The sequence below is a fragment of the Microtus oregoni genome, unplaced genomic scaffold, assembly GCF_018167655.1.
Source record: "Microtus oregoni isolate MIOR12 unplaced genomic scaffold, Mior012 000074F_ref0000038, whole genome shotgun sequence".
NCBI classification, from domain to species: domain Eukaryota; kingdom Metazoa; phylum Chordata; class Mammalia; order Rodentia; family Cricetidae; genus Microtus; species Microtus oregoni.
The window spans coordinates 1,118,401-1,262,579 of NW_024544004.1; the positions used below are offsets into that span (position 1 = coordinate 1,118,401).

The window sequence follows — 144,179 nt, forward strand, 5'->3', positions numbered from 1 at the left end:
GGGAACAGTCAAGATTGGCCCTGAATAGTGTAGAAGAAACTGAACCACGGCAATAAATTCAGGACTTGACTGACATTAGGAAAGATTAAGAAGCCTAGAATGGAGCACATGAAGAACAAAATTGATTACATTTGAATAATTCACAGCTTTTGAATAATTCACTCACGGAATGGTCACTAAATGTCAAATATCTACTCTGTGCCTGATCCAGTAGGTATTGGTGACATAATGCTGAGCAAAACTGATTAAGCAGTTATGAAAGGTACACCTGGAAGATACAAAGTTTACACTGGAAATTACTAGAAAGGTTAGGGTAGAAACAATATTTAAGGTTATTAGAAGAAAATCTGAACACCCATACTTTTCAGATATTAATTCAGACCTCAAACACATGGATTTCTTCTAAAATATAGACAGATGTTTCAGTTGTTTTTTACATCAAGGAAAAGAAGTGATCTAAGAAAATTAAGGTATAAAAATTAAGGTATCTAGTTATCTAAGGTATACAAGCCATATTGGATATAGACTTCTCAAAACCAGAGACCATTATGGCGTTCTTTGCTCCCTGTTTAGAGCCTTCTGTGCTGTCAGTATAATTTATGTTAGAAAACAGCAGGCCTTCGTGGGACGGGGGCAATGCATGTGTTTGGGATATAGGGAGAGAGGCCAAGCGACAACCTCCGGTGTCATTCAATCAGACGCCATCCATTTTGTTTATTTTAGAGAGGTTCTCTCACTGGCATGAAGCTCTTCAAGTAGGCTAGGCTGGCCTCAGGGATGTGCCTGTCTCCACCTCTCTAGTGTGAGTTTCCAAGCTCATGCTACCACACTTTACTTTTTACCAGGGGTTATGGGGACCGAATTCAAGGCCTCCCTCATACTTGAGTGGCAAAGCACTTTACCAACTAAGCTATCTCCCCAGCGTGAGCAAAGCTTCTTTTAAATCCTCTCATTTTTTTTTCTCTTGGAAAAAAAATAGCTATTATATGGATTTCTTGCAAGACATTTCAGTCTTAATAGGCATATAGATTTCCAATGCAGGCGATGTGAGTGGCACTTTCCTGGGTTTTGCTACAAGCATACAGAAAAATCTGTAAGAATGCAAGATTCACTTCCCCCAAATTAATGAATCCTCCCTTCGTCTCTCCATCCGTCCCTCCCTTCCTTCTTTCTCACATTTCTCTTTTAGTCTCACACATGCTAAGCTTGCTTTCTACCACTAAGCCACATCTCAAGCTATTCCATAAATTCTGTGTCTGCCCGCTTGTTGCACGACTGAGGGTGTTCACATAATAGGAAAATAGGGTGGCTGAGGGTGTTCACATAATAGGAAAATAGGGTAGTGTCTCAGAATAGTATTCAGAGATAGATTTGTGGCGGAACAAAAACTAATGCAAATCAAGTATTTAAATACATGAAAACCATTGTAGAAATGGGCTTTTAGTAAATACGAAGCCACTGAATATGTAAATAAGTTGACATAATAGCCTGTATGCATGTAGCTATGCTAGGCTTAACAGCCAAAACCTGTTCTTAGTTTTATTCAGCCAAGTAACAAGAAAGCCAGGATCTAGAACTTCATATTAATGTAAAAGTTTAAGGTACCAGTAATTTAAAGGAGTTCTGGCATAAGAATAGATAGGTCAATAGCCTACACCAGACAAGAAAGCTCTGAAAGTAACTTCAGAATTTGTAAGGATGCTAAGATACAACAGTTACAAATCATCACTAAAGGGAACTGGGAAAATTGATTCAACATTTAGAAATTATATCAAATCTGAAGTTGCTCACTTCCACATTTACTAAAGTAAATTATAATTGGTTAAAGATTTAAGGGATGAAATCATTAAAATATCAAAATGCATAAATATGAATGAATAACCATGATGTTCAAGTCCAGACTTGTGGCACAAAGATGATGAACATAAATTACAAAGGCCAGTTAAATCAGAATTGATCTTGTATTATACTCTACAGTATAATAACCTTCAGTTTGGCAACAAGTTTTCATCCATGCATCAGTAGAAACAAACAAACAACAAATAAATAGCCCTGGTAGAGTTCATTTTATGTAGCAGGTAATAGGAAATTTCTCTAGTCAGGGCCAGCACGATGGCCTAATGGATAAAGATCCTTGTTGTCAAACTGAACAACCTGAGTTTGGTCCTCGGTACCTCCATGATGAGAATAGAGAACCAGGCCTCATCAGTTGTCTGATCTGTACATGTGTTGTGGTATGCATCCCCGACTCCCAATAGATAACCAAATGTAATTAAAAATTTTAAAAACCTTACCTGCTGTTAACATTGAATTAGAAATATATTCGTTTAAGTAATAATAAACTGTTTTGGCACTGACTGTGAGCTGGATATTAAACATTGCTCAAGGGAACTAACTGTGAAAGTGGTATGTGTGATTGGGAGTATGTCTTAGGAGCCTTCAGCATTTGTGGCCTTTGAGCCATCTGTATCACTATAGCCAGAGCATTTGCTCTGGAAGTGAAGATGCCCCTATCGGAGGATGTTCATTGATAGACTGTCTAAATAACCATCTATTACAAATGGAGCTTTAAACGGTTATTTACCAACAGGTATGCACGTTACTTAGGCAATATGAAGTGACATGCACAGTATATAACAAAGCGTACACTATTATGATTCCAAGTTGAGAAAAAGAATTCTGAAAGGAATATACCAAACTGTTATATGAATAGTTCTGGATGTCTTCTTTGTTTTTATTTCTTTTACAACCTGTACTTTTGAAGACATTAACAGTTCAGATTTATGTTTCCTGCATATCATGGGAGTGTCTGTTCTTTACCTCTTATCACTGCCCTTTTTTCTCTGTCCTTGACAATGTCTGCAGGGTGATAAGAGAGGATTTTGAAACAAAGAAATGGTGGATGGAGATGGTGATCTTTGTCTTTGCCCTGCTGTCCCCAGATAATTGGGATCCCCAGTTGGGACTAGGGAATGATTCTTACCTCTGCTTCTTTTTCCTTTCCAGGAAACACATGAAATTGTGGCAATCAAGAAATTTAAGGACAGTGAAGGTAAGTATGCAATTTTACTTCTGTAATATTTTTGTAAATATAAAGTGCGACAGGGAGGGTTTAGTTGGTTAGACCCTAGCCTTGTGATTTTAATATCATAATCTCAGGAGTGAGCGTAACTTATTTATCAGCATGCTTTACTTTGAAATATACGATATTAGAACATCTATTTTAATTTACACTCAGGGGTGGACATTTTGCTCCAAAGGCTAGACAGACATCTTCTTAACCACGTGTTTGCCTGTAATCTATGTAGATTCCAATGGAACGCTGAGTAAAAGCAAATGCATCTGGAGTGAGTGCTGAAAAAGATTCAGCATGTGGTCACTATGTTCTCCAACTCCTAGGCACAGCAAGAAATACAAGGATAAGTGGGAGGTGGTATAGAGATGAGAACATTTTATGTTTAGGGCCATGGATTGAGAGACTAAAAGCTTTTCAATAAGAAATACCACATTTGGGGGCCTTGAACACAATTCTAGACTGTTTCAAATGGAGCTTTAAAATTCTCTGCTGGGAAAGAAAGTTTCAAATAAAATACTTTACTAGTGCATTAGTTTAGAAACCTTAGCTCCTAACTCTTACCCAGACAAAGAAAGGCTGGTAATGAAAGTCCACATGGCTTTTGAGGAGGTTTAGGCAGCAGTTCTTCCCAATTTTTAGTACAGAGACCCCAGTAAAAATACTTTTTAAACCCTAGCCCCGTTTCCATATACATATAATGAAGCAAAACTCTCACAGAAATCTTGTGTTAATGACATTCTCTGTTTTCTGTTTTCCCTGGTTTATGGAAAATCTTGAGAAAAAAGTGCATTGTGACATTAAGTTGCAACCTACCATATGAAAAACAGATAAAAAGTACCAGCATCAGCCTCTATCTAATGCAAAACCTGAAGATGAACAACATAGTCTGGCTTCCTTGGTGTACACTGACTAAGCACTTTAAACACATGCTTCTATATTTATGGAGAGTCGCATCACCCTCACCCCAGATACTTAGAAAGCATGAAATAACAAAGAGGGCTTGCTCACAAAAGCCTCCTAGGAGAGCTTCCACAGCATTATGGTTAGAATTGGACTATGATGTTTTACTGATGTGGAGCGCATGCATATTACCCAGGCCCATGAGTAGCCGTTGTGAGGGCAGTCTTAAAGGAAGGTACTGAGAAGCTTTGAACTATGTGCCTGGGATCTAATGGAAGCAGCTGCCCATGTCGGACCCACTGTGAGACCATTGGAAATAGGCTCGTTGAGCAGTGACTTTAGACTAATGACAGGTGCAGAGACAAATGCTGATCTAAAAAGGGTGACTGTAGCAGAAGATCCAAGCACCACCCTTGCGTGTGTGTGGAGACTTCTGACTCTGTATTCGCCTTTAAGGTTGCATTGGCAAGCTGAAAAAAGAGAAAGTGTCAGCAGACTTTCAAAAACAATTTTTTTTGGTCATAGTGTCTCATGTAGACCTAAGCTTGCATACTGTCTTCTATGTATGTCTTTACCCTGTTCCTCTAGCAAGAATACTGCCTTACTTAATATGTACAAACTTAATATGGTACAGGTCGGCTGACCAACTTTTTGGAGTCTGAGTTATACGTAAATAGTTTCATATAGATAAGATTGTCTTTTGAGCGCCTTTGTAAACTATTAAAATTCAAAATTTCTTTTATTCTCTAAATTCCAACCAGGTCTATTATAATAAAAAATGAGCGTTTGGATAATATTGTTCTCATTGTCCCGTAGCCCTCAACCATTCTTTTTATTAGTTATTATGAAAATTTGTATTATAAGTATTCTAAATTATTCTAAAGCAAACATTTCCAAATCTTTGAGAAAATAAATGAAGTAATTCCATAAAAGCAATGTTAAACTTTAGTTGAAATGGGACCCGTCCTTGGTCTGACTACCATTCACATGAATGTTTCTAAATATTCTCTAGCTGATGATATACAGGGAGTATGTTTAAGAATATGTGCCACCCTCTGGTTGCTTTGAAGATTATAATAATGTCTTACTGTCCTGTTAAGATGATATGGATCCAAAAATTTGTGTATATTTTTGAAATATTTTATTTTTAAATTTAATTTAAATAGACATTTAATTTCATTAATTTACTAATAAATTAAATAAAAATTTATTTAATTTCAAATTTAAGTTAAAAATAAAGTATATTATTATTTTATTTTAAAACATATTTTCAAGTAGACCACTTTTTGTGCAAAAGATCTTTATTGTCCCAGAATAACTGATTGCTATTTAAAATAAGACCCAAATATTTTATCATAAATAAAAGGCTGAAATTATGAAAATAAGTTTGCTTTATAGTAAATACAATTTTAACCATAATAGCAGCTGCATGCTAGTTTTTAATATCTTAGGAGAATTGAATATTGTCTTTTAAGCAGGAAAGTCAGTTTTTAGAGTAAAATTGCGTTCTAGCTCAAAATGTAGCAAAAAGGCTTTGTCAGTTTTCACCCATCTAATATGTCTGTCTTCATGTTTCAGTTTTTAAAATTGTTTTAGGATTATTTTTACTTTGTATCTATGAGAGCTTTGTTGGCATGTATGAATGTATACTCCGTATGTGTCCAGTGCCCATGGAGGTAGGAACAGGACATTGGATCCCCTAGAACTGGAGTTATGGGGAGTTGTGAACCACCATGTGGGTGCTGGGAATCAAACTAGGGTCCTTCAAGGACAGTAAATATCTCTGAGCCATCTCTCCATCCCGCACACGTGCGCGTGTGCGCACACGCGCGCGCACACACACACTTTGTCAAATCTTAGAGGCAAGCACCTTTACCAACCCTGAGGCATCTCACTGGCCTTGGGTCATCATTCTTATATGAATATATAAACCCAAGTTTATTGAGCAATCCAGGCATACCAATTTAAACTAGATGGTTTTGGAATAGCAATAATAAAAAATACTGTCTATTAAAATGTAAGGAGAACATGTAATCAGAATTTATTTTTTTACTTATATTTTGACCTTTCTTTTAACTCTTTGGACTGTGACCTTTCTTTGATGAATGAAACATTCTCCTTACTTATCACGTGGCCTCCGTACGTGGCTAACTCCAGTGAGCTGTGCGGCCATCCACGTTTAATTGCGGGGCAGGGTGGGGTGGTGTTAAGTCATTTCTCTTCTTTCATATCAAATATGATTGCTGGCATTTTCTTTTTTGTTGCTTGTTTCCTATAGATAATTTTTTTTCTTGAAATGAGCATATTTATTTCTTTAATTATTAGGAACTGTTTAGGTAATCAACTAGTCTTCCCTCTAGTTGATTCCATTCTCATTTTTAGAGACTCGAAAACTTTACACTGTTCTCTCATTTTGTTTGATGCTATAAAAAAAAGAATTCATGAATTCTAAAATTCAAGAACCCAATTTCCGCATATAAGGGGTCTTGAACCAAAATTTCCAGTATTTATTATATAAAGAATGTGATGAAATGAGCTGTACACCCTAGCTACTCTTGGTACTATCACACTTCCTTTTACTGCCCAAACCAGATCTCTTTCAAACCTCAAGGATTCTTGTAAGATTTGGCTACATTTCTGCACCTTTTGTGATTTCATAATTTTTCTCTGTTCTTCACTTTGTCCTTCATCTCTAAAGCTGGAAGGGTCTTTATCTTTTTTTGGTACATAAAACAGTAACATCACCATTCAAACCTCTGTGGCCACATTGATTGTCCTGCTGCTGCTATCCTGTCTTCAATCAGAGCAACCAGAATCAAACATGGTACCCCTATGGTTTTGTTCACGGATGGATTGACTTTTCTTTTTTATTCTATCTGTTTAAAGGTCTGTTTTGGGGGCCTCTTTGGCTATACAAAGATGTCAGGTTTATGATTTCATAAAGTAGGTTACAGCTATTCCTGGATTTCTTTTCCAAACCCACGGTTCTTTAAAAATAGGGTTACAATAGAGTTTCTGCTGATCTTTAGATTTTTCTTTTCATCGCTGACTTATCTTTGAATTTCTTTTGCTCCTGTGAGCTTTCTTCTTAAAAAACTGCTATCTTTTATTTTAGTGACTCTCTTGATTTTTAGGTGTGTTAACTTGACTCAATGGTAAGCCTACAGAACTAGGTCAAATTTTTGTTTGTTCTTACTTGGAATCTTTTTTGTTCATGTCACTTTGTCCTTACTAGGTTGGATTGTATACTTACTGCACATAACTTTTCCATAGTTGCTCTTGACTTTGACAACCCCCTCCAATGGTAAATGTTTTTGTTTTGTTTGAGACAGGATATTGCTATGTAGTCCAGGATAGCCTGAAATTAAATTTTCATTTTTTTGTTCGTTCATTCATTCATTCATTCAGTCAGTCAGTCAGTCTTGCTTGCTTGCTCTCCCCTCCTCCCTCTATCTTCCTTATCCCTGCCGTTTTCCTCTTCTCTATATTTTGAAAAAGGACCTTGCTCTGTAGTCAAGGCTGACCTAGAACTCACTGTTTTGCCAAAGGTGCCTTTCAACTTGTAGCAGTCCTCCTGCCTCAGCCTTCTGAGTTCTGGGATTCCAGATGTGAACCACTTTGCTTGGCTTTCTTTGGTAGTGCCTAATGGTGAGATTGGTTAGTATTTCCTATAAACAGGTATAGAAACATTGACTTTTAGAACTTGGAGAAGCCTTTAGAATAAACCACTGTGACCACAGTCCCAGTTTTATAGGTCAAGAGCTGGCGTGTGTTTCTGAAGCCCCAGGAGCTGCACTTACTGTTTTTCCCAGCATACTATGTTCTTTGGCTACGTGGCCTTAGCAGCCAAATAACCGGGTCGGAGAACAATGGCTAGGTGTCGACCTAGATGCCATGAGTCACTCTCCAAAGTTCACTGAGATTTCCATACCACCTAAGTCCCGATGTTCAATGCAGGACGTGAGGTTGAATGTGACCCTAGTCTGTGCATCCTGAGAAAGTTACCGATCCTTTTTTTTTTTTTAGCGCTCAGTTCTTTACTTATGAACTGGAGAAAAGAGCATACATAGCACATAAGGATTATCTTAGCTAGTGATTTGGGAACGGGAGGGTGGAAGATGTTTATTTTCATGGATTGTGCTATGATTTGTAATGCTTGGCTACTTTCTGCTTGTTTTTGAAGAAGGCCAAATGTTGGTAGAGTGTCCATTGCCTTTCTCCGTCCTCTCATCCCACAATTTTCACTATCAAGTATAAGGCAGGCTAGAAACCTTAAAAGTACTCACAGAAACAAAATTATAGGACATTCCAGATAATGATGAGTGCATAGTTTGCTTGCACTTTGAGAATTAATAACTCCATTTCCTGCCTGTTCCCAGTCATTACTGTATTAATGCTCAGGTACTTACTGATGGCTGCCATAAAGGAGCCTCATTTCCTTAAAAGGCAGCTCAAATGAGGTTACTTTTGCGCAGTATGCCCTGTGTGATATTCTCATGTGCCTCCCCACCCCAATCTCTCTCTCTCTTTCTCTCTCTGTGTGTCTCTGTGTATCTCTCTCTCTCTCTCTCTCTCTCTCTCTCTGTGTGTGTGTGTGTGTATTAGGTATTGGGAATTGAACTAAGGGCTTGCACTTGCTCAGAAAGCACTCTTTTTTTTTATTTTTTTTTATTTAATTAAAAATTTCCGCCTCCTTCCCTCCTCCCATTTCCCTCCTGCTCCCCCCCATCCCCCTTCCCCTCACTCTCCAGTCCAAAGATCAGTTGGGGTTCCCTGCCCTGTGGGAAGTCCAAGGTCCTCCCCCCTCCATCCAGGACTAGGAAGGTGAGCATCCAAACAGATTAGGCCCCCACAAAGCCAGTACATGCAGTAGGATCAAAACCCAGTGCCATTGTCCTTGGCTTCTCAGTCAGCTCTCATTGTCAGCCACGTTCAGGGAGTCCGGTTTGATCACATGCTCCATCATCCAGCTGGTCTTGGTGAGTTCCCATTATATCAGCCCCACCATCTCAGTGGGTGGGCGCACCCTTCATGGTCCTGACTTCCTTGCTCATGTTCTCCTTCCTTCTGCTCCTCATTTGGACCTTAGGAGCTCGGTCCAGTGCTCCAATGTGGGTCTCTGTCTCTATCTCCATCCATCGCCAGATGAAGTTTCTACGGTGATACGCAAGATATTCATCAGTATGGCTATAGGATAGGGCCATTTCAGGCTCCCTCTCCTCAGCTGCCCAAGGATCTAGCTGGGGACATCTCCATGGACACCTGAGAACACCTCTAGAGTCAAGTCTCTCACTGACCCTAAAATGGCTCCCTTAATTACGATATATACTTCCCTACTCCCATATCCACCCTGCCTCCATCCCAACCATCCCATTCCCCCAAGCTCTCCCCATCCTCCCCTTCTCACTTTTTTCTCCCCATTTCCCCTTACCCCCACCCCATCTTCACCCCCAAGTTTCCAATTTTTGCCTGGCAATCTTGTCTCCTTCCAATATCAGGAGGATAACTTTATGTTTTTCTTTGGGATCACCTTCTTATTTAGCTTCTCTAGGATCTCATATTATAGGCTCTGTGTCCTTTATTTATGGCTAGAATCTACTTATGAGTGAGTACATATCATATTCATCTTTTTGGGTCTGGGTTACCTCACTCAGTATAGTGTTTTCTGTTTCTATCCATTTGCATGCAAAATTCAAGATGTCATTTTTTTTTTTACCGCTGAGTAGTACTCTAATGTATACATATTCCACACTTTCTTTATCCATTCTTCCGTTGAGGGGCATCTAGGTTGTTTCCAGCTTCTGGTTATTACAAATAATACTGCTATGAACATAGTTGAACAAATGCTTTTGTAGTATGATAAAGCATCTCTTGGGTATATTCCCAAGAGTGGTATTGCTGGATCCTGGGGTAGGTTGATCGCAAATTTCCTGAGAAACCGCCACACTGATTTCCAAAGTGGTTGCACAAGTTTGCATTCCCACCAGCAATGGATGAGTGTTCCCCTTCCTCCACATCCTCTCCAGCAAAGGCTATCATTGATGTTTTTTGATTCTAGCCATTCTGACAGGTATAAGATGATATCTCAAAGTTGTTTTGATTTGCATTTCCCTGATCGCTAAGGAGGTTGAGCATGACCTTAAGTGTCTTTTGGCCATTCGAACTTAAGAAAGCACTCTTACCACCAAGCTATATCCCAGCCCCTCTTTTTAACTATTTTATTTATTTATTTATTTATTTATTTATTTATTTACTTTTACTTTTTATTTAGAGACAGGGTCTCAGGAAGTTGCCCAGGCTGGCCTTGAACTTGGAAACTTCCTGCTTTAGCCTTCCAAGTAGCCAGGATTATAAATTGGTGCCACTGGGCCTGGTTTATTGTGTGCTGCTGCTTCTTGAAAAATGAACCTCTTTCTCTTTCTCTCTTTATAAACATCCAGAATATAACCTTTATCTTTTTATAACTCCACTTAAGTGGAGCAAGTATAAATGAATGATACATTTATCAATTACCAAAATTCAGTGAGTTTTAGGTTTAAAAAGACTTTGTCTGGAGACATGGCTCAGCTGTTAAAGGCTAGGCTCACAACCAAAAATAATCATAAAGACTTTAATGGAAAAAAACATAAATTATTAGATTGATTTACTGATGAAAAGTTTATAATCAGTATAAATACTGTATATACAGTTTATAATCAGAAATACTTTAATGAAAAAATCACAAAGTATTAGATTTATTTGCTGATGAAAATGTAAGTGCCTTGGCCATAATTGCATACAGCATAAATTGCTTAAAAGGCAGAAGCTAAATCTAGATCTCCATAATTCTCTTCCAGTGTTCCTTCTATCATCGCTCATTTAATGTGGACATTCCAAAGTCATTTTATCTATTAGCACAAGGAAACTTCCCCAGCTTGATAATAGTGCGCAGCACCCTCTTTTTGCTTGCATTTGATTAGGGAAGAAACACCAGCTGTATTTCCTTAGCAACTTTGTACTCGGCTCCAGTATAGCTTGTTGATCTTCTTAAGGATTTTGTGTATAGACGTACACACTGTTGACCCTAAGTACTATTAGTTTTCTGGATTCGCCAGTTTTCATATTCTAGAAAAAAAAAATCAGGGTCAGAGATGAGTAAGGGAAAATAAATTCTGTCTTCCACAGTACCTCACAAGCAGCCCTTTCAAAATCCTCCAAAGAAAAGCCGAAAGCACTCTACTCAAGATTGAGTGGACAATTGTTGGCCATCTCTTCCCTACTTCCCACATCTGAAGTTCGGGAGAGCTAGGCATATATGCTCAAAGATCTCCTCACAGAGCTAGCTTGAGCATTTACGCTAGGAAGTTCTCATTGTTCACAGCTCCGCAAAGTTGAATGTATATTGGACAGAAGAGCTTTATCAGTAAGCAAATGGTAGCATGTTGAGCAGTCTCAGTCCCAAAACGTTAAATGTGAAATGTATTCAGATTTACAACTCATTGATGCTTGACTGGTGCTGTAAGTGGGAAATGGCATACTTAAACTCATATGATATGTTGCAGTCAAACATAAGCACACTGAAAACATGGTATAAAGTTGCATTCAGGATACAGGTATATAAAACATAAATGAATTCTGTATTTGCATTTGAGTCCAAATCCTAAGAAATCTTATTACACACACACCACGACACAGACACAGACATACACCACACACACACACACACACACACACACACACACACACCACGACACAGACACAGACATACACCACACATACACACATCAAAAATACCTAAAATTTGAAATACTTCTTGGTCATAAGCATTCCAGGTCAGGGATAGTCCACTTGTATCAACTGCTGTTGAGAGAAATAAGACACTCTTAAGAAAATTGGTGAACTTGTCTGTGAGAAGAAAGCCCTCCATAGTGATACAGAATGGTAGCCTGAGGAGTCATCTTACTTGAGGATCTGGGAAATTCTCTTGAGGAATGAAATTCTACTAAAAACCCTCAAAGAACCAGCACTGTCAAGAACCAGGGTAGAAGACTGAACATTCTGGGCCCAGAGAGCAGATGAAATGGCCGCATGCTAACAAAAGTTAGGACTGTTTGGGCAACTAAAAGACTAAGGCGAGGAGAACATGAAATTGGAGAGCCTGATTAAGTTTCTCGTGGAGGCTAGAGGCTGTCCCCAGGTCTCAGTGGCTGGGGCTACTGTAGTACTTAACAGTAATGAGGATCATGGACTTAGCCAACAGCTAGCCTTCGCTGCTTCCCAATTCGACAAGTTCCCAATTGCGTCTCTCCTACCCTTCCTGTTGTGTGTGATTCACTATCCAATTCTTCAGTCAGGATACTGCTCTGCCACTGTTGGCTTTCTCTAGTGCCACTGCTTCTTTCTGCCCAGGCGGCATCCGTGTCCCTTACTATCCTGCATTCCAGCAAGCTCCAACAGTTTCCTCACTTACATAACCAGGTCACAACGAAGTATTGGCTTCACGTTTCCTGATTGTCACAGGTTCACCAGTTCGACAAAGCCCTGTTTCTATTAGCCTCTTCTTAAAACACATTTTGGAAAAGGCCTGGGTAAGGGGCTGAACAGAAAATCAGCTGATAATCACTCTTCTTTCTGCACTTAGAATCTTTCCCTGTCTCCATCACAGCCCTCAGCCAGCTTTTCCCCTCTCTACTGCCTTGTGTACACAGTGTGTCTTCCTGAAAGCCATAGGTTTTCTTGTCCCTGTCCTGAAATTTCAGTTCCTTTCTCTTCAGACTTAAAGACATGCCTGAAATTGAGGTCCCCACAGCATAATCTCACAAATTTGGCTGCTGGCTCCTAACCAAAGCCTTGAGGCCAAATGCGGTTTTTTGAATTCATAATTTGGAAGTTTTAGAATGGAAATATGGCATGCTACATAACACCCTGTAATCAAGGCATATTTCTATAGCCTAGACTATGAATATTCATATTAAATGGATTAAACAAATACCATAAAGAGTCTCATATCAATTCCGTTTTACTTCTGAATGAATTTGTCACAAACATAGAAGAGGCTCAGTTTTCCATGTAGGGATTTGGGGATTATGAACCTGTATTCTTGAACATACATATTGAAAACACAATACTTAGAATATCCCAGTCACTTCTGAAGCTATCATAAGCATATATTTAAAGTGAAATATTAGCTCCCTGATTGCCTACCCATTAATCCATTACCACTAATGTGACTTCTGTCCTTCCTCCATGTCTGTGAAGGTTATCACAAGTGAAGTTGATGGTATGGAAGGGCAGATACTGGTACAGCATCAGTTCTCCATCCCAGAACAGCTACACCATCTGGGATGGACAGATGGACATGCCATGGGAAGGCAGCAGGAACCCACAACAGCTGCTGTTGAGAGAAATAAGACACTCTTAAGAATACCCTGTGATTTGGCCATGAACTGTGTCGTGAATGCCTGATGTACAACCTGTGCTCACTGAGGTGATTCACAAGCAGCCTAAAGAATAAAATACTCTTATAAGCTAAAACTTGAAGCCAGCCTTAAGATATCAACTGCTACATGTACTGGACACAGAGTCTCCTCTGTACACTGATAAGGTTGACTCTCATAACCATTTTAAACATTTTCTTCCCCAATACAGAATGTTTGGCCTAAAATAATGATAAATTTATGTGCCATGTCTATAAATCTCTGATTTGGTACAACAAAAAGAAAATGCGAGCAAAAAAAAAAATGGGTTTGAGCTGTTCAAGGAAGCCTTTTCTTTGTTGTTTTGGGCTTTTTTGGTACCACATAAACCAGGCTGGCCTGGAACTTACCATCCTCCAGCCTCAGCTTCCTAAGTGCTGGGAATACATGTGTGCACCAAAAGATCCAACTCAGTCTTTTCTTTAAGTTTCTTATTTTCCTTGTCTTGCCAAGAAAATGTGTTAATATTCTATCTGTGGACTTCTTTTTTTTTAATCTGTGGACTTTTTATATAGAAGATGTCAGTGCTCTTAAAATTCTTTGAATGGTAGCTTTGAAAGCTTTAATGTATTTGCCTGCATTCCAGAAAATGAAGAAGTCAAGGAAATGACTTTACGAGAGCTTAAAATGCTTCGCACTCTCAAGCAGGAAAACATCGTGGAGCTGAAGGAAGCCTTTCGCCGGAGAGGGAAGCTGTACCTGGTGTTTGAATATGTTGAGAAAGTAAGTCATGAGTTACCAATGTGCAGATTCACTTTGTCTTTTGTTTTTGACACTACTGAAGAAAGTAGGATAAATTAGTATGACCTATCTGTGTATTGATAATCTTAGGGTCTTAAAAATGAAACTATCTCCCACAGCCACTAGATGTTCTAAAGTAGATTTAGCGATTTTGTACAATGTAGAAGCATTCAGATGATCTTAAGTTTAAACAGCATAGTGGTGCAGCTTCTGAAGTTAGAATCTGTGTACAAGCGGTTTTCAGCTTAATTTTTTTTCAATTTAACATGAACAAAAAGCTCTGCAGGTGAAATAAGTGAGTGGACAGTTTGAAAAAGGATGGTAGAGGCACACGTCACATCAGGTCCATGCAAGCAGGAGCTGGATCCTGCGGTCAGACCTAGGATAATGGATGAGCAAAGCAGACGCAGTGTTTTGTGCACTGCCAGTAGCCTGGCTTTCTTGAGGGACTTGTAAAGGAAGGCCTAAGCTGCTCTAAAGATCACTAGTAATACTTTGTAAAGAAGGTTAACTCATGACTGAATGGTTTACTATTGTGACCTAAGGGCAAAAGGTTAGCTGTCTCCAAGTTTCTTAGAGAGCAACTGAACGAGGAGTTGGTTGGTTTCAACTGATTACAGTAGGAGAAACTGGAAACAGAGGAGCCTGTTAAAGGTTTGGCTGCTGTGTGGGAAGGCGGCTGATGAGCAGTTCATGGGCTGTTTCCTAACACTGGAGAGGCTGCCGTTTGCTAGTAGGTCAATTCCCTGGTGTTCATTGTGACATAAGTGACAAGAAAGCAATGTTTTCAGGAAGACCTGACCTGTTAATGTGACTTTGAGTTCATTCAGCATTTACAACGTATTTTTTGAAATAAGCCATAGAAACTAATTCTTATTAGCATCATTTAAAATATGCAAGACTATCATTTTATTTTAATATTTATTTTTATTGAAAAGTATTTTTCATATATGATCTGATCATGGTTTTTCCCTTCCCCAACTTCATCCAACTGCTCCCCACCTCCTGAACTACCCAACTCTATGCCCCTTCTTTTTTTTCTCTCTCTAGAAAAAAAAAACAGGCAAATGACAACAACAGAAATAGAATTCAAAAAAAGAAGAAATGTGCACACATACACAAAAACAAGATCCATAAAAACATAAAATTGGAAGTTGTAATATCTAAACAAGTGACTAGCAAGATAAAGAATGGCCAAACAAAAAGCAATATGAGACAAAAAGTCTACAAAAATATCATTGAGTTTGTTTTGTGTTGGCCATCTACTGCTGGGCATGGGGCCTACCATTAACTGTGGTTAATATCCCCAGCGAAGGCTCTGTCATTTTAAATCAGTTATTATATGTTATTTTCCCCAAATCTTTTTCTGTGTTAGTTTGGTATTTCTTTATGTAAATAAAACTAAAGATTTTTTTGTTTTAAGAAAAATATTGCTGTCCTAGGATAACAGAAAAACAGATTGTTTATTTTCTAGTTATCACAAATACTTGTTCAGTCTTCACCTTTCACTGCCCAATAATGAAATTTGACACATCTGGTATTTCAGTCTCACTTTTTTTATTTGTGTTATGTTCATGGTGGTGATTTACAATAAATAACAATTTAGTATATCAAATAGAGATATCTCTTCTGCATATCTGTTTTCTCTCTGGGAGAAGCAATTTGACATGCTTGAGCTCGCTCTGCTCCCAAGAGACAGTGCTGTGACCAATATTACAATCTTCTGACACTGAGGCTTGGCCTTCTTTCCTGCCCCTGTGATTCTTGGATGGAAGTTAACCTTTACACCTGCCCACCAGCGGCAGGACCTGGCAATCTACAGTGAGTCTGGGGAGCATAGAGAAAGATGCTCAAACAGGATAGGGAGTCCTTAGCTCAGACCCACAATTACAATGCCCTAAACAAAATGGGAATCTCTTTGTTCCTCAGAAATATATACAACGGGAGATAGCGCAGGACTGAAGGGCAAGCTCCGCTCCCTGGTCTTTAGTGTCAGCTGTCACATCCTATCAGCTAGTATAGAGTTTCATGGGTCACACTTGCTGCAAGGCAGAAAGGAAATGTACTCAGCATTCAGAGTATCTGAGTCTGTGGTTGAAAATTGTATTCCCTACGGAGTAAGGAAAAATGGCTGTGGAGAGTGATAGTATCTGCTGCTTAGGAAGCGTGAGTAAAACACCAACTGAGAGATAACCATCTTTTCTGTACTCTTCAGCTCTCCTATGCCTCCTTGTTCTTGGCATCTCCTGTGTATTTGTTAGTTGGAAAAAAGGCAATTCGCATAGAGATTTTTTTTTTAAGCTGCAAGCATTCTTTCGACATTTTTAACTGAAACCATAATTATACATTGAATCCTCTACAGAGGTAGGTTGAGGTGTTCTGCATATTGATCTTCTGATTAAAGTTCTGACTGGTCTTTGTTGCATACAGCATACCCATCAATGCATCTTTAAATGGAAGCAAGGGCACAAGACTAAAGAGCAATCTCCATGCAGAGGCTGTCAGTATTTATGATTATCAGCTGCCAGCACCTGTTCCTTACCCGTGCTTCTGCGTGTCTGTCACCATTGACTAGACAGTACCGCATTTTGTGGCTCTCTTTTGTTAGGTATTTCCAAACTATTATAAACATGATTTTCATATGTGCAGCAGCTCTCTTTTTAAAGAAACATTATTTCAATGGTTGATAATGATATTTAATGATGTTAAGATTGTTGAGAGCCTTCACAACTTTTATGTGGGTTTTATCTAGTAGTGTTTCTCATATTAGACAGAACTGAGCATTGTAAAACTGTTTGGGGCTAGAGTAAGAGCTCACTGGTAGAGCGCTTAGCTAGCAATGCAAAAATAAAACAAAATCAACAACAAACTCAATAATGTTAACACAAGTGGCTTGCATTTCAGTTGTTCTTTAAGATAGAAAATGGTACAGCACAAAACGTGGCTAGTGCAGCCTGCACATGCACTCAGCTCCCAGTGAGGACAGCCATGGTTCAGATGCATCTCAGCATGCAGTGAAGACAGCTGTGGTTCAGATGCATCTCAGCATCCAGTGAAGACAGCTGGGGTTCAGATGCATCTCAGCATGCAGTGAGGGCAGCTGTGGTTCAGATGCATCTCAGCATGCAGTGAGGGCAGCTGTGGTTCAGATGCATCTCAGCATCCAGTGAAGACAGCTGTGGTTCAGATGCATCTCAGCATCCAGTGAAGACAGCTGTGGTTCAGATGCATCTCAGCATCCAGTGAAGACAGCTGGGGTTCAGATGCATCTCAGCATGCAGTGAGGGCAGCTGTGGTTCAGATGCATCTCAGCATCCAATGAGAACAGCTGTGGTTCGATGCATTTCAGCGTGCAGTGAGGACAGCTGTGGTTCAGATGCATCTCAGCATGCGGTGAGGACGGCCGCGGTTCAGATGGCATGTGTGCAGCAGAAGTGCTTTGTGTAGATTCTTCAGTTGACATGTCGAATGTTAAAAAGACATGTTTTAATTTCATTTATGTTGCTGCGGCAGCATACCCTGAAAAGAAAGCAACTTAGAGAAGAAGGGTTTATTTTAGCTTACAGGTCCATGTTATAGTCTGCCAGTGGAGGGAACTCACAACACCCAGAGCTTGACGCAACTAGTCATATCATATCCACAAACATGATCAAAGAGAAATGAATGCATGCATGCATTCTAATGCATAGCTAAGTGCTCAGCTAGCTTTTCTGTACTTTTTCTACACTTCAGAGCTCCAAACCAAGGAACAGTGCACACACTTTCAAGCTGGGTCTTTCTACATCACTGAAGGCAGTTGTTGACAATCCCCCCACACCTGCTCATAGGTCAATCCCTCATTGACACCCCCTTTCCATTGTGCCAATTTGACAATCAAAACTTAATCGTTACAACATGTACAATAAAATTTCATAAAAGCAGTGCTTTTCTACTGCTTCATCAAGGACATCTTTAGCTAACTGCTTTTTTTTGTTTAATAGTTTAATAGCATTAATTTAATTTAATAGAATGTCCAGGGTCAGTTGAATTGAAAATTCCATTGTTTTCATTCCTATTAGTGTTCTAGCAATTTATCCATTGCTGCTGTGTACCATCAGTGTACATGCCAATAGTGAAAAAGGCAAACAGCTGAGCACTGTCATGAAGCTGATGTGATTTCCTGAGCCTGTGAGCAGCATCTGAGCCTCTGTGTATCCCAGGTTTCCCTTTGTAAGCTGTTTCTCTATGTGGGTACCTTCAAACAATAGGCTAAGGTGTGCTGTGAACCCTCTTGGTTGTGTTTTGCAGAAGAAACTGAGAATCTTTGGCTAATGTGGTAATACAATGGAGGCTAGCTAAGTTTAGGCTTAGCATTTCTGGCGTTTTTGGAAACAGGGTCTTATTATGTAATGTCTTCTAAGTGCTGGGGTGACAGACATGCACTGCAATATCTGATTTACCAGAAAATTTTGCATGAACTTTGTGCAAAATAGTCTCTGACATCAGATTGACAGTTTTGAATTGTCTGGGCTTTATGTGCTTCTTTAACGATATTTTTGTCTTTAAATTTTTTATTTCATTTATGTGGGGAGGAACCATGCCAAAATGCACATGTGCAGGCCAAAGGAAAATTTATTTTGTGGAGTTAGTTGTCACCTTCCATCTTTACGAGAGTTTCAGGATCAAATTTAGGTTGTCAGGTTTGCATCAGTTAAGCAGTGAGTGTCTTTATCTGCTGAGCAATCCCACTGGCCCTCAATGGTATTTTCTAGCCTGTTTCAATTTTTATACCAAATGTATAAGTCTAATCATTCTTCTCGTTCTTTCTCACCCTTCCCTCTTTCTTTCTCCCTCCCCACTCTCAGAATTGGAGGCAGCAGGAAGGATTTTTTAAAAAAAAATTTCTCTTAAAGGAGAACTTTTATTTAATGCACTATCCTGATCCACCACAAACTAAGTTGAATATTAACTACAAAACGAAAAATGCATGCTTTTTACATTGGATGAATCCTTATGTAAGGTGCTATAGATTATTTGTTACATAATTGATAGGTTTGCTTAATTTTGAAGCTAAATGACTCTGTATTTACTTTTAGAATATGCTTGAATTGCTGGAAGAAATGCCAAATGGAGTTCCACCTGAAAAAGTGAAAAGCTACATCTACCAACTAATTAAAGCTATTCACTGGTGCCACAAGAATGACATAGTCCATAGAGGTGAGTGTGGGACTCTTGACATGGAGACTACTAAATCAATTGGCTAGTTAAAGATGGACTGTTTTAAGACCATTTCTGTTTTGAAAGTAAACATATGAGAAGCCCTTTGCTCTATACCCACCAAAGGGCAGCGTACAGGTTTATTTTGGATATTGTGGTGCTATCTCTATTTGTATTACCAAGTCTGCTGTGACTGTAGCAATACTAATGAGTCGGCAGATGCAAAATTCGAAGCTTTTTCTGGGTGGAATCAAAGAGGCAGCTAGACAATTTCCATAGCCTTTCTGTCTTACAGGTAGACCAGGGCCTGTGAGCCAACTCAGATTATAAGTGGTCTTAAGTCACCGACCCGCCAGTACAGCTTTCTTTTCATTCCATCTTAGGCCAGGAATCTCTAGTACATATCTTTGCCTGCTGATTTCTGCTCCCTACTGGTGAAAAGTGCCCCTTGTCTATAGGTCTTGCATGGCCATGATTATACTTCTCTAAACTATATCACTTTTTCTTTAGCACGACAAAGTCAGTGGTTTCAGCAATAAGGGAAATTACTTGCTTTGTGTCATTTTGACTAATATTCGTTTTCTAATAATCTCACTTACACCCGGAAAGCTTATAGCAATGGACCCAGTTGGATCATAATAATGAAGCTAAAATGTTTATCAGAAAATGTTGGCATATCTACTTCTTTTCTTTGTATTATTGTTAATTATTATTATACTAAATTTATCTGTACAAATGGACAAGGATAATTACCTTTAAAATAGTCTTACTTTTAAGAGTAACTGAAGATTTCCAACTTCTACCATTTGACTCTCGTACTAGTTACCCTATTATCAAGACTGTATACATCATGGATGTATAGGTCAACTGGCCATCTAGTGTCTTAGGTAATGGTCGAAAACCAGCCTGTGATAACTTTCGGATATTAATGAGGAGCTGAGTTAAGTGTATTTCCATTATAGGACTGTGATTTGATTAAGTGATAGGAAGTATGACTCTGAGCCGGGGCTGTAAATGCTAGAGTGCTCCACTAGCCTTTCCAGGATCGGAAACCACAATCCCATGACTGGGAAATCTTTCAATTCCACTCCCTCTATAATCACCTTATTTTCATCTCTTCCACGTAATATAGATGGTAATTCAGTTGTAGCTGGGCATGGTGGTATATACCTGTATTCTCAGTGTTTGGGAGGATGGGGAATTCAATGCCATCTTTGACTACATAGGCGTTGGAGGCCAGTCTGAGATACATGAGATCCTATGTCAACAAATAGGATTGTATGGTGCCTCTCAGTGGAATACTTCAACTTCATTTTCTGACATCTCTGCTCCTCAACTCTTATCACATCTTTACATGATCTATTGGGGGAAACATGGCAGTCTTGACTGTTAGTTGTGAACCACATGAAAAAACAAAATAGGTATGAGAATATAGGAATTATGCAGAGAACCTTTTTACAGTTTTCCTCTAATAAACATTATACTGTTTAACTATTGGTGTATATGGTTTTTAAAATATCATGGAGATATAAACATTTTAGCTTCAATCTCCAAAAATTTGTATTGTTAGCATTTTATGAAGCAAAAGCAGTTCCTATAAGTATATTGGCCTAAGTTTAATCATTTTAAAAATCCTCACAGAATTCAGTAAGGTGTGTCCTCAACATGCTTTAGGCTCTGGGGTCAATCCTTAGCAGGGAAAGGGAGAGAGATAATTATGTTTTGAGTTTTTTTTCAGGATCTCCTTAGCAATTGTGGTCTGCGTGTCTCTTAAAAAGAAATCAAGCCTTTTTGTAGCAGCATAAAATGTCTTTTCTCTTCTTCACGCTGCACAGTTTTCTAGTCAAATCCTGCTTAGATGATTTTAAATAGACGCCATTACAGTACTGTGTCAATCAGCAAAAAATAGACCGTCTTTATTTACTGTTTTTTTAATCTTGGTATTCTAGATATAAAGCCAGAAAATCTCTTAATCAGCCACAATGATGTCCTGAAACTATGTGACTTCGGTAAGTTAAAAAGAAATTGAGCCCCAATATTGAGAGGATTAATTTAATGTGCTACATGGGTAGCGTTTGAAGGTATATTAAAAGTGATCTTATATTTTGATTTAAATTAGTAGAGGAACATTCTATTGTGTCATATGTTGAGAGTTGATGGCTGGTGTAGCTTTGCTTTCTCTTTGTTGTGTGGTATATTATCTGCAATTTTAACAAATTATGCAGTTATTTGTTTAATGGGAGTTAATTTGGAACAAATACTTGATTGTCATGTAGGAGTAATGTACCAAATGACGCAGTATCAAATGATGCCAGAATTAGAGTTTTCTGTAAACCATCAGTATAGATTCCTGGTTAGAGTAGAATAAAATGTTTTTGCATATTGATAGAAATTGTCCTACATTTAGTCATAACCACTAGATACATGCCCATATGTCTTCACACTTATGTATGATTTACATACAGTGGTTGTACCGGTAAGGTCAAAGCCATTTTGAGAACACATCTGTTTGTTCCTGTTAAATGTTTAATGAATGAAATGGGTAACTGGTGTACAATACTCTTATTTTTCAAATATACAGAAAGACTTCTAAAAATTATACTCCTAGTAAAATCTGTGTTGTTTTTCATGTGGATAATTCTATTTTAAATGCTGTTGAATATTTTAAATAATATAGAAAACTTAATAGTGTTTAGGTCATGGCTTGATAAAAATATCAGAAAGGAGCATTTACAAAAAGCAGCAGACAATTCAAATTTTTGAGTTTTCTTTACTACTCAACAGTTGATTTAAATACTTAAATTAATTTGTTCTGAAATAAGATTTCATGTATCTCAGGCTGACCTCAAACTCACTTTATAGCTAAGGATAGCCCTAAGTGTCTGATCCATCTGCCTCCACCTCTTGAGTGTTGGAATTATAATCATGTGCCACCACACCAAGTTTATGCAACGTTAGAGGTAGAACCCAGGGGTTCCTGCATGCTAGGCTACCAACTGAAAGTACTCTAAGCCCAGGGTCACATGCACTGATTTTAAGTCAAATGTTGCCATTTCAGTGGGAAATTTTCCTTTTACCTGGTCTACATTGTTAAAAAAAAATGGCAACTCTTTAAAATATTATTGGGAGCTGGAGAGATGGCTCAATGATTAAGAGCACTTATTGCTCTTGAAAAGGACCTGGGTTCAGTTCCCAGTACCCACAAAGTAGCTCAGAACTGCCTGTAACTCCAGTTCCAAGGGATCTGACTTCCCTCTTCTGGCCTCCACCGATTTCCAAGAATGTTGTCTCTGAGTTTCCCATCTGTAATTATGATTACCTCCCAAGATGTCAGCAGACTTATGTACTATGCCTACCCATGATTCTCCATTAAGGTTCAAAGTGACTGAAGATTTTTAAGCAGGTATAAATAGAAAAGAAATACCTGTGCTATGGTTAACAATAGGAAACGTGTACTATTTCTCTAGCATTGTACTTTAAAGAGTGGTCAGGAAGTTCCTTCTGGCAGCACTCCGTGTGGCATCCTATGTCCTGTGGGTCCCATCAAGGACTTCCTAATTAATTGTCTTACCTAGCAGAGAGGCAACTCCTTTATCTGGCTTGAAGAACCCCATTCAGGATTGCACATAGTTACTCAGCCAATGCTTCAGTAGGAAGAATTGACTAGCTGAAGTTACGGGCTTTGTCTTTTGTTGCTGTTGTTTCCTTTCTCTTTTTTTACTGTTTCACTTTAAGAAACACTAAGTTTTACCTCTCAAACTGACACAAACCTAAATTTTTACTCCAGTTTTAATGTTTTCCTAACCTTGGTGGTGAACCTCTCTTGCATTTGGTGGGTTAGATAGGTAATTGATTTACCCTCCTGCTTCATTTTTTGGTCCTAAACCTTTGGAAGGAGTGGGGACAAAAACAATGCTAGTGCCTAGAAGGTAATTAAGATGCCCTCACCGCTTCTACAGCATTAAGGGCGAAGGGTAATTTTCAACCTACTCGTTTCTATCAGTGCCAACTGTTAATTGTTTACTTAATGGCTGGAGCCGCGCAGCAACAGTAAATACACAGTATTATGTAGGTCTCACACAGCAGAATTAATGCTCATGTGACTTGGACTCCTGGCCCTAGTGAGCTCTCAATTTTAAATTGAAAATTTTAGGAGAGTCTATTTGGAAATCTGGCTCCACATTTTGACAAAAAAAAAATAGATTGGGTGAATCTGAAAACACAGCTCTCTTTAGCATAGAAGAAAGACTGAGTCTGTAGCAAATTCATCATGTGCTTTAACATAGGAACACTATTAACTATTTCAAATAAGGATGTTCTTAATAAAGTCTATTTAATGTTAGTCATTATACTCTCTTGGTTTTCCTTAAAAGTATTACTAGAGGTGAACGATTTTGTCAACAGGAAATTGCTATTCTTTCAGGTTTTGCTCGGAATCTCTCAGAGGGCAATAATGCGAATTATACCGAGTATGTGGCTACAAGGTGGTACCGGTCGCCAGAGCTATTACTCGGGTGAGTTACTTTTCTAATAGTGTGGCCTGTGCACACTTCTTGTTTCTTTGTCATTTGTATTGGGATCACTTATGGAAAATAAAAACTGGGGTTACTTAAATATATCAGTTGCATGTTCACTGCAGAAAAAGACCCCTAACGATGCCATGCTGCTGAGAAACAAGCTGCCTTGTCTTGATCTCAGTTCTGGGTTCCTGTGGCTTGAGTTCAGCCCAGTAGCCTCTCCTGGAGTCACTCCGATGGTAGCTAGTTGACTAGCAGATGGACTGGGAATATGTTGATGTAGAGTCCTTTGACTTGTGTCTGATAGACCTTTTGACTCTCTCTCTCTCTCTCTCTCTCTCTCTCTGTCTCTCTCTCTCTCTGTCTCTCTCCCCGTCTCTCCCTCCCTCTCTCCTCTCTCCCTCTCCCTCTCTCTCTCTCTCTCTCTCTCTCTCTCTCTCCCCCCCCGTGTCTCTCTCTCTCTCTCTCTCTCTCTCTCTCTCTCTCTCTCTCTCTCTCCTCTCTGAGACAAGGTTTCTCACTGGCGTGTACCTAGGCTAAGCAAGGTATCCCTCCGTAGCGAATGGACTCCAAAAAGCCAGTTCATGCACTAGGGATAAACCCTGGCCCCACTGTCAGTGACCACACAGACTGCCCAAGCCACACAACCATCATCCACATTCAGGGGGCCTAGTTGGGTTCTGTGCAGGTTACCCTGCTGCCAATCCACTCCTCATTTCTTTGAGACAGGATCTTTTGCTGAGCCTGGAGCTCATTCAGTTGGCTACCCTGGTTGGCCAGTGAGCCCCCAGGATCCTTTTGTCTCTGCTTCCCAGCGCTGGCATTACAAGTACCCACTGCCATACCCAGATGTTTCTGTGGGTACTAGAGATCAAAACTCATGTTCTCATGCTTATTAAGCAAGCACTTTACCCACTGAGCTATCTCCCCAGCTTCTTGGGCTAACTTTTGATCCTGGAGTTAAGATTGTTTTCCGTTGTATCCATCTGTGTTTCTCCTGGTATGTTTGTGCATCACTGGGCTTTATTATATTCCTTTGAGGAATTTGTGATTTGAATTTATAGGACACTATTTGCTAAGGAAGAGTAGGAAGCAGATCATTCTTAGAACCACAACCAAGAGCCCAACTGTGGCAGAAGAAGTCTTTAAAATGGGACTTTTGTCTATAAACTAGACCCATGTAGTCTTGTGGGGATAGCTTTATTATGAATTTTTAGAGGACATTTTTTTCTCTCGTGGCACCCATTGGGAAGTTGAGGTTATATTCGTAGATGTTCATAGTTGCTAAAAGCAGATGCACACAGCACAGCCAACTTCAGCACAGTGGAATCGATCGTCAGGTTCTAGTTTAAGTACCATACTATTTGTGTAAAGATTTCATTGAAATCCGTCGGTATTTGGTTTTATATTGAGTCTACATGTTTATACATTCCGAGGACTTTGTCCTTGATATCCAAAATAGTTTCAGCTGCATAAAGTATTCAAATTAGATGATAGGATTAAAATAGCTTGTCATGAGTGTGAGATTTTTTTTTCCATAGGTTTTTCAATCTAGTACCATATGACAGGTTTTCTTTATCTCAAATAGTAGTTTTAAAATCGGTATGCTTAATTGCCCAGAAAGCTACCAAAATTGTTTAAATGAGCTTTCCTCGTGGTTTTATATCTGGGGGGAGGGGACAAAATGAGATAAATGAAACACTGAGTTATTGTTGCAGTAACTTGTATTAACCTAAATGTATTCTGTATGCTAAAAATGCTTTAGTTTAATTTTTTATATTAGCTTTATGGCATTCTAGAATTTCATTTGAGATTATTTTTCATATATTTTATTTTGGCTTTCCCTTTTTAAAGCTTGGATTCTCTATGTTTGAAACTGTGTATAAGTTTTGTTTAAACTGTCGTAAATAATTTTATTTTAGATTTTAGGTACCAAGCTATAAGCTATATGGGGAACCTTAAATTTTCATTTATGGCCTCCATTTGTAGCAAATTCTCTTCATCAAGCTCTCTAGTGATTTAGGTCCTAAAAGAGAGCTACAAACCCTTAAGCCCATTAAAACATTATTTGCTAGAAGTAGTTATCAGAATGCCTTGTATAAAATAGTTATATCTAAATAACTCATCTTAGCTGTTAGAAATTATGATTCTAAGCAATCAGAAGCTAAATAACATTCAGTATTTGTTTAAGGTACATAAGGCAATGGTACATTTTACCAGACTAAAGCTTAAAGTAGTAATTATTTGAAAATATATTTCTTGGGAATATTTCATTGCCTAAGTGAGGTGTTCTTATTCAATATGTACATTAGTTTATTAAAGCCATTCGTGTTCAAGATATATCTAGATTTCAAATAAGTAAATCCTAACTCCATTGTGCTTAAACTGATTTCTTTTAGAGTGTGGGTTATGGACTTGTAGTCTAAATTTTTATGTAGATGCTCTAATTTCTTATTTCCAGTCTCACTTTTGCTAGTGGCCCTTTTAAATTCCTTAAGTACATGCATGTCTTAAATCATGAATTTGGTCTAAATTAAGTTGGGAATTATTAAACATTTTGTGTCTTCAGTTGTTAAGATTGTCTCTTCTTTTGCTTTTCAGAGCTCCCTACGGCAAGTCCGTAGACATGTGGTCAGTGGGCTGTATTCTTGGGGAGCTTAGTGATGGACAGCCCTTATTTCCTGGAGAAAGTGAAATTGACCAACTCTTTACTATTCAGAAGGTGCTAGGACCACTTCCATCTGAGCAGATGAAGCTCTTCTACAGTAATCCTCGTTTCCATGGGCTCCGGGTAAGAGGCTTTGCTAAAATCCGAAATGGAATCATTCTGCCAGTATTTAACGTGCTGTTCACTGCACAATAGAATGCTAAGCTTCCCATTGCACACTCTCCCTATCCCATCGCTGTGTTTTTAATTCTCACTGTGATATTTTATTTCTGAATCTTATATAGTATTTGTGAAATTAAAAATAGCCACAGTTGGAAAGCAAGAGCTGCTAATGTCTTTTTTCTAATCTGTAAAGTTTGATTTTTCAGTATCTTTTTAGCATGTACGTTATTTTATTCCAAACTTTTATCTTACACTATCTCTTTATTCAGATTATTAAGCATCTCTGAAAGACAACCGTATGCTGCTGTCGACTTAGGTGAATATATTTGTGGTGTCTTGCAGATGGCCATGGGTGCTTGCGTTCTACAGATTTAGAGGTTCTGCTTCACAGATTTTTCTTGTACACTAACAGTGGAACATCAGATCCCTGTAGAAGTCAGAGCCTTGGGCATGTTTTCCTAGGCTTGATGCATTTGTCTGCTGAGACTATAATAAAAAATATTTTCAAAACCATGAACTTTATCCAAATGAGGAACATGTAACTGCCAGCGGTACCTTATCAGAATGATAAGGGTTTTCTATACTGCTCTTTACTTCCATCTACCCCCAATGCAGCTTTTTAAGTGTTTAAGGAGCCCTTTAAGCCAATGTGCTAATTTGTAGTCTTTGCAGAAACTACTAAACAAGTTCATCATTCCTTGTTTTATTTTCCAGTGCAAATTTATAAATCTCAAACCATTCTATTATTTGTTTTAATATTTTTTTATTCTTTGAAAATGTTGTATAGTCACACAATGTATTTCAATCATGTCCCTCCAACTCACCTCTCTCTAAACTTCATGTCTTCCATGGTTTTTGTCCTTGTTGTTATTGATAACCCCGAGTCTACTTAGCGCTTCCCGTGTATGTATGAGTGACCTACTTGCATCTATGTCCCCAAAGGAAAATGACTTTTCTTACCTCACAACCATCAGCTATCATGAAATGACAAATTCATGATGTCATTTGTCATTTGTAAAGTGCTTTGGTTTTTTTTTCGTTGACTTTCTGGACCTCGGTTAGTTTCTCCTGCTCACATATGTACATAACACAGTCCCAGCTCCTCCTGAGATCAGCACACATGGAAGAAATGAACAAAGTGAGCTGTATATACTTTTTCATTCCTCTCTCTGCTTTCTTTTTTCACTTCCTCCCCCAAAGGTGCCTGTTACTTTAGACTATTTTCTCCTTTTGTTTTTGCTTATATTAGCCAAATTGTGATCATTGATTAGTTTACAAAATAGTATGTAGTTCAAAATTAATTTAACAGTTATGGAACATTTCTCGTACTAGAGGCTGAAAATGTGGCAATAAATAAGACCTGATCTTGGTCTAACAGAGAGGCAAGTATTATATTCACAAATACTGAATTTCTGTTCTCACTGAGGATCATTCCATGCTCTCTGCCATAGCCTGTGAGGTCTCACATGATGGGGCCTTTGGTTCTCTGACCTTGACGCATACTGTCTCCATTTGCCTCCCTCCAGATTCTCACCACACTTGCCTGTTCTTTTACCTCTATGGGCATTCTGAGGTTTTGGTACTTCATGACTACTTGGTAGTAGTTTTGATTACAGTCCATACGGTAGGGAAGTCACAACTGGAGGAGCTTGAGGGAGCTGGTCACATTGCATCTTCAGTCAAGAAGCAGAGAGTGGCCAACTATGACTCAGTTCCCTTCCTCCACCTTTTATAGCCCAGAATGATCCTGCCCACGATTAAAATGGGCCTTTCTGCATCAATTAAGGTAATCAAGATAACCCACACAGGCATGCCCACAGGCCCCTGTTCCAGGAAATTATAGATTTCTGTCAGGTTGACAACACTAAACCATCCTGTCTGTGGTAGACACTCACTGAATGACTGAATGAGTCCATGCCATCATCAATCAAATTCATTTGCATTTCCTTTCTCTCTGCCTCTAATGCTGCCTTCCCCCGTCGACCTTACGTGAACTTTGAGTTATTTTCAAACTGATTTCTTTTTTTTTTATTAAAAATTTCTGCCTCCTGGCGGCCTCCCATTTCCCTTCCCCTTCCCCCATCCCCCTTCCCCTCCCTCTCCAGTCCAAAGAGCATTCAGGGTTCCCTGCCCTGTGGGAAGTCCAAGGTCCTCCCCCTTCCATCCAGGTCTAGGAAAGTGAGCATCCAAATAAACCAGGCTCCCACAAAGCCAGTACATGAAGTAGGGTCAAAACCCAGTGCCATTGTCCTTGGCTTCTCATCAGCCCTCATTGTCTGCCATATTCAGAGATTACGGTTTTATCCCATGCTTTTTCAGTCACAGTCCCACTGGCCTTGGTGAGCTCCCAATAGATCAGCCCCATTGTCTCAGTGGGTGGGTAACTTCCTTGCTCATGTTCTCCCTCCTTCTGCTCCTCATTTGGACCTTGGGAGCTCAGTCTGGTGCTGCAGTGTGGGTCTCTGTCTCTATCTCCATCCATCGCCAGATGAAGGTTCTATGGTGATATGCAAGATATTCATCAGTATAGCTATAGGATCAAACTGATCTCTTAAACTTTCTCTCAAACTACACTTTTAAGTCTGTCTCCGTTTTGCTTACCACTTTCTATGATTTCTGTTAAAGTTTAAACTCTTTAGGGTGGCATTCAGGATTCTCTGGCCTCATCATCCCCTGTCCTGATCTCTTTCCTATATTCTCAGGCCACCAGGAACCTCCCGCCATGTGTTTGGCACGGCCCGAGTGCTGCACTGTTATCTCTAGCACTCCGAGCACAGCCTAGAGCCAGTGAAGCCCTTCGAGAGTGTGCATCTAGGCTGTTTTACACTCCTGTAGCACTTTGATCACATTTTTCTTTGCTGTTATACCCATTAATGCTCAATTAAATAGCTGTTCGCAAATATGCCTCCTCACCAGGCTTGTGACTTTGTTGAGGAAAGAAACTGCTCCATTCATATCACACACCTAAGGTGGTATCTCCTAGATTGCATAGTGTTGATTTATTACAGGTCTGGTTAGAAGGCCTGTGCCACAGAATCTGAATGGTGAGCAGATTTTGACATTTCTAGGCCTACTTAATAACTTAGAAACTAAGGAATTAAGATGTTTTCTTTATCCCTCAACTTTATTTTTTCTATTCTTTTAGTTAGCATGCAGAATAATTTTTTTTGTATTCATGTATGTATATCTTTGTGTCTTGCTCTTATTCACCACCTTCACTACCCTCCTTCATCCTGCCTCTTCTCTCTAGCTGGTCCCTTTGACCTACCCTGCAAATAATCTTCTTTCTTTCTACGTGTGTGCACACACACACACCTAGATTCTGCATATGAGAGAAAACATGTGATATATTCTTTCTTTCTCCACTATCCTGGCTTTTTCACCTTCAGCTCTGTCCAAGACCTCTTCCTTCTTCTGCCTCATAGTGAAATCCATATTCCACATGTGAAAGGAAAGTTCTATTTGCTTTCTTGAATGTGGCTTCTTTTGTTCCAATGGTTATCTTCCAGTCATCCATTTCTCTACAGCTGACATGGTTTCAGTGTGCTGAATGACTGAATAGGATTCCATTGTTCATGTATTTCATCTGTTCATCTTTGGTAAGCATCTAGACTGGATCTGTGGCTTAGCTCTTGTGAGTAGTGCTACATTAGGTACGGACATTCTGGAACCTCTGTGGTATGCCATTGTCAGTTCCTTTTGGGCAACACCCAAGAGTGGTATAGCTCAGAGACCAGATGGTCGTTTTCAGCTTTTTTGAGGGCCCTCCACCCTAAGTTCTATAGGAGCTGCACAAGTTTGCATTCCTATTAGCAGTGAATATGGATTCCTCTTTCCCGCATCCTCATCAGCATTTGCTGGTTTACTCAGTTTTGACTGGAGTAAGAGAATCAAAGGCAGGTTTAATTGGCATTTCCCTCATGCTAAGGTTGAAGTTTTTTTCAACTATTTATTGGCTTTCCGTGTATCTTCTTTAGAGGAATGTGTTCAGTTCATTTACCCATTTGTCGATTGAATGTTCTGGGTTTGGGTGTCTAGTGCCTTTTGTTGGAGTTGTTTTGTTTTCTTAGTTCTTCATAGATGCTATATTTTTGGAGACAGGGTCTTACTAAATTGCCAAGGCTGGTCTGAAACTCCATGTAACTGAGACTGCCTTGCCCGAATGATTTCAACATCATGCAGGTATTATGGCCTATGCTTATGTCACAAAGATATGAGAATTTCATAGAGAAAAACCAAACAAAAACAAAAATACTAGTATAAAGCACAAAAATAATTTTATACTGAATTAATTGGTAAACTATAAATTTATACGCAAGCATAATGCACTGCATTCCATCTCATTGTTCTGCTTCTATCATATTTCATTGTGATTTGGACCAGGAGCATGTCATACTTTCTGGCAAGTTGGAAATCATATCTGGTATTTTATTAGAACAGCTTTTATGGGCAGATTTGAAATTTAAGGTGCATCTTTGAAGAATAAATCACATTTGAATTAGAGGCCACATTCAAATTTATAGGACCCACAAAAATCACCGTTTTCTCTTTTGTCTGTGGTCCTGTCTATTCCCAGACCTCCTCTCTAAACAACAGCATCTATGGCATGCTCGCTAGCATGTGAGAGCTCTGTAAATATCCTTCAGGGAGATTGCTGCTTCTGGGACAGTTAGGTTTTTATAGACGTTACTGTATTTGCATTTTAGTCTGAAGTGTTCATGGTGGCTTAACGAAATTAGTGCCGTCTTTCTTTAGAGGCTTAACAATGACTTTTAAGGGAAAAGTTTTTCCTTATGATAGTCTCTGAGACTGTCTGTGACAGCTAGCTGAGCACACAGGGCCCATGAACTGCATTTGCTGCAAACCATGCACAAACCAGCATGGTGTGTATTCGCATCCACTGGTGTAGAGAACTGGAAAATCCACAGCATGCCATTCTACTTCTAGTCATTATTTGGAAAAAATAATCATTAGTGTACCACAGTGGGATTAGAACATCAGAGTCCCCATATTTACGACCTTCCAGAAGCTATGTCATTCTCTTGTGGCTTTGTTTTCTTCACATGTGAAATATTGACGGGTTGTGATGAAGGAGAATGATCTATGAGAATCACTCTGTAGGGCCAGGGTGTACCTACATAGTAGAGTGCTCGTCTAACAGGCCCACAGACCTGAGTTCCATCCCTAGCACTGGAAATGAACAAAATGCCAAGGCCAGGTCATAGTGTATAGCTTGTGCTCAGTAAAGAGGAACTCAAATGATTAAGAAAGTAAAAACCCTAGCATTAGTTTTAAATAGTATGTTCCAGCTTTGGCTCTTTGTCGAATTATCTCATATTAGAATAGCATATTTCATTTAATAGCATATACATTATATTTTTAAATTGAGATTTTGCCTGATCATCCTTAAATGTTTTATATATTTTAAGATTATAATGCAATGGCATCTTTTCTCCCTTCCCTTTCCTCCCTCCAAATCATCCTGTGTGCCAGTCTGTGCTCTCTTTCCAATTAATGGCCTCTTTTCCCATTAATTGTTGGTACATGTGTGTTTGTATATAATTGTGTGTGTATTCTTATTTATAACCAGCTCAATCTCTCTATTGTTACTTGTATGTATGTTTTCAGGACTGATCAAAGTTTGGTATGGTACACCTGCTCGCAACATACCTTAGTTGCCTCTAGTTCCTTATACAGAGTTGAAGCCGTGTGAGCTTCCCTTGTCCACATTAGCATGTCTATCAGTGTCCTCCTTGTTCAACTCATGTTTAGTCAGCCACGTTGGTGAGATTTTATGCATGTAGCTTCTGACATTTCTAGGAGACATGATCTCACAGAAAACTCCCTGTCCTGGTCACTTTTCTTTGTTGTGATCCTTCTAAGACCTTTTAGCTTTCAGAATTAATTTTCTTATCAATGAAATGTCATTCCCAAGGAGAGAAAAGAAGGGTATGTGATCTAATAATATAGACCTTAGAAGAAAAGTCTTGATTAAATTTTACTAGTGGAGAGTCTTCTATCGTGGTGTGACAGGTGCCCCTCCCTTTAGTCTGATAGTTAATGCTGCAGTAGCACCAAAAGGAACTTGGGAGAGGTACTTTGTGTTAGGAGGGGGTGTGGATCACAGGCTTAGATGCAGATAGTACTTCTGTTCATTAATTATGTAGCTTTCCTCAAGCCAGTTATTTGAACTTTCTGACCATCATTTTCCTCTTCTCTAAAATGTAAGTTTAAATAATACTTAAAATGCTTTGCACAGCATTACTTCCCTGTCTTTCTTTCAAAGTTGAGTTTAACATGTCCATGGGTTCTTCTACAGCCTCAGGTTCTCACTATGTATTCCAGACTGGCCTCAAGCCCAAGCTCTTCCTGCCGCAGCCACTCTCTTGAGTGCTGAGACTACAGGTGTATGCCCCCATGACCGCCTTTAGCTTCTCATTTACAGATGCATAGTTAATTCCTTTCCAACCAGACAACAAATTTCTCAAGTGTATCTCTTACCCTACAGAATGTAGTGTTGAGATGGTAGCATAAATATTTCTTAATATTTTGTTTGATGTTACCTTTCATTCAGCTTGTTTAAGGATTTCTGCACCTTGAAATGTTCCTATGTTGGTATCAAGGAATTATGTATTACAAGCGAACTGTTTCTCAACATTTGGAAGCTTGGGTTCTGCCGGTGTCTTACTCAATGCTTCAATACCACTCAAGATATTGCCAAGTGTAAATTGGTAGAAGAAAGGGTACAACATCAAAATAAGTTTCAACATCTCTTACTTTATTTAGAAATTAATTCGTTGATCTAAGTGTCTATGTTTACCCCTTTAGAACTTTAAAGTAAGATTTTTAAAATAGATCATTAGAAGAGTATATTAAAAACAATAATAGGACATGTGCCTAAATTTACAATTTCAAAATGAGCTTTTCAGGTTCTGGCCTCTTGCTGCCTTTTTTCCTTTCTTATGTCTCCATTTTCAGGAGTAAATTATATATTCTTGCGGAAAAACCAAGACATCTTTATATGATATCATATCATGGCCCTTCTGTTAGTTCTCCAGTCTGTCAGTATTGAGAACTGTCTGTTTCAGCAGACAGTTTATCTATAAATTGTTTTAGAAGCAAGCTGTATAAGCAGACAGAATTCTATTAAATATACAGCCAGGACTTTTATTCTCTTTGCGAGCTTCAATATCCTCTATCTAACTTTAGATATCACCTGTAAGTTTTCCCAATATTTACTATTTGGCCCTATTAATGCATATCTAAAATATATAGACACAAAAAGTAATATAACAAATAGTAATTTGACTTGGATTGACGCTAGGGTAATGATTTCCATCCAGCTGCTGCCTTGTGTAACCCCCAAAAATGTCTGTACACATACCCTTCCCCAAATGCTAACATCCATGCTGTGTTGTCCTTACAGTTTCCGGCTGTTAACCATCCTCAGTCATTAGAGAGAAGGTACCTTGGAATCTTAAATAGTGTTTTACTTGACCTCATGAAGGTAAGAAAAGTCAATTTTTTTATAAAAAGAAGTCCTTTGGTCCTGTGCCTACTTGGGACCATAGCCTGCTTTTATGAATTAAATGTTTCGTTAGTAGATGATTAATGGGGAGTATGTCATGTTAAAAGGCATGTAATTTGTTTATAATTGCAACAGGAATCTGGTGTTGTCTCAGTCCATCCAGAGAGGAGCATGTAATCCCTAAATTACTTTCCTAAAATGGGCAGAATAATGAAAATCTGTTGGCCCTCAAGAGCTACTCACGCTTACATTTTAAAACAACTCTTAAAGTGAATTTTGTAAGACAAAAGATTTTACAATTATTTGTACAGAACATTGAAGGCTACTCATGGTTTATGCAGATTTAATCAGTGATTCTAATTCTGGTTATTGGGTTTTTTTTCCCCCTCTGACTGGGCCTCTTCTCACCAAGGTAGATTGCTCTTCCTGGTTTTCTTTAGATATATCAGGATCACTACTACCATCATGACCTGAACGTTCCTCCTGTCAAAAGACGTCCTACTCCAGACTACTAAAAGCATCCTCAAATTGTTAAGATTTATTTTATTTTATTTTATTATGTGTGTATGTGTTTTGTCTGCATGTCATGCAGTGTCTGCAGAGGTCCAAAGGAGGCAGCAGCTCTCCTGGGCCTGGAGTTACAGGCTGTTGGGAGTTGCCATGTGGTTGCTGGGAATCAAACCTCTGGAAGAGGAGCCAGTGCTCTTAACCACTGAGCCACCTCTCCAGCCCCAAAGTTATTTATTAAAGATTTTCTTACTGGGCATAGTAGCACATGCTTGTAGTCTCAGAGTTTGGGAGGCTGAGACAGGAAGTTTGAGGCTAGCTTGAGTTACAAAGACTCTGTCCCAAAAAATGAGCAAGCAAAGATTTTTCCACCTCGGCCAACAGTGGTCTCTTAAGTGAAAGCTATTTTTCAAGTTTTTGTTTCAGGCAGTAAATGTACAGGCAAACATTGATTGTTTCAGAATAGAGCGTCACTGCTTGATTATGAGTCCGTTTTGTTTTATGCCCGTCTGTTCAGCTGTCAAAATGTGGAGGCTCCACTGTGTGCAGGAACTTCAAGCTCAGCAAGTCACTGAGCTGTGTTCTTAGAATTTGGCTGTGTTTTAGGGTATGCTCACCTCTGTCCCAAGGAACAGTGTGAGTGGGTGTGGGGCAAATGTGGAGAAGGGGCTCTCTGGCGTTGGGGAGAGGCCGTATACCACATAATGTTTCTAGAGATACATAGCGTTCCTTAATCCATGGAGGAGTCAGAAATCTCACAGTAAAGCATTTCTGTCTTAACATTTTCCAAATTTAATTAAATACCAAGTACTGTGTTCTCTGAAACTCTAATAAAACACTGATGTTATTAACACAGATTGAGAACTGCTATATTTTTCTAGTGAACCCTCAACACTCGTTCAATTTAATTAGACAAATTATTAGGTAAATCAGTTGGATTTTGCCAATACTTTCTTTCATGTAGCCAATACTTGTTAATTTGGGCCTTACTCAGTAACTTTTAAAATATAAATAGAACAGAATAGAAAAAGATTGAATTAAATACAATCTTTTGTCTCTTTTTTTCTTTAGTTAAAACTGTAATGATGATTAGTGAGAAAAAGAGGCCATGAATTTGAAGGGGAGTGGAGAAGGAGAAGGGTTTGGAGGGACAAAAGGGCTTGGAAAGCAAACATTCTAGTTCCTATCATTTAATATGTTTTTGTTACTGCTCTCTAAAAGTAAGCAAGTACTTTTATTGAAATACAAATTCAGGGGCCTGAAGAGATGGCTCAGTTCACTGACTACTCTTCCTGAGGACCCAGGTTCAGTTTCCAGCATTCACATGGTAGCTCACAACCACTTTTAACTTCAGTTCTGGGGGATCAGAGGCCCCCTTCTGACCAGGGTAAGCACTGTATGAATAAGTGTGCAGACATATAATCATGCAAAACACACATAAACAGGCGCATACACATGCACAGACACATGAACTGCACATTTGAATGTATTCAAATTATGTCTACATCTCTGAGATTTTATAAATATAAGCATATTTTTGTTACCTTACCTGTATTAAGACATTCAAAACTTAGTCAATATCCAAGAAACCTCCTTTGGATCTTTCCTAGGTCTTAGCCCATTCTGCCTCCTTCAGAAGCCATCATTTTGATTTCTGTCACTGATTAATATTGCCTAATTATTATTAAATTATATATACACACATATCACCATTCTTTTACCTATTTTTGAAGATTTTAAAAGTGAAAAGCCTCCATTGTCCTTTCAGTCAGTCTCTTTGCTGCTCCCTAAATGTATGCTAATTGTGTCCACATCTAATAATTAAAATATTTATCTCATCTTGTACCTCTTTAGAGCTGCTATTTTAGTAAAGATACAATCACTAGAATTAATGCACACCCATACCCTTAATAGTTTTAAAAATAACTACAATAATTATATTTGCTTTAGTTTTAAAAAATGATGATGTCTCCCCTAATACATGATCAATTTTTTAAACTGTTAGCTAAGTAAATTTCATACTATGCTTATAAGGTCTTCATGCTTTAAAGTAATTGTATTTGTAGCATATGAAAATAGTTTTGTCTGTACAGTAACTTCTACAGGATATCAAATAAGTTGAAATAGCGCCAACTCTTCTGAAAGGTCATAGGTGTTTTTAATTTAGAAAGACATCTTGGGGGCTGATTTTTCTTTTTAATGAGATCTTATATTTGAAACCATTTTAATGGTAGCTGTTAGAAATACGAGTTTAAAGTATCATAGTTTGTGTTCTATAATAAGGGAGAAAAACAGAAATGAGACAATTTTGCCACTTGCATGTAATTAGTGGTTGAGTTTCAATAATTAGAATCTTTGTATCAAAGTGAATATGTCAGTATCTGGTAGGACCAGAATTGAAATGTATGTGGTGCAATGTTAAAACTGAAGTCTGGCTTATTGGGAGCAAATTTGCTCTCACTAGTTAAATATATATATATATATATTAATTATGGATCAGACCAACTGAGCTAGAAGTACATTTGTGAATGTTGGAATTTTACCCATCTTCCTTTTCCTGAGATAACAAATACCTAGAAGAATGAATGCCGGCACTTTATTGCCCTGTGTTAGGGTATGTTGGTTATTTTTTTATGATAATTTGATCATTTTATCAATCAACTAAAAAATTCTGTCCAGCTAAAATGAGCAATTTTGGTGAAAACACTTCAGTTAGTGCATTCCACATAACACAGAGGGCTAGTACCTTAATGAAGAAAGAACACTTAAAACTAAGTAGGGATGCCTGCAGAAACAGGAAAATACGTGAGGAGACTGTGCCAGTGACTGGTCAGCAGCCTTGCTAACAGCAAAGATACGAGGTAAAACATCTGTAAGAGGGACTGGAGCCGTGGCTCAGTGGTTAAAGCCAGTTGCTGCTCCTGCAGTGCACCCATGTTTGGTTCCTAGCACCTATTTGGATGACTCATAGCCACACGTAATGTCCTTTTCCAGCCTCTGAGGGCAACTGCACACACGTGGCGCATGCATGCGCGTGTGTGCGCGCACACACACATACACAGCAATAATAACTTTAAACAAACAGCTGTGATACAGAAGCTTTTATAATATCTGATTTGCAACCCCTAAGAAGAGTGAGAATGCCTATTGTTGGTGAGGGTCCCCAGAAACCGGTAGACTCCAACACTTCCTGAGAGGATTATAATTTAAAACAACCTTCCTAATTGGTAATTTGGCAGCATGAAGAAACAATACCAACCAGTGCCACCTTTAAGAAAGGATCCATTCGATTTCAAGTGTTTTGTCATAGCACTAATCATGATAGTGAAAGGTGGCTATCATTCAAGTATCTAGTAGTAGGATGCTTGCTGAGTAAATCATGATAGACTCATACCACAAGCTTCTGCACAATCATTTAAAGCCTTATTAAGATGGGAGGAGACAGAGCCTTGGGGCTCAGCCTGCAGTTGCCCAGCTACACCTCGTTGTAAGGTTGAGGATGTAGCTTGATTCTTATGCACTTGCTCAGTATGCACAAAGCCTTCGCTTCATTCCCCACCTTTCCCAAAAAGCATATTGTGAGACGGTGTGTTGCCACGTGCTTCAGAAAAAGGAAACTGTTGGAAACAATGTGACCTATTAGTCATCTGGGAATTCTAAAACCAAAGTATGAAGTATACACGGAGAGTTAAAGCTCTGTACTTTATGGAATGATCTCAGCATTGCATGCTAAGTGGAAGGGAAACTAAATACATACAGTTGTGTGCTTACAACTATGGGGGTAAAATGAAAAGAGTCAGAGGAAAGTATGTGCAGATTATACCTATGTATAATGCACAGGGAACTAGTGCTCTGTCTCCAGCGAGAATAACTGGGTATCTTAAAGACAGTAGAAAGATGAAGAATGCAAATATAGGCTTATTATAAAGGTTTTTAAATGTTTAAGTTATACTGCAAAAAATATGTTTTTTATAAGTAAGTGAAAAGAATGGGATATAAAAACAAGTGCATATCACGAGCCAGGTATTATAGCAGAAAGATTATATGTGGTACTCATAAGCACGGCTAGAAAGATTTCTACCAAGAGGACTATAATTGTGAGGTTGTGGGCGATTTTTTTTTTCATTCCTTGAGCTATTGTTGCTAGGTATTTTGCAGTGACCACATATTTCTTTTCTAGGAAGAAAGGATAAGGTAATTGGTAGAGTTTAAATTCAACTTTGTTCTTTCCATTCCTCAACTTTTATTTCCCAAGAATTTACTGAAGTTGGACCCAGCTGACAGATATTTGACAGAGCAGTGTTTGAATCACCCTACATTTCAAACCCAGAGACTTTTGGATCGGTCTCCTTCAAGGTCAATGAAAAGGAAACCTTACCATGTGGAAAGCAGCACACTGTCTAATAGGTAAATATTCCCTTCTAAGGAAATACAAATGCAGTCGTGGTCTTAGAAGTAGGTGGAAGAGGTGGCTGCTAAAATTATGCAATTAGAGAAAAGAAGGAAAGCCCCCCTTTATTCAAAAATATCTTCTGCATGCTTATTACATGATTCAGAACTATAATTAAAGAGTTGTGTGGGACTCTTAAAGACTTTCTTGTATTTAACAAGTGTATGATGAAAACCTATGCGATCCCTTGGAAAGGTAGCATTCAATTAGAAACTCAGGAGGTTTCCAGCATCTCAGACAGCATTAAGACCTAGCTGATGTTGTGTAAATGACAGGGGAAGGGGGTTCTTGAAAGGTAAAGAAGACACTGAACATGTGTGGGTCACGGAAACTGAACTAAAATAAGAAGCCGCGTTAAGAAGGGTTTTGTGATTTTATTGTTCTTGCCTTTCAATCATTGAGAAATGAGGGGTGTTTTTGTAATAAAAATAAGCGTATGAAAAGAGAGAAGCCAATAATTAAAAGTAGTACATTTTAAAAACACTTTTCGAGCATTAAAATATTTGTTTCTTGCCTAGGCATTCCTGTAATCCTAGCTCTGAGAAACCATTAGGGAGTCAAACAGGCTTCAGGCTTCCTGAGTTCTCCTGCCCCTCCCTCCTGAGTGCCAGGATTGCAGGCTTGTCGCCTTATCTGTCTGAAAACTTGTTTCTTCTCCCTCCCTCCCTCCCTCCCTCCCTCCCCTCTATTGCATCAGTCAGATCACCTTTCCTGTCCTGACACTCTCCAATACTGTAGCAGCATTTCTAGGAAAATGGTGTTCTGCGCAGCCTCCCCTGACTTCCTTCGTTCTCTAGAACTCAATTTTGGCATCTGAGAATTTTTATGTATGGGATGTAGAACATCTGAGAATTTTTATGTATGGGATGTAGAAGTAATTTATTTCTCTTTTTTTTCCATTGATTTTTATTGAGCTCTACATTTTTCTCTGCTCCCCTCCCTGCCTCTCCCCTCCCCTTCAACCCTCTCCCAAAGTCCCCATGCTCCTAATTTACTCAGGAGATCTTGTCTTTTTCTACTTCCCATGTAGATTAGATCCATGTAAGTCTCTCTTAGGGTCCTCATTGTTGTCTAGGTTCTCTGGGATTGTGATTTGTAGGCTGGTTTTCTTTGCTGTATGTCTAAAGGCCACTTATGAGTGAGTATATGTGATAATTGTCTTTCTCGGTCTGGGTTACCTCACTCAAAGTGATGTTTTCTAGCTCCATCCATTTGCCTGCAAATTTCAAGATGTTATTATTTTTTTCTTTGGTGTAGTACTCCATTGTGTAAATGTACCACATTTTCCTCATCCATTATTTGGTCGAAGGGCATGTAGGTTTTTTCCAGGTTCTGGCTATGACAAACAAAGCTGCTATGAGCATAGCTGAGCACATGTCTTTGTGGCATGATTGAGCATCCTTTGGGTATATACACAAAAGTGGTATTACTGGGTCTTGAGGAAGGTTGTTTCCTAATTTTCTGAGAAATCACCACACTGACATCCAAAGGGGCTGTACCAGCTTGCATTCCCACCAGCAGTGCAGAAGTGTTTCCTTTTCCCCACAACCTCTCCAGCATAAGTTGTCATCAGTGTTTTTGATCTTGGCCATTCTTACAGGTGTCAAATGGAGTCTCAGAGTTGTTTTAATTTGCATTTCTCTGATGACTAAGGATGTTGAATATTTGCTTAAGTGTCTTTCAGCCATTTTAGATTCCTCTGTTGAGAGTTTTCTGTTTAGGTCTGTACTCCATTTTTTTTAATTGGATTATTTGTTCTTTTGATAACCAATTTCTTGTATATTTTGGAGATCAGCCCTCTGATGTGAGGTTAGTGAAGATCTTTTCCCATTTTGTAGGCTGCCATTTTGTGTTGTTGACCATTTCCTTTGCTTTACAGAAGCTTTTCAGTTTCAGGAGGTCCCATTTATTAATTGTTTCTCTCAGTGTCTGTGCTGCTGGGGTTATATTTAGGAAGTGGTTTCCTCTGCCAATGCATTCAAGTGTACTTCCCATTTTCTCTTCTATAAGGTTCAGTGTGGCTGGCTTTATGTTGAGGTCTTTGATCCAGAAGAAATAAAATCTAATGAAGCTTTTAAAACTTGAATATTAACCCCACACACACACATGGAAATTTTCCTACTGTATATGGAAAATTATTCTTAATAGAGTGGAATTTTGAAAGATCAAAACCCAGCACTTTGAGGCCTGGGAGGAGTCCATCAGTTAGGAGAGGCGTTGGTCCTGAGTTTACCCTCCTAAGCTGTGCAAGTGGAACTGTTGTAGAGCTCTTTACACGTCGGGACAGTGGCTTGTTCTAGCACAGCTTTCAGCTGTTCTTAGGTGGTCTGTTTACTGTTCCTATCCTCAGGATTTTGCTATACTAAACCCTGAAGTAACTGTCAGCGTTTGGTTGATCCACTGCACTTGATTGATTAACATTATTCTCTGGGATCATGCCTGGCTTGGTTTGTGGCTTTTAGTCTGCCTTCTACTTGAATTGACACACGACTTTTCTGAATTACATGTACAAAGAAAATTATCCCAATGATGTAAAGTTTGGTAGACTAGTGATAAATTGTGAGTGGTACTATACTCATCAGTGGTATAATCTGGAGTCTGAAAGGAAGCCTGGTGCAGGAGAATTGTCTGTATTCTTCAATCATGTTTTAAATAAATGCTGATTGGCTAGGCAGGAAGTATAGGTGGGTCAACCAGACAGGAAGTAGAGGCAGGGTGATGGGAACAGGAGAATGCTAGGAGGGAGGAAGCCCATTTCCCCCAATCTAGCCAAGACGATCGAAGAAGCAACATGTGTCCTGTCCCCGCTTTGAAAGGTACCAAGCCATGTGGATAGCATAGATAAGAACAATGGGTTGATATAAGCTACAAGAGCTAATAAGAAGCCTGAGCTAATGGGCCAATCAGTTTATAAGTAATGCAGACTCTCTGTGTGATTTCTTTGGGGCTGAACGGCTGCGGGAACCAGGCAGGACAGAAACCCTCATGTTACAGAAGCCTGTATATTAATCTTGCAAAGACTAAGTTGACAGTAGCAATTGTAAGTAGATAACAATTTCAAGGAGAGTTCATTTTCGGGTCTTGGTGATAGGTTGAATATATCAAAAGGAACAGTCCTAAGTGATTTCTCTTTTAGTAATCTTACATCATCTGATGCCTTTCTCACACTCTTGTCTGTGGTCCATACATACTCCACAGAAGCCTAGCTTGCCAGGGATATGAATTCTAGCTGGTGTCTCATCAGAGGCCTTCTAAGACCATTTTAGATGTATTCATAAAACTATGTCTGTTGGTTGTCTCTCACATGCTCCTCTGTCCTGCGCCTGGAGATGTACTGTCACCCTGTTGTTTGATATTTTACCTCTTTTGGCTTTTTTAGGGGCTTGCCACCCAGCTCCCAAATAAATCACAGAGGCTTATTCTTAATTATAAGTGCCCAGCCTTAGCTTGTCTTGCTTCTAGCCAGCTTTTTTTTTCTTATCTTAAATTATTCCATCTACATTTTCCCTCTGAGCTTTTATCTTTCTTACATCTGTATACTTTTCTTTTTACTCCATGGCTGGCTGTGTGGCTAGGTGGTTGGCCCCTAACCTCCTCTTCTTGTTCTCTTGCACCTCCTTGTTCTGAGATTTCTCCTCCTATTTATTTTTTCTGTCTGGCAGCCCCGCCTATCCTTTCTCCTGCCTAGCTATTGGCCGTTCAGCTCTTTGTTAGACCATCAAGTGTTTTAGACAGGCAACGTATCACATCTTCACAGACTTAGACAAAAGCAACACATATTTACATCATTAAATGAATATTCCACAGCATAAACAAAAGTAACACACTTTAAAATAATATTTTACATCACCCCATATCCCAAGTCATTTTCTCTCTAGGAGGCAGTGACCTCAGTCATTATTCAGTCACTGCTTGTCACCTTCAGACTCTTCTAAGGTTCCTCTCACCTTGTGCATGGTGTGATGTCATTTTGACTGTGCTTATCCTCTCAATGGTCCTGTTTTACACCTGCCCCTATTAATACAGTGTTGTGCCTCTGTCTCTGCTTGCTTGTTTGCCTATGGCATGTACAAGTCTAGCCTTGAACTTGTAGCTAGCCTTCGGCCTCCTAAGTGCTGGAGTTATAGGTTTGTATCACCATGCCCAGATATTTTTGCTTTTAAACTTATTTTAAGTAAACACATTAACTGTCTGTTCATTTATCTAGTCTGCCAACCATTTGAGAGTGATTTATAGCCAGACAGTAGTGCACACATGTAATTCCAGCCCTCTGCAAGTGGAAGCAGGAGAATCGTGAATCCAAGGCCAGCATCGAGCAGTTTGTGGCTAATGTAGACAAGGCGCGGACCCTGCCTCTAAAACAAACAAGTGACTGAGTGATTTATACATTAAATCTTTTTAAGTGGCTGCCAGTTTAAAACAGATTCTTTGCAGTTGTGTGTCGATGAGATCTATGAAATTTTCAAAGCTGCTTTTTATTGTTGTGCTTTGACAGAGCTCCAATGTGAAGATAATATGATGCCCTTTCTACATAGAAATGACCATATATCTAAAGCTCAGTGGCTTCCAATTAATCCTGACATGGAAACATGCAGGGTAGCTGTTTATTTATGATGGATCTGGATCTTTGACAACCATTTCTGCCTTCCCCTTACAGCTTCCTTTCTCTTATATTGTTGTGAATGTGTGTAAGGTCACATGTAGACTTGCGTAGTAGTAATTCTAAGGGTTCTAGCAGCTCTAACAGATTTCTTTCCTATTCTTCATCCCTTCATGGTCCTGTTTTGAAGTTAAAACACTTCTGCCATTGCTATATCCTCTCCTGAAGGGAAAGGGAGAAACTATGATTCCAGGGAGAACTAGAGTTTGGCACAAGGAGTCCTGTGGAAGGGCTGAACCGGGACCTGAGTCATCAGGGTGCCTGGCCAGGAAGAAACAGGAATGTCTGCCTCCATCCCCAGCCTCCCATCTCCCTTTTTCTGTGATACTTCCTTCTTCTGCTCAGCCCTGCCAGGAGATAGCGAGCTAGGACCCAAGGGACCTGATCTCCAGTGCTATGCTCTTGAAGCTAGGACTGAGTAAAGAAGTGGAAGATAGTCAACACACTTACTCAGACCTATCTCTGGATAAGACATCTATCATAATTGAGGTTTCAAAAACTTACTGAGATATTTTGGTTACCAGGATGTAAGTAATCAGGCAACTCTGGTAGTTTAAACCCTGAAGCTTTTAGGGAACATACTAACTAGTTGCTGTTGTTGGATGGAGTATTCTGCTGAGCCATTATAACCTCCAAGTAGGTGGAGCTCAGAAGAAGGCTGTTGTCTGTCTACAAGCAGGGCTATTATCTTGTCAGAGTTAGCCATAATAAGCCCTAGTTCCACTCTGTCTTAGAGCACACTGTCTAGACCCTGGCTCCTTCAAAATGTCTTTACACAGGTAACCAATATGAAGGAGAGATGGCTCAGCTGTTAAGGGCTAGACTCAAAGTAAAAGGCACAATTTGTTCCTTAGCCAATTAATGAAATACCCACTAATCATCTAGATATGGCACAGATGCATCATCCAATAAGACTTTCCTTTTGACTGCTACAAAAAGAACTTATCCTTTATTCCAATACTAGATCCTCTCTGTCCCAGAGCTTGCCCAGGGCACTTTTTGTGATATATCTCAGTACCCCCCCATTTCTTTCTTTCTACCCCCATACTGTGTTTGTGTGTGTGTGTGTGTGTGTGTGTGTGCATGAGAGAAAGAGAGAGAGAGAGACAGACAGACAGACAGACATTCCTTGACCCTGCCTGTAATCAGTCTTGTGGACATCTTTTATGGCACTGCACTTTATTGATCTGAAGATAGGTTCTGTACATCATTTAACAGAAAATAAAACTTAACTCTCCTTTGTAATTCCTTTCTAAATCGGGGAAAATAAGAAGACATAGTTTTGTGGGTTGCTATTCCTATAAAATAGCAACAGCCCAAAAGAACCTTTCTTCCAATTAGTGTCTGATAGGAAAAAAAAAATTCTTCCAAATCAGTCCATCTTCCCCAGTAGCAACACTTGTAACATTTTCTGAATTCACAGTAAAAATAATTAGAATTGTGTAAAGCATTCCTAACACAAGCTCATCCTTTGATTAGCTATAATAGAACAAGCTGCCTTGTGGAATGTCAATCTCGGCTTTCAAACAGAGGACAAGGGTTCTCTCTGGGTGACTATTTGTATATATTACACTAGGTAGGAAATGAAGCTTCGAGTCCTAAAGAAGGGCTCAGTCACTTTGGAATAATGAAGTGTGAAATGAAGAAGAGACTAAATTGTGTCTTTTACCAAGCAATTAGCACTTAAGACCCTGTGTTCCAGTATAGGATCCGTGTTTAGTTTACACAGAGATATCTCAACCGTTACTGATGCATTTCTGTGAAATGTACAAGGAGTCATCTCAAGAGCCCCAAGTAATTGCCACTTCTCTAAAACATAAACACAGATCATCGTGTTTTCCAACAAACCTCACTAGTCAGTTCACATTTCTTTCAGAGTGTCATCTTTTCTTCTAAATCATCAAAATTCCCATTCACAGACTCTACAGGCTGAAGATGAGATGCTAGCGTATGTGCATGTGTGTGTGTGTGCGTGCGTGCGCGTGCGTGCGTGCGTGTGTGTGTGCATGTGTGTATGCGCGTGTGTGCGTGTGTGAATGCGTGCGTGTGCGTGTGTGCATGCGTGCGTGTGTGTGCGTGTGTGTGTGTGCGTGTGTGCGTGCGTGTGTGTGCGTGTGTGTGTGTGTGTGTGTGTAGGGACTGTGAGTGTGCATCTGACACAGCCTACAGGTTTTACAAACAAAATGAAGCTCAAGGAACACGGTAACCTTCAAGTCTGAGTATTGCCTTCTGCCCTTCAAGCAAATGAAAGGCTTTTCAGATGTCTGCTCGTTGTCGTATTCTTACTAACTGTACTGTACCAGACAGTCATAGCCAAAGCATATTTTAGCTGACTCTTTCTCAGTGACTGTGTTGGCAGCCAGCAAGTTAGACAAACATTTAAGGATGCCAAAACACCGTCATAGGAAGTGCTTTATTGTTGAGTGACTTAGTATGAGAAACTTGCTTGTTATTGATAGAGACATATTTGAGAGGGTTAGTGATTGTAGTCATTTTTTGCCTCTTTAGAAAAATTCTTCTTGTACAATCTCTCTCATATACACTCACACACACGGTATTTTTTGATCAAAATGTTCCTATTACCATCTCATCCTCTTACTTCTTCCAACAAATCTCCTCCTCCCAAGTCCCTGTCTGACTTTCATGCCAGAGAGTCAGGTGTATGTGCCCCGCCTACTGCATTTAATTGGGGCTGCCTTCATGAACATGGTAAGGGGTTGTTAGCTGGAGTGGGAGCAATGCACCAGCGGCTCCACCACCAAAGACTGTGACTCCCATCTCTCTTCACCCTCTCTGGGCGAAGATTACAGGGCAACAGCCACGTCAGATCCAGAAAGCAGCTCTCCTTCCCATCCTCCAGCCCTTAACTTCTTTCCTTCCTTCACAATGATCCTGAGCCTTTAGGCATTTTTAGAATGTTCTCTTCTGATTTACTGTTCGCTTGCTTATTTGCTCTCAACATTATGCTCTGTCTGCCCCCACTGAAGGAAAATGATCTCCCTCTTTTGTTTTGAACATAGAAACCAATCCAGCAAGGGTGCCGCTTTACAGACTCACCACAGATCCAACAGCAAGGACATTCAGAACCTGGGTGTGGGTCTGCCGCGGGCTGATGAAGGCCTTCCCGCAAATGAAAGCTTCCTGAATGGAAACCTTGCTGGAGCTACTCTCAGCCCAATGCATACCAAGACCTACCAAGCAAGCACCCAGCCTGGGTCTGCCAGCAAAGATCTCACAAACAACAACATACCACACCTTCTCAGCCCAAAAGAAGCCAAGTCCAAAACAGAATTTGACTTCAGTATCGACCCAAAGCCTTCAGAAGGTCCAGGCACTAAGTACCTCAAGTCCACCAGCAGATCTCAACAGAACAGGCACTCGTTCATGGAAAGCTCCCAGAGCAAAGCCGGGACGCTGCAGCCTAGTGAGAAGCAAAGTCGGCACAGCTATATCGACACCATTCCCCAGTCCTCCAGGAGTCCATCTTACAGAACGAAGGCCAAAAGCCATGGGGCGTTGAGTGACTCCAAGTCTGTGAGCAACCTTTCAGAAGCCAGAGCCCAAATCACTGAGACTAATACCAGTAGATACTTCCCATCCAGTTGCTTGGATTTGAACTCTCCCACCAGCCCAACCCCCACCAGGCACAGTGACACGAGAACTTTGCTCAGCCCTTCCGCGAGAAATAACCGAAACGAGGGCACTCTGGACTCACGCCGAACTACTACCAGACACTCAAAAACCATGGAAGAGTTGAAGCTGCCTGAACACATGGACAGCAGCCATTCGCACTCACTGTCTGCGCCTCATGAGTCATTTTCTTACGGGCTAGGCTACACCAGCCCCTTCTCCTCTCAGCAGCGCCCCCACAGGCACTCCATGTACGTGACCCGGGATAAAGTACGAGCTAAAGGCCTTGAAGGAAGCCTCAGCATAGGGCAAGGCATGGCAGCAAGAGCAAACAGCTTGCAGCTCTTATCACCCCAGGTACCTCTTTCATCTCTTTGGTGGCTTATCTTGGGAAAGTGTTACAAGGAATATTTATAAGGTTGTTATACAGTTTTTCCTACTACAGTCAGCCCTGCTTTCATTGGGACAGTGAATGAAAGCAATTTTTGCATCATTCTATTAAAAAAAATAATTTAGTTGTGTGTAGTGGCACACACAATGGCACATTCCAGCACTGGGGAACTTGGAGACATAGGCAGGTGGATCTTTGTGAGTTTGAGGCTAGCCTGGTCTACATAGTGAGTCCCAAGCTAGCCAGAGCTATACAGTGAAACCCTGTCTCAAAAATAATAGTTATTATTTAAATGTTTAAATCAGTTGTTGAGTGCTCAAGACATCTCAAATTTGGTTTTAATAATCTATTTTTTAATGTTCCTTTCTGACCTGTTTTGGTGACAGATCATTTTTATTGAAATTAGAAATATGGATTAGCTTTTAGTTAGTTCAACTTTGGGGGGGGGATTTTCTCTAATCTTTCTAAACCACATTTGTTTAAACATTTTTACTAATACCAAGTATCTTAACTGAATTTTAAATTTATCTTAAGCTAGATAAATTAAACTTCAGGCTAGGGTAAATGATAATTCCCCAGGCTTTTGGATTTTTAAAAGAGTTTTTAAATTATATATGTGTGTCTGTCTGTGTCTGGGTATGTGCACATAATTGCAGGTACCTATAGAGGCCAGGGGTGTCACACACCTTTGGACCTGGAGTTAGAGGAAATTGTGAGCTGGGTCCTAGGATCCAAACTCAGTTCCTCTTAATTGCTGAGCCATCTCTCTGGCTCCTTGTTTTTTTAATTATGTATTTTTCCATTATTGTGTATATGTATATGACATAGGGCAAGGAATGTATGTATGACATGCCTGTGAAAGCCACAGGATAACTTTTTGCAGTTGCTTCTCTCTGACCATTTTTATGAGGGTTCTAGGTCTCTAACTCAGGTCATTGGGTTTGCATGACAAGCATTTGACCTGCTAAATTATGAAATCACAAAGGCCTACATTAATAGAGCCCAGGCTATGAATAGGCATAGAAACAGGGAGAAATCACTGAGCAGGAACAGTCGGAAATGGCTTCAGTGCAGCTAACAGCCTGCCCTGTGTAGACAGTCAAAGGGCTGAGGAGTGAAGCTGAGCGGAGCACCACAGGAAGCCCTGATTGGAAAGATGAGATTAAAGTGCCCCTGTCATTTTGAAGTATATTAAATGACAGGGGACATTTGGCAACAGATGATTTGTTCTAACACTGTAAAATGTCATTACAGTAGCCATGCAGAAGTGTGCTGGTGTAGCAAAAGAAAGATGGAAGCAATTCTGTCCATCCAGTCTGGGCCCTGTTGGAGGCTCCCTGGGGAGGGAGAATTCTGAGCAGATACTTCTAGGGAGGTTGAGGTTTGCGTTTAGGGAAGAAAGTGATAGTAACAGGAAAGAGGATTGACAGGAGAGAAAATATTCCAAGAAGACTTGGTGCTGCATGGATCCCAACTGGCTTCACAATGTTGGAATGAACATGTAAGAGTTGAACAATTCTTGGGTGCCAGTATGAATGCAGAGTGGATCTCAAGGGCTGTGCAGAAGTGGACACAATAGGACTTGTCCACCGCAGGGCTGAAGGAAGCCTTCAGGGTTTCTTTCCTAGGAGCTCCAGTTCAGAGTTGGAACAGGGATTTATAAGCTCCTTAATTCAACATTTTTCCTCTCAGATGAGGCTCACAGTAGGTGGGTGAGCTGCCCAACTTTCCCTAACTCAAAGTAGAGCTGGGATTCTGAGGCCGTCTCCAGGCCCCCAAGCATAAAATGTTGGCAGGTTGGCCTGGTACCCGGTTAACGGTGGGCAGGAGGTAAATATTTGCAGAGGCTTTAAATGGAGTTAAAGGAATGGACAAAGAGGCCTTGAGAGCTCACTGTAGAGATAAGAGTACCTGGAGTGTCGAGAAAGATCTCTAGGACCTGGCCACTGCCCATAGAATGGAGCTGGAGGTCAGAAACAAGCTAATTGTGTTGGCGTCAAGGCAAGTGTCAAACAGAAGAGAAAAACAAAAGGCGGTCTCCCTTGGAAAAATGAACAAATGACTGGCTCGCTGAGAGTTCGGCGAAAAGAATTTCTGTGAACATAGTGGTCATAAGCTAATTATAAGCAATTGCTACGACTTAGCATAGCTCCAGCTGTTACTTAAGTCCCGTTCAGGAGGTGCTATGCCAAGCCTTAAGAAAGGCCACAATTAAAGGCTAGAAGGTGGCCAGAAGGCTTGAAAGGTAACAAGGGTGCTGAGTAAATCATGGCACTCATTCTCATGTAAAGTATTATAGCCACGTTCAAAAGCAAGAGGACCCTCACTGAGTTTAGTTTAAAAGTAAATAACTCATTCCCTTAAAAAAAAATCTTTCTCTGGGCCTTTGTCAACAGTACAGGTGGCAAAGTAGAAAGAAGAAAGGCTGCTGTACCAAATGAATTTCTTTCCAGAATTCTCTAAATATGGTGGTGGGAAGGAAGGGGGAGAAATACCAATCTTATTTCAGTTTTTAACTTAAAATATTTTTATGTACATCATCTAGACTTGAGATACTTTTTGTGCATAATATATAGATGCCAAATGCATCTAACTCCTTCTAATTGTATCCCTTAATCCTCCCACCCCAGGGTGGAAAATGTGCTGTATTTTCTTTCCCCTTGGGTACTGTTAAGGACCTGCTGCTGTGCTGGGGTTGTGACTCACCTACTTGAGAGGGCTGTAGCTAGTGGGAGCATCTCTAGAGATAGGCACCATCATGATCCTTCCTAAGAAATGCATTGAACAGGTAAGCTGATGTCCTGGAGACGACGAAGGAGCAGGAAGCACCGGAGACTGTGGGAATTAGGGACTCTTAAGATAAAAATCATTATGGGGGATTATTCTTTTCCTTTTTTGCATTCACAAAGCATTTCCTTTCGTCTGCATCTACTGTGTTAGTCTCCTAGGAAAATAGATTTGCCTCTGCATCTTCCCTTTTGGAGAACTCTGTCTAAAATCTATAAAAGCAATTTTAGACTGACTGATAGAATCTCTAAGCATAATGCTGCTTAGAGCTGTAACTGTCTAGATAGAAAGGTGATTTCTCTTGTTGTTTTAAATAATTAATTGAACTATTTTCAGACTAATGGATTCCTTACTTGCCTTAACTTTAATGAGAATCTCCCTTTCTATCTGTTGGCCTTATTTTACATTCATCAGGTACTTTACTATTTTATGGGATGAGTTATGTTGAAGCCACCCCATGATCTTTATTTTAGCTGGTTAAGGTCCTCACTATATTTAATGATGACCATGATGAGTTTTCATCCCTAGGAGTAGGAAGTTTCTAGAAATCTCCTTCTATTTGCCTTGCAGCCTGGAGAACAGCTCCCTCCAGAGATGACTGTGACGAGACCTTCTGTTAAAGAGTCCTCCAGAGAAGGCACCACTTCATTCCACGCCCGTCAGAAGTCTGAGGTCTGAGCTCTAGAGTTGCTACATCTTAGAATGTTCTAGAAGGGCCATTCGCTCAGCAGCATGACAGCCTAGCTTTGAAACTTTATCTGTACCCAATTTCCCATAAATAAGTTGAACTGACTTAGAAAGTAAGTAGTTTTCCCCATGCCACAAGCCCAAGTTTTCCTTTAAAATGATCATAAAAAAAATTAGACACTGGTTAGACTGTTCCAAGCAGCACCGTCATCAAGCCATGGTTTAACTTTTATAACCTTGTTTCCTCCCTCAGGGTGGAGTGTACCATGACCCCCACTCTGATGATGGCGCGGCTCCCAAAGAAAATCGGCATCTGTACAATGATCCTGTCCCAAGGAGAGTTGGTAGCTTCTATAGAGGTAAGCCACCCCCCACCATATTTACTAGAATCTTCCTCTATCTTCTGCTGAATACACCCCTTTCCTTGTCCACCACTGTATTTTCATTGCCCCAGTGGACTTCAGATCAATAGTATTCTTGTTTTGTTTTATTTGTTTGTCTGTTTCTCTGTGTCAGTCCTGGCTGTCCTGGAACTCACTTTTTGGGAACTCACTTCCAGGCTGGCCTTGAACTCATAGAGATCCACCCACCTCTACCCCCCCAGTGCTGGGGATTAAAGGCTAAAGGTGTGAGCCACCACCACCACCCAGCCAGACCAACAGCAATCTTGCCTATGTTGCCACCATCTAACCAGATCTCTTTGTTACTGGTCTTACCATCTTCATTCAGTCCCTTGTCTCTTCTGTCTGAGCCCCTGACTAGTCTCTGTCTCCATGCAGCCATTCAAACAGTTCTCAGAATGATCCTTCTGAGAAGATATTGACCAGACCAATTCATTCATGTGACATTTACCCATGTCCCTTTGTGCCCAGCACAATTTGGCCACCCATCTGCATAGTGGGGTTACATGTAGATGATAGTGATGGATACAGCTCAGCACTAAAGCTCTAAACTTACACAAAACATGAGAATTTTTAAAATTACATGTATTTATTTTGTGACGGGGGGGCACTTATGCCATGGTATAACTGTGGAGGTCAAAGGACAACTTGTAGAACTCAGTTTTTTTTTTCACCATGTAGGTCCTGGGATCAATCTCAGGCTACTACTTTGTAGACCTGGATTAGCCTAGAACTATATATGTAGACCAGACTGGCTTTACACTCAAAGAGATGTGCTTGTCTCTGCCTCCTGAATGTTGTGTGTAAAGGTGTATGCCAACATATACCCAGTTTGAGATCTTTAAAAATAATTTGATGGTGCATTTCTAGAGTGTAAATTTTATAGACGACAATGTGATAGTGTAAATTTTATAGACGACAATATGATACTGTAATGCCAGAAATTTGAACATGCCTAGAACATGTTAGTAGATAAAACAGAGAAAAATTATCTACCCTCATTCTCACTTTTATAAAAGAAATCACCAGTAAGTGTAATAATTCTATAGAGCAGTCAGATAATGGCAGTATAGGAGAAAGAAATAGATCAGGCACCCATTGCCCTCACTACCCCAAAACTGTGTCCCAATACCTTAGCTTCTATTGATAGCAAAGTAAAATCTCAATTCCTTGAGATGACATTCCAGGCAGTTTATGGCCACATCCTTGTTGTCCCCTCTAGCTGCCACCCATCTACCTCCACACACAAGTTCCCACTCATACCCGGATTTCTCATGCCCTGAAACACACTACTGTCTTACTGGAGCCAGTTGTTCTTTCTAGTTTCTTTATGATCCCTTCCACTGTGACAGGCTTCCCTGTCCCTACTCCAGAAGTATTTCTTCTCTGGTCAACCATGGCCCCTTGTCTATGTCTGCGATACAATGCAAACCACATCGTACTTGTTTTCTGTGTTTCTCTGCAAGATTTTGAACCTCTCAAATATTCTGGACTCTCAAGATGGGGTTGGGAATCAGTGATTGAGTGCTTGCCTAGTGTGTGTGAAGCCTTGGGTTTGATCCCCAGATGGAGGGGAGCAGGAAAGGAAAGCCGGAGGCATGGACTGCCTCACACAGTTTCATAAATATTTATTAATTGATTTAAAGAACAGAATTCAAGAATAGCTTTAAAACTATACTTTGTTGTTGAACAGATGGCTAAGACAGATGTTTTCGAGGTGCTGTGTATTTAGGAGACAGTTAATAGAAAAAGGCAACCCCTTTGGGGTGTAACCATGTGATGATAATGTACTAATATTTGAGAATCCCGGTGCCTTGGTGGAGAAATGGACAGGAGGCTCAGCTGTTCGAAGCCTGCAAGACTCACCACAGCTTTGACTTTTAAGTCTACATTCCCTGACTTCCTGCTCCTTCTGTTGTTTTATATAAAGAGCTGGGGAAGTTCAGAAATTAGGGTCAGGGGACACAGACAGTTGTTTGATTATTAAAATTAGGAATCTGAGCTTAATGAATACACAGAAGTGTTACTCAGGAATACATGTGTATTGAATGATTGGGCTACTATGGTCCCTCCCATCTCTACCTTTGGAAAAGCACAAGGCATCAAATATGCTTCTTAATGACTGCCCCATTCCATGACGACTTTATACTCTTATAAGGCTAAACTTTTAATTCAGATTAAAGTTAATTAAAAAATTTTTGTCTTGTAAGAATATCTTCAGTGTAAATTTTTTTCTTATAAAATGTCCCATACTTTTTTGTTTCTACAGATGATTAGAGAAAATAGCCTTCTTTGTGGGGGAGGGTCTAACAATATAGACCAGGTTGGCCTCCAGCTGACTTCTCTCTCTATGTTTCAAGTGCTGGAATTATAGGTGTGTGCTATCATGCCCAGTACAGGAAATACTTTAAAATAAAATGGAAATAGAGTTTTAAATCAATGAATTAGTCTTTGACTTCTGGAAAATACTATTTTGGTTACAAAGGGATTGAATTGGTTAATATGGGGAAAACACCTCCTTTATTTCTCTTGTAATCTACTTGGAGATTTAGCAAATAGAACATTTTAATTTGTAGAAGTTCAGAAATAGAAGGGAAAGTTTCAACTAAATGAAACACCTGGAAACACCTGTTATTTCAATGATACTGGGAAGTCCTAAAGAAAAATAGTAGTTCAAAAAATGACAGATATTTCCAGATCTATCTAGACAGATGTTTCTAGAATAGGTTCATTCTTTCTTATCCAGAGGCAAATGAAATGGTGTCACTTTTTGTTGTTTTAATTTTAAATTTTGAGATTATAATTACATTTCTCCCTTCTCTTTCCTCCTTCCAATCCCTCCCATATGTTCCACCTTATTCTCATTCAAGTTTATGATCTCTTTTCCACTAATTTTATTGTCTGCATATATGTATGTATACATACACATATATTCATAAATGAAACCTGCTCAGTCTGTATAATGTTGCTTGTACATATGTTTTCATACAACTGACCTTTTGGCACCTCTCTTGCTCCTAGCTTTTCTCAGTTGCCTATAGTTCTTTGTGTAAGGTTGAGGCCTCCTGGGCTATTTCTTGTCCACTTTGTTATGTCCTTTGATGTTGTCATTGCTCAACTCATGTTTGGGCACATTGGTGAGACTTTAGGGGTATAGCTTCATATGTTCCTAGGAACCACAATCTCACAGCAAATTTCCTAATTCTATGCCTTTTAAAATCTTACTCTCCCATAGTATTTCCAAAGCATCGGGTTCAGGAGTATATTATAGATATAGCCATTAAGATCACACTTCACAACTCTGTATTTTGATTTTTGGTTGTGGTTTTCTTACTGGTCTCCATCTATTGCAAAGAGAAGTTTCTTTGATAAGGAGTAAAGACTGCACTGATCTGTGATTATAAAAACAAATGTTTATAGATTGTTGTTAGGAGTTGTAATGATTTAGTAAATAATCTCCAATAACCGTGACTTCACTAGCACTGAGTAGTTAGCTAGGAATTTTAGTGCCAGCTATGGTTTCCCTCTTGTTGAGTCATTCTTCAGTGTAACTAGAGAGCTGTTGGTTACTGGCAAGGTATCCATACCACTATGCATCCTTGGGGTTATTGTGCCATGCTGGTTGTTGATGTGGTTCATAGGCATAGCTGGGTAACTGTCGTAGGATTTTATTACTGTGAAGAGACACCATGACCACAGCAACTCTCATAAAGGAAAACATTTAATGGGAGCTTGTTTACAGTTCAGAGATTTAGTCCATTGTCATCATGGTGTGAAGCATGGTAGCATGAGAGTTCTACATTCAGATCTGTAGGCAGCAGGAATAGAGAAAAATGGGCCTGGTTTGAGCATCTAAAAACTTCAAAGTCCATTACCCCGTGACATACTTCCTCCAACAAAGCCATACCTAACTCCAAGGCCTCATCTCCTAATAGTGCCACTTCCTGGAGACCAAGCATTCAAATCTATGAGCCATTCTTATTCAAACCACTACAGTAGGGCTGTTAGTGTTTCCCGCCTTTGGAAACTTGGATGACACCTTCTGGTACCGTGAAAGCTAGTCATCAGGGAGGGGGCATCTAGGTCATCTCCAGCTCACAGATCTCTGCGCTCTAGTCAGCAATCAGGAAATTAAAATGAAATCATTGTCAAGATAGGGGATTGGGGAGCAGTAGAGAAGGGAATGACAGGATATAAGTGATCTTGATCAGGGAAATGGAAAAGGGAGCCTCTTTAAGGAAAGAGAGTTGAAATAAATATAGAAGAAGGTGAGTAAAATAACAGTAATAATGTCTGAAAAAGCAATAAGGAATCATACTATTTACCTAAAAAACTATAATGCATGTATGTAATTCACCATATAAATACACATATATATTGTTGTTGTTTTGAGACAACATCCCATATTGTAACCCAGTCAAGATGGCCTAGCACTCAGTGTAACCTAGTCTGGCCTTGAACTCATGTCAGTCCTCCTGCCTCAGCCTCGAGTACTGTAATTATATACAGCACTCCTTATTTGGTGTCACTGGTCTTGATATCCATTGTGCATATATTAATTTTGTGGTGAAATTTACAGAACAGCCAACTTTAGAAATTGACAAAAACATGGTTACTGCTCTCCCCAAAGCAAAAACTACTCAGTATATTATAGTTTATATTTCTGTTCATTTTTACATGAAAATGTATAGAACATTAGTAGTTTTGTGAAAATGGCCAAATTTCCTTATAATTAAAAATCTAAGCAGCACACCATTGCATTGTCATTGCTTAAACTGTAATTTGTGTGTCCCAGTACACGTATTGTTAAGGATGATATTGGGTTAAGAATAGATTTTGCAGGCTGGGTAATGGTGGCACATGCATTTCCTTAATCCCTCACTCAGGAGGCAGAGACAGGTGGATCTCTGTGAGTTTGAGGCCAGTCTGGTCTACAGAGTGAGTTCCAGGACAGACAGGGCTAGACAAACAAACTCTGTCTCACAGAATAAAAAAAAATAATAGATTTCTCATAGTTGGATCTGTAATAAGAAAGATTCAACTTCAAAGAATGTCAAAAACCATGGTGTGGGGTGGCTACAATAACCATACTTTAAATAATGTCCCATTTTTTTAAATGTCCTCAAATGCTCTGCAGTACATCAGCTGACAGCCCAGGTTTCTGTTTGGAAATCCTTGTAACTGAGCCCTGCAGGTTACCATGTAAGGAGTTGAAGAGGGAAATGTGTCTGGACCACCGCCACCCTCAGGAAACAAGTTCTGGAAAGGCAGTTGGGGACTTTGACTTTGTTTGTGTGAAAGAAAATGCGGTGGAATAGCACTAGAACTACTGCGAGCAGAAAAGCACTTCAGTAACTTTTTTTTTCTTCTTTATTCAGTGCCCTCTCCACGACCAGACAATTCTTTCCATGAAAATAATGTGTCCACCCGAGTTTCTTCTTTGCCATCTGACAGCAGTTCTGGTACCAATCATTCAAAAAGACAACCAGGATTTGATCCATGGTGAGTGTTTTGGTTTGTTCTTACTCTTTTTGTACTAATTGTAGATTTGGGAATTCAAAGACATACAGGATAAACTTTTTAATGTTCTTCTTCCCACTAGGCCTTTCTTTGTTAATAATAAGGAAAACATGATCTGTTGGGAGGGTTGTAATTTTTTTCAAGTTCAAAATTTCTATTAAATAGCATGTAAAAGAAAAGCCGTAATTATCAGATAGGCCTTTGATCATACTCCTTCTTTTATTGACAGTGAACTTGGTACCGTCAGTTTACATAGCTAGCTCTCTGTGTGCATTGTCTCAGTGGTCATAGTTGCCCTTTCTGAGGTAGGGGCTGTTCCCACTCCATACACACTGAAGCTTGAAAGTTACAGAACATACCTTGTGCTCAACACCTGTAACCTGGATCAGGGACACAGGGTACTAGCACTTCCTGCATAGAATGATGATAATAATTAAGTGACATAAAAATTCATGTGTATAAAAAAGGCACCTAAAACAGTGCCTGACATTGTAAGGGATCATTATGTTAGTAGTTATGGTTATTAGACTTAATGTCATTTAATCTTTCCATGGTTTGTTGGCTGTTTGGCTTCTAACTTTGCTCATAAACGTCCATGCCTCTTTGTGAGTGGGTTTTGCTCCCTAGTGTGTAGAAAACATAAGCAAACAGGTATAGCTTTTGTTAGTTTTAAGGTGTGCCTTGGACAAGTGCTGAAAATGGTATCTGAAGTGTCAGAACGCAGATGCACAGAGGGAGCTGGTTTTCCTTGGTTGTTGCATAATAAAGTGGTAGCAATCTAAAGCAGTATCAGTTAGAGACTAGCATAGTCCTTTAAAATTAGTCTAGTCAGATAAAAATTAAATGAAAGTATGGGCTGATGTGGCATGGTGGTATTGGCCTTCTCAGCCTGGGAAGCTGAGACAGGAGGATTGACAGTTTAAAGCTAGCCTGACCTATGTAGTGAGATTCTATCTCAGTGCCCTCCCTCTCCAAAAAACGTGATCCAAAAGTAGGGTAGAACTTGTTAGCAATGCGGTGTTTATCGGTTCTGTGTGTGTATGTTTTAGGGGTTTGATTTGGTTTGATTGTGGGGACTTGAATGCAGGGCCTAGTGTATGATAACCATGTCTGAATAGAACTTTAGCTGTGTGTGTGTGTGTGTGTGTGTGTGTGTGTGTGTGTGTGTGTGCGTGCATATATGTTGCACGAGGAGGGGTTCCTTTGTTTGTCCTGGCTGCCCGACTAGCTTACACCCGAAATAATCACAAAGAAACTGTATTCATTTAAACACTGCCTGACCCATTAGCTCTAACTTCTTCTTGGCTAACTCTTACATATTAGTAACCCATCTCCATTAATGTGTATCACCATGTGACTGTGGCTTACCAGCAAGATTCTAACCAGTGTCCGTCTCAGGCAAGAGAACCATGGCATCTACCACTCTGCCCTTCTTCTCAGCATTCAGCTCTGTCTACTCTGCCTACCTAAGTTCTGTCCTATCAACTAGGCTAAGGCAGTTTCTTTATTCAACCAATGAAAGCAACACATAAACAGAAGGACCGCCTACACCACATATATATGTGTATATATATGTGTGTGTGTGTGTATGTGTGTGTGTGTGTGTGTGTGTGTGTACAATTGTTTTTGAAAAGAATCAGAAGTACAGTTAGGATGCTCATCTTTAGCTAAGATGTCATCAAGTCATCCTTTCTCTAATATTACTATTTTATGGTTCAGTAAAGTTCCAGAACTCCCAACTATGAAGTGGCTCTACACTCATCCTGATAATGTTTCTATGGCTTGTCTCCTTCATGCATCACATCTACCATGATCAAATCTTTAATTAAGCTTGACTCATCTTAATTTTTTTCTTAACCAAGATCTCTTTGGTTTGCCATATTCTTTATATCTTAGAGAACTATGCCGTTGATAACACAAACATGAAAGTCTTATTAAAAAAACATGGTAAAATTCTGTTCTTAAATTATCACAGAGAAACATGGTAAAATTCTGTTCTTAAATTATCACATAACCTCAGGCCAGTCTGTTTCCATGATAGTACTGCTTTAAATTTCTTCTGGGAAGAGAATATTTGTACAGTGTACATATGTTCTGCAATGGAAAGATCAAGGTACTATGTCATACTTAAAAGCAATAAATAGATATTGTAGTTTAACACCCAGAGCTGTTATTCTGGTCATCTCAGTTGTCTTGAACCCACTTAAGAAATGGGAGATACGCCAAAATATCTCAGAACAAGAAAAATAGACTTAACACAGCCAGATGCATCATCTTTACTAATAGGATGCCACTTCAGTCCTCACTTGGAAGCTATTTATTCCTCCTTCTGCCCAGTTTTAGCCGCTAGTGCTGAGGTCGTTAGGATGAGATGTGGTTCTAGCTAACAACACAGCATGCAGAAGGGAGAGGGATCACAAGCCATAGCTACGGGGCAAAAGTGGGTGCGTTTTATCATTTCACAGACCTGCAGAATTGCTGTACATCTTAGGTATCCATTTAGAGTACATGCTTATAAAATGAATGTCATTGACTTTACTATAAATAAATAATAAGTATGTGAACAGGTTAGAAAAACTGCCATCAAAATGGGGCTAAAAATTGGTACTTTAACTAAGTTCATTCGAAGTCCTACTAGTGAAGCTCACTTGAATGGCAGGCTCTGTTTTACAGGGTTACGGCTATCTTGTGTCAGTCGGTCTTACAGTTTTTCTCATAGACTCTTTCACTGACTTTCTTGTGTCACACAAGAGCAATGCCTCCCCACTTCCACTCACTCTCCATGCTGCTCCAGAGGGATTATACTAAAGTCCAAAGACCCTACTGTCTCATCCCCTCCGCTCTGCACCCTGAGTCTGGGAGCAGTTTGAGTGAGAGGTCAGCTCCTTGATTTCTGTCTCTGTTACCTAATACAGTGCTCAGTAAATGGTGATGAACTCTAAGCCAGTCTTGGTTTCAATTCCTTCATTACTTGATTACAACGATTCTTTGAACAGCTCTCATTCATCTTGACTCCCTTAATGAGACTAGTTCTTAGGCTCGATGACATACGAGTCACAGTTTTGTGTAAGCCCCTACCTGGCCATCCTTTGGCGTGTGTCCTCCCTCAACTCCATAGCCATACTGTTTTGATCAGAGCTGCTCCCCAAGGGATGAGCTCAGTCACTGAATCTATAATTCTTCTTGAAGCTTCCCTCTCTGAAATTCATGTGACCCCCAAAGCTGCCCACTGTACTGGGTGAAGTTATAGGGTCCACAAATCCAGATAGGGCAATGGTTGCCATACTCTCTACTAGTTGGCGCAGTGCTGCTTGTTCAAGGCTCCTTCCTTTGTGCACACACAGCTTCCCACGTGCCTGTTTTCCATAGCTGCTCTCTCATCCCTGCTCTTCCTCTCTCAGGCTTTTCTCTTTGGGTTTTCTGTGCATGTTTCTGTGTCGTTCTGCACTGTGTTTTCTTTGTGTCTCCCCTTCTGTGCTCAGGCTCCGTTTCTTCTGTCTGTTGTGATGCAAACATACTCAGGCTCCAATCCTACCTTTTTTGTTTTGTTTTGTTTTTCAAGACAAGGTTTCTCTGTAGTCTTGGAGCCTGTCCTGCAACAAGCTCTTGTAGATCATGCTGGCCTTGAACTCATAGAGATCCTCCTGCCTCTACCTCCCGAGTGCTGGGATTAAAGGCGTGTGCCACCACCACCCAGTTCAATCCTAGCTTTTGTCTTGGGTGATTTATTTCCCTTTTTCTTTTGACCCCCTAGAAGCTTTCCCTGCCTAGATTTCAGCCCTACCACCTGCTCTGCTTCAGCTTGAAATAATTAACTCATCATTCCTCCTGCCCCGCCCAGACCGTAGTTTATCCAGTGCCTTAAAGACTCTGGGGAAGGTCTTCTATTCTGTTTCCCAGAACCAACTCTGGGTGCCAAAGTGCAAATTCTGAACTGTTTTCCTGCCCCCTTCCTCTTCTCATCCTCGACTTCTCCAGCTGCTCACTTGCATATTATTCTCTGCTTCCTCCTGGCTAGACTTTTGTCTCCCCAGGCAGAATTCTGCTTCCTCCTAAGAGTGGCATCTCCAGCCTTCTTTTCTGTTAGCACTAAAATTCTGCCCTAATGCCAGTTTGCCCTCCTGAGATTGCATTCATGAAGAGAGTATTTTCCCCAGCCATCCTGCAACTGCATCTATAGAACCTGTAACTTTCCACCATCCCATCCACACCCATGCAACCACATCTAAACCTCCTGCCTTTCAAAATGATAAATGCCCTGTTCTGCGTTCCCAAAGTAGTTAGAGTCTTGCTGGATTAAATCACAGAACTTGTGCTTCAGAACTTGGAATTTATTAGGTGGCGCTTACAGTCGCAAGTTCTAGTGGATTTCAAGAACACCTGGGGTGCTGCTGGGTGCCCGGACTCCAGGTGTGTGCCATCATGTCTGGTTTTTGTGATTCTGGGGTCAAACGCAGGGCTTTGTGCATGCTAGGTGCACATTCCACCAACTGAGCAATGTCAGCACCAATTGAGCTATATTCCCAACCCTAAAATAGTCTGTGCTGTGTAACACTTTGTTGAGGACCTATAGTATGTATTTGTTCTCAGAAATTAAAAAGACGTTCAATAATTTTATTACATAGATAGAACTTTTTAAGGATGGGGGGGTCTTTTTTTGAAAAGGGGGAACCTCGCTTTGTTACCCACTGTTCTCAAGCACATGCGCTAAGGTAATCCTCCCACCTTAGTCATAATTAGGAATACAGCGTATGCCATGAGGCCGAGCCTATTTTTGGTCCCCAGCGCTTGCAATGGAACCCAGGGCTCTGTGAATGTAGTATATGCGCTGTTCCACTGAGCCACAGCTCCAGCCAAGATTGCTATCATAATTTCTCCCTGCTTTTTCAAAAGTGCACTTAGGGATTGGAGGGATGGCTCAGGAGTTAAGAGCACTCATTGTTCCTGTAAAGGATCCAGGTTTATTTCAAATGGTGTCTCACAACCGTGCACAACCCCAGTTCCAGGAAACCTTATACCCTCTTCTCACCTCCGTGGGCTCCAGGCACAGAAATAATACGCATACATACACACAGAATAAACACTCAAGCACGTAAAATAAATACATCTTTAAAAATTAAATAAATAATATTGAAAGTGTGCGTGAATAGCTTATATTGTAATGTAGTTGGACTTATCTGATGTAGAAAGCTTGAAATCATTATATTTTTGCTTAATGTTGTAGTTTAAATATTCTTTCATGTCAGTGAATATTCTTTGAAGATGTGATTTATTTTTAATAGCTTCATTGTGCTTTCTGCCATGCAACCAGTAATGGTTAATTTAGAAGTTTTCTGGCTTACATATTTTAATAAAATAAGCTGGATGCTGCTTTGCTCATATTCTCTTAGACATTAGAATCACTTCATCACTGTTAGGTACTCTGAAACCATGAATAGAAATTAACTGTCACTTTTAAGAATTCTCCCACTCTTAGGGAATATGTAAATATGCGAGATTTTGTAAAAGAATAATACCAGTCGAGTTGCTTTTTAAAGAGCATAAGCCAAATGTCAGGATGTTCTCTGCGCCTGCCCCCCCCCCAAGCCACTGCCCCTCTTTTTCTCCTTTTTCTTTTTTCTCCCCTTTCGGGATTTTTTTTTTTTTGAAAAGTGAGTTTTTGTTCCAGGGTCAGTCTTGGCAGATAGCCTGGCTGGCCTTTAGCTCACTCTCTCTGAGTCAGTCTCCTGAGTGCTGGGGTTACAGGCATACACCTGCCTTCTTTCCTATTTTGAGTATCTTCTATTTTTATTAGAATACCTAGGTGTTATTGGTGGTATCAATCTTAACATCAACATTTTCAGGTAGAAGGGCTCCCCACCTTTGATATACTGTGTTAGAGCATTCATTGTGCCTACATTTTTTTCCCTTGAGTACTTTTTTTATTTAGGTGTAATAGATTAAAGGTTTAATAAATAAATAGGAATTTTCCAGTTCAGAGCAAATTTTACTTCTGTTTATAATGTTTCTATAGCAGCATTGATTTTTTTTATGTTTAGTAACTTGGCAAGCTACTAATAATAAACTTGTTGAGCTTGTTTTTGAAAGGTAAATAGAAAATTGAAGGTATTGGAAATGTTTCTGTTCTTTCCCTTGGAGGGTTACAGAGAAGGCATCCTCTAAGCCGTGCATTTCCAGACTCTCTAATTCGGAGACTTCTAGCAGCAGGAAAATGGTCCCACGGTGCAGTTCCAGATCATTTGTAATAGCACTCAAATTGCTAGTGTGATCAAGCCTGTGCCAAAGAACAGCCTTTCCCCATGCTGATTAGATTCAGTTCCTCCTGTGCATTTTAAAGGACCTTTACCTGTGGGCTCCATTTTTCATGGCTGATTGAATCTGGTATCACACATTTTCAGCCGTTATTATGTTTGTCACACATTGGCAAGAGAATGTGATTTAGAGATCTATATGATAAAAATGTCTTCTCATTTAGGAAAAGCCCTGAAAATATTAGTCATTCTGACCAGCTCAAAGAAAAGGAGAAGCAAGGTTTTTTCAGGTCAATGAAAAAGAAAAAGAAGAAATCTCAAACAGTAAGTACATGACTATTTTCCATATATGACATGGATTTCTGTATTTTTTTCTGTGGAGATATTGTACCCTCTACATGGAACAATCCGACTTCATTTCTGAATGTGACTGTGTTATAGATACCTCTTTCGGAAGTCCTACACAACTGTCATGGAACAATCCGACTTCATTTCTGAATGTGACTGTGTTATAGATACCTCTTTCGGAAGTCTTACATTACTGTCCTCTCCTAAAGCCTTTTCTAGATTCGGCAGAATCTCCAGGAGTAGAAAAAACTTAATTGGGATGAGAAAATGCTTTCAAAATTATGGAGACATGGGATTTGTTTTTCTCTGGGAGCATAAAGATTTGTAAAAACCTAGGAAATGATTTTGAGTTTACATTGAAATTGTGAAATTCACAAATAGCCATCATCCCTTATCCTTTCCCAGATTGTGGACTATCTGGTCATAGAGATGCAATTTCAGGGCTTGCTTTAGTAAGAGAAGGTGTTTCACTTCTGAGGGCCCTGGGAGACAGGCTGCACCTGAGATCCCGATGAGCGTCTGAACAATGGGCCAGCTGTACTGCCCTGTACTCCTCAGTGTTTGGGAGCACATGAGTGACATTTCTAAGATAGCTAGTGACAAGAGAAAGTGGGGGAGGAGGAAACAAGCCTCCAGGAGAACAGTAGGAGCAGTTCACTCAAAAGAAGCCTGCTTCTCTTCATTTTATGATACCCTCACAACCAAGTGACATTGAGTTAGCCATGTTCAATGATTTGGATTTGGGTCTTAGCTTTACTTCACACAAGATTTACTCTCATTCTGTTAAAGAAGAAAATTGCCTAATCAGAATGGCCTGTTCACATATGCTTCATTGACTTTTGCCTATGAGTAAACAAAATGCTTCTGAGTCCCTTCAAGCCATCATCAAAATGAGAAGTGATAGCTTAGTGCTAACTAACAATGTCTTCTTTACTTAATAGTAGAAAAGTATGTAACTCATACTAAGGATATTTGTCTCAGAGATGTTTGAAAGATGTTAAAAGTGGCTTTTTGTTTGAGACCTTTCTGAGCTGCCAAATGGGTTCTAGGACTCAAACCTAGGTCCTCTGGAAGAGCAGCCAAGACCTCTTAAAAGCCAAGCCATCTGTCCATCCTAAATATTTTTAGGGCCCCTTAAAATCTAGACCTTTGTAAAGCATTCTTTCACTTGCTTATTAAATGTCAGTATTTTATTCGAAATAAATGACTTTAAGCCAGGAGCAGGCTTGGGGCATGGTATTGCAAACCTTTAATCCTATCGCTCAGGAGGCATAAGCAAGCAGATCTCTTGAGAGTTTGTGACCAGCCTGGTCTGCATAGTGAGTTTCAGGGTAGCCAGAGCTGCATAGTAAAACCGTTCAAACTGCCACCACCAACAGCAACAAAAGATTTCATTATGGAAAAAAAATGTGAAAAAAGAAAAATCATTCTTAATCTTGCCCAAATCTACCATAAATAATAAGAGGATTTTAGTATTTTCCTATAGCTTTTTAGCCTGTGCATACAATTTTAGTATGTATGTGTATGTATGTGTGTTACCTCTTTGTTTTAATGGTTACATGGTATTTTTAAAATGTTCATGGGGGTGGAAAAGGGTACCTGTGTCTCTTACTGAAACTTGCCTAGATTGAAATGTCAAATTAAAATGTCACTCAACTGCATTTGTTGCTGAAACTGGATGAAGAAATGAATAAATAGACTTGACTTTGCTTCGGGATGCTTAAAATGTTTTAACTGCTAAAAATTTAAACTCTGTACATTGTCTATAGAACATGTTTTCTATCCGAAGTATTACCCTAAGACACTTTCTTCCTGGCCACTGGTATAAATTTTGTGGGTTTTGTCAACTATATGCCTACAGTCCGGTTATGTGATTAAGTTGCAGAAAATAATGAGAGAAGAATTGAGGCCGTCTTGTATATAAATTTAGATTTTAATGCTTGTCTGCCTTAGACCAACATTAAACCTAAAGCCCTTGCCCTACTGTGGCTAAGCATAGTATATACATCTTGCCTAACTTGACTATTCAATATTGGTTCAATTTTAAATATTTAAATAGTTAGATAAGCTAGAATAATAGAAAAATTAGTATTCTCTTGCATCCTCTCCACTTAAACTTTTTTATTAAATATTTATACTAACTGCAGAATAGCTTTCCACAGATCATAATGCCTTAAGTTTTCCAAACAAAAAGATTTTTATATTTCTCCATTTTAATTAAGAAAAAAATGTAAGGGCTTTGGGTTCTAGAGTCAGATTTTCAAAGAGCAGTACACACAGAGTGCCAGACCTCAGGCACCGAGGCCTGGCATTGAATTCTCTCTGCTTCCTTTGAAAGAACATTCAAATGTAACTAAAAGGAACTTGTTCTTAGTTTCTAAAGTTTAGTAAAAAGAAACCTAAGTAGAGCAAACCAAAATATTGAAGGCATTGAAGCTTTTGCATAAGATTCTAAGAAATTGAAATCTGATGCCAGACGAACATGGTATCCTATGTTCATCCTAAATTTAGGTGTAGCCTACATCTAGTTTACTAGTGTAGGCGCTGAGCCAGGCAAGTGGTGACCTGTCCAAAGTCACACAGTGAGTTGTAAAGACTAAAACTGGGTTCCCCTGTGAACGGCCTCTGAGAGCTCGCTGCTGGCCTTCTTAGCAGTCCAAGTTAACTCCTAAGCAGGGTTTCTGTTATTAAAGCCGTAAAACTCAGATATTTACACAAATGCCTTCATACACACACCAATGAAAAGACAACCCTACTGCATCTCTATATATTTTTGTTCTCTGACCATCAAGGCATCAAAAAGAGAGAAAAGAGGTGCCAAAAATAATTCTGTGTTGTAAAGGTGCCTCCTTTGACTCAAGCAAGTCTGGAAACTGCCTTGGGGAATCTGGCTTCGGATGTATAGCCATATATCCAGGGAGTTACATAAACCGTCAGAGCATATGGTGCCTTGGCCAACTTGGTAATTTGTATCTTCTTTAGTATCTCAATTTGAAATGATACGTCAATTTAAAGATTGAACTTTTAAAGGAATTTTGTGTGCGCGCATGATATGGGGGAGGAAGGTGCAGAGGAGCCACAGTATATAGAGGTCAGAAGACAATTTTGTAGAGTTGGCTCTCTCCTTTGACCTTTTTGTGGGTTCTGGGAATCAAACTCAGGTTGCCAAGTGCCCCACTAATCCTCCTTACCAGCCCTGAAGATTAAACTGTTGTTACTTTCTTGAAAACCAGAATTCAGAATTGTGCCAGATGTTTTAAATGAGGTGTATATTTCTAACAGTGTAGAAATAGGGCTACTCAATTAACCTTAGTATCCCACACAGTGGCAATCCTCTTCCAAATGATATTTAGTCAAGATAATTGACTAAGAAATTCAAAGTGACTTAAAATATATATTCTTTTGTAATAAACAAGCCATATGGTAGAATCTTTTAGTTCCTGAAGTCCTAACAATTAGGAAATGACTGAAGTTCATCAGTAATTCATTACACACAATTCTTCATAATAATTTGTGACAATAAATACATTCTTAAGTAAACATAATGTAAGCAGATGCCTAAAGGTCTCTAGGCATTCCTGGGCCAAGGCCTAGTAGTTTCAATTAAAGCACCTATTTATTTTACCTATTTTTTTCTTTTTGCAATTAGCTCATTTGTATCTTATATTACAGACAGACTCCACCAACGGGAGGAATCCAAGCATCAAGAAATCCCTCTTTCCTCTTTTTAATTCAAAGAATCATTTAAAGCATAGTTCTTCTTTGAAAAAGCTTCCTGTAGTCACTCCACCCATGGTACCCGTTTTTACGTATCGTAGCCCTGAAACTCCTCCAGTAAACTTGTTTTACTGACAACAACAGCATGTCTTCTTTTCATGGGGTCATATTCTCTTTGTGCTAGTTAAGTGCCTGAGCCAGTTCCATAAATTCACTGGGATATATGGATGTATATAATACATATATTCTATATGTATATATTATATCTATATCTAGTCTGGGTTTTCTGCATCCATTAAAGATGTTGAAGCATTAAGCCTACTAAACAAACTAGTAAGGCTGGTTTGGATGCCCTGATTAGCCAGTTGTTAGCAGACAGCATTCATGAAGTCCTTTAATTCCTGTAAAGAATCTGATTAACACTTACAGTCACCAAATGTCTTTGCCCTTGGCTCACCACATGGACTTTGTTACCATTTGGTTGGCAGTTTGTCTCTTTGAAACCAAGTCTGAACTGACCAAATTGATTGAGCTAGCAGGCTCCATGAAAAAAGCAGCTTGTACTAGTTGATAACTCGCTCTTTCCTTACCTGCCTCTAGCTTTTGCTGGTCACTAGGTGTAGAGCCATGGCTTTTGCTTGGCATTTGGCACAGCTCTCCTTTGTCCATCAAAGTCATTGAATAGAACAATTGCACTCATTTGAAATTTGTGGCATAAATTTCTAGCAGTTCCTAAGTGTCCAAGGCCAGACACAGATTTACTGGGCAGTTTGGGACTATGATTCAAACCATACCTCCCCACTTCTCTCCCCTCGCAAGCCCCCCTAGACTTCTTTGGCAACATCAAATACAGAGTTTGCATCATATTCCCAGCATGAAATTTTTTTATTGAACAGGTTCATAACCTAACTGCAGTATGGGATGAGGATCCAACAGCAGTTCCTGGTCCAGTCCACTATAACTGCTCTCTCTTACAGCTACTGAAACTAACAGCATGGGAATGCTTTAAGGGTTAAGGTTTTAACCAGGCTGCATGACATCTGCCAATTTTTCCTAATGCAGGGAAAATTATTAAGAAGGCAGCAGGATTTAACTAGCACCACTTGCATCATGAACATTTGGAGAGTTTTGGTTTACTTACTGGGTCCTTTTGGTTTTTTTTTCTCCCTCTTTTGAATTTTGGTTCAGTTTAATTTACTTTTCAGTTTGGGTCACCTCTTGGGTGTGGTTGTATATCTTAATTAGGGTTATTGGGATGCTTGCTGCATCTTTCTCCATCTTTCCCTCTAGGTACCCAACACTGATGGTCCCGATCTTCTGACTCTCCAGAAAGCCATTCATTCTTCTAGCACTGCAAGCAGCAGACCAAAGGAGTGGCGCCCTGAGAAGCTGGCAGATCTGCAGACCCAGGTGAGTCTGGCTCACCAATTTTCAGGCGACAGTGTGTCCTGGGATGGAAGAGCAATGAAGAAAAAATTTGAGCCTCCCCCAAATAGACCCTAACGAGTAACCTTAATGGTTTCTGGAGGTCAGGATGAATCCTGCCATTGATTCTTTCCTCCACTGGAACAGAGCTAGCCTGTCTTTCATCTAACATGGAGAGCAGTGGGGCAATGTGGAGAGATGAAAAAGAATTAGTTCTTGCCCACATTCAGGCCACATCTCGGGAGAGAAAGATTCATAAAGATCTTAGTAGAAAGTACGGCATGCCATGAACTATTGAGGAAGATAAACCAAGGTTCTGAGAGGATTAAGGTTACCTTAAAGATGCTAGCATGTAAATTGGGCCATGAAAACCAGGCACTAGAAGCTTTCTTAAAAGAACATTTTAACTTCTGAACTCCAAACTGGTTTTTATAAAGAGTCAAATTCTTATATTAGGAATTACATATTATACAGTAACACGGGGTTATAGTTCCCTGCCATAATGGAGAACTTGAAATTTTTTTGTCAGGTTAAACATTTACGCTAATTGGAAATGTTTCAGTATTGGATCTCTTCAATTCACTATAATAGACATAGTGACCAAGTCTAGCATGTTTAGTTAACCAAATTGTTTGGGATTTAGAAGCAATGGCTCTTTTTATAGGCTTTGTGTTTTATTCTTTTGTTCTTAGGAAAACATTTTACCAGTTAAATGCAATTTGGCCTGCATTTTTCTGTGTCTCCCAAACTGTCTGGAACTAACAAAACCTGGCTTTATGTCTTACCTACAAGATTATAGATCTGACTTGTTTCACTATAATCTGTTACTCGGAGCTATAAACAAGAGTTCCCTAAAACTGCCATTCTCTTTGCCTGGCCATATATATTCTGTACCTAGAGCATAACCTATTCTGGGAGGTAAGGGAGCATAGAGAATCAAATTTCCTAATTTTTTGATTATTCAAACTAGGAACACAAAGATCTGAGGGCGTGATGCTAAGGAGCCCTTTGCTGGTAACTTCACATCTCCAGCTGATGCTGAATTATTATGATTGCTTGCTAATTTTATAAAATTCACTAGGAAAGACTCGTTTAATCATTTTAATAAGAAAAAGTAGTCAGAATGGTGCCACCCAGTAGTCTCATCACTTGGGAGTTGGAAATAGGAGTGTGAACAGTTTGAGAGTATCCTGGGCTATGTACTATAGTGTGGTGTTTACTCTTTGGGCTTTTTGGAGGATCCACCACCCAGCTCCCAAATCAATCAATCACACACAGAGGCTTATTCTGCATTATGAATGCCTGGCCTTAGCTTGCCTTGTTTCCTGCCAGCTTTTCTTAACTTATCCCACCTATCTTTGGCTTCAGAGCTTTGATCTTTCTCTATTCCTGTCTACCTTTTCTTTCCCTCTTACTCCTTGTCTGGCTGTGTAGCCGGGTGGCTCGGTGACCGACTGACCCCTGAAGTGCTCCTCCTTCTCTCTTGTTCCCAGATCTCTTTTCTCCAGATCTCTCCTCAGATTTATCCTCTCCACCTGCCAGCCCCACCTGTTTCTCTCTCGTGCCTCACTATTGGCCGTTCAGCTCTTTATTAGACCATCAGGTGTTTTAGACAGGCACAGAGTTAAACTTCACAGAGTTAAACAAATGCAACATAAACAAAAGTGACACACCTCAAAATAACATTTCCCTACAATGTACAGAGATCTAGGCCAGCCTGGGCTACATAAAGGCTAGGAGCAGAGAGGATCAAGAGTTGGAGCCTCTGGCCAGCAGCCCTTCTGCACACAGGAAGTCCACTAAGCAGTCCTTCTGTGAGCAACTGAGATAAATGCTTTGTATTTTTAGTGCCCAAACTGTGATCATTCCCACCTCAAAGATATGTAAATGAAAAAGTAAAAGTACAGTAGATTTACTGCATGAAGATTTAGTATCAAAAGAAAGCGAACATTATACAAATAAGAAGTACTATACAGTTTTTAACTTGCTTCATTGCTACCTAAAGCAATACATTTTCCCAGATTCTCTTTGCAGCTAAATATGGTTACATGCCCAAGTTCTACTGAGTTGTAGTAATTACTTTTCCCATTGCTGTGACAAAATACCTTCCCAGGTTGAAGGTACAGTCCATCACAGTGGGGAAGGCATGGCAGCAGGTCACATTGTATCCACAGACAGGAAAAAATCATGAGTACCAGTGTCTTCTTTCTCCTTTTACTCAGTCCAGGACACCTGTCAGTGGGATAGTGCTGCCCACATTCAGGGTGGACCTTCCCACCTCAATTCAATCTCTTTGGAAGCAGCCTCACAAACACACCCAGAGGTGGATTTCCACAGGGATTCTAAATCCATTTAGTTGACAATTAAGATTGATCCTAAAACTGGTGAGATATAAATGGAAGACTTATTTGGGAAGTCTTCTGAAAAAGGAGAGAGACACGCCTCTATCTCTTGTTGCTTCTTCTATCTGGGTAAGGACAGGATGTAGCCAGATCAAAGGAGCCCTGACTTTCAGGCGCTACCTTTGAGTAGCTCTAGTTATTTTCTCTAGATTTCTAGGCCTTCATGTAAAGACAGTGACTAAAATCTTGTTTCAGGGAACCCAGAGACCAGATAAAGCTGGATTCGCCCCTCCAACTATATCTTCTCCCTTCCTTCCTCTGTTTAGTTATCTTGCACCTGAACTCCACGTCCTCCCAGCTCCCTTGTCTACTCCAAATTAAATCTTGTGCTCACCTTAATCTTTCTTTCAGAGCCAACCACTCAAATCCCTTCGCAAGCTGTTGCATCTCTCGTCATCGACCAATCACCCGGCTTCTTCAGATCCTCGTTTCCAGCCCTTAACAGCTCAACAAACCAAAAATTCCTTCTCAGAAATTCGGATTCACCCCCTGAGCCAGGCCTCTGGTGGGAGCAGCAACATCCGGCAGGAGCCTACACCAAAGGGCAGGCCAGCCCTTCAGCTGCCAGGTCAGATGGATCCTGGATGGCACGTGTCCTCTGTGACCAGGAGTGCCACAGAGGGACCTTCCTATTCTGAACAACTGGGTGCCAAGGGTGGGCCAAACGGGCACCCTTATAACAGAACAAATCGCTCACGAATGCCAAATCTGAATGATTTAAAAGAGACAGCCTTGTAATTTATGCTGGGATGGGGGGTGGGGGGGGAGACATGCCAGTTGGGAGGGGAGGGTGCAGGGTGGGCCAGGGTAGTAAGCCAGTATTTTCAGCTTTATGAAGGTGTGTGCAATATTGTGTGTGAGGGGGGCCATCTGGCTCCTCTCAGCCACAAATGCTAGTCAGGGATCTTAGAGCCACGGGAGTTCCTTAGGGATCGCCACTCCCCACAGGTCTTGTGTGAGAATGGATAGAGTGTGCCATTGAGGAAGAAGAAATTCTTGCCAGTTTCTCCCCGTTACATTCCAGCTTTAGTGCAATCTCTGTTGAACTTGGGGAAGCCAGGGTATGTCCTGGCTGTTTGAGGGATAGAAAATTCATGTTGACCAATGCCCTTACCACATATTTTTTTCTGACTAGACTAAATGTGGAGTTTATTGTAATCTAGGAGTATCCCTTTGAAGGGTTAGCAGATGAACTGTATGTCTTAAATTGTTTTCTAAGCTTCCGTATTTGATAGGATTTGTAACATTTATTTATAATTAATATTGTACTGTTGTAATCATACCTTTTATGTTATAATGTAAAGTTATTTTGAGCTGTTTGGAACATTGTGAAGCACTGGGACAGCTACAGTAGTTTCTATAAAAACTAAACAGTAACATTTATATATTGCATCAGGAGTATTTTATTCTATATATAAATATATATGGTAAATAACTGTCCGTTTTATAAATATATTCATTTAAAAAAGTATCATTATGACACTATCTGCCATATTTTTATACATTTGTGATATGAAGTGAGCGTTATACTTATAATAAAGGGAGTTGAATTGTGGCTACATGTGACTGTAACAGAATGAGCTTTGCTCAACTTTTTGGCCCCAGCAGTAGCCTCTAGACATGATCCTTGGTAGCAGACGAATGCAGCATCTCTCTGTAGACCCACAGGAGAAGAACGTTGGATAAGCCAGCAAGGATCCCAGCAAGCTTCACTTCTGTGCTTAGACTCGTGGCTCTCATTTGTCTCCAGGGACATTAACTTGCACACGAGAGGATAGGCAGAAGTGGTGTTCATGGGTCTTTGCGGAGAACGCGCTCTTCCACTTAGCGTTAGTGTTAGAGTGTAGACCAAAGATTTGCCAGTGAACATTCCTTGTTGTGAGGTTGTAAGAGGCAGCTGTCTGCGGATCGGATCTTGCAAACCAGCTCTATGCTCCTGAATGCTGTCCGCCCTCCTGGAGATTGTTGCCTCCAGGTGGGATATGAGCTACGTGTATGGCATTTCTTCTTCTAAATGCTTTGTTGTTGTTGTTGTTGTTGTTGTTGCTCTTCTAATATATTTAAAAGGCTCCTGAAGCAATTCCAGATGTAGAGAAAATTACTACATTCTTTTTTTCCTTCCTGGGACTGTTTATAACAAGGTCATCATGTAACCTGTATATACATACACCCCATCCATCAGAACAGAACTTATCCTTCCCTCATTTGATCTCCTTCAACTCCCGAGTTAGTATAAAGTATCATCAAGGCCTGGGGCCAGCGTTATACCCACCTGTCTCTGGACCATCTTTGACAGAAATCAACACCTCAACACCATCATCTACCAATAGTCATAGAGTTTTGAAAGTAGTCTCTTAGCAATAAGACTTTTAGAGATCATTCCCATCCCTCAAAGAGGTAACTTTTCAGTATTTACTACTTGTTCCATAATTCTGAGAATGTCAGTCCCCAAATAAAGTCAGCTGTCACTGAAATATGCTGAGTTACTGTTAACCCTTCCCTGAGATTCTGAGAATCATAGCACTAAAGATTATGACAATTATAAAGGTCTTAGATTCTTTGGAGCTTAAATTGTGTGCATATTTCATATTTATATAAATACTATAATGTGTATTGATTATATGAAGAGGTCATTTTAAGGTGCTTCTACTTAATTTTGATAAGTATAATAGGCACTGAAATGAAACTCAACTGGGTACTATCATAGAAACAATTTGATTCAATTTGCATGCTCTTTAGTTCTTTTCCTATCTCGTTTCTGTTGCCAGTTCAGTACTGTCTGGGTAGCTCTGTGGCTTTTCCCAGGCAACTCTTTGGTTATCCAAGTGAGGCAGACCCTCAGCAGTTTTTGCCTGGATATAGTAACACTAAAGAGGTGTATATTTAACTCTTCTTTTTCATACTAAATCCCTAGTACCTTGTACACCCCCCTTCCTCCTGCAAAACAGAAACTACATTTTGTTTCCTCTGGAAAGACTTCTCACCGTGCTGTGTGCTTAGGAACGGTGAGGTCCCATTGCCATGCTGTGGCATTAGTGGCTCGTCATCACCAAGGGGCTGGTTTCCCATGTTGTCATCTTTACTAACACTGGGATCTCAGATGTTTGTAGAACATTTATATTCATGATGGTTCTTCAAAGAAGGGCTAGAATAATTGCCTTCTACCTAGAGCAAACTAATCCTAACTGATGAAGTCAATACTTACTTTTCCTACATTCCCAGATTTGAGCCAGAAAATAGCTACGTTTTCAGCTAGTGTTTCTGAGCTAACTCTTTTATCCTCTTCTTAGCTCTTGTCTATTCTGATTTTTCCTTGACCCTCAAGAAGCTGTAAGTGAATCTACAATCCCATTCATTCTCTTCCTGCTCCCAGATGGGGGTGGTAACATTTCCTCTCGGATCTAATAGGCCCTCTCTTAGCTTTTAACGTCACTTCCCCCTCTGGTAGGTCGTTCATTGACCTCAAAAAGATACCATTTGTGGCAGGAAGGAGTTGACTGAAAGTCACAAACCACCACATTTTCTTTAGAAGGGGGAATTGATGACATCCATGTTCTCTTCTCTGCCCTGACATCCTAAAGGACACAAAGGTTGAACTGGAGGCTTATGGAGTACTTTGTGTTGGGAAATTACTGCTGATCTCCATTTGAAAAGAACCTTGGCTCCACTGGTTTTCTCTTCTCCCTTCTCTATCACCCTCTTTTTCTTCTCTGAAGCTCTAAGTAAACTTTAACTGATCTTTGTTTGGTCTTGACCGAAGTTTAGGACTCTCCAGAGCCCCAGACCAGAAGGGAGTGCCCCATGCCAAGAGGCTCAAGTGAGCTGCCTCTCCAGCAGCCCTTCTCAGCCAAGGGCACTTTTGTCCCCCAGGGCACAATTGACAATGTCTGGAGGCATTTGGTTGTCTTGGGCTGCTACCAACATCTAGTGAGTAGAGGCCTAGGACATTGCTAGACATCCGTGAGGGTGTTCCAGCCCATAACTAGTGCCAACGTTTAGAAGTCCTGCCTGAGACCACTCCAGGCCAACCACTCCGCAGAACTTGCCTCTGGCCCTGGGTTTTCCAGGCTACTTAACTGCAGGAGTGAACTCCTCAGCATTGTATTCTCTTTAAGAATCCTCTACCACTGTTCTCAAATCCTTGCAATCCTATTGTTTGTTTCCATTGTCTTGGACCTGATAAAAGGTGCATACTTTGGGAGGAAACCAGAGTTACTTTATATACGTTTGAGAACTTAAATTCTAGGTTAGCAGCCTTAGGAAATCTTTCTTAGCCATGAGGCTTATATTTAGAAGCAAGCAACAGCCTGGCAGATTGGCATGATTTTTACCAACTGCTCAAAGGCATCATGGCTTTCAGCTGTGTCTGCCGAAAGAAAATGTCTTTGTTATTTATTCAAGTCATTTAATAGATCTTTACAAATATTAGCATATGGCAGACTGATTAGAAGCAAAACTCTTTATTGGTGGTTGTGATGTGGCTATTATAGAAGTATTGTGCTGTATGCTTTGGTTAAATCTGTTTTTAAAACATGCTTTTAAGACTCACCATATGCAGTTGTATAATTTAATTCTAAGCAGACCTATGCTGGTCAGTCTCTAGTCATGCTGTGTATTATAAAAGTATGTTGTGGTTGTAGACTTAGCCAGTTTAGCATGTTCCTAATCAGAAAATTAGTGGACTCCACTAGGAAATGCTATCCCATTTTCCCTTCCCAGTACCTCTTAGTTGATATCATAGTATCCTCACTTAAACTAGTCTTTAGAGTAAATAAGGAAAAAAGCCATTTATTTTCTTCTAGCCATGTATCGAGAATAACTCATATGTGTATAATTTTTTCAAAGGCCAGAGGATTACTTTTCCAGTGTGTAGAAGGCTTTGTCCATTCTGTTCACCTAGGTCTTGGTGGTGACAGAACTTTTGGCAAGGACAACAAATAACTCATTAGAAGTCACTAGTGGGACTCAGCAAAACTGCATCTCTTTTATGCTCAGAAACCTATGTTCTGAGCACCATTGCTTTTGCATCTAGAAGTTCATTACCTACTGCATTAGAGTGGGCTACTGAACTCCCCTATATGGGTAAGAAGATCCATAGATGCCTGTTTCTGTGAACTGGGGCAATGATATGGTTAACTAATCCAAGTCAGAAAGCAGTAGGGTATTTCCTTGCCTTCTTCAGTTCATCACTAATAAAAGTTCATTGCAGTTCATTTATGGTTTGAGAAATAACAGTTCTGATTTCTTTAAAAGAGACTGCAGAAAAGACAGTACAAATGTCACTAATCCCTGGGACCAGAGTCTTAGGAGAAGGTCCCTACCAAATTATAAAAGGGCAGATTACCAGAAAATAAAAATCAAACAAACGAAAAATCCAAACTTGTAAGTGGTTGTGGTTTCCCCTTTTGCTTCTTGAACAGCTGAAATCTAGACTATCTTGAGGTCTGGTTCAACTGATTAAAAAAAATCTTGGAAACCATGAATGAGGAGCCATGCAAGAAAATGAAGCCCCTTATCCGTTTGTATACACCTGAAGGGAAAAGCCAGGTGGCTAGGAAACTCTGGGCCTATTGCCCATGCAATTTTTTTAATTGAATGTACTATACAAGATGGTAGACTTTGTGCAAACCAGTTGCTTACATAAATCATCGTTGCCCACAGTGCTTCGTTAATTCATCAGCATTTGGTCTGGTCCCTACTCCACCTTTCTCCTCTCTGGGAATGACCCACCTTTCTTTCTATTTACTGTAGTCTGTTAAATATGATCTTGACCTGCCTTGTATTTTCATTCAACTGTTCACTCCCACATTTAAGGAAGAGTTGTCTCTTGTTTTGCCAGAAAAAAATAAAATTGTCCTAGTCTGTAAGCTGGATTTGTGGGGCCAGCAGAACCGGCAGAGTGGAACCGCTTTCACGTCAAAGGCCCTTCATTTCTCACAAGGGTAAGCTCTCTCCACCCCCTTCGATCCTCGGTCCAATTGATCCTCCTTGGGAATCTGAAATCAGTCTCCGTGTTGTATGCAGATTAGAAGTTGCCTTGTTTGCTGCTCTTCCCAGGCAGAGTATCAGGGAGAAAGAGGCCTTATCTGTCCCTCCTCCGTGTCCCCTCCTGTTTAGCAGACCCGCTGAGAATCCCTCAGGATTTCCTTTCCCAGAAGGCTGCTGTGAGTCATTTTAGGCGTAGACAAGCTGGTCCTAGTGCTGTGCTTAAGGTCTCATCCGAAGAAACCCAGGAATCGAAATGCTAGATGCCTTGACTTTTGTCCCTGTTTGGGGATTAAAGTGTTTCTTTCCAGAATCATCAAAAGCTCTGGTTTAAATTCAGTGGAGTTTCATGAGAAAGACGATGCTTTTCCTTCTGGAGAATGTGTATTCTCCATACTGGCTTCGAGTTTCCAAAAGTGGAAAGTAAAGCTCGCAGAAAATCCATGTTCCCTAGGGGTGATCAGTGGGTTCTAGTCACCGGTCTCTCTCCCTCTCCTTGTTTACTCTGGTCAGTGATGGGGTGGCTTCGGGGAGGAGCGGCCATGTGGCCATAGGAAGAAGTCAATTCTTACTGTAAACTTGCATTGATGAACAGAGACAATTAAGCCAAACAAAATAGTTAACCCAGAGTTCAATCTCTAAGAATTGCTTTGTGCCATTCTGAATTCAGGTAGTTATTCTGTATATACTTAGACAATTATCAGAACTTCTTCAATCTTTACTAAGTTTGAAGGGGGTAATCTGGGAAGGCACAGGACAGGGTGACATTGAAACCCCTGTTCATTCTTAAAAACAAAAATAGGGATAAGCCAGAGGGATATGCCATCTGATGTGTGGTAGATAATCAGTGGACATTCTTAATTGCACAAACTTTATAAACCATTATATAAAGTGTATTCCATACTTTTTACTGTGGCAAGGGTGTGATGTGGTTGTTAATCTTTTTAATTTTTGAATCCAAACTGAGTTTAAAGTGTTGAATACTTAAAATTCCTCACAAGCTAATTATGAACCATTTGTAAAGTGTTTCTATAACTCTTTGTATCATGTGTTGGTACATCTTATCAAGTTTTTTCTGGCATGTATTCCATTCTAAACTTCTGTAAAATTTCTATTGTTGCTGTATATATTCTACAAATATCTACTCCGTGGTAACCTTCATTAACAGCATGAAATGGTTAATTTTTACTGAGCACAATGTATTTTTGAATGGATCTTCCCACATGTCTTTAATAAAATGCAGATTTTGCACTGACTCACGTGACTGCCAGGCTTTCCCAATCTTGAGCACTGTGGTCCTTCTTGCCTTTGAACAGTCAAGCAGCTCCATTTTAATTCTTTCTTTGTAAGCAAGAATGTGTTCGAATTCCAATGAGGCCAATGGGCCTTTGAAGTTGTAATCAGTTTAAAGGAGAGAAATTAATGTATAGCAAAGCAAAGCAAATCCTGTTACTTAATGGGTTTTTTTCCTATTTATAAAGTTCTTTTCCCCTGATGGCATTGTGAAAACTTTGGTTTCTTTCACACTTGAGTGTTGTTGTCTGTGTCATTTGGTGCTCACTTGGTAATCTGAGGATGAAGAGAGATGCTAACCTGGCATGGTTAGCGCTGCAAAGTAAAAATGGTCCGATCTGAAAGATTGCTTCTGGTTGTAGAGCAGGGGTTAGCTAACACTCTTTCAGAGAGGCCAAATAGTAAATGGGCTCTATGGGCCATAAAAGCTTTGTTGCTCCACAGAACCCTGTGCATACAGCACAAAAACAGCTAGATAATATGCACAGGCAGAGTTGACTGATGCCTGGTTTAGGCCAACTGGGTGTACTCTCCTGAGCCAAAGGGAGACAGTCTAAATACAGGCACAGGAGCCGCACCCCTTCAGTTTATAGTCCAGTTGGAGGCATAACTATATACTGCTCGGTAGGGAGACAGAAACATCAAATTCATCTTACTTTATTTGTCACTTATTCTCCAATTTTATATATCTTTCCTTAAAAGGGGGTAAGAGTTGAAACTCAGAACTTCTCATTCTGTGTGTCTGTCTGCCAATGAGTATAAACATGTATGTGCCACACCAAGCATGTGGCAGTCAGAGGACCCTGTTTCCTAAGAAACGAAGACAAAGTCATCAAGTGTATGGGGGTTTTGTTTGTTTGTTTGTTTTGTTTCATCTTGGAAAGATCCTGTGTAGCTCAGGCTAGCTTCCAACTTAGAATTATCTGAGAACTATTTTGCCTTCACCTCTTGTGTTTATAGCATGAGCCACTGTGCCCAGTATACTTTTTTTTCACTTTATTTCCTGTTTTTTTTTTTTGTCCGTTTGTATTGTTTTGTTTTGAGTTTGATTTGGTTTGGTTTGGTTTTTTGAGACAGGGTTTCTCAGTGTAACAGTCTTGGCTGTAGACCTGGTTGACCTTGAACTCTGCCTGGTGGGATTAAAGGCGTGCGCTGCCGCCGCCACCACCTGGCCAATTTTTTTTTCTAAACACACCAATTCATGTGCCATCTTCTACTACATCTCCCAGCTGGTAGTGACTGATCTGATTTAAGAATGAAGCAGTTCTTCAGTGAAACAACTTCTTAGAAATCTAGGGAGGCTGATAAAGTAGTTAAATAGACAGATAGCCTTAGTGGATTTATCACTTAACTCTGATATGACTTGAGGCAACATATTTACTGAGCTTCCCTGTGCCTCAGTTTCTTCACCTTTAAATGGAAACACTGCTAGTACCTATAACCTAGGGTTGTTATGAACATCTAATGAGATGCTGCCAAACATTTAACAGAATTTTGGTAAATGTTGGCTAGCATCATATCATACTGTGTATTTGTGCCTCAGTTGATAGCTCCCAGAAGCTGGGAAGAGAGGCTCAAGAGATGGCTTACTAGTTATGAGCCCTTGCTGCTGCTCCTCCAGAGGGCCCGAGTTCAGTTCAGTTCCTAATACCCACATGGGTGGCCCACAGCTACCTGTAACTCCAGATCCAGAAGATCCCATGTCATCTTCTGGCTTCTGTGGATGTGCGCACGCACGTATGCACATACATTCCCTCTCTCTCTCTCTCTCTCTCTCTCTCTCTCTCTCTCTCTCTCTCTCTCCAATCAATCATCAAACTGGGAAGAAATTTCCCTGACTGTGGAAAGCTGGCTATACAGAGCCGCTCTGGCTAGTACATTAGGTATGTGTATTCTCTTTGCTCTTCATGTAGGGCTGTTGGCCTCACTGGGGAAGCAAAAGTGCTTATGGGGTGTTCTTCAGCTGTCCTCTAGCGCTGCGCTTCATGTGGTCAGAGGGGTGCACTGTCAGCAGTCATTACTTATGGGATGTAATCTTCTTGGCTCTGAGACCAAATTTATAGCAGTTTCTCTACTTGGAAAAAGTTTGCTTTATCCATATAACCTCCCACATCATGCAGCAGGATCACTTCCAATTTTTTTCTTAATAGCATTATTTAATGCTTCATGATTAATTAAAAGTATGCAAATATTGAGTGCTTTGCTACTTTGTTTTGTTTTGTTTGAATTTGCAGGCTACAGATGGAACTTAGTGGCAAAGCATTAGCCTAGCATGTATTAGACCCTGGGTTAGGGCCTCAAAAGCATAAAAATATTCTTCCACATATAACCCAAAGTCTAGTATTAAAAATAAACAAAATGCGCTGATAGGGATGAATTTGCTCCATTATATAATTTTATTGAATTACCCCCTGAAAGAAATGATATTGGAAGCATACTGGTTTTTGTTGACTAGTAAGATTGTTAGGCTTCAGGTTTCCTTCAGTAATAGTTTAGTTTTTAATACATCCTGTCACAAATGTAATGAAGTAAATAATCTGTGTGCTGTTGAAAGCAAATTACCCACAGACCTTAGTGTCCCCATTGGCTATTAAATTCTGAGACTGTAAGCATTTTCCATTGTGAAACCCCTGGCTGGCGTCAGATATATTTATTTAGAAATGTAAGGAACCCAGAAGAGCCAAGGCAATCTTGAAAAGAGCAGAATTGGAAGACTCACATGTCCTAATTTCATAACTTCCTACAGTGCCACAGTAATGAAGACTATGAAGGACTAGAATTATGAGGCCAGAAGAAACCCTCATATTCTGGGCCAGTTGGTTTTGGCAAGGGTACAAAGCCCATTCATTTGGGGGAAGGGCTTCCACAGAAGGTACCAGGACAACTGCATATTGACATGCAAAGAATGAAATTAGACTCTTGCTTAAAACTCTTTTTTGAAAGAATTTTCAAACTGTTTGAAGTAAACAGAGGAGTGAACCTTCTTGACCCTAGACTTGGGAGTAGTTTCTCAGATAATACATCAAAAGACACAGCGGGAAAGTTGGACTTCCTAGAAATCTGGACCTTGCCATGATTCAAAGGACTTCACCAAGGGAGTTTGAAAAAAATGTAAGGCCAGATGTGATGACCCAGAACTTGAGAGGCAGAGGCAGCAGGATCTCTGAGTTCTAGGCCAGCCTGGTCTACAGAGTTAGCCAGAGCTACATAGTGAGACCTTGTCTCAAATGACAACAACAGAAATTTGCATAAGAGGATTATATGTAGAATATGCAAAGAACTCTTAATGAAATGATGAATTGAAATTTTAAAATGGGGAAAGGGTTTGAATAGCCGGTTCTCTAAAGATATGCAAATTTCCCCTTGAAAAGATGCTCAACACCATTGGTTATTAGGGAAATGCAAATCAAAATCACCATGGAATGCCACTACACACATTCTACAATGGATCTAAAGGAAGAAGCATTACTGAAGATGTGGAGAGATTGGAACCCTTTATACATTGCTAGTGGGAACAGAAAATGGTGCAGCCACCTGGGCAAGTAAGTTTTGATAAGGCTAAGCATGAAGTCACCAAGTGACCCAACAAATCTAAATGTGTGGTGTGTATGCTCAAGATAAAGCATGTCTATGCAAAAATTTGCACATCAATGTTCATGTAGCAGCATTATGTGTAACAGCTCCAAAGTAGAAAGCACCCAGAAGAATGGGTAGATACTAATTGAATATTCCTACATGGAATGATAGTAACAAAAAGGGGAGAAGTACTTCTCCAACACATGGACTTTAGAAACACAATGATAAGGAGAAGAAACCAACCAAGAACTACTATATATCCTAGGATTCCATGTATCTGGGGAAATGCCCAGAACTAGATAAATCTATAGGTAAAATGGATTACAAGTAGCCCAGGATTGTGGTGGCTGATGGCTCATGGGAGGATTCCCCCAGGGGTGATAAGAATAGGCTAAAGTTAAGGGCTGGAGAAATGGCTCAGCGGTTAAGAGCACTGCCTGCTCTTCCAAAGGTCCTGAGTTCAATTCCCAGCAACCACATGGTGGCTCACAACCATCTGTAATGAGGTCTGGTGTCCTCTTCTGGCCTGCAGGCATACACACAGACAGACTATTGTATACATAATAGATAAATAAATATTTAAAAAAAAGAATAGGCTAAAGTTACTTGTGGTAATGATTGCACAGGTCTGAACATACTTTGTCGAATTATACACTGCAAGTGGATAAGGGTTATTTGTGTGAACTTAATAAAACTCTTACAAAACAAATTTATGATCTGAACTGTTACTTGATGGGTCTTTATCCACGCCTCATACTCACAGCCTTTTGATTATTTTTTCCCTCATCAGAACTCAAGTTATTTTCTCTGCCAATTACTCAGTGTGGTTAAAAAAAAGTAAGTTTTCCAAATAAGAGTCAGCTTTCAGGAATTTCATCCAAACTGGATTTGTATATGCAGTAATCTACACGTACCCACACACACCCCTGTGGAACTCTAAAACGCTAGGTAGGAAATTGGAAGCTTTGAAGAAGTTTTTCCATTCACTAAGAAGATTGTGGCATCCAAGGTCATTTGATTGATTGGTTGGTTGGTTGGTTGGTTGGTTGGTTGATTGGTTTTTGAGAGACAGCCTCACTATTTTGCTTTGGCTGACCTGGAGCTCGCTCTGTAGACCTGGCCTTGAACTCACAGAGATCCACCTGTCCATGTCTCCCAAGCGCTGGGATTAAAGATATACACCACCAAGTCCGGCCATCCTAGGTCATTTTAGTGTGAGTCCATTCATTTCTTTTAATATCTGGAAATGGAAAGTTATACCAGAGAAAAAAATCTGCTAACCAAGGCTACACTGTGTGTGTAGGGGGAGGGGCCAGGCCCTTGTCTTTGGAGGGCTCCATCCTCTGGATTGTCAGCTTCTCCCCACACGCCTCTCCCAGGGAAAGGCCTCAAACACAGCATGAGCTCCAGGTGGCAAATGGGACCAAGAGCAGTCGTCATTCTCTCAGGTTCTAAAGCTCCCTGCTAGATGAGCTTCTCCAACCAGAGAACCAGGAGCCAAGCCCATTCCTACCAGACGAGGTTTCAGATGCCATGTCAAAGGAAGCACGTTTGAGTGGGCAAGGCAGAAGTCAGAGGGGAGAAGCATCTCACAGAGAAGCAATAGACTCTCCCTGCTCATAGGTTGACGTATGTGCACATACGGGACAGAGGTCCACATCTGGTCTCTTCCTCAATCGCTCTTCACTTTCTGAGACTGGGTTTCTCAGTGAACCTGGAGCTTACTGATTAGGCTAGACTGACTGGCCAGCAAGCTCTAGGAATCCTCCTGTCTCTACCTGACTCATAGTCCTAGAATTTACAGGTATGACTTTCCATGCCTGGCTTTCTTTTTTCTTGAGACAGAGTGTCACTGTGTAGCTATGACTGGCTTGGAACTGCTATGTAGACCAGGCTGGCCTTGAACTCACAGAGATCTGCTTGCTTCTGACTCTCAAATTCTGAGATTAAAGGCACGTCTACCGTACCTGCCTAGTTTTTCACATGGATTCTAGGAATGTAAGGTCAAGTCCTTTTGCTTGTACAGCAAGCACTTTAGTGACTGAGCCATCCCCACACAGTCCTCTGACAGGAGCTCTGACCCCTTTCCACAAAGCATGCTCTCCTCCTAGGAGCCAGAGTTATGTCTTACCTCAGCTGCGCTTCAAAGTGTGTTCTTTTTCTGGAAAACTGTAGCCATAGATAAAAGAGATGTGATGTAGTCTAGTCATTTGGGCTTCCTCTGTGTAAGGGAACCCTCACTACCCACACACGCAGCCTTCTCCTTGCATTCATTTCCTGGTAACCACAGATGGACAGCTGGCTGAATGGGTTCTAGAATAGAGCTAATTGTAAAAGGAATGGCCCTAATTCCCTCAGGCCTGTAGCTAAATAACCAAACCCCTTCCAGGCAAAAACAGTTCTAGGAGGGGGGAGCCTTGACTAGTAGGTTGGTTGGTTGGTGGGTTGATTGGTTGGTGGGTTGGTTGGTGGGTTGGTTGGTGAGTTGGTGGGTTGGTTGGTGAGTTGGTGGGTTGGTGGGTTGGTTGGTGGGTTGGTTGCTGTTTACAGCCTCTGGGCCCCATGCTGCAGGCTCCCCACTGCTTTATTCATGCCTGCCTGCTTGTCTCCAGTCCACTTTAGTCAGGATTTAATGAAAGTTTTAAGGGCAGTCCTTCAGCATTCTTGTGAGGCTTTGCAAAATCGTATGCTCCTGTTCTGAATGTGGTAAGAGCCAAAAAGAATTTTCAAATTATTAGAGCTGCTTTATGTTCCTCTGGGTCTGCACCTTTGACAGTTCACTTAGACAAAAAGAAAAAGAGAGGGAGCGAGCGAGAGCAGCAAATTACCCCTGCTATTTAGGTTTATGTAAGAAAGTGGTTTGAGGGATATTTTCTTTGTTCTTATTTTCTTTGGCCGAGTTCAGGAAATGCTTATTTTTTTTCTTCCATTGAAACTCAAAACTATATCTTTTAAAAAGTGAAATATTCTCTACCCAAATCTACATTTTAAAGTACTTAGAAGATACAGCCCTATTCATCACAGTGACATGGCAGGTGCCCCCCATCCCCCCACCAAGCTCTCCCCACTGTGGCAGGACTGAGCTGAAATGAATGGGCATCAGGCACACTTGCTGGCACACTCAAGCAGTTCCATCCGCATGGCAATTCGGACATGCCAGCCCAGAGGGATCAGTCGGATGAAGCGGGAAATGATGGGGGGCCTCAGTAAATTCTGGACTGTAGAACTCCGGTCTGAATTTCCATAGAAGACCTAAACAGAGGGAGGTGGAAATCTGGTCATATAATAGCCACATACAAATTGTGTGTCTGTGTGTGTGGGTGCGTGTGTGTGTGGGTGTGCGTGCGTGCGTGCCTATGTGCCACAGTATGTGTGTAGAAGTCAGAACACCACTTTCGGGAGTCCAATCAGTTCTCTCCTGATATGTGGATTCTAAGTCTTGAACTCAGGTTGCCATGCTTGGTGGCAAGTACCTTTATCTGCTCAGCCACCCCATAAAAATCTGGCTGGCTGATTGCAAACAGCTACATGCTCTGGGGACATTGCACTATCCAAAATGGTAGCCAATAGTCATGTGTGTCCAGTTAAATTTATATGAAGTGAAAGTACATGGAAATTTAGTTTCTCGCCTGTGTGTGTGTGTGTGTATGCACACACACACGCGGTAGGATGCCAAGGCCTTGTATGTGCCAAATAAGCACTCTCCCACGGTACCACATGCCCAGCCCACATCAGCTACATTTAAAGTGGTCAGCAGCTGCACATGACCCGTAGTCAGCATGGCAGCCAGTACAGATATGAGTATTTTTGTCATTACAGAGTCCGATTGGATGGTTGCTAGAATATGCATCTTGTCTCTTCACAAATTTTCCATTTTAATCCTTTGCCCTTTGACAAAAAAAAATTGAAAGGGTTCATCCCACACAAGAGAGGTGATCACGTGTTCCGAAAATATCCAGGGTACACTCGTCAAACCTGTAACTGCCTCTGAAGTTGGAAGGCAAAGCTTAAATGTGTGTTTCTACTGTGTTCCAAGTGACAAGTGCCTTTCAGACTTGGAAGACTATTTTTTACAAACAGACTAAACTAGAGGGAAAATTCTGGAAAGGAGAAGGTGGTGTTGACATAGAGATAAAAGGTTTGCTTAATGCTTTTCAGGAAGCAACATAAAATATTGTAGGTGCTTGACGCTATTTCTGAATTCTTCATACTCTTTCTAGGGTCATGGTGTTCTGCTCCATGACATAAAAGCATCTCATTTCCTCCTGTAACTGTCTCTTTAAAATATTTAACTGCTGCACTTAGCTTTATCTAGCCACAAAATAGGCGGCCCTCATTTGCAGTGATCTTGCCTTTCTTCCTAGCAAGAAGGCCTGAGCTGCCTTCTCTCTAAGCTGTTTGTCCTTCAGCATATCTAAGAGTCAGGAGAAAGTGAAGAGGGAGTTGATGGGATGTGGCCTGAGACTTCATGAATGGAGGTGGAGTGCCTTCAGAGTGTCACCAAGGCCTTCACAAGTCCAAGGCTTACAAAAGAATTCTAATGTCAACTGGTAAGGCCAGAGAATGAAATTAGGAGGTGCTGGGGGTGTGGCCCAATTGGTAGTGTGCTTGACTAACAAGCACAAAATGCTAGGGTCTGATCCCCAACACCACATAAACTGTCCATGGTTATACAGCTACAATCCTAGCCCTCAGGAGGTGGATAGGAGCAGGGGGAGCAGAAGTCCAAGGTTATCCTCAGCCATATGCAAATTAGAAACCAGCGTGGGATGCCTGAAACCTTGTAGTCTCAAAAAAAAGCATCAAAATGGTTTTTCCCACTGTGTCAGACTCCTCCGAACTTCAACCTGTGTTTGTCTTACTGTGCAAACTGCCACCATGGACTATAAGGCCTTCTGATTATCAGTCACACATATCTACATAAATCGATTAAATGTCAAAAATAGTCTGAGAAGAACTGGAAGCAGTGGCACACGCCTGTAATCCCAGCATTCAGGAGAGTGAGGCGAGAGAATCAGGACCAGCCTGGGCTGCACATTGAGAGGGCAGGAGAGAGATCGGAAATAGCCTGAAGAATTCCTTACTGTTGGGCCAAAAAAAAAGGGGAGGTAGCATTTCCATTTCCAAACAGCTAATGAGGTTTTTTTTTTTTTTTTTTGCAAAGACAGCCAGGTGCTTAATGTGGTTAGTTCATAGTGAAGATCTAGAACTCAGCCTGCAAGGATTAATAGATTAAGTGTGTCTGTACTGACACCATCTTTTAAATAGCCATTTAGGCAATTAATATTAGTTCATCTTAATATTAGCAATTGCTAATATTTTCAAACTTGTTTTTAGCATTGCTTTTACTGTTATGTGTATTCACGCATGCCTGTGTGTGGCTATGTGCCAAGGGAGTGCAGATGTCCTTGGAAGCCAGAAGCACCTGATCCCCTGGAACTGGAGTTACAGAACATTATGATCCGGGTGTTGGGAGCTGGACTCTGCTTCTCTGCAAGAGTAACATGTGTTCTTAACCACTGAGCCATCTCTCGAGCCTCAAAGTGGCTAACTTGCTAGGCTTCCTTTGCAGCTGTCAGTCTCAGTCAGTAGTAAGAAGAGGCCATAACTATGCAAATGAGTGCTAGCAAGTTAAGTCAGGCCCATGAAACCCCACGGTCAATGACCCAGTGAGTTTGGAACAGTCCAGATAGCCGGGGCGGTGTTTTTGAGTGATTACAGGCTGTTACTGAGAACTAGAAAACCACCTCTTTGGCATGAAAGTACAGCATTCATGTAGAAACTGCTAGTGGCCCGGGGTACCTCTGGGAAAGAGAGCAGATCATACAGTGGAGATGGAACGCAAATGACCCAACATGCAGAGGGGTCAGCGTTAGGACATACACATGGACAGCAGGCTGGGGCAAGTCTCAAGGGATGGTGACTTGGAGTGAGTCCCACTTACCCGATTGTTTCCAGTCTGGTCCTTATAGTAAATCCAGTTCAGGCGTTCATCGGTCCTGTATTGCACACTGTACTTTGTCATCCACTCATCTATGTCACAGCGTCCCTGGGTAAGGATACCCGAAATCACCTTGATCTCCTTCAAATCTATCTGGAGCCACTGGCTACTGTCCTGATACTTGGAAAGCCAAGCGCACCTGCCAGGAACACACCAAATTACCAGGAGCCATCCTCTATAAATCTCTACAAAAAGCCAACAAGTGACAGATTTTTGAGGGACTCCTAGCACCAAGGGGCATCATCCCAACTCGGGGATCCTCGGGGTCTTTCCTTAGGAGAGACTTCCCTGGCATCTTTAGCTGACGAGGTCTTCCTTTCTTTCCCCATTTCCCCAGCAGTTTTCATCCCTTGAGCTGAATGGGTGTGCAGGGCTGTGCTTCCAGTCTGTCTCCCCCTCGTCACTGTGTGTCACCAATGCCAAGGAAGTCACCAATGCCACCATTGTACTTGCAGTCCTTGGCACAACAAGGCACTCAGCTGGGGTTTGTTGAATAAGTGCTTTATATGGCATCCGTTTGTGAGACGGACCTAAGTTTTCAAAGCACATCTTTTTATTTTATTTTATTTTTTTAAGTATGTCTCCACCTGGGCTGCGTGCCCTACTTACCCGAAGCCTTGGCTGTTGAGCCGGGCCTTGTTTGCTGTCCATGAGGAGTACCAGCCAACATACTGCTCCGGGCTGGAGCAGGTGATCTGATCTGGTGTGACCTCTCCTGACTCGAAACCCAGGGGTTTGTGATAGGGGCATTCTGAGGAGGAAAAAAACAACACACACTCAAACCCCCACAACTCTAACCAGAGTGGCAGTGTGTGTATCTGTGGAGTTCCAGCTTCTCTGGGCCGCCCTGAGAAAGTTTTGAGATCCCATCTCAAAACTCAAACGCAGGAATGAACCCCTTATCCCTGAACTCCGACAGGAAATGGCTTTAAAGAACAAAGCAGGAACACTGGCACTTTGCAAGTGGAGGACATTTCGTGTCTCAGCATGGTACTAGATGCAGCAAGCTGGACCTCCTCCTAATTAGTGCGCTCATGGGATAGCGGTGAACTAAAGTAAATTGTTTGCCATAGAGACATTCACTCAACATCCATAAAAGCGGGTTCTATGGCAACCCCATGGGGGGTGTGTGAGAAATGCATTGCCTCCCTCATCCGTTTAGAGACCTAAATGCCAAGAGGTGCTCAGCAAAATGGCATACTGAAATGCCAGGCGGCCAGCTTTAGTTCCCTCATTATCACAGGTTGAACTGTGCTGCATATGAACATTAGGGTCTCTAATTGTTCTTGAGCAGCTGATGAAGCCAATTATAGGCGGAAAACAATGGTGAGCCACAGAAATGGCAATTACATACTGAGACTGACTTCCTGCTTGGGAATTGTCATTTTCTCCATGTCTGAAGAAAAATAAAGGACGACTATGATTAGGCAACAGCTGAAGGGGACTACTTCCTTTCAGATGGGGACAGCCAAAGTGGTCCTTAGGGGCTAGTTGCCTGCTGCTCCCTTCCCTTTGTAAGTAAGTCCTCACATTAAAACCAGCCTTGGGTTACCTTGCCAATTGACAGCAGAGCATCTCCCTTTTGTTTTGACAAAAACAAACCAGTTTTATTAAGGGGCAGTGATATCACTTGCTTTATTTATTTATTTATAAGTAAATAAATAAATGAAGCACATACACAATTTTAAAGCCTTTCCCAGAGTTTCTCAAGTTTGGACGTGACTCCGTGGTGTAACGTCTGATAGAGGACATACAAGAGAATGTCTGTAAGAGTTATCTAGTCCAGTTTTCTCTGTGTTCCCTCTTTGTTCAAGAGAATGTCTGTTAAGAGTTATCTAATCCAGTTTTCTCTGTGTTCCCTCTTTGTTCCTGCTGCCTAGATAGCAGGCAGTCGTGATAACTGGGGTAACTACAGGTCACTTGCACTCTGCGGGGACCTTCAGGATCCTTAGCCTGCTATCCTTAGGTAACTCTCTAACCCCTAGTCCTTTTCCTGCACGTCTGTACAAAAGTAATTCGATAAGCCACTTAGGTAGGCAACCTCTTACTCGAATCCTAATCCAGCTCCTCACTGAGATGCTATAGAAAACAAAAGATAACTTATATACATCCATTCACCTCCATTTGCTTCGTTTCCTACCTGAGAACGATACATTCCAAATAAGGCAAAGGAAATTATGTTCTCCATTTGTAAATATAAGTTCAAGCAAAACATGTGTATATGCTGTGGCATCATCACCTGGAACATTAACTAATAGGGGATGTTTGAATCTTCTTTGTAGACACCTTCCCAAATTCAGTAAAAACAGCCTGGAGCTGTAGACCAGTGGTAGTGTTTTTGTAGCGTGCACAAGGTCCAACACACACACACACACACACACACATACACACACACACACACCACCTTCAGAAATGGCCATGCCCTGCCCAGAGGCGCCATAGACAGAATAGCCGCAGGCTTCAGGCTAGGACAGCTCAGCTCTTTTCTACGTCTGTACGTCTCAGCGGGCCGGGACCAAGGGGACAGCATTTGTAGTTTATCAAGTGCTCAAGGCCTTGGAGTCTATTAGAATCACGCCAGCTTTCAGGAGAGAGGATCGGTGCTTTAGGAGCCACTCAATCACACCTGGTGTGGCCAAATCATTAGGGGACCTTGTTAGGAATTCAGTGGCTGGGACTCCACTCCCAGAGAGGAGTGTTTTTAACAAGCATACTTTGAGAGTGCATTTTAAAAGCTTTGGCCTGTCAGAGAAGACATTCTGTGGGCTGGTGGATTGAGAGAGCCAGACACCCAGCCCCCAACATCCCTCTAACCTGCAAGACAGAGTCTTGCAGAAGGTTGGAAAAGATCCCAGTGGCAAAAACCAGGGTTTTAATGGGCCTTCACCTGTCACTTAACCTGTTTGGTTTGGTTTGGGAGGACAAGGTCTCATGTAGCCCAGGCTGGCCTCAAACTCACTATGAACACTTGCTATAGAGTTAAGTCTGGCCTTGATTTCTCTGTGTTCACCTCCCAAGTGCTGAGATTATAGGTGTACGCCCACCTGTCTCCTCGGATTCTTTAATTTCTAAGATTTTTTCCTTTGTTTACCATGAAGGCACTTTACCAAATTAACTACATTTCTAGCCTCACTCTGTCCTATTCTAACTGAATATCTCTAAGTCAATGCTGCTTCCAACATCTAATGACCAAATTCCTTTGCTTTCTGACCCTTTCTCTTCAGGCTCATGGGCTAGAAGGGAAGGAAACTTGGTCCCACTTTCCAGTCCCTGTTGATGGCCATTTGCTCTTTCCATTACCTTTCATGGACTCTGGTGCTTTGTTTCCGCATCACCCACATGACAGGAGTAAGCTAAAGACCCGCAGTAGCAACAGCTCTCTTAACTCCCTCTGAGCCTATTTCCTCACCTTGTGAAATGGGCGCCATAGGAATAGTGCCTCGAGCCACGTGGAACAAGATAAAGTGAAATCATGTTTGGCACCTGTAGACCCTGAGTACAGAGCCTAGCTGAAAAGGAGCAGGCTGTAACACTGGTTGGTGGTGTTGGGTAAACTCATGAAGCTCAATGGATTCTTTCTCAGTTTTGCATGTTTTTCTTTGGACTTACCATGGCAGAAATCCAGCCCCCCCACCTCCCCTTGCTTGTCTGTCTTCCCCTACACCTACCCAACTGTCAACATCTTTCAGAATGAGAGACTTGAATGATGAGGCGACAGCCACAGCTTAAGGCAAAAGGAACCTTGTGGAGGCCTGAGTTCACTGGACACACATTTCCACTGAGGACCAAGAATGAGTTAGCCCTCTGGACACCCTCAGGAAACCATCTGGGGACTCTAAGGAAGTGTGGCCTAGAGAGACGTTCCACCATAAGCAGCCATATACTTCCTGGAGAGCCCAGACCTCACCCCCAGGCAATTCTTGCAAGCTTCAAAGGGGCTGATCCCTGTCAAACCCACAAAGAACATTACCTTCCCAAGTTTCTGCCAGTGATTTTGTTGTAAACAGCTACTGCACTATCGAGTGTGTGTGTGTGTGTGTGTGTGTGTGTGTGTGTGTGTATGCACATGCGCTGTGCTGTATGCAGGTGCGCCACAAGTGCACATGCTCATGTGGAGAGCAGAAGAGGATGTTGGGTGAATTCCTTTATCACCCTCTGCCTTAAGACAGGGTCTCTCCCAGCAATACCACTCTTGGGAATATATCAAAGAGAGGCGGTATCATACAACAAAAGTATATGCTCAACTATGTTCATAGCAGCATTGTTTGTAATAGCCAGAACCTGGAAACAGCCTAGATGCCCTTCAATGGAAGAATGGATGAAGAGTGTATGGGATATATACATATTAGAGTACTACTCAGCAGTAAAAAACAATGACTTCTTGAATTTTGCATACAAATGGACAGAAATAGAAAACACTATCCTGAGTGAGGTAAGCCAGACCCAAAAAGAGGAACATGGGATGTACTCACTCATATTTGGTTTCTAGCCATAAATAAAGGACATTGAGCCTATAATTCATGATCCTAGAGAAGCTAAATAAGAAGGTGAACCCAAAGAAAAACATATAGGCACCCTCCTGAATATTAACCTTCATCAGGCAATGAAAGGAGACAGGGACAGAGAACCACCCACATTGGAGCACCGGACAGAAATCTCAAGGCCCAAATCAGGAGCAGAAGGAGAGAGAGTACGAGCATGGAACTCAGGACCACGAGGGGTGCACCCACACACTGAGACAATGGGGATGTTCTTTCGGGAACTCACCAAGGCCAGCTGGCCCGGGTCTGAAAAAACATGAGATAAAACCGGATTCGCTGAACATAGCGGACAATGAGGACTACTGAGAACTCAAGAACAATGGCAATGGGTTTTTGATCCTACTGCACGTACTGGCTTTATGGGCGCCAAGGCAGTTTGGATGCTCACCTTACTAGTCCTGGATGGAGGTGGGTGGTCCTTGGACTTCCCACAGGGCAGGGAACCCTGATTGCTCTTTGGGCTGACAAGGGAGGGTGACTTGATTGGGGGAGGGGGAGGAAATGGGAGGTGGTGGCAGGGAGGAGGCAGAAATCTTTAATAAATAAATAAATTTTAAAAAAATTTAAAAAAATAAAAACCATCTTTAAATCAGAAAAAAAAAGACAGGGTCTCTTCCCACATCGGAGCACTGGACTGAGCTCCCAAAGTCCAGTTGAAGAGTGGGGAAATGAGAATATGAACAAAGAGGTCAACACCATGATGGGGACACCCACTGACACAGCTTACATAAGCTAATGGAAGCTCTCCAACACTCGCCAGATTGGGAAGGACCAAGCATAGGACCAAACTAGTCCCTCTGAATGTGGGTGACAGTTATATGGCTGGGGCAGACTGCGGAGCCACTGGCAGTGGCATCAGGTTTTATCCCTACAGCTTGTGCTGGCTTTTTTGGAACCTATTCTCTTTGGATGGATACCTTGCTCATACCTTGCCTAGTAGGGAGGGCCTTGGACCTTCCCCAAAGAAATGTACCTACCCTCTCTGAGGAGTGGATAGAGGGTTGGAGTGGAGGAGAAAGTGCAGGGATTGGGAGGAAGGGAGGGAGTGGGAACAGGGATTGGTATGTATAATGAAAAAAGATTGTTTTTTTTTTTTTAAAAAAAATAAGACAAGAGTCTCTTACTGGACTGAAGCTCAGTGTTTTTCTTGACCGGCTAGCTACCAAACTCCCATAATCCACCTCTCACCATTCACCAATGCTGAGGTCACATACACTGAAATGCCTAGTTTTTGTGTTCTTGGTTTTGGTTGTTGTTTTGATCAGGTTTCACCTAGTAGTGCTGGCTAGCCTGGAACTCACTATGTATACAATGCTGGCCTCAAGCTCATAAACCTGCCTGCTTCTACCTCCTGGGTGCTGGAATTAAAAGTGTGTGTCTCCACACCTTGTGATGCCTAGTTTTTGTTGTCGGTGGTGGTGAGGTTTTATGTTTGTTTTGTTTTGTTTTCAAGAGAGGGTTTCTCTGCCTAGCTTTGGCATCTGTTCTGGAACTCACTCTGTAGACCAGGCTGGCCTCGAACTCACAGAGATCCACCTGCTTCTGCCTCCCGAGTGCTGAGATTAAAGGCGTGCAACACAGTTTTTAATGAGGGTGTTGGGAATTGAACCTCGGGTCCTCAAGCTTGCACAGAAAGAATTCTTCCTATTGGTCCATCTCAAGTCACCTGGCAGCCCTTATGACATGATTCCTGTAGTCATTTTACTCTTAAAGGAAAACCTTGCACCTTTTATGGCGCAAGTGACCCTTGATGTGTAAGGACACATGTGGAATGGGTTGCTAAGGTACTTAACAGGGTAGCTTGCTTTATTCCGTCTGTATTTTATGGCTCTGTATGAGGCCCAGTCTTGTTTATAAAGAATATTCAGGGCTAAAGTCAGAGTATGGATGTTGCTCAGTGGTAGTTCTTTTCAACACGTACAAAGTGTATAGTTCACCAAGTACTTTGTGGCATGAGGCTCTTGGATTAATCCCAAGCACCACAACAGAGAACAAAGTTAACCTAAAGAAACCCAAAGAAAACTAATCCGGGTGGAACCTGCTTACAACTGTAGTTCTCAGGACAATCAAAGAGTTGAAGGTCCTCCTTGACGACAGCAGATCCTGTCTTTTAAAAGGGAGGACAGGGAAGCTCAGGAACATTTCTGATAAGAAATTCCTGAGATGATGAGTGTTACTCTGTGTTTGTGTATGTTAGAATTGAAAATACAAAATGATAATACAACACAGAGTAATAAAACAGAAAAATATTTATAAAAGATTATATGCATTTGCATAGCAAATAAATCTGGAGCAAAGTAAATTACTGAGGAACCACTGGGTTATCTTTGTTTTTATTTTTGTTTTTTGTAGTGCTGAGGATTGAACCTAGGATTTCACGCATGTTAAGCAAGTACTCTACCACTCAACTATATCCCCAGCCAGAACCCCTGGATTGTTTAGGCTTTCTCATGCCCCGCCCTGTTATACCCCATCCTTGAGAGGCCAGGCCGATCTTAGCTCAGCTGGGGAAAAGGCAGAATTGGTATTTGTAACAGTTTTAGCTGCAGCTAAAGGTCCCTGGTCTTCTAGTCTGTGGGTGGAGCCTCTAGGCTTTAACCTAAGTAGCCCTGTGCACTCTCTGGGCAGCTCTGAGTGACAGCACCCATACTTCTGTGCTTTCTAGGATCTTCCCTCCTGAGGCAGGCCCTGATGGAAGCACTCAACATCAAGATCCAGACAGACGAAGTGATATTCTTGGCATTCCACGAGAGACTGAAAGAAACTGTGACCAACGAGTGACTCCTGGAAGCTTGAGACTAGTCCTGCTGCCTTGAATCTTGTCTTTCACAGAACAGCCAGTTAACACAATGACATGGCTTTTGTTCTTTCTTCCTGAAGGTATCCATGGTGTTAGAAAAAAAATGCTACAAAGAGAACCTCAAGTTCATGGCAACTCCATAAGGGACCAAATAGCCAAAGCAGGACCTTCTCAGCTCCTCAAGTGGTTGACTTAATAAAGGCAATCCCCATAAACAATCCCTATTCAATTTCTTTTCTGTTTTTCTTCTTTATTTTCAATATATTTACTTATTTGGGGAGGGGTTGAAGGGAGTGTGCCAGCACACACACGTGGAAATCAGTGTATATCTGGAGGTCAGAGGACAACTTGAAGCAGTCTCCATCTCCCGCCGTTGTGTGAGTCCGGTCAGCAGGCATCTTGGCCTGCTGACCCATGCCACGGGCCCTCTTCATTTATTTTCGACATAGTTTCTTATATAATCCAGGCTGGCTTCAAACTCCCTCTGTAGCACTGAGTGCGGTCTTGAAATAATGGTCCTGCTGCTTCTACCTCCAGGGTGCTGGGATCATGAGCCCCAAAGGTCAAAGCCAGGGCTCTGTATGTGCTAGACAGGCCTCCCGCCAATAGAGCTGCATCCCCAGCCCCCTGTCTACTTCCCAAGAAGCTTCTTTGGAATAAAATCCCAGTGGATCTCATATTCCTACGGGAAACGTTTTGGCTAACAAAGGTTGGGCTCACAAAGGCAAGGCCAGACACAATAAGAAAGGAGGAGTGCCTACGGCAGCATGGATGGTGATGGAGCCGACCAGATAGGAGAAGGAAGGGACAAGGCTCCGAGGAAAACAGCAGACCTAATCTTGGCAGGCTCCACCTGGCTTCCAACAACACCCCTTCCCCCTCAACAAGGCAGCTACTCCCTTTATCTGTGGTTCCACCTTCATACGTATTCCTGCCTCTAAGTGTAGCGGGTTGAATTGTGGAGAAAGACTGCTTCGAATAAAGCTTCCATCTTTGGCAACTTAGAAGTCTAGGCACGCCAGGCAGTGGTGGCGCACGCCTTTAATCCCAGCACTCGGGAGGCAGAGGCAGGCAGACCTCTGTGAGTTCAAGGCCAGCCTGGTCTACAAGAGCTAGTCCCAGGACAGGCTCCAAAACCACAGAGAAACCCTGTCTCGAAAAACCAAATAAATAAATAAAATGAAAAATAAAAAAAAATAGAAGACTAGGCACTAGAGACAGCCCTTTGTCACCTCAGGAGACTGGGGAGGGTGGACTCACTTCCTGCTTTGCTTCCTCCCCCTCTAAAACCCTTGTGCTTGCTAGAAGAAGCAGTGACCACCTGTACCCTTTACCTGTGCCCCGGTATGGTTCTTCCCCTTCGGGCATAAGAATGGAGAGTGCCCTGCAGGATTAGTCCAGGGGTCTCAAACTGTGGCTCTCAAACCCTTTGGGGGATCAGACAACCCTTTCGCATATCAGATATTTACATTATGATTCATAGCAGTAACTAAATCATAGTTATGAAGTAGCAACAAAATTGTCTTATGGTTCGGGGACACCACAACTTGAGGAGCTGTATTAAAGGGTCACAGCATTATTAGGAAGGTTGAGAAGCACTGGATTAGAGGGTCTTCCATTGGGAGGAGGCATATCTCCCCATCCACAGCAGAAAAAAAAATCATTTCCACTAAATGGTAACTCTCACCATGGCGGAGCCAAAGCCTTTGTTCCTGACTTCCTATCAGTGCCCAGCACACAGTAGGTGTGCAGCTAAAGTCATTGAACAGATTTATAGATGCATTACAGAAGATCCTTTAAGACTGGGCAGATCACACCAGCATTTAACAGCTTCATGAGTCCCCACCAAACATAGTGAGACAACATTTCTAAGGAAAAACCCCACTTCGCTGAACAGCCTTCCTGTCCCCCAGCTCCCCATCCTGACCTCACAGTTCTCTGAAGAGACTAAGTTTCTGATGAGGAAAGAAGACTGAAGGGCACTGTCATAACCGGGAGAGGGGTGGCCAGACCAGTTTCATGCACAATTGGCCCTGGGCCATGGAAAAGATTAAGCCTTACAAATATTTGCAGAGACAGTGCAAGCCTCTGCAAGTCTGCTCTGATTTCTCAGTGTGAACTCCAAGGACATAACAAAACAAAAGAACCAATGTCTAATAAAGGCTGCTGTGTTGGCCAAGTTCAACACAATGACGCCTTGTCCTATCCGTTCCTCCTAACAGCCCCACAGAGCAGAGTCACCAAACTGTAACCTCTAAATCAAGTTCGACTCATCACCCATTTGTTCTGTTAGTGACAGTGTCTCACTGTATAGCCCAGGCTGGTCTCAAACTCATGATCCTCCTGCCTCTGCCTCCCAAGTGTTGGGAATCACAGGCTTGTACCACCATACCTAGGCTCACCAGTGCCTGCTTTATTATAAAATGTTACTGAGACACAGCCATGCTTATGCGTTCATACAATGCCTGTGGCTACTTCCAAACCCACAATGGCAGTAGGTAGTGTTGGCCAGGACCACACCATTTTGTAGAGCTCCTCCATTTTGGCTGAACTCTGACAATCCAAGAAACAATAATAATTTGGTTTCTAGAACTGAAGCAACTTGTTTTTCCAGATTCTTGCCCTCCCTACCCTCAAAGTTGATTTGGAGACAGCCTGACTCCAAGTACATACTATGGACTACTCATCAATCACAGGACATAGAACCCACTCCTTCCTCTGATATCCATAAGAAGGGGACTCCCCCCCACACTCAGTTATTTTCAGATTGTGTTGACAGTTGGGTCTCATCTGACCATCTCAGTCAAGCAGAGAGGGAAGGAGCATGTTGGAGCAGTGGCCAGTGTGAGATGTGATTCCCACAAGTGGGCATGGGAGAAAACACAAGCAGAGGAACTGGGCTTTGGAAGGAGGAATGGTAGGGTGTTGAGCCACTCACCTGGAATACAGTCTAAAGAGGCAGCTCCAGCTGACCACAGAGCATTGGCTCCTCCCTGGCAATCACATTTGCATGCTTTGTGGTACCAGGGGTCCTCGCCCTCATCCTGCAGGCAGTCAGAGTGATACAAGTCATAGAAGTCACAGTCAAAGACAACTGGCCAGTGTACCACAAGAAGCTTGCTTGCAAAGGTCAAACTCACTCCTTATAGCGTGTGCCTCTGAACGCACACGGTGGCCACTTTTCTTTGATTTCATGTTACTTTTTTCGCTTGGGTTGTTCTCGCTGCTGCTGCTGTTTTTTAGACAAGGTCTCTCTCACGTATCCCAGGCTGACTTTAAACTCACTACATAGCAGAGGATGACCTTTAACCCCCCCATCCTCCTGTGAGTGCTGGGTTTATAGATGGATGCTACCTTGCCCAGTTTATATGGTGCTTAGGACCAAATCAAGAGCTTCTTCATGCAGGCTAAGCAAACATTCTTCCAATGAAGGTACCCCAGCTCTATATTCCATTTTTACACAATGTGTATGTGCATGTGTGCTTAGATACTCATGTGTGGTGGCTAGAGAACAGCTGGATGCCTTTCTCGGGAATTCCAGCTGCTTCCTTTGAGGCAGGGTCTCTTATCTGCCTGGAGCTCACCAATTAGGCTAGACTGGTTGGCCAGCATGCCCAGGGATTCTCCTATCTCTACCTCCCCAGCACTGGGATTACAAGCTCCTGCCAACATGCCCAAAATGTTTTCTAAGTTCTATTGAATGAACACAAGTCCTTGTGCATGAGAAGCAAGTGATTTACCAAATGAGCCATCTTCCTATTTCCTTTTTTGTTTTGTTTCAAGCTAGGGCTGAATTCAGCACAGGTTGACTGACCTCCAACATTCCGTGTAGCCAAGGATGGCCTCTAACCTCCTGCCCCTCCTGCTTCTACATCTCAAATGCTGAGTTTAAAGATGTATTCCACCATAGCCTTCTCATCTTTGATTCTAAATAAGTAAATGTCTGTCACTGTAGGCTAATAATGTTGACCTTCTTGGGGATGGAGTTCCAGTACAAGGTTGGACTCATCATGCTCCCTGGAGGGTCCTATCTAGGCATCCGATTTTAAAACTACCTGTGGTATAGTTCATGACTGTAATCCAGTACTTGGGAGATAGAGATAGGAGGATCAAGAGTTCAAGGTGATGGGCTGGAGAGTTGGCTCAGTGGTTAAGAGCACTGATAGTTTTTCCCAAGGTCCTGAGTTCAATTCCCAGCAACCACATGGTGGCTCACAACCATCTGTAATGAAATCTGGTGCCTTCTTTTGGCCTGCAGGCATACATGCAGATAGAACACTGTATACAAAAGAAATAAATCTTTTTAAAAAAAGTTCAAGGTGATCATTAGTTCCAGGCCAGCCTAGGCTACATGAGAATCTGAGTAAAAAAAAAAAAGCAACAATAACAACAGGAAAACAGATGCCAGTCTAACTGGGTATGGTATCTGTGCTACATAGAAAAATTCTAAGAACAAAGAAGCCCCACCAGTCTTACTAGGGGTGTGACTAAGTGTTAAATCACTTGCCTAGCATGAGCAAAGGTTCCTAAAATAGGTCTGGGTGGGTATTTTTTTTTTATTTTTGGTTTTGTTTTTGTTATTCTTATTTTCTTGAGACAGGTTCTCACATATTCCAGACTGGCCTTGAACTCTCTATGCAGTCAAAGGAGCCCTTGACACCTGGCTTCTACCCTAGAGTTCTGGCATTATAGACCTGCACCACCACATCTAGTTTAATGGACCACGGATGCGAATGGATGCTAGATAAACACTCTGACAACTGAGCTATGTTCCTAGCTGCTCCCCACCCGCACCCTTCCCTTCCTTTCTTGTTTCTTTTTATCTCTTCTTCCTTTCCTTTCCTTTCCTTTCCCTTTTTCCCTTCCCTTCCCTTCCCTTCCCTTCCCTTCTTCCCTTCCTTTCCTTTGTTGTTTGTTTGAGTCAGGGTCTTACTTTGTAGCCCAGGCTGGCCTGAAAGTCATTGTGCAGCCAGGCTAACCTTTAGTGTCTCCGATTACTGAGTGCTGGAATGACAGGCCTAATTTTAGTCTGAAACGTTTTTAGAAATGCATTTGAAAAGGCACTGGGACGATGCCTCAGTGGGTAAGAGGATTCGTTGTGCAAATATGAGGACCTGAGTTGAAATCTGCAGCACCTAGGTAGGACGCTGGGTGTGGCTGCATGTGCCCACACTTCCAGTTTAGGGGAATAGAGAATAGCTCCAGTTCTGGGAGCTCTTGGCCAGCCCACCTAGCCTAAAAAGAAAGCTTCCAGTTTAGCGAGAGCACTTGTCTCAAAGCAATAGAAAATGACATCCAAAGTCTTCCCCTCACCGTCAAATGCATGTGCTCAGGTGTGCGCACCCTTACACTCATGTGCACACGCCCCACACACCCCACACACAAATAAAATAATGGACATTTGAAAAAACTCTCTCAGGCTTCAGGTGTGTGTAGCTCAAAGCAAATCACTTGCTTAGCTTGCACGAGGTCCTAGGTTTCATGTCTGTACGCTCCCCCAGTGCTAGACTCATACAATTAGTTAACTTCAAAAGCAATACTGATGGAAATTCCAGTATTCTTACTGTAACATACCTCTGTCGATGATAATCCCAATGTAGCTGAGCAAAAGAACAGGAGAGGAAAAATGAAATTAAGAAAAGAGAGAAATTCCACAGAATCATCAATCGCAAGGAAAAGCAAACTGAAAATAATGCCCTGAAAGGTCAGAAGCTCATTCTGGAAGAAGTCCCGGTGAGGGTGCAGCCACCAGGAGAAGCTCCCGCCGGTGCTGGGAAATGAGGTGGGAGAGGATGACAGTTAGTATTTTTGTTCCTTGTAGAATTATAGAAAATACATCAATATGCCAAAGCAAGACACAATACACCTTTCTTTTTAAAACTACACTTATTTGTGTGTTTGTTTGTTTACTTGTTTATGTGTGGGGGTGGGTGAAGTGGGGGAGTAAGGCGACCATTGCACCAGTGTGAAGATCAGACAACTTGCAGAAGTCTGGTTCTCTCCTACCACCACGCGGATTCCCAGGATTGAGTTGAGCTCATCAGCCTTGGCTTTAACAGCCCCAACGTGCTTTATTTCCCACTGTCATTGTCAACACCATTAGCATTCTAATATAAATCTTCTCAGTCCCCTCCGTTTTTTCCCAGAAAAGCCTTTTTAAAAATTATTTATTTATTTATCTATCTTTTTTTTTTTTTCGAAACAGAGTTTCTCTGTGTAACAGCCCTGGCTGACCTAGAACTCACTTTGTACACCAGGCTGGCCTCGAACTCACAGATATCTGCCTGCCTCTGCCTCCTGGGTGCTGGGATTAAAGGAGTGTACCCCACTGCCTGGTTTATTTTTTTAAGACGATAATATAATTACATTTCCTCCTTCCCTTTTCCCTCTCCAAACCCTTCCATATACCCCTCTGCACTCTCCTTCAAATTCATAGCCTTTTTTTCACTAATGGTTTTTGCATGCATAGATGTGTATATGTGTGTGTGTGTGTGTGTGTGTGTGTGTGTGTGTGTGTATATATATATATATATATATATATATATATATATATATACTCATTCATAAATATAAACTGTTTGGCCCATATAATGCTATTTGCATGTATGTTTTCAGGGCCAACTGTTTGACACTGGACTGTTCTTCCCTGGAGCAGATGTCTCACTCCCAGCTTTCCTCGGCTGCCTCCAGTCAGTTTTGTGTGCTTGGTTTGTTTTGTGGGACCCAGAGCCTGGAATATGCTAAGCTTCCAGTCTACCACTGAATTACATTCTCAGCCCCTTCAGTCTCCCTCTGCCTTTTCTCCCTCTCTTCCTTCATTCTGTTTTTTTTTGAAAGACAGTCTTATGTATCACGTGTCATGGCTTGCCTCCAATTTGCTCTTTTGCCAAGAATAATATTGAAATCTTGATCTTGCCTCCACCTTCCCTTTGCTAGGATTAAAGGCATGCACTTCTGTAGCACTATAAATAAAAACCCAGAGACAGAAATTGGGGTTCAACCTGAAGGTCAGAAAAGCAAAACAAGGGGCTGGAGAGATGGCTCAGTGGTTAAGAGCATTGCCTGCTCTTCCAAAGGTCCTGAGTTCAATTCCCAGCAACCACATGGTGGCTCACAACCATCTGTAATAAGGTCTGATGCCCTCTTCTGGCCTGCAGACATACACACAGACAGAACATTGTATACATAATAAATAAATAAATATTTTAAAAAGAAAAGAAAAGAAAAACAACCAGCCACTGGCTCTTACCTCTACCTCAGTCCGAAATGGCCATCTTGCCTTCTAGGAACCTCAGAATGAGACTGTGTGTGAGAGCTGTCTCCTCCCGTCTTATATTCCTCTCTAGTGCTGAGATTAAAGGCATGCACCACTACCACCTGGATTCTATGGCAAACCGGTGTGGCTACTGGGATGAAAGGTGTGTGCCACCACTGTCTGGTCTCTAAGGCTGACCAGTATGGCTATTTTACTCTCTGACCTTCAGGCAAGCTTTATTTTTTAAAATACAGATGAAATATCACTACACACTACCAAACCTGGTTTATATGGTACTAGGAATTTAATTCATTCAAACGAGGCAAGCATTCTACCAACTGAACTACACCCCCAGCCCTTCAGTGTGCATTTTAAAAATACATTTGGTGTTGGGAATTAAATGGTGACTCAGAATCAACATGATCTTGGGAGCCATATGGGAACGGAAGAAATTTTGGTTCTTCTTCAGTGGTATAGACCTATCATTTAACAAACTGGTCTGCATTTGTTACTTTCTCGCTGGTGACAAGGCACCTGCAGGAAGCACCCTAGGCAAAGCTCTCTCTGGGCTAGGAGTTCGAGGGTGCCATCTAGCATGGCAAGCAAGGCACAGTGGTAGTAAGAGCAGCATAGCTGTGGTAGCAGGATCCTGAGGCAACTCGTGACACCACACACCACCAACACTTACACAGCCACATTTCTTGAGCACTAGTTACAGTAGCCACGATATGGAACCAGCCGAAATGGCCTTCAACAGAGAAATGGATAAAGAAAAGGTGGCATGTGTGCACAATAAATAATGAAGTTATATCATTAAAAAGTACATTTGGGAGTTTACTCTCTAAACTGGTGATTCTCAACCTCCCTAAGATCAACAACCCTTTAATACAGTTCCTCAGGTTGTGGTGACCACAACCCCAGCCATACAATTATTTTGATTGCTACTTCATAACTGTAATTTAGCTACTATTAGGAATCAGAAGATAAACATCTGTGCTTTCTGATGGTCTTACGCAACCGCTATGAAAGAGTCATTCAACCCCCAAAGGGGTGGGGGTGACCTCTTGGTTGAGAACCTCTTCTCCAAAGCAGGTTACACCCCTATTTCCCTTTTCTTTTACTGACTAAGTCTCCTCCTCTTCTCCTGCTGCCTTGCTTCCCTTTCCACCCCTTCCTTTCCTCCTCCGCCCAGTGTCTGCCTGAACATGCTGCTCAGGAATGGATTCCCAGTTCCCTCCCCGCGCCACCCTCATGTTAAACCCGGCATGGCGGCACAGGACTGTTATCTCAGCACTCCAAGAGGAAGAGGCAGGAGGATTGGGAGTCTAAAGCCATCTTCAGCTGCACTGGAAGTCTGAGGCAAGCCTGGGGTACATGAGACCATATCTAGTTAAAAAAGAAAGTTTAAGACCAGCCTGGACTACCTAGCAAAACCCTGTCTCATAAACAAACAACTGGGGCTGGAATTAAGAACACTGGACACTTTTCCAGAGGACCCAGGTTCAATTCCTAACACTTACATGGGGGTTCATAGCCATCTGGCTTCTGAGGGTACCAGGCATACAAGTGGCACCCAGACATACATACAGACAAAACACCCATACACATAAAAAAAATTAAAACAACAACTGAAAGGTTATTTTGGGTTGACTATTGGTTGAAAGTTCTTCTTGAGGTTTGTCTATAGTACACAAAGTCTATAGTCTATTGTCTATTGAACCACAGTAAAATATAAATTTGGGAATCTGGGAATGTTGAAAGTGCAAAATTTAGCAGGAGCAGGTTTAAGTCCTCCAGTGCAGCTGTGGTAGCATTAGCCCTGGCCACCTTCTCTGAGACAGGGTCTCACTGTGTAGCCTTGACTGTCCTGGAACTCACGAGGTAGACCAAGCTGCCCTTGAACTCGGAGATCTGCCTGTCTCTGTGTCTGAAGTGCTGGGATTAAAAGCATGAACCACTATACCTAGCTAGCCCCCAAATGTTTTTCTTTTTACCCTCTTCCTTTACTCCCTTCCCCTATTTTCTGCCTGTTCCCCTCATTCTCCTGATCCATTTTCTACCCTCAAATAACTAACTCCCCTTCTGCTTTCATGTCACACGTATGCTGTTATCCCCGCCCCAAGATCTCTCCTTTTTTCTTCTTCTCATCCTTTTCTCATGAAAGATGGCATGCAGTATTTGTCTTTCTGAATCTGACATACTTTGCTTAACATGATTTCCAGTTCCATCCATTTTCTTGTAAATGTCATGGCTTCACTTTGAGACAAAGTCTCACTATATCCATGGCTGTCCCGGAACTAGCTCTGTGACCCGGCTGGCCTCGAACTCACAGAGATCCACTTACCTCTGCCTCCCGAGTGCTAGGATTAAAGGTGTGCGCCACCACGCCCTGCTTGTATATGGTGTCTCTATCATAGGTTGACTTAGAGTCTTTTGGTAAGAGTGGTAGTCTAGGATCACAGTGTAGTTCTAGTTTAAGATTTTTTGGGGGAAACCTCTACACTAATTTCCATAGTGGCTACACCAGTTTACACACCCACTAACAGTGAATAAGTGTTCTCCCTACCTCAAGTTACTTAATAAGTGAATTTGCATGCTTGCGTGTGTTCCTGTATGTACTGTGTATGTGACCGTGGACAGCCTCTGATGTTTCCTTTTTTTTTAGATACGCTCCCTCAGTGGCCTGGAAATGAACAAATAGGCTAGGTTAGCTGTTCAGTAAGCCCCAGGAAGCCTCCTGCCTCCCCTTCCACATTGTGCCCAGATTTCTTATTTGATTTCTAGGGATTGAACGGAGGTCTTCATACTTGCATATCAGGAACTTTGCCAGCTGAGCTCTGTCATCAGCCCAAATTTGCATGCTTCTATTAATCTGTCATTTGTCATAAGCAGTCTCAGCCTTGAACCTTAGAATGAATAAGTAAAACATATTCCTTTTCTCCTCATTAGTGCCAAAGCCCCACTTCTTTTCAACAACACAGATCCCTTTATTTCTGTTCTGACTAGAAAACAATACATACCTACTGTAAAATTTTCAAAAGAAACCTGAGTGTAGACAATGGGGCCTAGAAGCCCCTCCTTTAACCTCTTTGCTTTTTAACAATAGACTCTGATGCCCACGAGAAGCTTACAACTTGAGAGAAGATACTTTTCATTTCTTTTTCATCATGAGCGTAAAGGCCACCGGCTCATGAATACACATTTCCTTGTTCTGTGGCCACATTGGCGCGCTCACTGTGAGCCTGGCACTGGAGTGTAGGAAGCTTGATACAGCGGAGCAAGGTCCTAGAAGAGCTAGCAGTGTGCTGTCGGCCAGTGAAATTGCTGACCCTGACTCTTACTAAAGACATACGCTTCCTTTACTTCCGTTACCTCCTCAGCATCAAAGTACACACCATGGGTACTGCCCAGTGGTATGTCTTCTTCCAGGTCTTCAAGTCCTCCATTGCTAGTCACCTGATACAGGCAGAACTGACCCTCTGTGGTAGCAGTGTAGGTGTAGGAATGCCATTGTTTGTTTCTCTATGGTGCTCTTTTTTTGATGCAGGATCTCAGTAGCCCAGGCTAGTATCATCACACTTATTATGTAACCAAGGCTGGCCTTGCCGTCTTAATTATTCAACATCGACCTCCTGAGAGAGCTGAGATTAAAGACAATGAGGCTCCATGCTGGGTTTGGGAAGGCCATTTTTGTAGGCGGTCACCTGGTACTTATTGGCTGTATTCTAATTGTTTAGATTCCCCCTTCCTCTCCCCTCCCTGCTCAATTCCTATGTTGAAATCTGTTCACCAATGCAATAGCATCAGGAGATGGAGGCTTTTGGGGGGAGGTGATTAAATCACTCTGGGGCTGTGGTTAAACTGTCTGACCTCATCAACGGGATGGGTGTGTTAATATGAGGTCCCAGAAAGCTAGATACCCCTAGGCTTTGACTTCCAGCGCCACACAAATAAGTCATGGTGGCATTCACTCCTGTAATCCTGGCGCTTGAGAGATGGAAGCAGGATGAAGAAGCTCAGGGCCATTCCCGCTTCACAGTGAGTTCAAAACCAGCCTGCAACCAGACCACTGAGCTATATATATCCTTAGACCTGGAGAATGAGCAATTAGTGTCTGTCTGACTTTGGGGTTGTTAATCACGAGGCATTTGTTCTTTACCTCCCACCCTCAAATGAAGCTGGGATAGCTAAGAGACAGCTTCCCAGAGGTCCTACTGCTTACAGAAACATCAGTTTGCCAAGACTTTTGTGGTGAGATATAAGAGGAGGGATAGAAGCCCAAATCTGTCACTGAAAAACATGTAGTAAACTTCAAGTGAGCCAGCCAACAGTTCACAAGAGGTTCTGCAAATCACCTCCAGGGACTTCCACATCCTTCCCTGTTCCTGAAGGGTTAGGGATGGGACCCGACTACTAGGCAGCCATGGTGTCAGAGCATATTCCTATGCTTCATTAAATTTGGAGCTGATTTCTTGCAGGTTCCCCCACCCACTGGCTCCCCTCCCTAGCAAGCATTTGTCTGCAGGCAGCCTGGGATTTTAAGGTGCCAGATTCCTATGAAAATGAGCAGAGAAAGAAGGAACAGCAGGCATTTTGCAGAAAACGCTGTCACCAAGGGAGCAAGGAACGAAAGTAGCTGTTGCAGTCCCCCCCCCCAATGATTTAATCACCCAAACAACTCGGGAATACAAGCATAAGCCTTTCTCTTTTTGTCTACAACGTACACCAGAATCTGACATTGTTTGGGAAGAGAGAAAGGGGGCGGGGAGGCAACCTTTACAAGAAAACTCATCAATGATTTCGATCATGTAGCTGCATCTTTTTCTGCCTACTCAGGTTGTTCTCGTGCCCCCAGCACACGTTTAAAGGTGATGCCTGCCACTTGTTCTTCCGAGATTTGTGCAATATGAGCTCGTGTGCCCTTTTTATCCAAAGGAGAAGCCCTTGTTACCACAGGGGGAACAAAAAGGATAATAAGAACTAAATCAAGGCATGCTTATTTCTCTGCACACCTCTGGACCTTGCAAGCCCACGAGGAAAGGTGTACATTAGAGACATCGAGGTCATTTTGGTCTTTTTGATTATCATCAAATACAGTATTCACTCCTATAGAAACACACAAAGCAGCCGAGAAAGGCGTAAAACTATGAATGATTAAAAAAAAGCAACCAGTCCCTTAATCTACTTTAGAAACACGAATAAAGACACCAGAGAAAACCAGAAGGCTGCAATAATGTCCCTCTTGGGAAGAAGAAAGAAGGAAATTGCTTCTGGTGTGAAAGTGTTGCTATTTTAGGCGACAGGCATATTCATGGGTAAATCTGTTATCCTTTCATGCTTCAACACAGATGAACCCCACAGACACACGGCAAGCAAAAGACAAAAGACCACATGTCGTGTAACACCATTTCAGTGGAAAGTCTAGAAGAGGCAAATCTATAGACACAAAGGGAATTTGTGGATGCCAGGGCCTGGGGTTGGGGGCATGGGGAGAATGGGGAGTGAGTATTTAATATCTGTAGTGATGAAAAGGTTCTAATATTAGATCTTACGTGCCACAAACCTGTAAGTTATGTTAAAACCATTGAGTTGTAAACCCTTTAAGTCGATGGATTAAACGGCACATAAACCACGTCTCAAAAAAAGTTGCTTCTGGCGGGAGAGATGACTCAGAGGTTCAGAGGCTGCTTTTGCAGGAACTAAAGCTCTCTTCTCAGCACCTGGGTCTGGTGGCTCATAACTGCCTGTAACTCCAGCTCTGGGTGAGCCGATGCCTCCGGCCTCTACAGGCATCTGTGCGCATATGCACATACTGCTCCCCATACACACAGCCAAAATAATTCTGTAAAAAGGTTGCTCTTTACAAAAATCTGCAATGCCTGATGGCTGTTACACCAGTAAGATGGGGGCAAAACAGCTCCCTCTGCGTTTATACGATAAATACAACCGAAGAATGGACTAACACACTTTATTTGGATGAATGTTTTAATTATTAGGAATAGCGTAGGATCCACGATGCACAGTGGAAGATAAATGGGACCCCAACATAGTTCTATGACGTCGGTGGTTGTCTAAGTGTGATCACATGTGTGTTTCCAAATGAACTCTCATCCAGTGCAGAAACAAAGCCCATCCCCTGCTCTGATTTCACATCATGCTGCTGCTGTCACCAAAGAATAGAAACGACAAAGAATAAATGAGCCGAATAACCCCTGTGCTTGGGTTCCCTGTGCTTGGGTTCCCACTGCCCAACAGAATGTGTCTTCCTTATGTGCGTGGGCTTATGTCTCCATCTGGACTATAAACTGATTAAATGCAGCCATGGTGTCCTGTATTTGCCCTGTTTCCCACAATAACCACATTGGCTCTGGGCAGCATACACAAAAGGTCACCAGGTCACACTGTCCATTTTGGACTGACTTGTGTCCTTCTAAAGAAGGGTGACGGGTGGAGGGCCTGGGTTAGGTGGGTAAGAAAATGTATACTTCCCAACACTTCCCACTTGATCCTTCAACTTGGACAGATGGTTTCTATAGTCTTTGTAGATATATCTGGAACTCCTCAGCCATGCACAAGGATTAGTGATCGTAGGACAGGAAAAAGTCCTGTCCTCTTCTGCTGTCAACAGTTTGTCTTTTGTTACTGATCATGGGAGGGTGGGTCTAATCTAAAGATGCATTAAGGAGCTAAAGAAATGACTTAGGTGGTTAAGAGCATTTGCTGTGCAGCCATGAAGCCTGCAGTTTGGATTCTTATACCTAAGTAAAAAGCTGGGCTTGCAACACCAGTGCTGTTGGGATAGTTGGAGCTAGGACGATCAGATCACTGGAATAAACACACACACACACACACACACACACACACACACACGCACACACACATGTAAACATTTAAAGGACTTCTACCCATGGGGCAGTGTGAATGGCCCCCATTGACTCATGGATTTGAATTCTTGGTTCCCAATCAGTGGAACTGTTTGGGAGGGATTAGGAGATGTGGCCTTGTTGGAGCAGGCACGTCACTGGAAAAAGGCTTTGAGGTTTCAAAAGCTCACACCAGGCCCCGTTAGGTATCTCTCAGCTTTGTGATATAATGTATATATGTAAGCCCCAATAAACTGCCTCTTCTATAGGTTGCCTTGGTCATGGTACATTAGCCCAGCAATAGGAAAGTAACTAGGGGCCAGGAAGTGGTGGCGCATGCCTTTAATCCCAGCACTTGGGAAACAGAGGCAGGTGGATCTTTTTGAGTTCGAGGCCAAGCCTGGTCTACAGGAGCTAGTTCCAGGACAGGTTCCAAAGCCACAGAGAAACCCTGTCTCGAGAAACAAAACAAAACCAAAAAGAAAGAAAGAAAAGAAAAAAGAAAAGAAAAGAAAACTTAGACAGGCAGGGAGGGCCGGTGAGCAGTGTTGTCAGGTGAGGGGACCTATTCTGCTTCTGAGTTCTAATGTTTACCCTGCTGCAGATATTCAGATATGGGTTTGTATTGCACAGGTGGAGGCCAAAGGACAATTGTGGCTGCCATTTCTCAGGAGCCATCTTTTACTTTTCACACCCTGTTTTTGAAACAGGGACTCTCCAGAGAGGTCTGGAGCTCACCCAGTAGGTCAGGCTGGCAGACCAACAAGGCTCAGGCATCTGCCTCTCCAGCACCAGGATTATAAGCATGTAACACTACGTTTGGCTTGTTTTCAACTTATTTATTTTCATTTTATGTGTACTGGTGTTTTACTTGCATGCATATGTACCGTGCCTGGTGCCCAAGGAGGTTAGAAGAAACTGTCTGAGCCCCCGAAACTGGAGGTAGAGCACACTGAGAACCAAACTTAGGTACTCGTCAACAAGTGTTCTCAACTGCTAAGCCACCTCTCCAGCTTCCATGTCTGATTTTTTTTTTCAACAAGGGTTCTGGGGATCAAACCCTTGGTGTGTGAGCTGTAAACACTTTACAGACTAAGCTCTCTCTCCAAGCCCAGACAAAGGGCTCTCGAAAGAACAGAGCAGTGACCAAATGAATCTCAACGGCGACCATCTGAAAGCGAAATGAAGTATGATCTCCGTGAATTTCTGTCTGAGAGCCAGGGGTGTCGGCATCAAAGACTTCACTTACAGCTTCTTGTGTGGGACGAAAGGACGAGGAACAAAAGAGAAGCAACAAAAACTATCAGAAAGCCTGGGAAAATTTGTGGGAGGAGTGGGTCCTATATCTCAAGGATAGAGCCATTGTTCAGCATGCACCGGGCCTTGGGTTCCATCTCCAGGCCTGAGCAAAGAAATGAGTGAATAAACAAATAAATAACTAAACAAATAAAAGGCAGAAATTTCTGACTCTTAATTGCAAAGGGCAAGGATGGAATTCTGACAACCGGTTGCATGAACTCTCCTTAAAAACCTATCTTAGAAATTAGGTGTGGTGGCTCATGCCTGTAATTTTAGCACTCGGGAGGTGGAGGCAGGCTGATTACTATGAAGTCACACTCAGCCTGGACTACATAGTGAGGTGAAGACTAGCCTGGGCTTCAGTATGGTATCTTGCCTCAAAATAATGACAACACAAAGAATTTAAAAAGAAAACTAAGAAAAAATAACCCATATCTTAGGATTTGCAGTATGACCTTGAGATTTTATTTTTATGAGTCTTTCTAAACACTAGAAATACAACTATATAATGAAAGTCACAAGACAGATAGATCATGAAAATGGGTATTATATATTATATATAATGGTTATATAATTATAGTCAAACCCATATAATTATACATGTTGTGTTATATTGTGTATTATAGTTATAATTATATCTTATAGTTATAAGATATTTATATATATAATATATATATATTTATATTTGGAGAAAACAGAAGAGAATGACATAAGTCAGGAATTCTGACCCTTATGTGTATTTATGTTGTCTGATTGACAGATCATTCCCTCTAACACTCATAAACACACAATGTTCACAAGAGTAATTCAACCTCCTTTCTCCCTCCCTCCTCCTTTCTTTCTTCCTTGCTTACTTTTTTTTTCTCTTTCCCTGACAAGACCTTCCTATATAGCCTAGACTTCCTTCCTGTTTTGAGACAGGGTCTTAGGTTGCCCAGGTTGGCCTCAAACTTAAATAGCTGAGGTCGGCATTGAACTCATGACCTTCCTGCTTTAGTTTGCCCAGTAATAGGATTGCAGGTATGCGCAGCTACCCCAGATAAAGAATAAAATGGGGCTTTTATTTGTTTGCTTTATAGTACTTCTGGGGATTCAACCCAGGGCCTCGGGAAGACTAGGCAGGGCTGTACCGCTCAGCTACATCTCCAGCCCTTCAGCCAAATTTTAGTGTTTGAAATTGTGAACTTTGGAAGGAATTCTGACTTGATGAGAGTCGAGAGCATCATTAACGAGTATGATTTCTAAGACTGAGAGAGAATTTAAAATTTATTTGATGGGTATTTTAGAGATTTGGCTTTAATCTATCTTTATTTAAGTATATTATGCCCGCTAGGGCCACATTTAGAAATTGAAAAGTGCCAGAGTATATGAGTGTTTAGGCTTTCTTGGCTCTCTGTGGATTATTTTATTAGACTCCAGTGGTACTTTGCCTTATGCTAATCCATATTTAAACTAGGGTGACCCTTTGTCCTGATTTGCCTAGGACAGTCCTCGTTTACACTTGTCCCAGTGGATCTATTAATAGCTTCATCCTTAGCTCTCAGTAATAGTCGGGTTTAGGATATGAAATTCTACAATTGCTCGAACTTCGCCTCTTAAACTTTCCAAGAACACATGATCTCGCATTAATTGTTGCAATTTACACTAGTTTTATAGAAATTTGGAGGCCTTTCTTTCCGTTGCATTATAAACACCATTTGAACTTTAGAAAGCTCCTCACGGAACCAGCATGTTAGTAGTAAGACAGTGACAAAATTGCCACACAAAAATGACTTTTAAAATTAATAAGCTGTTAACTAATTCACACGGTGCTATCCAATAATTTCTATTATGCAGGTTGTATTTCGATTTTTCATCTATTTTCTTAATTAAATAACATTATTAAATATTAAATAAATGTCAGTGGCAGAGTGACACATACCTTCATAGCCAAAGAGAAGTAATAAGAAGAAGCCTTTGATCTTGTGTGGCATTTTCCCCTTGTCCTTGGCCACAGCTCTGCCTACCTGAAGTGGGGAGCTGGCCTAGGAGCAGGCGATTAACTTGAGCCACTGGCCTCGCTAAGCATCTTATTCCAGTTTGGTTTTAGGTCTTCCACTCAGCCCACCTCTAGTTAACCCACACAGTTCCCTGCCTCCGCAGGAAGCCTCAGAAGATATTGTTGAACCATAGGTTGGTTCAGCAATGAAGGGACCGAAGTTTGTCCCTTTTAAGGTAAAGCGAGCAAGGGAAGGAAATGGAAACAAGAATCGGACCTCGGTCCCTAATTCTTTCTCCAGTATCGTTTTCTAGGGAGTGACCTGGCCTCTGTTTGTGTCCTAGTGTTCTCTCCCAGAAGAAACTGGCACTAGGCTGCCATCTGCTCACTCAGGAAAACACTATCTTTGGTGGTGGCAGCTCATGTATACATAAGAATGTGCGGTGTTGAGTTACTTATGATAATGACAGCATGGGGACAATCAGAATGTCCAAGGTTCAGAAGCTGGCTAAGTGCAAAGATTCCCAAGTTGAGCTGGGAGGAAACTCCATAGCATCCACTTGTAACTGAGTGACTTGAAGGCAAATTCACTGCCTGTAAAATGATGGCAATAATAGCTACTTCCCAGAATTCTGCTGAGGTTGAGATGGGATGAGGTCACAAAGCACATAGTAAGGGAAGATGGAGCTTGGCTTAGGATGGCGAGCCTTGCTTTGATTATGGGAGCAGGAGGCTCACATTCGATTCTGAGCATAACTAAACAAAACAAAGTACTTAGGTCAATGTCCGGTGCACTTAGCCACCATTATTACATGGCCGTTAAAAATCGAGTTGATGGGAGGAACAAGGTGAATGGATGTACAGTTTCAGTTTTGCAAGAGAAAATTCTGGAAATGTGTTCACAGCAATCAGTTCCTCACTGCATTTTACTGGATGAGGTTTAAAAAGAGTAAATTTACTGTTAACCGGAAAGTCATTTCATATTTTTGAGTTAGAAAAAGATGTAAATTCATATACTGTATAATGGAAACTGGGGGTGGGAGAAGGCAAGAAAAACAACAACTCTAAAGTGTCTCTTCTTCATTTAGTTCTCGCCTACCATCATCTGACCCTTGACCCCCAGGACCCCAGAAACCTTTCTCTCATACTTTTGCCAAAGATAAAAACATCCCTTCACCCCTAGAAAGTTCTTTTCCCTGCAACAGAACCCTAATAAAAGGAGCAAAAGCGAACTGAAGAAACACCCATCAACACATGGGTGGGGAGCGACACTGTCAGGATGCATTATATATACATGTATGAAACTGACAAAGACCACATTTAATTAATAAATTTGAAAGCAGGACACTTACTCTAAACTGGATGTGAATTCTTATTTAAAGAGAGGAAAATTCTTTCCACTAACCTTCCGGCTACATGGGAAGGGAGGATGCTTTTGTTCTTGCTCCATATTTTAGAGTTGAATAAGCTATCAAAAAGTTGAGTCCTAAATCTTTAATCATCATCAACTTTTAAAAACTTAGTTGCAGTCCAAGCGTTCTACGCTGATGTATTTTCGTGGGAAGTTTTGGAGGTCAACTTGTTCTGGCTGGGGAGGAAGGGCTACTGCACTCCAGAGCCCCTAGGAGGTGGAGTAAACAACAGCTAAGGCTCTAACCCGCCCTGCTTCCACTCTGGGTTATTTCTGCGACCTTGGTTGAGAGGAAGGAGGTGTCTGTCGTTTCACTTCTGAGATAGAAAAGTGTCAGGAGAAATACAGGTAGAAGAAAGAAAAAAATATTGTTTCAGGCTTTTGGTGTTATGCTGACAATAGCGTTTAGAGAAAAAGCTATGGTTCCACTGGGGCTCGAACCCAGGACCTTCCGCGTGTAAAGCAGACGTGATAACCGCTACACTATGGAACCCTCATACCTCTGCGCCCGATTAGAAGCCTTTTCAGAGGGTGCAGCCAGATGCAGAGGCACCACAGAAACCCTTCCCTCTGCCGTGGCTCCGCCCCTTCTCGGAGGCGCGGAGTTCAAAGCCGGATTTTGACCCTTTGGCTCGGGAGGAGAAGCTAGCAGATAGCCCACCTCGTGGCCCCAGAGTCGCGGCCACCTGAAACCCGGCTCCCCATAACTTCCTGACCCCAAACATTTCCTCAGCAGTGGCGAGGCCGTCTGAAGGATGGGGTTTCCCATGTTTAGGCACTGCTGCCTCTGGTACCTTCCTTCGGCTGTCTTCCTTTCCCACTTAAAGCGGCTGGACTGACTAGCGCTGCCCGAAGGAAGTCTTGGGAAATGGCGCCGCTCGCGGCAGCATCTAGATTCTTTAGCAAGGAGGATTAGAACGGGACTGCCCGAGAAGAAGAATCAGACGCTGCAGAGTGTGCTTGGGGTCATGTTTATGATAGCATCTGACTTGCCAGGATTGAAAAGGAACCAAAGCTGCAGCCCTCTTACCTCTCCCCGCATGTTCCCCTTTCTGAAGTCACCAAGGGGATAAGATTCTCAGGGGTTTTCCTTCAGTCCCATTTGTTTAGTGCTAGAAGTAGTGGTTGTGGTATGCAGGCCAACTCTTGGTGGTTGTCACAGAACAGCACCAGCCACATAACTTGAGAGGTTTGGTGCAAAATGAAAAGGATCGTCTAGTGTTTGTGAGGTTATGAATGAGTTAAATGGTGGCCACAGTGCCTTATATCCAGCGTGCTGACCCCGCTTCAAGGAATGTAAGATTTTGGGACTCTCCATCACCAAGGCTCTCAGGTTGCTTGCTTGCTTTGCATTGTGTCCTTTTGCCTTCTCTAGGGCTTCTGAATAGGGCTTTTGTCATCATCCTAGAATTGCTGAGCACCCTCAAGCTTTAAAACCTACTAAAAACCATTTGGGAGTGTCTCTAGCCATCATGGTGGACACGACCTGGCCATAGCAGTTGTTGTTTCTCCTGGCATATTCCTCTGCTGCTGGCAGGATAATGGAAATATCATACTGATTATAAATAAGACCCTCCCACCAACCCCTATTTTGCTACTAACACTGAGGGAAGCAACGGGGTAAGGTGGGGATGAGGGTGAGATGAACACAAACGTGGAGGTGGGTGGAATCTTAGTACCGTTGTTGTTCATCAACAGCTGTGCACCCAAGCTGGTCAGTTCAGCGTGCTAATCCTCTTCTCCTTTAGGAAGTACAAGGGCTGGACTAGACACCTCTACTCTCACGCTGTATCTAAATACTAGCTTCCTTTTCCAGACAGAAAAATGAAGACAGTTGTTATCTTTTGTTTCTTCACGGACCTAGTTAAAGACAAGCTTACAGTTAAATGATCTGAGTTGGTTGTGTTTTAAAGGCCGGAGGTCATGTCGTCCAGATGATCCTCAAACTGGCTCTGTAGCTAAGGATTGACTTCAGATCTGCCTGCCTCTACAGCCTGAGGTCTATGATTACAGGCCCTTGCCACCATGGCCAGTTTTAAGAGGTGGAGAGTGAGCCCAGGGCTTTATGGATACTAGGCAAGGACACTACCAACTGAGCTATGCCCTCTGCTCCAGCCTGCCTTTTCTTTGATACATTTTTGTGAGGCCTTCTGAGTATTTGATGCCTAGTTGTGTGCTATGAAAGACTCCTGAGTGGCCAACCACCAGGTATAGGATGAAGTCACAAAAGCTGTGCTTCCTGCTCGCCAGTGGCTAGAACCCACCTATTTCCACACTCGCTATGAATCCAAAAAGAATCGGCCCTAAAATTATACCTACCAGTTGTGTTTCAGGCTGTGTCTCTAGGAACGCTTTGCTGTGCCCTAGATTTCCGACTCTGCCCTTGGCTACAAGGGTCATTTGCCAGATGCAAGTTTCAGCCACGTCCCCGCACTTGCTCTTGGCAGACAAATGAGCCTGGAGCTCCACTAATGCACGTAACAGAGATTCCTGCTACTTGTAAGAAAATGTTTTCTCTTCCTTTTCTCCATTCTAGCCAGAAGGGGATACTCCCTGTCCCTCTCAAAGTACACTCATTGCAACTATTATTAGTCAAGTACAGGGTGGCTTACAAAGGATTCTTGGGTAATAGCCCTGCGAGACAGCCAGGCATTGCTAGCTCCGTTTTTTTACGTTGAAGGAACTGAAGCTGAGGAGTTGAAGTGCCTTGTCCATGACCTTGCAGCTGATGAGGGGTAGGGCTTGGTTGGTACTCACACTGCTGATGCTTAAGAGATCAAGTCCATAAAGGCTACATGTTTCTCCTAAGGGTGCTTTGACCTCTTGTATATTTTCTCCATGTGAAAGTAGGGAAGTGGAGAGATGTATCTTAATCTTTTGCAATTTTCAAACAAGATTCCCAAAAACAGGAACCATGAACATGCTAGAAACAATTGCTGATGACTTTGGTGAGGTCTCCAGGGGTGATTGCTTTGTCTGGAGTTTCCGTTTTCTAGGTTAAATATGGGAGGCCTGACACCTTCCCCCGCCCATGTGTACTTACAAGTATCTGAACAGCTATAGGAACACTACGTAAATAAATTAATAATGAATGCAAGAAGTCACCTTAGAGGTTTGGAGTTCCCTGATTTTTCAGACGGTTTGTGTTGCTTCCCTAGTGTTTGGCTTTACTGATGGAAAACAATTTCATTTAAGAAACCCTAGCCCCAGTTAGGATGCCTAGTTTATCAGATTGCCTTTGCAGACTGTCCCACTCCGTCCTTAGTGAAAACTGAGAATTTTGTTGGGAAAGCAAATCACTGCTACAGCATGGCAGAGCTTAACTTGCCTCTTCTAGTTCACCATGTTCAAAACACTTTGAAACTACCTGCTGTTATATAGTCTTGTTGTTTTTGAGTCTTATTTTTCCACAGTCCCTTATATCCGTCTTCTCATTCAACTCAGATTCTCTAACCATTTTTATCACGTCTTGCCTGCTTCATTACTTCCAGATATATATGAATGTACAGGTATGAGAGTGTATATATATATATATGCATATATATGTATATATATATACACACACACACACATATATATACATATATACATATATGTGTGTGTTTTCACTTTATTAGTGTTTTGAGACTGGGTCTCTCTATGTAGAGTTGGCTGGCCTGAAATTTGCTGTGTAGACCAGCTGGCCTTGAACTTATATTGATACACCTGCCTCTGCCTCCCAGATGTTGAGATTCCAGGTGCGTGCCACCCCACTGGGCTGCTTCCTTAAACTGTTGACAAAAGTAGAATTTCTTCAATTCAACTTGATCCACTGCCTCTGGCCCAAGGAAAACAGAAAGCCAGGCCCAGTGGTTTTCTACTGACCTCGTTACTACATAGCTCAAGCAAGCCCTGTAGCACAGCATGGCGGTTACTTCTGGTATTCATTCTCTACCGCCCTCTGGTGGCTTGAATGAGAAAGGCTTGTCTGTGTGAATGCTTGGGCTCCAGTTAGTGGAGCTGTTTGAGAAGGATTAGGAGGTGTGTGGGCTTTGAGGTTTCAAAAGCCCATACAAGGTCTAGTCTCTCTCTCTACCTGCTACCTGTGGGTCAGGATGCAAAGCTCTCAGCTACGGCTCTAGTGCCATGCCTGTCTGGTCCCCACCATGATGATCATGGCCTAACCCCCTGCCCCACCTCCTTCCCAAATCTGAAGAGAAAAGAACTGAAAGCAATCTGAAGAGAACTACAAGGAACCCCTGCCCCTGCCTTTGGTCTCATCCACTTCTTTCTTTAGTGCTGGGCACTGGACTATGTAATAAGCATTAATGTGCTTTGTGTCCTCCCAGGCTCTATTCACTAAATGCCTACAGCACCCATCCTCAGCTGCTGATGGTGACGATTCAAAGCGCCCTGGGGGAGGGGATGTCTTAGAAGGCCTCTGACAATGCTCGGGATCCTCCTGTTTGTCATGGGAGAAGAATGCTGTTGACACCCAGTAGATAAAGGGCAAGGGTGCTATTTAATATCCTCCAAAACACAGAAGATCTCCTCACTGGAGACAGTTACCTGGCCTCGACAGCAGTGGTATGGTTGAAAAACCCCGCTCGAGATCAACATTATGGAGAGAGAGAGAAAGAAGGGGAGGGACAGAGGTCAGAGAATGAATTGACTCCTTTAATCCTCGCAACAGCCCTAGAAAAAACAACCATTTAAGTCTGGTTTACAGGGGGCAACTCAACTCAGCCACACAGCGAGTAAATAAATGAGCAGGGTTTGAAAACCAGGCCATGTTTAAACTCCCTAAGATGTGTTTAACTTCTACATTACACAGCTTAATTTTGATCTTGCAATGTTTCACTAAAACAGTTTGATTTCCCATGTCCCTCACAGCTGGGAGAGATGAGGTGACATAATTCTGGCCAATGGCAGGTCTGTGGGCGTCCAGAACCTTTTCTTTAGAAGGAAGTAGACTGTTGGCATGTGCCTCTTTTGCATTAGCTCTGCACACTGAGCTTGCTGCATTTGGGAACTGCTGTGAGCTAAAACATTATCCTCCTAAAAGCGGCCATTCTCATTCTGTCCTGAATGCGCATGTCATGCCGCCAGTGGATGGGCCGTTGTGATCATGTGTGGACAAGTATTAAGAAGCAAACTATGTGGTTTGGTCCAAAGAAGGAAAGTAGCTGCATCTCCTACTATCAGATTCCTTGTTATACGATGAAAAATAAAAGCCCCTCATTTGCAATTTCGCGGTTAAGTGGGGGTTTCAGTTATACGAGGGAAAATCCAAGCCCTACTGATTGACGATCCCCACGTTTCCCACTGGCAGCTCTTTCCTACATCACGTTGACAATGTCTTTAATCTGCTCTCCAGCTGCTGATGGACTGTTTTGCGTCCCTGCTTATGTGGGGAAGATGTCTTGCATCAGTGTTGGATGGTGCGGGAGGTCTTTTTTTAAACCTAAGACATGGCCCATTTCAAGAAGTTTAAAGAACATTTTTTAATTCAAAGGACTAATTTGTTCTAAGATGTTAATGGAAGATAATGATTTGTATGGGTTTCCTAATTTAGGATGATAAATTGATTTTGTTAATGAATGATTAGGGTCATGTGTCCTTTCTCTTAAAGAAAAAAATGCCAAGAGAAAAAGGCAGATGGGATAGGAGACAGCATGATTGATAGGCAAGAGCCTGTCTTAATAGTCAAGTACTCTGCATCATATTCCTCTCGAGACTAGCTATCTATAATCTTCAAAATTATCTACAATCACATTCAGTGTGATGAGATTATATATAAACAGCCATTCTAGAAAAAGATCAGGCCCAAATACTTTACCACCCCCACTTCTCACTTGTCTTGATCTACCTCTAATGCCTAGGGTCGCTCCCTGGGGCCATGTAAGTAGACACAGGAAAAACTGGCAAACTCCCCACTTCCATCGTGCATGATTTAAAGGGAAACATCTGGAAATGTGCCAGTCCCTCTACTTCCTCAGCATTCACTGCCTCGTTCAAGTGGCCACATGAGTTCAACTGTGCACACACTTGAAACTATGGCTAAGCTCTTCTCCACAGCCTGATGGAAAGATTTCAAGAGTGGTGCAGGTGTTTCCCAACCCAAATCATATGTGTATTTCTATTAGCGATTTAATATTTGGGATTTTAAAAATACAATTAGAGCATAGTCTGAAGGCTATGTACAATAATAATAAAAGCAAGATCAATGGATAGATTTCAAAAAAAAAAACCTCAGTTAAAGGCTGTCTTCAGGCTAGCAGTTTTCTGTTAAAGCCTGCTAAAATGCATTGGGTTCTATTTTGTGCAAAATGAGCCAGCTGCCATGACAACTGTCTGTGAATATTATTTTACTATTCATCATTAGTTTCCAGTAGCTGCCTCTGGGTCCAATGTTCATTCGAAAACCCAGATGCACATCCATTCTTAATAGAGTTCTCCTGAACATGTTTACAAAAAAAACAAAACCACACTTGCAATTGACTGGCTCTGTCTTTTCAAAGAGAAATTTGAATGAATATATACAATTGCAAGTTGATTATGGATTTGTATTGCTGATTTTTACCTTTCTCCTGGAAAAGGTGATTTGGACATGAATTTATATTGAGCTCAACTGTAGATTTCATTAAATAGATGCACTCGATCAGAGTTAAGGAAGAAGTTTCCCTTTAGAGAAGCAGTTCATGTGTTTAAAAACTGTATTTTGGGGATGAGGAGATGGTTCAGCTAGTAAAGTATTTGCTGCCGTACAAGCATAAGGAGCTGAGTTCGAATCCCTAGCACCTGTGTAAACAGCCCTGGAGTGGTAGCTCCAGGAGTCTCAGTGCTAAGAGACAGAGACACTCTCAAAAGATAAGGTAGAGGGGCTGGCGAGAGCTTAACAGCTACAGACAGTCTGACAACTTGAGTTTGACCCCTGGAGCCCATATAAAGGTAGAAGAAGAATTCCACACAACTGTCCTCTGCTCCACACATGCGCCATGGCACACGGAAGTCTACACACTCACCACACACACTCACACTCACTACACACACACCACACTCACCACATACACACCACACACACCATACACACTCACCACACACATACCACACACATCATACACACTCACCACACACATACCACACACGCACACACACTCACCATACACCACACACGCACACACACTCACCACACACACACCACACACACTCACCACACACACATGCACACACACTCAGAACACACACCACACACTCACCACACACACACCACACTCACCACACATACACACACATACACATGCACACACACACTAAAGAAGATGTTTTAGAAAATAAGATGGAAAAATGTTTAAGATACCTGATGTTTGACTATGACCCTCATTTACACATGTGCACATGCATGATCTTATACATGTAAGTACAGCAATTTCTGTAGTTCCAAAAGACTAAATATCTCATACCCAACTGACTTTGCAAAACAAACTTCAAACAAATCTGTTTTGAAATTCCCAAAGTAAGATCTGATACAGAGATTGAGGATCTGACTCCATTTCTCTGACCTTCTTTTGGTCTTCCCCATGTACCAAGTTCACCATCTCAGTAGACTGTGCTTATAGTGACAGTATTGCTCAGAGCACCATACTAGCCTGAGTACGCTGAGTCTTGGTCCCAATTCTCTTTCCAGGAGCCCTGAGATTCATTCATGTTCCCTTTCCAGTTACGTGTTTTGCCCCAATCCTCTAGCAGGAGAAGAGCATGTACTAACTGTCTTAGGTCTGAGATATATGCCCAGCCCTGAAAAATCTCCATTGCTTGGGAAGTGGACATTATTAATTGGCATAAGTCATCAGAACCCACAGTTAGTGTGGAGTGGTATTAATCTCATGCAAAAACACACATCTGAGAAACTGGAGAAAGTTGGTTTCAAAAAGGAAAGAGGTTCTATTGCGAGGTGGTCAAGGGAATATTTGCTGGTCTTATAACAATAATTGTAGTTATGGTCTAATATAAACTAGATGCTACTTATACCACTTTGCAAATATATTGGTTAGAAAAAGTATATGGCTTCAAATAGTGAAATGGCAGAAGATGAACACTGAAGGGCTGTATTTTTAATCTTATGTTATATGAAGCCAAGAAATAGGCAGTTTCACTTTGTCCTCCATATCTCAGGCATATGTAGCACTTTATAACGTATAATAGATTTCTCCTGAAATTTTTTCTTTAAATATACACATAAAATAAAAATATTTTTAAATAAAAATAATATTTAAAGATATTAAAGTAAATAATATTTATTATAAGACCTTAGTTTGATCCAAGGGAACCACACTGAAGGACAAAACAGACACTGGCAAGTTGTCTTCTGACCTCCACACTCATGCTGTGGCACATGACCCCCTCCTTCCACTCCTCCACCGCTAAGTAAGTGTAACAATGTTTAGAGGGAGCCAGGCATTGTGGCTCCCTCAAGGTCTGCAGGCTTGTAGGGAGGTACCTTAAATCACTGAGCTATCTCTTGGGGTTTTCACCTCCCTTTTAAATCTCTGTTGTTTACTACTGAACACAATTCCTGCTGATGTGCCATATTGCTGCTAGTGTGGTGACAAGGAAAGGACACTATGCAATCAAGCTGGTAAAAGATTCAAGATTTTTTCTTAATTGCTTTTTTGCTAGGAAGATGGTGAAGTTAATATAAGGCCTAGAACAAAATGCTGTCTTATTTTTTTAATTAAAAATGAAGTACTCAGTACATGAACAAGTGGGAAGATTAAGAAAGAGAATTAGGATGAAGTTTTTGTAATTTCAAAACAGGATTGGTTCTGTCACTTATAACCTTTAACAATTTACATAATCTCCTTTGGGGCTCTGCTTCCTCATTTGAAAATGAGCACTGGCTGTCCATGCAGAATGCCTGAGTTCTATTTCCAGCATCTACATGGCAGTTCACAACTATCTGTCACTCCAGCTCTAGGGGATGCTAGCTATCATCTGGCCTCTGCAGGCACTGCATGCACAAGGAAAACTATAACTATCTATATATTCTTCAACTGCGTCAAAGACTCCAGAAGGATGCTATATTACCTAAGTTAACAATAAGTTCATTGTAAGCAACTTCCAAAACTCTAGAATTGACAGAGACATCTTACTGACTGGACAGTCACCCAAAGTTCTTCTGTACCATTGGGGTATCCATCTTTAGCCTACAGGCCCATAGTATCCTGGTGTGGGAGGTTCTTCTGTCTATGTGTTACTTTTATTGGTTGAATAAAGAAACTGCCTTCGCCTGTTTGATAGGGCAGCACTTAAGTAGGCGGGAGAAGGGCAGAGAGAGAGAGAGCCTCCATGGAGCTGCCAGGTCAGACATGCTGAATTTTTCCAGGTACTCCATGACCTCATGGTGACATACAGATTATTAGAAATGGGTTGAATCAAGATGTGAGAGTTAGCCAATAAGAGGCTAGAACTAATGGGCCAGGCAGTGTTTAAATGAATACAGTTTCCATGTGATTATTTCAGGTGTTAGCTAGCCAGACAGTCAGGATGAAAAGGAGGCCCTCTCCCCTTGTGACAGATGGCGGTCCAATGTGGCCAACTAACTCCATGTAAAACCTAAGAGGACTTGAAAAGGATTTCTAGACACAAATATAGAGTTTAACACAGCTTTTTACTGTTTGCTGGTGGTGTGCCACAGAGAGATTTTCCTGACTCAGCAATAGCACCAAAAAAAAAAAAGCCACGCCATTTTAAAACAAAGCTTCCTGGGCCCTGCCTCTAGTGCAAACTCCGGCTATGGAGCATTGGTGGGCCTGGGTGTTTGTGTACCTACTCGGGATCAGGAGGAAAGTATCTGAGATCATGCCCGTGGCTCAGCTCTTCCTGCCTGGGCAGATGGCAGGATCAGGCTTGGGCAGGCAGGAGAGCACGGCGGATTCCTGCCACCATACAGAGAGATGTTTCCAGGCTGCACAGTGCTCTGTGTGACAGATTTGGCTGTAACTCAGATATAAAGAGCTTATGTGCCTCGCACTCAGTCTCAGAGTTAAAGTGCTGAGTGCAGCTCCTGCCTGGTGGCCCCAGAGCTAACAGAAACGGTACTACCATGGTAGAAACGGTCTACCATTTTGAAATTGGAGCCAACATCCAGAGCAGCTGCAACCAAGCTGCTTAGCATTTTAAAAGCTCTTCAAGACAGTAGAAAATTAAAGGCAATACAATAGGACAGATTCAGACATAAAAGACCTCTAAATGGGTCATAGCGTTAGATAAACATACGCAGGCTTGGGAGAGAGAAGAAAAAGAGTATAGAAAGTCATAAAATAAAATTAATGCTTTAAAAAGGGTAAAGCCTTTAAAGAGACAGAGTATAGATAATCATAGATTAAAAAAAATAAGCCACATAAAAATGGAAAATTCACAGAGAGTCTGGATTTTGTGTATTATTGTATTTTCTTTGAATTTTTTGTCTGTGAATGAGCTAAGTACAGAGACTTTTTATTGTATGGGCTGCTAAGTTAATCCAGCACGTATATTATAAAGGTATTTTGACTTCAGAATTTGGGTCTAAGGATATGATGCTTTGGAAAAGAGGGTCTTCTTTTGTTTTCACAGAGGATGAGACCCTGTGGATTGCTTCTAGAAAAATATGGTATGATAGACCATGCCCTCTTGAAAGGTTGCTGTAAACACCCTGAAAAACTTTCTTTGCTCAACTGCCAACTGAGATGAACCTAGCATACAGGATACACCATGAAAGACCTGATTAACAGAGCCCCCATACAGCATAAAGGAGTATAGAGAGAAAAAACTATTCCCATATTCCCAAATATTGTTTATAAATGTTCTTTTACATTTAAAGGGGTATATGATATAGATACGAATAATTTGCATTAGCATGGATTTTGCTTTATTGATATAAATTTAAGATCAATCTTGTTATATGTATATTTCTGTTCTTGATTAAGGTATTGTGACTGTGCAGTTCATTTAAAAATGTAATGTCTAATTAGGAAATAAGTTGTTAATGGATAATCATCGATAACAGTTAAGCTTGTAGTCATGTTAGTTAGATTTTCTAGATATACAGAGATATATTACAGTTAGATAGACATTCTTCATATCTTTCAGAAACTACAGAACATGGCATTTAAAATATTTTAATAACTTAGGGCTTTTCATGACAATGAGACACGTCTGCTCCTAGCAGCACCAGCTACTTCAAGAGGAAGATGGGCATCAAAGAGGCTCCTTATAAAGTTTGATAGCCATTTGGGCAAGAAACTGCTCTTGCCCGGACTGTTGTATAAACTGGACACAAAGAACCTGCAGAGAGAGGACTGCTGAACTTGCCTAAAGGTGAGATGGTCCTTCGGGGTTCCTGATTCATGAAAGAGTCTGTGAGACATTCTGCAGGACACAGCAGAAAGTGACTGAACTGTCTTTGGAATTTGCTGCTTCATGGAAAAGTCTGCTGGATACTATGGGCCTGTGGGATGAGGATAGGTGCCCCAATGGTACAGAGGAACTTTGGGCGACTGTACAGGCAGCGAGATGTCTTTGTCATTTCTAGAGTTTTGGAAGTTGCTTACTTCTTGTTTACTTAAGTAATATTATCTCCTTCTGAAGCCTTTGATGGAGTTGAAGAAGTTATAGATGTAATTTTCCTTAGTTATGATAAGAGAGAAAATAGATATAAATATTGTAACTGTAATTCTTGCTTGATAACTGTTTTGTTATATGTAATTTTACTATGTTGAAGTTAAAGCCTTCCTTTTTGTTTAAACAGGAAAGGGGGAAATGGTGTAGGAGGTTCTTCTGTTTATGTGTTGCTTTCATTAGTTGAATAAAGAAATTGCCTTGGCCTTTTGCTAGGACAGCACTTAGGTAGGCGGAATAGACAGAACTGAATGCTGGGAAGAAGGGCAGAGAGAGAGAGAGAGAGCCACCGTGGAGCTGCCAGGTCAGACATGTTGAATTTTTCCCAGTAAGCCACGAGCTCATGGTGACATACAGATTATTAGAAATGGGTTGAATCAATATGTGAGAGTTAGTCAATAAGAAGCTAGAACTAATGGGCCAGGCAGTGTTTAAATGAATACAGTTTCTGTGTGATTATTTCGGGTGTAAGCTAGCCAGCTGGGATGAAAAGCAGGCCTCTCTCCTTGTAACAGTATCCGGCAGACTTTTCATGAAGCAGGAAATTTCAAAGCCTATATTAACAGTTTGTCAGTAACTTTCTTCTGTGTCCTACAGAATGCCTAGCAGACTCTTTCATGAAGCAGGAACCCTGAAGGATCATCTCACCTTTAAGCAAGTTCAGCAGTCATTTCTCTGTGGGTCCTGCATATCCAATTCATCAAGCAGTCCAAACAAGAGCAGTTTCTTGCCCAAATGGCTAGCAAACTCCATAAGGAGCCTCTTCAATGCCCATCTTCCTCTTGAAGATATTGGTGTTGCCAGGAGCAGATGTGTCTCATTGTCATTAAAAGTCCTAACTTCTTAAAACACTTTAAATGCCACATTTTGTAGTCTTTGAAAGATTTGAAGAATCCCTATCCATCTGAAATACATCTATTAATCCATATTTCTTAATTATGCATTACATTTTTAAATGAGCTGCACAAACACAATACCTTAACCAAGAGCAGAAATACATGTACACAGTATAACAAAATTGACCTTAAATTTGTATCAATAAACCAAAATCCATACCCATGCAAATCTCTAGAGTATATCCCCCTTTAAATGTAAAAAAAGATTTATAGACAATATTTGGGAATATGGGTATAGTTCTGTCCAAACTTCTTTCTGCTGTTTATTGGGTGAAGTAATTTTTTGAGGGTGTTCACAGCAATCTTTCAGGGGCTCTTGGTCCATAAAACCATATTAGTTTGGAAGCAATCTACAGGTTCTTATCCTCTGTGGAAACAAAAGAAGAACCTCTTTTCCAAAGCAACATATCCATAGACTCAAACTTTGAAGTCAAGAATCCTTTATAATATCCATTCTGGTTTAGCTTAGCAGCCCATACATTGAAATTTATCTCTGTACTTAGCTCTTTCACAGTCATAAAATTCAAAGAAAACACAATAATATAGATAATCAGCACTCTGTATATATTCCATTTTTACACGACTTATTATTTTTTTACTCCTTTAATCTATGACTATCTGTACTGTCTCTTTAAAGACTTTACCTTTTTAAATACCATTTACTTCTTTTTATAACTGTCTATATTCTTTTTCCTCTCTTCCAAGCTTACATACATTTATCCAACACTGTGACCCATTCAGAGGTCTTTTATGTCTGAATTTGTTCTATTATGTATCTGTAATAATTTACCGTCCAGGTGCCCTTCTTAAAATGTTAAGTGCTTCTTAAAATCTTAAGCTGTGACATTTATAGTACTGTCTGCTTGCCCAGTCCAGCCCAGCATAGTGGAACCTCCAAGAGCCATGCACACTGCCCCATCTCTAGGCACACAGCCGGTCAATGTTGCCACCAAGCAAGCCATGGCATGTTGCTCACAAACTCAATGTTTGGTCTTCTGACAGAGCCAGAGGTCACGCTGGCAGCAGGGCCCAGAAAGCTGGCATTTTAAAACCGCTGCTTTTTTTCCTATTACCACTGAGTCAGGAAAACCTCTCTTAAAGGAGCTGCAGCATGCTACCAGCAAGCAGCAAGACGCTGTATTAAACTCTGTATTTTTGTGTCTAGAATTCCTTTTCAAGCTATCTCAAGTTATAAGTGGATTTTAGTTGGCCACGTGGGTGCCAGTTTGTAGTAAGGAGGCCGCTTGTTCATTCTGGCTGCCCAGAACCAAAATAACCACACAAAAACTATATTATTTAAATCACTGCTTGGCCTATTAGTTCTAGGTTCTTATTGGCTAACTCTTACACATTAATTGAACCCATTTCTAGTGTATCGCTGCAGGGCTGTGGCTTACCAGCTACAGTTCCGGCATCTATCTCGGGTAGGGCTACATGGCGTCTCTCTGACTCTGCCCTTCTTTCTCCCAGCATTTAGTCCAGTCCTCTTTGCCTAGCTCTGCTCCAACCCACCCTACTCTGCTATAGGCTCAAAGCAGTTCTTTATTCATTAATGGTAATCACAACATACAGAGGGAAATCCTACATCATGAAAAGAGCCTGAGTGAACTCAGAGAATATTCAGTGTTCAACACTTTGAAAACAACAGAGACCCTGTCTCAAAGATCTATCAGGGAGGGGAGAGTACAAGCAAGCACTGGTAGTGGAAGAGGTGGTGGAGGTTGTGGTGGTGGTTGTAGAGTGCTAACCTAACACATATGAGGCCCTGGGTTCAATCCTCCATACTGAAAAACAGCCAATCAACCAACCAACTAACCAGCTCAGCTTTAGAAAACATCCTATGTTGAAAGACCTTAAATGAGAGACTTCATTTACCTACTCCAGGTAAGAGGCCTTGACTTGTGTCTTGTGGGATATTTGTACACTTTGTGAATACATACTGCTGTGATTGGTTTAATAAAGAGCTAAACAGCCAATAGCTAGGCAGGAGGTATAGGTGGGACTTCTGGGCAGAGAGAGAGTAAGTAGGAGATTAATCTAAGCATGCAGGAGATGCCAGGAGACACAGAGAGAAAACAAGAGGTGTAAGATGCAAGAGAGGTAATGCCATGTGATAGAACACAGATTAATATAAATGGACTAATCTAAGGTATAAGAGCTAGTTAGGGACAAGCCTAAGCTATAGGCCAAGCTTTCATAATTGATAAGAAGTCTCTGTGTCATTATTTGGGAACTAGCAGGTAGGATAAAAAAAAGCCTTTTTATACTTATGTACATCCCTTTCATAATACCTTCATCCTTCAGAGGAATCTTCCCTTACCTCTTTTTGCTTTCCTTCTTTTTAAAAAAAAAATTTTGAGACAGGGTTTCATTATGTAACCTTGGTTATCCTGGAACTCATTCTGTAGACCAGGCTGGCCTCAAACTCACGGAGATCCTGCTGCTTCTGCATCCTGAGTGTTGGGATTAAAGTCGTGCACCATCATGCACAGCTTTTCCTTACCTCTTAATTTACTCTCGCAATATGCATCCCTGATTTGTTGGTTTGGGTTTTTTTTTTGCAACTTCAAATTTTAGTTATTTAATATGTATTTCCCCCACAAGACTTTAAACTTCAAGATGAAAGAGACCTTGTTAATTTTATTAACTGTTCTACCCTAGGGTTACAACAGTAACAATAGATGCTCAACAAATACTCGTTGATGAATATATGAATGACACCAAGACAAGAATATTTGCTCTAAAATAAAATGCTTTAAAAGCTTTCTCAAAGGCCTTTACATAAACTCTTAGTCATCGAAGAAGTAGAAAGAATTTTCAAAACAAAGCTATGGCTCTTCCATAGGGCATGTTTTTGCTAATAGTTTTGACATTTTCCTTAGAAACAAACTGTTCTTTATGTTCATATAAACATGTGTGCATGCACACACACATACATACAACTGGTTGTTAGGGAGGTAATGATGACCACAGAAAGCTTATGGAACCTTATCATAAGCCACAAATAGTTCTCTCATCTGGGTTACATTGCCTACATGTCATTGGCAGATATTGTCATATCTCTATCCTACATTGTGGAGTTGCCAGGGCAACCTATTTAAGAGTCATTCTAGAATTTTTCTCTGAAAGATTCCAGACAAGGCCAGGGAAACCTAAGTAAGGCCTGTAAACGTGAAGATGGATTGTGTCCTGGGCCTGCAGGTCAGGCTGAAAGTTTTAGCCACCAGGAAAATGAAGATCTAGGAGTCTTGCTTCCTTGAGCCTGTGTGGAACATAAAACCTAGAGGGAACGGTAAGAGACCTTAGTGGACAGATGCACTGAGTGACCACTGGCTAGGAAAGGGACTATTTGAGCTTCGAATCTGCTGCCTCTCTGGTTAATTCGGCCCAACTCTTGTGAACTTCATGTTTTAGGTATATGCTTTAATATATATATATACACACACACAAGGTAGAAACTGTCATCTTGATGGGATGGAAAAAGTACCAACTAGCTACTAAGTTAGAAGACTTTGATTTCAGGGAGGCTGTGTAAGTTCTCTAGGCCTGTTTCTTTTTTTAATGTTTTAAATTACATTTGTGTATTGTGCGTGTGTACGCATGCATGGGCAAGTGCGTGGGCACGCTTATGCACAAGTCTGAGTGCATGTGGGATAGCACAAAAGGTCAGAGGACAACTTGTGGGAGTTGGTTGTCTCCTATCACCGTGTCGAGCTTGGGAATCAAACTCAAGCCAGCAAGTGTGGTAGCATATGCCTTTCCTTATGGAGCCGTCTCATCAGCTCTAGGCCTGCTTCTTCATGCTTCTAAATTGGAGATGTCTGAACAAGTCTAAAAGACCAGAGGTACCCTCACATATCACAGGTTCAAGAATGTTGCCAAGATGGTCTCTCAATGCTACCTTGATGTCTACGCCTAAGTCACTTAACACGTATTGTGTTCCCATGAAAGGGACATGCATTCCCATAAGCTCCGCTTTCCTTTTGTCTTGGAATAGGCAGATTTGAGCTCCCACAGAAGGAAAATGAGAAGAAATAGGAGATTGCTACCATTCTACCATTGACTCATATTCTAGATGTCAAACTGAGTTACATGCAAAATGTAAGCATTTACGGGATAAAGGAACAGATTGTAGCGATACTTAAAATATCATAGCTCTTTAAATAAGAAGCAGTTCTGATAAACCTACTTGGAGTTCAGGCAAAACACCCATGGACTCTGAAAATCGAAATTGTACATTGTCAAGTAATGACGTCTGTGCTGAATTGTAGATAAAGGTAGGTGTCACTCACACGGTACTGAGAGTCTCCCTTAGCTGACAGATACCACTTGCATCAATCTTTAACTTTGCAGAATGTTTTTTTTTTGTTAGCATCCCTGTCTGCTCCTTTCTTCTCCTCCTCCTTCTCCCTCTTTCCCTCCCTCCCCTCCTCTCATCTTGGTTCCCTCGTGTTCTGTTTTTACACTATTCTAGCCTTCTTATCTATTCATGCTCTTCACAGCCATATTTATTTTTCCCTATGTATTTCAACTGTTATATATAACCCATGAGCTCCTTAATCAGACCTTGGTAATTGCCTGACCTTGAAACCTAGGCTTCTCCTGCCTCTGGGACATTGGAACAGTGAAGTCTCACCAGCACCCAAATCAAGTTATTGTCTCTTAGAACTGTAATTTATAGGAAGGCAGAGACCATGTTTGTCCACCCACCATTATACTGCCATTACCTGACACATGGTAGACACCTAGGGAGTACTGTGGGACAAATAATGAACCTTGGCATCTCCATGCTGTTCCTGTCTTTCTCACTTCTCATCCTCACGTGTGGACTTGTGGGAGCTGTGACATTTGACCCTATCCTCCTCTTCATGCCCACAGCTGGGGGGTTAATTACTGAGCCTTTATTGCTTATCTCCTGGATTATGGCAGGAACCTCCTCATTGGTCTTCCTGCTGCCAGCTTTCTCCTGGTTCATCACCAGCTGACCCCCAGAGTGTCTGTCCTGAAGCTTGAATTTAATCAGATTACCCTCAGGATCCCCTGGATTTAAGCAGAATGCAATCTGGCAGCTTCAAAATGAATCCAAACAGTCTATTCATGGTTTTGAGAAAATGAAAATTACTGTATTTTGTTGATTCTAAGATGCATATTTTTTTCACATTTTAGCATCTCTGATTTGGGAATGCCTTTAAATTGACAGCGTCATGGTTTTGATTGCTGATGGGTTTCTTTCTTACCAGTACATAAAATAGTGATTGTATCCTGTAATCTATGGCATCCTGATTGTGCTGAGATGTATTCGTGTGGACATTTAAAAATAGAAGATTGTGCATATAGAAGTATGCTTAGCTCTTCTTGGAAAAAAAATGCATTAGGCAACACTGGCCCAGAATCTCTGGTAGCCTGAGATGGAGTTCCTAGCAAGTGGTGGCTGCCTTATTTAGATAAAGATTCTCGGCAGCGTCTGTAGTTTCTACCCAGCTTGTTATCTACTCCAGCCCCATTAAGAATCTTGAAATTACCTTTCCTGACCAGTAACCGAATTACATTTTTCTTTTGGCTGTGATTTATAAGAATGCTCACAGTTGTCCCTAACCTACCTCCCCACGTTAATGCTTCCGTCTCTGTTCTACACACTTTTTATTCCTTAATCTCGGGAAGCATTACTTACATATTAAGATGCTTTCATGACCCTTGGGATGCCTTTCCTACCTTTTATTTTTCATGAAATATTTCCCAGCTCTCCCAGGCATAGCTATTTTATTTCTGGACTCCAATAGTATGTGGGCATATTGCTATGCTTACACCTCATTTTAAAAAATTGTGTGCCTGCCCCATGCCCTTCGTCCTACTGTGAATATGTAGGAGAAGACACCATAAATTGATTCACCACCGTCTCACTCTTTCATAGCTGGAAGAGATCCGGCAGTTATCTGTTAGATGCGAAAAAGATGGGCTGCACCTTTTGTGTTTTGTCTCTTGTTCTTGTTTTGCTTTGAAATTTTTTTAAAGATTTATTTATTTTATTTTGTGTATAGGAGGATTTTGTCTGCATGTACTTATGTGCAGCACATACATATTCCTGGCATCCTTAGAGGTCAGAAGAAGACATAGGTTTTCCTAGAACTGGAATTACAGACAGTTGTGGGGCATTATGTAGGTGTTGGGAATTGAACTGAGGTCTTCAGTTAGAACAGCCAGGGTTCTAAATCACTGAGCTATCTCTCCAACCTGTGTTTTTTTTTAATTCATTGTATAGTTGAGGTTAGCCTTAAACTCCTGATCTTCTTGTCCACACTTTTTAATTGCTTGAATTACACTTGGACGTTACTCTGCCTGGGTGCTTTGGTTGTTTTCAGTATTTGCTACCTGAAGGAGTGGAAGAGCTGTTGCCATACGGTAGGTAAATGTTCAACTTTATAAGTAACCATCTGTGCCAATTGGTTTATTGTCAAATTAACATAAGCTTGTGTCATCTGATCAAACCCCTGTCAGTTTAGCTTGCAGATTGCAAATCTGTGGGGCATTTTCTTGATTAATGACTGATGTAGGAGGGCCAAGCCCACTGAGACCAGTAACATTCCTGGGAAGGTGGTCCTGGGTTACGTAAGAAAGCAAGCTGAGCAAGTCATGGGAAGCTGCGTTCCTTTATTGTCTATGTTTCAGTTCCTACCTCCAAGTTCCCATCCTGCTTTAGTTCTTACCTTGGCTTCCTACTGTGATCCAGACGTGTATGCCATATAAAGCCTTTTCTCTTCAAGTTGCTTTTGGTTACAGTGTTCATCACAGCAATAGAAACACTAGCCAGGATACTACCCAACTCTTTTTCAGGGTGATCATACCACATTGTGCTCCTACCAGCAAGGTACTAAAGTTTCCATTATTCACCATTCTAGCTAGTTCTGGACATTATTAATATATTTTAAACAATTAACTATACTAGTAGGTAAATAGTGTATCTTCTTTGGGGTCCAAATTTGAAGTTCTGATGCCTTGAATCCAGTCCGAAAGAATTGAAAGAGAAAACAAAGCAAACTCAGAGGCACTTCAAACTGATTTGTTGACTTAATCTACCTTTTACTACTTAATTTCCAGAAGAAGCCTTATAGTTTTCTATGTAACAGACTAACATTTCAATGACTGTCGGTTGGCTTTTAATTAATTTAACACAAAACTAGACACAGCTGGGGAGAGGGAGACTTAACTGAGAAAATGCCTCCATTAGATTGTCCTATAGGCATGTCAGTGAGAACATTTTCTTGATTGGTTGGTGGTTAATGTGGGAGGGCCCAGCACACCATTATGCGTGGTGTCATCCCTGGACTGGTGGCCTTGGGTAGTTTGAAAAAGCAGGCTGAGCAAGCCATGGGGAGCAAGACAGTGAGAGCTGTACTCCTCCATGGCCTCTGCTTTAGTTCTTGCCTCCAGGTTCTTGCTTGAGTTTCTGTCTTACCTTCCCCTGATGGTGGACTGTGTAACCTGTAAGCGGAAATAAACATTTTCCTCCACAGTTTGCTTTTGGTCAACTAAGACACCCACTGAAAACGACACACATTGGGGATTGCACTGTTTCTGTGGGTTTGGACTCAGGCACAGCTTATCCGGCCCTCTACTTCAGGATCAGTGTGAGCTATCACAATCAAGGAGCTGGCGATCTGCAGCCATAGGAAGGCTTGATTGAGGAAGGACCCACTTTCAAGATTAAGTTTCTCAGGACCTGTTTGATTTTACATCCGTTTCCCACCCTAAGGTGGTAGCTGTCATTGACGGTAAAGTGTGCTTCTTAGAGGTAATACAAAGCTAGATCTTGTTTTTAATTAGGCCTTCAAGACAAGGCCCCCCAAATGACAAAGCTTAGAAACAGAAACCTGAAGCACTTCTTGCTGGGTAAGCACTCCTGACCGGAACAGGCACACTTGAATGCTTCTGACAGCAGCTGACCCGTCTTCTTTGTCTAACAAGAGTCTCCATACTAACCCACCTGGCTAGTCTAGCATCTGAGATGCACCCCCCCCACTTCCACTATTTGTCCCATTATAACTAAACAAGCTTTCCTAGCCGGACACTAGGTACTGTACTATCTGAGGAGGCCCAGGAGTTTTGTCTATTTAAACTGCTATTTCTTTTTCAAGGAGTTTGGTTATGCTTGGTGATTTCTTGCTGTGCCTACTGATGGTTTTCTGATCCAATCTGCTAGTCTGTGTCCTTTTATTGGGCCATTGAGATAGTTAATATTCAGAGTTATTATTATGAATGATGAATTATTATCCTTTTGTTGATTTTGTGGTGTTTCCTTTGACTTTTTTTTTAAATTAACTTTTCTGGTACTGTTTATTTTTTACCTGTGACAACATTGGGTGTGTTTCTCCTCCTGTTCACACTAAAGAATTCATTCAAATATCCTGTCTAGTGCTGAAATAGTGGTCATAATTTCCCCTAATCTGTTTTTATTTTGATTTGTATTTCTCCTTCAATTTTAATAGACAATTTTGTTGGTTATAATATTCTGGATTGACAGTTGTGATCTTTCAGAACTTGAAATACAACTTTCCAGGCCTTTTTGTCTTTAAAATTTTCTGTTAAATGACCATGTTATTCTGATGGCTCTGCTTTTATACAAATGACTTGATTTTTCTTGCAACTTTTAATACCCACTCTTTATCCTGTGTTTCTAATAATTTACCTATGTCATGATGTGGTGGTTTGAATGAGAATGATGATACCCTTGGGCCCATAGGTTTGCAAACTTTGTCCCCAGTTAATGGAACTGTTTGGGAAGGGCTAAGAGGTGTGGCCTTGATGGAAGGAGTGTGTCACTGGGAGTGGGATTTAAGGTTTCAAAAGCCTAGGGCATTCCTTGGTAGTCTCTACCTCTCGTCCTTTTCTCTGTCTCTCTGCTTTGCACTTGCTGACAAGGATGTAAGCTCTGAGCTACTGCTCCAGCACCATGCCTGTCTGCTTCCTACCATGCTCCCCACCATGATGCTTATAGACTTATCCTCTGAAACTATAAGCCTCGGTGAATTCCTCTGTAAGTCTCTTCACAGCACTAGAAATGTAACAAAGACACACAGAGAATTTCTTTTCTGATCCTGTCCATTTAGAGTTCTCTAGGCCTCTCATACCTAGCTTTACATTTCTTATTCTAGGTATTGAAGTTTTTCTTCTATGATTTTACTGAAAATATATTCCATGTCTTTTTGCATGGTGGTATTCTTCTCCTTTTATTTCCATGATCTGATGGCAATAGATTTTCATGGTGTCCCAAAGCTCTCCCATGTTCTGCTCACAGACTTTTATAAATTTGTCATTGACTTTTATTGACTGATACAATTCCTTTACCTTGTCTTCAAACCTTGATACTCTTTTTCTCAAGGTCCATTCTATTGATAAAATTTTCCACTAAGGTTTTTATTTGGATTATTGAGTTTTTCAATTCTAGTATCATTCTGGTTTGGCTTTTCTTCAGTAATTCTCTTTACTGAATTCTATTTTAATATCTTATCTTGACTTCTTTATTTCAATTATCTCTTTGCCTTTGTCTTCTTTGAGTTGTTTGAAAAAAGTTACAATCATCTTTTGAATTCTTTCTCTGGGAGGTTTTTGAAGTCATTCTCATTTGGGTCCATATTATGGGAAATTCTTAGAAGTCATTCTCATTTGGGTCCATATTATGGCATTAGTAATTTTTGGAGGAGACATGTTTTCTTCGATTTTCGTGTTTCTGGTTTAGGACTGAGATTGTGTATTTGGAGTTGGTTGAATGAGTGTTGGGCTAGGACTGATGGTCTTGGGACCATTGTCTTTCAGTGTTAGGAACTAGGGAATCTTCAGAGGTGTGTATAATTGGTTTGGGGTTGAGAACTTCTTATAAGTCAGCACCATGAACTGGGCAGATAGGGAAAGTTTGGGTCCAGTGATTTGGGTCTGGGGGTCACTTACCTGTTGGCATTGAACACTTGGTTGCCTAAGTAGTGTGGGCTAAGTTGTTGGTGCCAGGGGCCCTTACCTACTTGGGGTTGTAGCTCAGTGGACCAGGAATGAAAAGTGAATAGTTGGGTCTCGGGAGGGCCCTTACCTGTCACTGGCAAGAGCTCTTTTAATTACTTTCTGTGACTAGTCAAATCTAACCTCTTGCTTCTCTTTTGCGGTCTGATTGTTTTTTCAATACTTAGAATTCATCCTTGGAGATATGATTAAACCCTTTTATTTATTTAAATACAATTACTTGGTATTCTTTTAGTATCTTCAAAAAGAGGTCAGACCTTCTGTATCAAAGTTCTTTGCATTTTTTTTTGGATAAATTAACTCTGTTGCCATAAATGCTTTTTGAGGATGGATCTGTGATATAGACATTTATGGTTATTTACAGCCAGACCACTAAAGTCACATTTTGTATACATGCTAAAATGCACATAAAAATAGAAAACTTAATGCGAAAGAAAACAGTTAAATATATAAATTTTGGTATTTTGTTTTCTACTAGCAGATCTCTATTCATTTCTAGGGGTTGGAAGCCTGAACTAATTTCTCATCCCTTTGGTGCTATGAAACTTGAAGGCATCAGGGACCATGAGTGGATAGACCCCTTAAACACTTCCAGTCAAACAGATAGGTGAATGTTGCTATTTCTCAACCTATTCAACCCTGCCACTGTGCCTAGATTCTAACATATTCCTCAGGGCATGCCATGATTCATAATGGCAGCTACCTGTTAGAAATACTTTCCTTTGGCAGGAATTAGAACTGTAGCCAGTTCCAAAAAGTATGCAAAATAGGAGAGCGCTTCCTGCAATGCGCCTTCCTGCCTCAGCTAGCAGCCACCATTTTCTATTCTCTTTCTGTCCTTTTGAAGTTTGTTACTACCATCTGACTAACCAAATATCCTAGCTTGAGGACCCTCAGTAGCAGAGCCTGAGACCAACATTTTAGAACAATAAGTTTTGTGGGCTTTTTTCTTAAAGGGGCAGTCGCACTATGTAAATCCTGGCTGTCTTACAACTCACTATGCAGACCAGGTTGGCCATGAACTGAAGAGATCTGCCTGTCTCTGCTGCCCAAATTCTGGGATTAAAGGTGTGTGTGTGTGTGTGTGTGTGTGTGTGTGTGTGTGTGTAACCCGTAAGATGAAAGCAAAACCAGCAGGGAAGTCGGGAACTGAGAAGAGGGAGGCTGTGAAGCATCCATTCCTCGTGTAGAGAGGGGTAGGACAGTTTTTCTATTATTATTTATTATTATTAAGAATGTGGTTCATTCTGATTTTTTAGTTCTCTCCCATTCCACGTCCTTGCTAAGCACTGTAGAACATGCATGTCTATGAGAACAGTGAATCTTTTGTATTCTATGTGTTTTTCACATCATGTGTCTTTAACCCATTTCCCTGTCCCTTCACATCCACCCTCTGCCTCTGCACCGCCCCCTCCCCCCGAATAAAACAAAATTCAAGAGAAAAAAGGAAAAGTCAATAAAATGAGAAAAATAAAAAAGGGAAGGAATTCAAAATCTCACCATGGAAGCTGCAGTGCAACCCAACAAGTCATGCAGTTGCATCTCTACTTGAGAGTGTTCATTGCAGAGTCATTGGTAGGTTCAAGGCTACTGGTCTTCACTGTATGTTCAGTTCAGGGCCCCCACTGTGACTCTTCCTGGATACCCTGTTGTTGTCCTCTGTTGTAGAAATACCGCAGCTTTGGGTCTGTGGGTCAGGTCCCTTTACATGTTCCAGCAGATCATAGTCTGGGCCTGAGCAGCTACAGAGCTGGTCCACCAGATGGGACAGCTCTCCTGTGCTCACAACTTCAGGGCTGGTTCACCCACACCTGAGCTAACAGGGATGGCTCTACTGTGTTGCCCTGGTGAGATGCAGGGCCTGCTCTCCTAAGTGTTGCAGCTGGTGGGAATCAGGGATAGCTGTTCTTTCTTAGGACCACAAGACCAGCTCTCCCACCTGCCCAGGCATTGATGGGCAGAAGGGGCACTTCTCCCTGCCCATGTTGCCACCAGACAGATATGTAATGACAACAACTCTCCCATGCTCACATTTTGGGGCTTGTCTCTCTTATCCTCACCACTTCTAAGTTCTGCTCAGTCTTCTGGTCATGTGTCCCTTCTTTTAGAAAACCTCACACTCCCCTCTATGGACTGTTTGTGCCCCTGTAGTGCCCTGTATTTGTCCTATTATGGATTCATCCTACCATATCATTCATTTATTTATCGATGTAATATTGCTTTTGTGCCCAGCACCATTAGAGGTACCTGCAGTTTATAGAGCAACAAGGGAGGAAGATTTTTGTTTATAATTTTATGCCATTTCTCATCTACTTATGTACTTGCTCCACAAAACACACAAAATACAGTTATTTTAGTTAGCATTTGTGTCCTTTCCTTCAGTGTAATTGAGTGAACTGGCTCCTGTCTGTCTGTCTTTTGAGAGAGAGTCTCGTGTAGTCCAGTCTTGCCTGGGGATTCACTATGTATACAAGGATGATCTTAAACTCCTGACTTCACCTCTCAAATACATAGTGTGTTACCGCCAAGTCCATCTCTCCATTCCATTTGTCTGTGCCTTTGGCAATGAAATCTCTGTCAAGATAAAGCCTTGAAACCTTTGCTGTGATTCCAAGAAGTTTCTTATTTTCTTCTCAGGAATTTTATGGGCACAGGTTTTTCATTTAAGACTTTAATCCATTTTGAGTTGACTTTATTTGTACATATTGTAAGATAGAGATCCAGTTTCATTCTTGTGCTTGTGTATATTCAATCTCCCCTGCTTGAGTTCCTGTTCTGACTTCCTTCTGTGATGAAATGTAATGTAAAACTGTGAGTGGAAACACATTCTTTCCACTTCAAGTTGCTTTAAGTCATGCTGTTTTATCACAGCAATAGAAATCTTAACTAAGACAGACATACTTCTCTGGTCATGCTCATTTAGGGTTTTAAATATCTTGCTCTTGATAGCCACAGACTTGGGAAATTTTATATAATGATTTCATTGAATAGATATCGATCCCTTTAGCTTTTATCTCAGTTCCTTTGTCTACATCATGGATTCTTAGGTTTGGCTTCTTCCTCATGTCCCAGAGTTCTTGACCATTGTAGTCACGTTTGTTTATTTTTCTTTGTCAATGTGTTCATGTAATATTTCCCTGCCATTGTCTTCTATCTCTAATATTCTTTTTGGTACTTTATCTAGCTTACTAGTGATGCTTCCCATCATGGTTTTGCAGGATGAATTGAGTTTTAGTTTTCAATATTACCTACCTCCAATTTCATTCTTTCCTTGCTGAAATTTTCATCTGTGTTTCTTTCTCTTTTAGTTGCTTCTCCTTTCTTTTTCTTGTATCTTAGTTACTTTCTAATGATGTGATAAAACACTACAACCAACATTTAATCGGGCTTACAGTTTCAGAGGTTTAGAGCCCATCATAGCAGAGCAAAGGCATGGCAGCAGGAACAGCTGAAAGCTCACATCTTGATCCATAAACGGGAAGCAGAAAGAGAGCACTGGGAACGGTGCCAGTTTTTTTAAACCTCAAAGTCCACCCGAGCATTATCCCTCCTCCAGCAAAGCCACACCTCTTATTTTCTCCCTAACTGTTCCACCTTCTAGATACCAATATTTCAAACTTATGAGTCTATAGAGGCCATTTTCATTTAAACCACCACACTTGCTGGCTTTCTAATCCATGTCTTGAATTGACTTTTTTACTTAATTCATCTATTTTCCTCTTTGAAATAAGTGAGCTACTATTTTAAACAGAGTTTCATCATATAACGTTGGCTGTCCTGGAATTCATTATGTAACCCTGGGTGGCCTCAACTTGCAGAGATCTGTCTGTCTCTGCTGCCAAAGCTCTGGGGTTAAAAAGTGTATGTCACCACACTCAGCACCATTGGCTGATTGTATAAAATAGACTTTTGAATGTTTTGTTTAGTTTATCAACCATTTCAGTATTTTTGGATTCAATAATATTTTTTGGAGGGATCAGACTGCATACTTTTTCTTATTGTGTTTCTGTGCTATGAGATGTGCATGTGTTGGTTTGAATATTTCATCCTGCTTTCTTTGGAAATAGTAGTTGTGAGAAACCTAGAAATTTCTTTTCTTTTCTTCCCAGTATTGAGATAAACCTAGCTACTCATGCATGCCAGGTAAGTCCCCTACCCTTGAACTATATCCTCAGCCACCTTGAGACAGAGGATCTCAAAAAGTTGCCCAGGTTAGCCTTCAGCTCACTCTCTAAGCCAGGCAGACTTTGACCATGTGATTCTCTTACCTCAGCCTACAAAATTGCTGGGAATACAGGCCTGTGCCATCAGGCCTGGTTAGCAACCCACTCTCTTCAAAACGTTTTCAATCAAAATATAATTACATAATTTTCTCCTTTCCATTTCCTCCCTCTAATCATTCTAACTCCCTCTCCCCGGTTTCTCTCAAATTCACTGCCTCTTTTTCTTTATTTTGTTACGTGTGTGTGTGTGTACAAACCCATATGCATATGTATACACAAATATATGTATATGTGCATAAAGGACCACTTGGGGTGAAGGCAAACTGCTTTTATATGAGGTTCTGTCCCCTCCCCTCTCTTGGGAGCTATGCTGAGAGCCATTTTCCTTTTTGGTTTCTCTATACTCTTCGATTGCCCTATCTACCCTATTTGTGATTTCTCATATCTATTCTTTGTCACCCTGACCGCACTCACCCACTTGCCACATAGAGGCAGCTTCCAATCTGCTGTCCTTCCTTAGAAGTTACCCTATGGTTTTTAAAAATTATATTAAGGATATAGCCAATCGAATTCATGGTGCAGAGGCTGGCTGTTAAAATAACCATCTTAGTTCTTTTCCTTCTTTTCTTTCTTTCTGTGATTAAACAAATAATTATTGAGTACCTTTTGTGTATCCAAGGCTATGGACGCCAAGAGGACTAGCATGAACCCTTTCTCGTTAGGGTTTAATTTAGTAACAGGACAAATTAGAGCACACTTTGGGAAACTCTGTGATTGGCCATGCCCATGGCTTTGCGAGACAGGAGACAGAATGACTAATTCCCCTTTGGTGATTCAGAAAAGGCTTCACACAGAGGAGGTGACATTTGAACAACTACAGCTAGGTACAGCCATCATTTAATCACTGTGGATTGAACAGGCACTTGGCTGGAAAGCTAGCCGTAGCTACATGGTCCACAATTTTGCTGGGGAGCCTGGGTAATTATGCTATCATTTACAATGTGTGTGGCAGCCTCATCAGATTCTAGCTTTGGCATTTCTGCCATGAAAACCTGTATGGTTGTAGTGCCTCCTAATGAGACTCTCCGGTAATATTAAGTATGCTAATAAAATACAGAAACTTCAAACTGCCTTCCCGGTTTTCTTTTGAAGTGACTCCATTTGATTAAATAGAAAACTAGCCACTATTTTGTTAGTTCTCCTGTGGCTCTCAATTGTAGAAAGGCATTGGACTAAAGAACAGTTTTGGTAGGGTTATAAAATGGTGCTATCCAGAGTCCTGTCAATCTTGGTTGCCAAAGCCTAAAGCCAGTTAAGTGTGAAAACATATATGGATGTAACCACCTCGTGAGAGCTTGAGAGAAAAATTGCTGGTGGTGTAGCCAATAGCCAGCATGAGCCTCTAGGAGTAGAGCCTCTGGGAAGGATGGCCGAGGATTGTTCCAGAAGGTAGATGAGCTGCTGCTACTGGCATCTGTTAATGATATCGTTGCTTTGAATTTCCACCTCTTCCTTCTAAAAACCCCACAGACCACAGATCAGGTTTCTGTTTCCTTTTTGACAATAAGGAGTTAATTGAACAGCTGAAGCAATATAAATGTCGCATGAAATGTTTTTGACAGTGTTTTCAAATGCATTTCCTTTAAACCCATGCCTTTCTAGTCTTAAGGAATATTTTCCTATTTCTTTCTCCTAATTATCTGCAAATTACATCAATGCTTTCTAAAATTCACCTTCTTTTGACTCAAAGAACGATTTTTCTCCCTTCATTTACTGAATTTTTCTTTTCTATTTTATACTGATGTGGCTTGCCTTTGCAAACAGCAGTCTGGTCCTGCCTGGGTGGAGTATGGTCCCCTTGGAAGTAGTCATGTGACTGCTGAGATTGCAGCCCATTACTTGGGCACACCCCTCTATAGCCAAGCCAGAAACAACAGGGTTGTGGCAGACAGCCACGCCTTAGAGGCTTGATCAGCTTCTCCAGGATGTGTATATCCGGGCTTGCCTTCCACACTGGAACACACAGTAGTTGGGCCCAGTTCTAGCTATTGCGCTCGCTCTCTCTCTTTCTCTCTCTCTCTCTCTCTCTCTCTCTCTCTCTCTCTCTCTCTCTCTCTCTGTGTGTGTGTGTGTGTGTGTTTATTTAAGCAAAAACTTACCCTACAAAGATGTGAAGTGTGGCTTTGTGTGTATGTGTGTGAGGGATGCTCTAGAGAGTGATGAAACTGTACCTCTTTCTTTTCAGACCTCTGAATTCTTTCACAAGCAAGGTTTTTCATCTTTGCTCCTCCCAAAACACCTGGAGTGAGGAAAATCTCTGCAGTGGCCCAGCGGAAGATACAGGTAATAGGTTTCTTTTGCACTTAGGCATTGTGGGTCAGAAAAATCATATACTATAAATGTATATCATACTGAGAGAGGGAATAAGTACTCCTTAGAGTATATTTTATGGCTTTGTAATTTCTCAGAATGTTTTTTTTTCAGCGTTGCTGTTTGTAAAGCAAGTGGCATCATTTAACAAGAGTGTAGTTTGTACTCTAAAGACTTGTAGCCTAGCCCAAATGAATTTGATTTTTGGAAAAACTCTGTGGTTTCCTTGGGTAAAGGCTAAGAAATGAGGCCAGAGATAAATGAGGAAAGGACCTTCAAGGCAGTTCCTTCATGGGGTATTTTCCTCATTCATCTATCCAATTTCATATTTGGAATTTTCCCTTTCCTTTGGCCCCATATAATCTCAGAAGACTGCCACATTCCTATCTGTGTGTAAGAATTGGCGATATTTCCTTGCAGTGGTCAAGAATTCCGTTTATTGATTTAGTTTTTCTAGAGAATGACAGACCAGACCCTGAAATGAAGACCTAGCTAGCCTTTAGTGGGCAAGCCTTTACATTTTTGTTTGTTTTCCAGACACAGTCTCACTTTAGAACACAGATTGACCTGGACCTTACAATGTGGCCTGGGCTGGCTTGGAATGCAAGGTGTTTCTCTGAAATA

At 41.2% G+C, this 144,179-nt stretch overlaps 1 protein-coding gene and 1 non-coding gene across 2 annotated transcripts; one reads left to right on the forward strand and one right to left on the reverse strand.

The window, feature by feature from the left end:
- The first annotated feature begins 2,120 nt into the window (after positions 1-2,120).
- On the forward strand, positions 2,121-95,596 carry LOC121441307 (cyclin-dependent kinase-like 5). The gene is made up of 17 exons (XM_041642443.1): positions 2,121-2,234; positions 3,007-3,052; positions 14,018-14,154; positions 19,248-19,368; positions 21,318-21,377; positions 23,792-23,882; positions 26,487-26,676; positions 34,142-34,222; positions 39,006-39,157; positions 46,881-47,847; positions 51,239-51,340; positions 51,609-51,714; positions 57,135-57,258; positions 63,752-63,851; positions 68,883-69,002; positions 71,771-71,987; positions 95,481-95,596. Exons 1-17 carry the CDS (start codon positions 2,121-2,123, stop codon positions 95,594-95,596), a joined length of 2,844 nt encoding a protein of 947 aa, XP_041498377.1.
- A 19,245-nt stretch (positions 95,597-114,841) lies between these two features.
- Positions 114,842-114,914, reverse strand: Trnav-uac. Its single transcript has one exon. It is a non-coding gene; the product is annotated as a tRNA-Val (tRNA).
- Between the last annotated feature and the right edge of the window lie 29,265 nt (positions 114,915-144,179).

Coding starts and splice junctions, on each gene's coding strand:
- LOC121441307 (XM_041642443.1), top strand. CDS start 2,121: ATGGATAAAGATCCTTGTTGTCAAACTGAACAACCTGAGTTTGGTCCT. Junction 19,369..21,317: donor GAATGACATAGTCCATAGAG/GTGAGTGTGGGA, acceptor TTGGTATTCTAG/ATATAAAGCCAGAAAATCTC. Junction 39,158..46,880: donor AGCAGCACACTGTCTAATAG/GTAAATATTCCC, acceptor TTTTGAACATAG/AAACCAATCCAGCAAGGGTG.